This window comes from Podarcis raffonei, chromosome 5 (assembly GCF_027172205.1).
Source record: "Podarcis raffonei isolate rPodRaf1 chromosome 5, rPodRaf1.pri, whole genome shotgun sequence".
NCBI classification, from domain to species: Eukaryota; Metazoa; Chordata; class Lepidosauria; order Squamata; family Lacertidae; genus Podarcis; species Podarcis raffonei.
The window spans coordinates 80653735-80797913 of record NC_070606.1 but is presented as its reverse complement, the minus strand read 5'-3'; the positions used below and the strand labels follow the sequence as shown (position 1 = coordinate 80797913).

Below are 144179 nucleotides of genomic sequence, written 5' to 3'. Positions count from 1 at the left end.
CAAACAGGCCTCCGGAACAGATCCTGTTCACAACCAGAGGTACCACTGTATTCATTATGATGTAAGACCAGTAGAGAGGGCAGGCTGTCTTTTACACATAAGCCTTTCTGCCATTACTGCTCCTGTCATTTAGGAATTCCTGATCTGCGTCCAAGGAGACCCAACGGTGAAAAACAACACTTGTTTGCTTTGCAGCTAGAAATGGGCCAAACTATCCATTTTGGTTTCTCTCTGTTTCTCATGTTTCCACTCTTAATTTCAGACCTCTACATTTCCAAACCAGCCTGCAATTTTGGTTTGTTTTTTTAATCCTCATAAAAATTCATCAGCTTTTTAGAGCAAATTTCCTGCTAATAAACATTATTTTCTAAGCAATTTTGTCTACAGTACCTATTTTCACCAGGCAATTTCCCTTAATGCAGTACATTTTTGTACATCGTCTTTCCTAATGTATTCATTTTAGTGCACACTATTCCCTACTTTATGCAATTTTGTATACACTGCTTGGTCAGAGAACTGCATTGCAAATTCGGAGATATGCAAATTTCGAAGTGTGGCTGTGTTTACATTTGAGTATTGTTTTGGAAACTGCCAATTAGATAGTTTCACCATTTAAGAATACAGAAGTGGTACAGGCAATAAACAGTTGTGGTGTGGAATGCTCCTATTCTTTTAAGATATTCATTCCACATACCACTTGAATTTTACATCAACACCACAACCAGCAACCATTTGACATTCTGTGACCACTGAACAAATGTCAGTCCTCATTTGCCTGAATTTTCTTTTTTGGGGTAGGGTTCTCCACAGTAGGTTATTTTCCAGGTTTTGCTTTCTCTCTACTTTTGCAAACCTTTGGGTTCCCCTAATGAGCCTGCTGATACTTTCCTATTTTGTGTGGAGTGTGCCCGTTTTGCTATATAGGAACTCAGATATAACTGAAATTGCTGTTAACATATATGATAAAGAAATGAAACTAATATGCCTCCCCAAATTCTCCATTGCAAATCACTGACACTGAATATTCACCAAATCTTTTCATTTGAAGAGCAGTATTTGATAGCTGACACGAAGCCATCCATATTTGACAGCCAGCATGCAGTTGTATTTAGCATTTCAATGGAATTGTCACAGCTGGCAGGCAGTGATGTTTAGATTTTGACAGAACTTGGCAGAAAACACACAGCACTGTTGAATATTTGACGGTTGACACGCAACTGTATTTAGCAAATAGCTGGCTTTTGAACTATTTCCCCACATTCGTTTAACTGACTGGGGAACAGTCCTGCTAAAAAGTCAACAGAAACAATCAGACTTTGAGTTTGGGAAGCAAGTAATTCATTTTAATGACTTTTTATTCCCCCCTCAAAATATAATAAAATAAAAACCTGCTGGCATCTAATAGCCATTGATGTCTCACCCAAATCTGATGTTTGGTGCTTGAACTCCCCACACAGTCTTTGCCCTGATTCCCAGGAAAACTGTGATTGCAAAAATGAACTGTAGAAATTGGTGCTCAAGGATAAGCCTCATGTGAGGTTTTCAGCTCGATTAATCATCCTTCCTTTGTGTTCATAGACACTTGTTCATGTGCCAAGACAGCAGACATTTGTTGATCCTGGTGGCTCATCCTAACACCAGGGAAAGGGGGGGAGGGGGAGAAAATTGATTTATTTATTTTGCTGCATAAAACCAGTGAAAGAAAACCCTTACTCCCGTTGTCTTTATTTCTTAGCTAGGGTGGGGAGCATTATTTAGTCCATAGGCCACATTGCCTTGCCTGGAGGCAGTTGGAGGATGGATGGCGGTTAACAGATTGAGGTTGAATCCTGACAAGACAGAAGTACTGTTTTGGGGGGACAGGGGGTGGGCAGGTGTGGGGGACTCCCTGGTCCTGAATGGGGTAACTGTGCGCCTGAAGGACCAGGTGCACAGCCTCGGAGTCATTTTGGACTCACAGCTGTCCATGGAGGCACAGGTTAATTCTGTGTCCAGGGCAGCTGTCTACCAGCTCCACCTGGTACGCAGGCTGAGATCCTACCTGCCTGCGTGAAAATGATTTATAGGTGGTACATGACCCCAGTCAAGCTTGCAAAAATTTACCATTTGCCCAATAATAAATGTTGGAAATGTAATGAAACTGAAGGTACTTTCTATCACCTTTGGTGGACGTGCCCAAGGATTAAGGTCTTCTGGGAAATGATATATAATGAAATTAAGAAGGTGCTTAAGTGTACCTTTCACAAAAAACCAGAGGCTTTTCTCCTGGGCATGGTAGGCCAATTGGTGTCAAAGAAAGATAGGATGTTTTTTATGTATGCTACAACAGCAGCGAGAGTTCTACTAGCAAAGTATTGGAAGACACAAGAACTACCCACACTGGAAGAGTGGCAGACGAAGGTGATCGAGTATATGGGATTAGCAGAGATGACAAGCAGAATCCGTGACCAAGGGAAAGAGACGGCGGAAGAAGATTGGAAGAAATTTAAACTTTATCTTAAAATTTTTTGTAAAATTATTGAGTGTTAAAATGTCATGGGTAAAGCATAACAGATTTGCAGCGATAAATGATTGGATAAGAAAGAAAGAGGTTACAGAAAGGAACTAAATAAGTAATTGGGACCAGGGGTTGCTGAAAAAAAGTTCAAAACAGGGATGCAGAAAAGGGAGGCATGGGGAAGTCGCTGAAATTGGGTACATGAAAAATTTATGAAATTATACATGTTTATATGTTTGTTTGTTTGTGTTTGTCTTTTGTATTGTTTTATATTATATGTTGAAAAACCAATAAAAATTTTATATATATAAAAAAAGAGATCCTACCTGCCTGCAGACTGTCTCGCCAGAGTGGTGCATGCTCTAGTTATCTGCTGATTGGACTACTGCAACGCGCTCTACCTTTGTGGCCCGGAAACTGCAATTAATCCAGAATGTAGCAGCTAGACTGGTGACTGGGAATGGCCGCCGGGACCACATAGCACCGGTCCTGAGAGATCTGCATTGGCTCCCAGTACGTTTCCGAGCACAATTCAAAGTGTTGGTGCTGACCTTTAAAGCCTTAAATTGCCTCACTCCTGTATACCTGAAGGAGCGTCTCCACCCCCATCGTTCAGCCCGGACACTGAGATCCAGCGCCAAGGGCCTTTTGGCGGTTTCCTCATTGCGAGAAGTGAGGTTACAGGGAAACAGACAGAGGGCCTTCTTGGTAGTGGCGCACGCCCTGTGGAACGCCCTCCCTTCAGATGTGAAGGAAATAAGCAGCTATCTTATCTTTAAAAGACATCTGAAGGCAGCCCTGTTTAGGGAGTTTTTAAAATTTAATGCTGTATTGTTTTTAACACTCGATTGGGAGCTGCCCAGAGTGGCTGGGGAAACTCAGCCATATCGGCAGGGTATAAATAAATGATGATGATGATGATGATGATGCAACGGAATGGACGATTCACCGGGCTAGAGAAGAAACTATTTTTTTATAATTTTTTAGTTTCTTCTCCTGGCAGATTCACAAAATGTTTAGGGGTATGCATCCCCGTGTCCTCCTAGAAAATAAAGCACTGGACATGGGGACTAAGTGGGTGTATGATGCACACAAGGATGTTGTAAGGGGCAGGGTTAACATGCACACCCCAATCCTGTCCACACTTTTGAGTGTTTGCATGTTCAGGCCGATACCTGAGCACACCTTTTTGAAGAGGTGCTTCTAACAGTAACAAGAAAGCAGCTTATGTTGTCATTTGCACCTCTTTTTTTGTCTTCTCCCTTTCCATTTCCTAGGTAACACTGTTGTCAATTAAACCTAATCCTAACACTTCTGAGCGGACAGGGGAACAATTTGCAAAACAGAAGGAGGCCCTTTTTGTAGCCTCAGAGAACTTAGGAGTTGCCTCGTCTTCCATCTGAAACTTGGTTCCTAACGAGTTTCGACCGAAATAGAGTCAAGGCCACATGCTTCCTCAAGTATTAGTGGTTACTCAAAATATTTCAGAGAACAGCTGAACAGTGTGCTGCTGACACAGCCAGTGTTCCAAAGTCTAGTAGCAAAATGTGGCGCTGAAGATAATCGGTCTGAAAATATGTCGAAAACAATAATAAACACTCATCTCCTGTTTACAGTGGTATATTCTTCAGCAAAGGAAGCGGAACCTACAATCTGGAACAAAAAGGAACCAGCCAAGTGTCTAAGCAGCAATTCTCTGAGCAGCCCTCTGCCTGACAAAATGATTCAGCCACATGGTTCGGCAAATATTTATGAATAACGAATTTGTCCATGGAAATCTGGAGGAGTTCTGACAAACCACCAGCTGGAAGGGGAATGTGGCTGACATAAAATATGACTTGTAACAAACAGCTGTTTCAAATTGGCCCTCGCAAATCAGCCAAAACCCAGCAAAACAGTGACCTGCCTGCCTGCTTGTTGGTTTATTTATTTTTTGCTGCACAGAAAATCCACAGCGAAGACAGCTACTCAGTATCAAGTCATACAGGCTGGTCTTTCGAAAGCGGTTTTGTGTCTGCTCCGATATGTGTCTAGGCTGTGATTCATCACACCCTGGAAACCCCTTTGGAAGCAGGGAGGTTTCTTAAGAGTAAAAACAGAAGAAAAATACATGTGGATCAGCTCTGTGTCTGCCCTAGCTAGGCATTAGGCATTACCAACCAAAGAGGGCACCTATTTGCCTCCAATCTGCATAGTCTAATTGATATGTCTAGATGCACATGTAGAATAATTACTATAATCTAAATAAAAATGCATTAAACTCACTGTAAGAGGGAAGGCTGTGGCCTGGTGAGCTCAGTCTGCTGACCTGTGTTGATGGACAACTTCAAGCCCCCTGTCTGCTCTCCCTTATGTTTCTCTAGGTATATCCAATCAAGTCAAACTCAAAGGAGACCCTTGAAATTAATGGACATGGCTACTAATTGGAGGCAGGAACGCTTCTGAATACCAGTTGCTGGAAATCCACAGAGGCATAAGAAGGGGTGTGTGGTGGGTGCGAGCCACCCCGGGTGTCAACCCTGAGAGGGGTGACAAAATTATCAACAATTACCGCCCTCCCCTCCGAGATGTGGGCGGGGTTTGCGACCTGGATTCCAGATGCCACCCTCCTTGCCTTGGGGCCTTCGCCCCACCCCCAACCCAGCTGGCCAATCAGCTGCAGGCTGGGGCAGGGCAAAGGCCAGGAAATGGCCAATGCTACTCGGCCCAGTCTCATTTTGTTCCCCTCCAGGCCGACTTCCTGTGTGGTGAGCCAGTGTGGTGTAGTGGTTAAGAGAGGTAGACTCGTAATCTGGTGAACCGGGTTCAATTCCCCACTCCTCCACATGCAGCTACTGGGTGACCTTGGGCTAGTCACACTTCTCTGAAGTCTCTCAGCCTCACTCACCTCACAGAGTGTTTGTTGTGGGAAGGGAAAGGAGAATGTTAGCCGCTCTGAGACTCCTTCGGGTAGTGATAAAGCGGGATACCAAATCCAAACTACTACTACTACTACTACTACTACTACTACTACCCTTCTTCTTCCTGGGCCGCTGTGGCAGCCTGCTGAAGTTGCTGCCTGTCCTGCGTGTCCTCTTTGGGCCCCAATCCCCCTCTGAGAAGCCCCTGCTGCCCCCGAAAGCGGAGTGCATGGGACAATGGCACCGGCCCCATTTTGCCCACGCATAATGCCGGGAGGAACAGCGCAGCGCCACCCTGGGTTTTCGGCAGGCCAGCCTCCCCTTTGCTGATCCAGCAGGCTCTTCTTGTGTCCAAAGTTTGGCCCAGCATTAATTTTTATGCTGAAACCTTGAATTCACAGCACCACTCTTGGCTGTGATGGAAGAGGAATATATGTTTTGGAGAAACTGTTATATTCAGAGTTCGCTTCTGTTAAAAGGAGGGGGGTGGAAAGTGGTATCCATGAGAGTTGTAAGTGAAAAATCATGCATGGAGAGGTGGAAGAAGCTTTTTTTCTTTTTTGTACAGTGTGGAACTCTCTGTACAAAACCTTCACAAAGTTGGGCAGCACGTAATGCCAGTCCTTGTTAACGACAGCTATATGGAACGTGTGCGTTCTCCCTCACAACCAATTATTTGGACAAGTGAACAAAGTCATCTCCATGCTGATGTCGTAAAAAGCAGAGCATCACTGCAAATTAATTTGTGACATGCCTTGTCTTGACTTTTATGGCTACATAAGCCAGAAATCAGAGTTACTCAAGGCTATATATATATATATATATATATATATATGATTTACACACAAAGAAAAATACTGTGGAGCATAGCGTGTGAGATTGTGTAATTTAGTATCTGTGGGTTCTCCTGATTCTGATGGGCAAAACACATACATTCAGACTAATCAAATCAACACATTAGCTCAACCACATGGAAACCATCACAAAATGGAGGTGGCTCCACACGAGGGCATCATTTTGTTGCCCTGAATGAAATGGAATGCCACTAACTCCAGCCAGGAAGGGGCAGTGTCAACATGCAGAGACTCCATGTACCAGTAATTTGAGTCAACTCATGCAAAGTGTTTCTATCTATTACAGCCAGTGCTATTTTTCTAGAAAAAGAGTTGCTGGAACTCGGCATGAACACCTCTCGCATTCTCCTAGAATGGCAATGGCGGTCACCTGAGAGGTGACAGAACTGAGTTCCAGCGAGTTCCGGCTGAAAAAAGCCCTGATTCCAATCATGGCAAGTGGCAACCACAGGGAAGCATTTCTCAGCGGGCTGGCATGACCGAGATAGTATGCAAATTGGCCCTGAACTCTGGCCAAAGGAGAGAATTACAGGAAGCCAGACCTACAGGAGCCATCCAATGCTGTATAGGTCAGAGCAGACCATATTATATACCCTACACTCTGTAAAATCAGCCAGGCTATGCACTCAGCTTAGGAATCTTCTCTGCTCTGGAACATTTCAGAAACATAAGAAGAAGCTGCCTCAGTCTATTTGTCTGTCTAGCTCAGTGTCGTCAGCTTGTGCCTCTCTATGGTCTTGGTCTTTCGTCGCCTGCTGCTTGTTGACTGGATATTCCAGAGACTGAACCTGGGGGACCTTCTGCATGCAGAGACCTACAAGGTTGCACAAACTCATTCTCATAATTATCCTCTATCTTGGGATAGATTTTGAGATTTTTCCGTGTGTTCTGTGTTTCAACATGTAATCATCTGCTTCAGATTTGCATGCAGAGCAAAACTATACTATAAAACAAAACTATAAACACAGAACCCAACAAAGGAAGCCAATGAAAACCAACAAAATCTCATTCCCACGGTATGGTCTGAAGGCACATGGGGCCACTATCTTGCTAAAGCTAAGTTGCAGTCGGTGCTTGGATAAGAGACCACCTTGGATGCTACTTTGAATTCCCTGGTGGAAGAAAGGTGGGACGGAAAGGTAAATTAAGTCAATAAACAGTGACACATCTCTGTTGTCTTTTAACTTTTCTGCACAGATAGCAGAACTGCACACAGCAACACACTGATAAATTCAGCTTCAGCCCACTGAACCTCATCCAGTTTCCTCTCAGCTTTCCTAGACTTGCTGCATTCCTCTGAGCATTGCCTTATCTCACCTTGACCTTTGCACTTTTGTTCCTGTTCAGGAGCTTAATCCTGATAGGGAGATGGGGTTACCTTCGCAGCTCTAGCCATTTTGAGCTCTAAAAAAATATTAAAATGTCATCTTGAATTGTGCATGAAAGGTTATTTGAAAGCAACTGCAGGCTCCAGAGCATATCAGACACACCAGCAGTCTGATTACATTCACAATCTTTCTCCAGTCAATTACTATACCATTCCCCATTGAGGAAGGGTAGCTATTTTTAGCAGCATGTGAGAAAACCAACGTCAACAGCCACAAACAGAGATTAAGCCAGCAATGGGTGGAACATGAAAGCAGAATGGTTCGGTCACCACACCCAGGGAATCAGCTGACACACGACCTTTCTCTTGGAACTATTTTCTACTTTATGGGGTGTCTATTTGAGGCTGGGTTTCGTCTGGTCTGCACATGCGGTCCTTTCTTGAGGGCTTTACGGCGACGAATGCTTACATTCAGACCTCATAACTGGAACAATGAAATTTGCCACCCACATAATGCTCCACCCACATGTATACAGGAAACAACTGGCTAGTAAATCAATTTAGCATGGGGTCTGGGCATGCTTATGCTCAGGAACATGGTGTCGCTGGTCACAAACCATACATGCAGTTTTATGTGGCTCAGAATGGCCTGGAGGTTCACGCACGTACGCAGCGTTTCAGCATGTCAACAATGAAGTGTGTTCCGAACGCGGAGCTGATTGACTGCAGGTAAATGGCTGTCACTAACCTACCTTTGTGGTGGGTGTGGCGACTCAAACGTACAAACTTTATGGTCTGGGACACCCAGAAGCCCTTGCATATCTGAACTCTGAGGATCAGCAAAAAAATATTGGTAGTGAAAGAAGTCCATCTAGACAAGACTCTCATTGTGAGGAAGGACGTACCAGGCCTCTCCCTTTCCATTGGCTTTATGATAAAAAGATCTGAGAGCAGGAATACAGCAAACATCAAGAATGCATGGCAACTTGTCTAACATGTTACAGGAAACTAGTAACTACCCTGTGGCGCAGGTCTTCACCTGGGTGTGCTGACAGCCTTGTGACCTGTGAATGGCTTGAAGCAGGTTATACCAGCAACACCCCCTTCATCATCCTTTTAAAAGAGGTTTTGTAAGAGAAGGAGAAAGAGATAAGTAGAAGGGGTTTTTGGGGAGGGGTTAGAGAGAGACAGAAGGAAAACAGAGGGAGAAAGATAACAGGGGGCGGGAATGGTAGGTTTGTTTAAAGTAGATTAGCATTTTAAAAAATTGCTTGGTGGGTGCTGAATTTCTACCAACTCCCGGGGCTTACCTGACAACCATATTTATTTGGATTATCAGAACATTACCTGCCTTCCTTGGAACACAGTCTCACAATGTTACCAGCATGTTCTCAGTTTTGACGTATATTAGCATTAGGAGATTTAGGAACCACTGCAGGAATAAAAATGTAGACATTTATAACTTTCACATGTGTTGTAAGAAAGCGAATAATTCAGCACTTACTATGGGGGGGCTTTGTCCTCCAAAATATGGAAAGTTAGAGGTCTCCATGCATTGTTCTCAAAGCTCAGCACACCACCGTAAATTATACATATTACCTTGTGCATGACAAGACATGGAATTGCTTTGGTTTTTCATTTGAAGATGTTCACATCATGGTTTTTGTACTACTTATTAAGGTCAACCCCTGGTTATAGGTTACCCACAGGACAGAGGCATGCAGGGCATGGAATGAAACCTTCCAAAAGCTTATCCACCCATGTTTTCTCCTGCCAATTAAAGGCTTTGTAGCTGGGCCTGGCATAGGGCAGTGGTGATTTCATATGTCAAGGAGAGCTAATGCACTTGTAATTGATTATTTTTCCTAGGTCTATCTATCCTCAGGGGAGTTGTGGAAGATATCAAGAGGCAACAACAACAGAACATGACAGAAAAAACGTGTCCCGCACCTCAGCAACTCCCCCCCCCCCAAGAAAATCTAGCCTATGATTGAAAGGCCATTTTTCATGGGAGGGAGGTAAACAAAAACAAATAACTACCATGCCTATTTTAGGAACCGAGAAATGAAGGGAAAATGTTCTTGTCCATCGAGTCCACTGTCCTGCCAATGTACAAAGGTTCTTCAGATAATATTTTCCATGGGATTTTCCGCCCTGTCCAGTTTTAAAGTGAGCAAGTTATGATGTTTCCATTTCTATTCTAGCCTCGAGGGAACAGAGCACAGAGGACATCCTGCCCTCTCCATCTTGTTTGCCCAAACTTTCCATTGCTAAAAGTTATCTTCCAGCCTTGGAACATCCAATCTTCTGTTACTTTTGGGGGAGATGCTGATGATTGCAAGGAAAAAATAAATATAGATATAAAAGAGAATTCCTGGATGCCAAGAACCAAGTTTGGGGCAAGTAGTCTTTGGTAACATAACCCTAGCAGAGATTTTAAATCGTGAAATATGTAGCAAAGCATGGAAATAGAGGCTGTCAGACCTTTAAAATATGCCCTTGTGAGTTCCAAAATTTCCTTCTTCTCCTAGCATAGAAAAAACCCCCACACACATTATGTATTTGCTAGGAGATGCCTGATCAGTTCTCTGTGTTGGTCAGGATATGGCAAAACATCATTGTTGAGACTCATCCCTGCAGAGGCAATATTGGGATGACATTAAAGGCTCACCTTACTTGGCCTGTAAATGCTCAAATATGTTAAATGTTTCGAGTGCTTAAGAAAAGCTACATATCAATGCTCATGACTGTGAACACAATTCAGTCCAAACTGAAATGAAACACTTTTATAGCAATTGGTGACAAATGTTGAATTATTTACTTTTTTAAACAATTCATGGTGAAAAATTCACATCTAGATAATAGATTCTTGTTCATACCTCATTTTGCTTAGAGATAAACTGCTGAAAGTTTTTTTAAAAAGTGGGATATAATTTTCTTGAAATAAAAAATTAGAAATGTTCATGTATGCAACTTTCAGAACAAAGTAGTGAAATTGCAATGTCCGGTTCTCAAGTAAGTCAGGCAATACTGTTGCTGTTGAAATAAATATGGCTCTTAGCAAACTCCCTGAATTTAGAATGCATTCACATATGCCACCAAACCACATGCAATATAATGAAAAAAGCAGGTGATAATATAAACGTTTCCCTCCTTTGCTTCACTTCAGCCTGCATTCTGCCACTGGGAGGCACCTCTGACTTCTGGAAGAAGAACAGAGCATCACCAGAATTAACAGTTTGTTCATTGGAAAGTCACAATAAAATGCTTTGACGGGATGGCTGCAGGAGCTTGCCAAGGGTAAGGAAGAAGCTGGTGAATTATGCCTTAGATGACTTCAGGTTTATGACTAGCTGGTTCCTACAGTTCCCCGTGTGCTAAGCAGACCTTCCCATGGCTCTGCAAATATTGTTACAAGGTTTAGGTGCCCTTGCTTCCTCCCCAATGGCTTTCTATTCCTACTTATGTTCATGTTCGCTGAGCTAAGACTGAGCTTGCCATCTATGACCTGGTTTACATAAGCAGCAGAACTAAGGGAGTGGGAAACAACAGGTTGCTGTGGACGAGATAGGCTTTTAATCTTCTCCAGCAGGGCTTTTCTTGCTGTACCGCCTCAGACTGCAGACAGTTCCCAGTTGCTTATTAATATGAAAATTCCACGCAAGTAGAAAATCAGCACATCGGGAAGAAAGGTTCTTCTAGCCCAGTTCTCTCCCTGCTGTGCTGTCCTCTTCTTACAAGGATTTGCTAATGTTTTTCTTTTGCTAATGTCAGGGAACAACGATGGGATTCACGCACCTGCAACCTCAAGTGGTATAGTCAACTCAACCTCTCAGAATTCTTCCAAGCAGTACAGCAAGGTGTGAATGGACTGCACCATTTCTGACTGCAGGCGGGATATACCATTTTTACATGTTTCCTCCATGCTCTTTCTTTAAAATTCCCAATACGTAGAAAATCAGCACAGCAGAAATATAGCTAGGCTAGCCTCTTATCTTCCCTGCTTTGCTGGCTTTACATTTGACTGGAGTTTCACATTAAGGAAGAATTCAGAAGTGTGATCTCCTTCTCAGAACCCACTCTGCAACCTCAGCACTCAGTCACCTTGTTCTGCTGCAAGGCCTATGTTTTCTTTATTAGCAATGGCGTTTATATTAGTTTTAACTTCCACCTTTGCTAGGGGGATCTACCATCTCCCTTCTCCCTGCAGGAGCATCAGGAATCCATCTCAGAATACAAGGCCAACCTTTTGCATAAGCCATTTAAACCCTCCCTGACCCTCCCACCAAGTCTGTGATTTTTTTTTAAAAAAGGTTTTTAATTAATTTGGCCCGACCCTGAGAGATTTATTACCTCAGCCTTTCGGCACAGTCATCCATAGAGCTTTGTTTCAGAAGAGCCCCCCAAATCGCGCCCTTTTGGTGTCTTTCAGAATTCCCCCCTCTGAGAAGCTTGATACAGAGGACGAGCGAGCAAGACCCTCTTTGCGCCTCCTGGTGACCCCCTCCATGGAGAAGGTCAACCTTCCTTTCATGAACAAGCAACAGCCACCCACCAAGCTATTTAGAAAAAAGAAGCTTAAAGGGCAGCTCGCTGCCGGCACTCACATCTCTTCAGGTTCCCTTTTGTCACTGAAACAACCCCTGGCGCTCCTTGCTTCTTCCGCCTCCCTTTCTCAGCTGTTTGCAAACTTTGCTAAAACGGCCCCAGATGAGTCAGGGTGATCAAGTTGCACTGGCGTAGATCTCTGGCTGATCCAGGAAGCTCCAGGCTCAGCCAGAGATCCGCTGCACCCTCAGCTGCTCAACCGGGCAGGTCTCGCCATAGGATTGAGATTCCTGCATCGGTTGGGAATCCTGCATTCCAGGGGGTTGGACTGGATGATCCTCAAGGTTCCTTCCAACACTGCGATTTCGTGATGATGCCATGAAATCATCAGTGAGTGCATCACAATGCATTTGCTGTGGCCAATTGCAGCTGGGGTGAAGAATGTTACTGAATACATCATACCAACCGTTAGAACGAATGCAAATCATACTAAAGAGGATAATAAGCTGTTATCTCCAGAGGTGATGCTGTTACGTGAACAGAAATGGCCCAAAAGCTCAGCATCTCCTTCGCTCTGCTGAGATTTCATTGTGAAACAAGATGGCTGCCTCCTCCCTGCTTGTGTCCTGGGAGAAATGGACAACTGGGCATGTGCAAGACAGCTCCCAGTCAAGGATCTTGTGTACTGCTGGTGTGGAAGGGCCTGGCTTAAAGAGGGAGAAGCCCAATTCCTAGGTTTTCCCCAAGATCTACGGATGAAGGGCGTCGTACCAATTCAATAAATAATAACCATGAGGGACTTGCTTGCTGGCAATGTTGCTGAGTTAATGGCGACTGACTTGACTATAAAGGAGGCAGGCAGGATTTTGTACAAGATTCTGGAGGGCCCCAGAAGTGTGGGGCCCAGGCAGCTGCCCCTCCCTCTAAAGCCAGCACTCTAAAGCCAGGCACCCTTTGTCAGATCATCCCACCCCGACCCCATCGCCATTTGCAGAGTTGTTCGCCTTCTCCCCAATGAATGTTTGAAACCAGATATTCTTTCTGAATCAACAAAAGTGTATAATAACTAAACCCACATAGATTTCTTTCTTCTTCTTTTTTTGTAAGGCCCAAACTAGAGGTCGCCTGATGGGGCCCTAGTCTGTAAATATAACAAGGGTGGTCTCACTTTAACAGCCAGATGAATGTTCAGGAGAGGGGCCTTCTTTCTCTCCCTCCATTGCTCCAGGCACTTTTCCTCCTTTCACTAGTGGAAAAACAAGCAGAAATCTTTCCTACGTCTTTCACACAGCGGTCCCTTTCACAAAGATTGCAGCTCTTCCACATCTTCCAAATTGTTTGAGAGCTGCAGCCTACTCCGGCCTTTACTTAGGCCGCAATCCTCTCCCTGTTTACCTGGGAACAAGCCCCATTTCATTTACTGGAATTCACTCCTGAGTAGACATGTATAGAATTGCACCGTGAATGGCCCAGCCCAATACGACACGACTGCTCCTACTTCCAGACTCTGGTAGCGGGGCTCGTCTCGCAAAATAGATCCAATAGTTCTGTGTGTGCATTTCGCATGTTAGCTTAAAGCAGGGGTAGGCAACCTAAGGCCCAGGGGCCAGATGCGGCCCAATCGCCTTCTAAATCCGGCCGGCGGATGGTCCGGGAATCAGCATGTTTTTACATGAGTAGAATGTGTCCTTTTATTTAAAATGCATCTCTGGGTTATTTGTGGGACCTGCCCAGGTTGCTGACCCCTGGCTTAAAAAATATAGAATCGTAGAATTGTACAGCTGGAAGGGACCACAAGGGTCATCTAGTCCAACCCCCTGTGATGCAGGAATCTTTTGCCCAGTGTGGAGCTTGAACCCATTACCCTGGGATTAAGAGTCTCATGCTCTACTGACTGAGCTCTCCAGCCTTGTCAGAACATAAGAAAAGCCTTCTGGGTCAAGCCGATAGCTTGTCCTGTCCTCACAGTTGTCAATCGGGTGCCTGTGGGAAACAAGCAAAACTTGAGCACAATAGCACTTTCTCTGCCCTTGTATGGCTTCCAGCACTGTTCCTCTTCGGCTGCCCCGCAATGCGCACTCTCCCCCTGGACGCACTGCTGGGCTGCTGCCTTGCTGCGCCACGAGTCCTCTGCCCCACTCTATGGTGCAATTATAGTGTCTGCAGGGCCATCTTTACCCGTGGGTGCAAGAGGTGCGGGGAACCTGGGTGTCAAATTCTGGGGGTCCCCAGGTGCCCACCACTGAAGCCATCCAAGCTCTTAACTATCTACCTGTTATGAAATAATAAATAATTTTGATTAAGCTAGAAAAACAAAATACATATATACCTAGGTATTACCGAAATGTATACCTACTGTTTCACTAAAGGACTTTCAACTTTGTGCGCTCATTTACCAAAGATGTGCCGTGCCAGCGGCGGCGCTTGTCATTCACAACAGTGCCGTGCACGTGGAATTAACTCTTACATCAAAATATTATGTTACGTATTGTATTGAGCTGCTATGTGGCAGCGGGGTCAGCAGCACCTTTGACACGACTGATGTATCCCATAAGTAGGTGCCTAAACAATACTTATAAGTTTAAGTGTGGTGGTGTTGTACCCTTAAGTATAAGTGTATTATAAATAAATGAGCAAATAAAAAAGTTTGTTTCTTTTTCCTCCTTTCTTTCATAAACAAGAGATAAGGTGTAAGCGTGGTGTCTGACATAAGCAAAATAAAAGTTAATTTCGGAGGGCTAAACTAAATTTGGAGGCACTGGGTGGATCTTTGCACCCCAGTGATGCATATGCTAAAGACAGTACTGAGTGTCTGAGTTAATCCCCCCCGCCCCGCCCCCCCCCCACATTGTGTGGAGATCTTGAGGGAACAGAGCCTCCTAACTGGGTTGTTGAAATGCAAATATGCCTTCAATGTGGCAATTGGAGGAATAGGCCTCCTTGTATTTTCCTGGAAACAAAATGGCGAACGTTGAGCCCAGCGTTGGACGAACTGCCCTCCCTCACGAAAAGACCTACGAAGTTTCCACACGACTAGTGACTGCAGACATATAATAGATTGCTTTTACTTATCAGATTTTCTGCAGTAAAGAGAACTGTGCATTACGTAACTGCAAAGGAGTGAGGGGGGGGAAGCTTTCATAACAATGGCATTGTGTGGACAAAAAAACTTGTGCGCATAAGCTGCACTGACTCCACAATAAGCTGTTTATCTTGCAGTGATATTTGAGAATGCCTTTAGCAAGCAGCGGAACTGCATGTAAGAACTCAGTTTATCTCTGCAATTATTTTAATATATTTATTCAGCATTGCTTCTGCTTCAAGCTACAGTTTCTTTTCATCACCTGAGTCTTGGTTACACTGAATACCACTTCCAATTTTCATTTTTGTTACTGATCTGCTCAGATATTCCCTGTACAGTGGTACCTCAGGTTAAGAACTTAATTCGTTCTGGAGGTCCGTTCTTAACCTGAAACTGTTCTTAACCTGAGGTACCACTTTAGCTAATGGGGCCTCCAGCTGCCGCCATGTGATTTCTGTTCTCATCCTGAGGTAAAGTTCTTAACCTGAGGTACTATTTCTGGGTTAGCGGAGTCTGTAACCTGAAGCGTCTGTAACCTGAGGTACCACTGTATTGTTTCCTCTCCTCCAATATCTTAGGGATATGTTTGGTGCCTGGTGGGCCTGTTTGATGTCAGTCAGGTCAGTCAGCTGAGTACATATTTGCAGTGGTTACACCTTAAGCACTGAGCAAGGTGCGAATGTTCCCTGAACATTTTTAATGGGCTGTTAAGACCATAAAAAGTGTCACCAAAACAGAGCGCTCCATTTAAGTAATTGAAATGCAGTAACACGGCGCAGCTGTTGGGCTGTATATTCAGCTGACCTAAAGAACAGATTGAAAGACAAGGACATGAGGCCATTCTCCCCCTCCCTCTTTCCATAACTCAAAAGAAAAGCAGAGCGAGGCCCTTAAACAAACTTACCCTTTCATGGAATGCGTTCTGTCTGTAGGCATCAGGGAAGGGAAGGGAAGACTGAGGTGTAGTTGGTCTTTGTAACAGCTGGGGTACATTGTAGGGTAAGCAGTCGGGTTGAACAAATCTATCAATTTTGGCTTCTCTCCATTTCTCACTTTTCCAGCATTAAATTCAGTTGTGTACATTTCCACAGAAATTTGCAGTGTTAAAAAAAATCCTTCTGAAAATTCATCGGTTTACTGTGATTCCCCCCCCCAAACACACATTTTTTAAGGTTGTTTTGACTAATCTACATATTTTGCAAGCATTTTTCCACAATACATGCATTTTTGCATGTTATTTTAACAAATATAGGCACTATCCTGCTCCAAGGGCCTTCTGGCAGCTCCCCTCACTGCGAGAAGTGAAGTTACAGGGAACCAGGCAGAGGGCCTTCTCGATAGTGGCGCCCTGTGGAACGCTCTCCCATCAGATGTCAAGGAGATAAAGAACTACATAACTTTTACAAGGCATCCAAAGGCAGCCCTGTATTGGGAAGTTTTAAATGTTTGATGTTTTATTATGTTTTTATATGTGTTGGAAGCCACCCAGAAGGGCTGGGGAAACACAGCCAGATGGGCATGGTATAAATAATAAAATTATTATATTATTAATGCTTACTTATCCCTAAAAGATGCATTTGTGTCCACATTGTTTGGTTGGAGGCCCTTCTTTTAATCCTGCCACCATCACAGGCACGTTTGATGGCGACGTGGGAGAGGGCCTTCTCGGTGGTTGCTCCCAGACTTGGCACTCGCTTCTTAGAGAAGCTAGGCCAGCTCCCTGCTTCTTGTTCTTCCACCGGCAGGTGAAGACTGTTTCATTCCTCCAGGCTTTTCGGAACTGATTGCTCTGAAGCAAAGAATAGCGCTGACAGTCGGGTGCCTGACTTAATAGAGATTGGTTGCCTCTGTATAATGAGCGAGATTACATACAGCCCAATCCACTGCGTTCAAACTCAGCAGTCTCCATGTGTTTAACAGGTTTGCTCCCTAGTACTGTAAGTGTTTTTAGAACTGCAGCTTTGTGAATGTGCTGGGCCCAGAGGTAACCCATGAAACACGGTCCAGGACCGGTCCAGAATCCGAAGGTTCCGCTAGAAGTCAGTCCGACAGGGCCAAGGCAGGACACGAGGCAGGAAACCAGGCATGGACAGGTACAGGATCTCAGGCAGGATCTAGCATACAGCAATGTTGCTTCCGCAAACTGGGGCGAGGTCTGACAGCCTTTTATCTTTGTCGGGGTAGTGGCTGGTCCTGATCCCCCAGCGACTCACCTCCCTGTTTCAGCCAAAGGCGAGCACTCCTCCTGTGAATACTCAGGTCTCTCCTTCTCTCAGACCTTAGTCTCTGCAGCTCGGGAGACGTCGGTGGGTTACTAGACCCAGAAGCCACCTCAGCCTCCCCTGACCAAACCGGTAGTGGAGCAGCTGTAAGTCATGGCCCAAGGCAACGAGGTAATCCCTGTACCTGGAGCCAGGGCAGGCTCAGGCCCCTGACTCGGCCCAGCTGGTGTTTGTTGCAGGGGAACCTGTGCAGACTGGGACTCTTCAGGATCAGGCCCCAGACTTGGTTCAGGTGATGCCTGAGGCAAAGGATCCGGTGCAGACTGAGTATCCTCTGGTTCCGAGCCCGAGCCCCAGGCCATCACAGTGAAGCAGAGTCTTGCTGATTTTACTCCTAGGTTCATAGCCCAAACAAGTTTTGCAAGGATCACTAGTAAATGCACCCACCTGGTGTGAACAGAAACAGCTTTGTTTCAGAAGACAGAGAGCCCTTGGTTGAAGAGCCTCTGAGAAGGTAAGAAATGGCTGTTCAAACCCAATTGCAAAAATAAACACAAGAGCCCTCCTTCCTCTTAGAAGCTGCTCCACTCTACCATGAAAAGAAAAAGTGAGTACCAAGGAGTGTCCAAGTAGGGCTTGAGAGTCCGTCAGAGCTGCTCCCCAATCTGTCATAACAGCCTGTGGTATTGGTTTAGGATATGGGCTTCAGCCAAATCGGGTGTTCAGCCCTAGTAGTTCTCTCTTGGACAGCAAACTAAGCAGACTCCATAGGTTACCTGGTCTCACTGTCCCCCTGATCTGGTGAGGGTATTGTACTTATATTTAAATTTCTAAATTCGCATCTAAAAATATAAAGGTAATGTTTTGATTTAAAAGGACATGGCAGAGTGAAGCAGCTTCTAAGAGGAAGGCGGGCTCTTGTGTTTATTTTTGCAATTGGGCTTGAACAGCTATTTCTTCTCAGATGCTCTCCAGCCAAGGGCTTTCTGTTATATTTACCGTGTAAAGATAAATTAGCATATGCTTTTCTTATGCAATGCTGCATCCTCTTCTTTGGCAATGTGTAAGCAGCCACTAGAGGCACCTTCACATTTTTATTGAGACATGAGCCCAGTTTTATGTTCGCAAGCATGGGTTAGTTTTCCCCCATTTTGCTTTATTACCTTTTAATATTTTAATGCTTTGATTAAAAACAACCACCGTTTCCCCCCTGGAAATGTCTCCGTCTTCTTTAGGATGGAGCCTAGTAAATCATATGGAGGAACGCAATCGGTTGCCTTATATACTGAGTCAGACTTCTGGTCCCTCCAGCTCAGCATTGTGTACTCGGACTGGCAGCAGCTCTCAAGGGCTTTAGACAAGACTGTTTCCCAGCCCTACCTAGAGATACTGGGGATTAAAAAAGTACCTTTTGCATGCAAAGCGGATGTTCCACTGATGAGCAATGGCCAAACTTGAGTGGACTATAGAGATTTATGGCTTCCTAGTATGAGTTGTCTGGCAGAACATGGTATTACTGCTTGCCCCAGGAAATGCTGGCTGATCTGCAATCCTAGACTTTATCTCAATGTTGCTGAGGACTTCCAGTGTCAGGCCTTGGTAATCCTTTGCATACAGATGCTTCTCTTCTTGCAGTTTCAACTCCCCCTCGTAAATGGCTATGGGATTTTGCACAAGCGTCGAGCATTTGTAGAGGAGCATACTTGATTTGCACAGTAATGAAAGCAAACAAGATCCTGACCCCCATCTATGGGTACCATTTGTTGACTGCAAACGGCCGCAGGTGCCAAAACCAGACCTCCAGAATGAGACAGGTGGGGACCTCTTTACAATCAAGGCTTTTATTGCACTCTGACTTTCATACACAATCCTCCTTTTGAAACTTTGTTACACACACACACACACACGCAAAGAATCCGAGGAGAGCTTTAAAGACCTTTTCCCATCATGCTGTTCCCTGCAGCTGGCCTTTTGATTCGGAATGTGTTCAATGTAATCAAATGCCTATTTATGCTAAATTGTTCGTCAACTTTTTGCTGCAATTGAGACATTCAAAAGCTCCGAAATATCTCCAGCTGTAAACACGAACCCTGCCCCACACCTTGATGCCTGGAATCAATATGCCCCCCCCCTTTTTATCGCATCTGCAAGAAATAAACAAGACATTTTGACAAGCATCTCCTACCCAGGTTGCCCAGGATAATGCAGAGTGCATTGCATGTCCTTCCTTGAACTACAGCCAATAACGACCTCTAAAGTCTTTCCTTGACATTTTTATGGTTCCATTATGTCATCTTCATTATGCTCTCAGCAAGCTGATGTTTAGAATGGCCCCCAAGTAACTCGTTCCTTTTAATTAGAAGACTTAACAACCTACATTGTCGTTAAAGCATCGTGCTGAAGGACTGCTTGCGAGGTAATCAAGGAGAACCCAACATAATGGCAGCTGTGCCATAACTTGGGAGAAAAAAAATGCTCTTTCTCTAATTTTCTAACAAGAGCTGGACTCTGAATCATGCACCAAATATAATACCTAGTCCTGTTTTCAAGAAGAGATTGCAAGGTACAAAGACAGAACGGTATATGCTATGCCTTGCCGAAGGGAACCCATTATTCAAAGAATACGTTCAAGTTTCCAAAATGAGCAGGATTTAGAGTGTAAAGGTTATTTAAACAATAATATGATGTGATGAAGGGACACGGGTGGCGCTGTGGGTTAAACCACAGAGCCTAGGACTTGCCGATCAGAAGGTCGGCGGTTTGAATACCCGCGATGGGGTGAGCTCCCGTTGCTCAGTCCCTGCTCATGCCAAACTAGCAGTTCGAAAGCACGTCAAGTGCAAGTAGATTAATAGGCGGGAAGGTAAACGGCATTTCTGTGCACTGCTCTGGTTTGGCAGAAGCGGCTTAGTCATGCTGGCCACATGACCTGGAAGCTGTATGCCGGCTCCCTTGGCCAATAAAGCAAGATGAGCGCAGCAACCCCAGAGTCGGCCACGACTGGACCTAATGGTCAGGGGTCCCTTTACCTTTACCTTTATGATGTGATGAATCTCTGGTAACAATATAATGTATGTCTAAGAAGGCAGTGCTGTCGGTTCACGCTGTGTCAGTCTCCTGCAGCGTGAGATGGAAGAAGCCATGCAGAGCTGTGCCCCCCCCCCAATTTTGCTGCCCGAAGAGACAAAATGGCAGCCACCGTTCCCCGCCTCACAAGCCAACCAAACTGATGGGTGAATCTTGCTTCAACGCAGAGGGACTGTGTCATGGCAGAAGGGTCCATTGGAGGGCACTGGGCAGGGCACACCCAGCTCTGTTTTCCTGCAAAGGAAAATGGCTGGGGAGGACTGAGGGAGAATGGCAGGACGGAAGGCACCACTATAGCTGCCTCTCACAAGCCCCAGCTCCTGCCACCAGAGGGATCTTGTTCATTTGGTCCACCGGTAGGGCTGGCCCTGGCAGAAACACCCCCACCCCTAATCTTTCCTCATTCCGAGCTGGACTTTGCAGCCAACTGCAGCCAGCATTTTTGCATGTGTGAAACCATTTGTGCTAATAACGCAGCACGCTGTGATCTTTGGGCTGATGCAGTCCAGAACTAGGTGTCTTTGGATAGGCTGTGCCGTATTACTAACCCTTTGGGGTAAAGAGTTTTGGGAGCCTATGAAAAAAACATTCTGTCCTGCGATAGGCACAGAGCGTTCACTAGTAACGTTGGGCTTTCATTCTGAGACTTGTGTTAGCGTCAGTCATCGTCCCTTAAGGAATTATGGAAATATTTTTAACTCCTTGGGTCTGCTTGCTCTGCATTAACTATAAAACGAACCTTTAACGGATGCTTGCTTGCTAGACTTAAAGCAGTGGCAAAACATCAAACAGCATGAGTTCCTGTACACGTCTCTCTACTTTCTGTTCTAATAATCGGGGAAATTTTGTTTCTCCCCCATTGCATATTCTAGTTTAAATAACGGCGTAACTCTGTAATAACAGGATATTTGCTGCCTTGTGGGTACAAAAAGAACCTCCTTTTATTTATTGAGAATGCAGGTCATTTATTATCCTGGTGCCAGTAGAAATTCATGACAAACACAGGGTTCTGGGTGGCTAGATTGTAATAACTCGATTTGTAACCCTATGTTTGCTCAGTGGACAGAAGAGTCTCTCTTGAGGGCTGGGCAGAGATAATGTAAAAAGGCAGTGCCTTGTTGGAGAGATTTTGTGTCTCATGTATTATCGAGTTGAGATTCTGGCATTGCAGGGGGTTAGACTAAATGACCCTGCGGGTGCCTTCCAACTCTACAATTCTATGGCCCAGGGAGGAGTTCATAATATGACATTGGGGGCTCAGGGTGTCCATTGCACAAATTGTACCTCCAGGAGAAACCTTCTGCCAAAAAAAGAAAAAGAAAAAGCCCCTTGGCAGAGAGCTTTTGAAACAACCTCTTTAAAAGATGGCGGTGATTATTATAATGTGCTTCAGAAAATGATGGATGCTGTTGAAGACTGAGCATAAATGAATACTCATTATTATTATTTGCTTCTGGAGCGTGTGCAACATACCAGGTACTTATGGGAGGAATAAATACCTTCCAGTTGCTGTAATCAAGAGCACATATTAGCAAAACAACAAGGCTTGTTGAAAGAAAACAGAATTCTGAATTGGTAGAGTGAACTACACCGCTTCAGACTGTAGGAGGCTGGGTGATTAAAAATAAATACGGTAAATTAACACTTCCAGGCCTAGCATGAGCCCAAAGCATTCCCAGTCAGATGCCAGGGCCTCAGGACCCAACTGTTGCCCAAGGGCCGCTGTTGCCCTGCCCAGCCCAGCCCAAGCCCCCTCTCCACTCCAGCACCAGGCAATCCACCGGCACAAGCCTGGGAGCTACTTTTCAGATTTCCTATGATGTCTCTGATGTGGGTATTTGGTCAGATCCCTCTTGGAAGGCAGGTGGAAGGAACTGTGCTCATCAGCCTGTCACTGAAGCCACTGATTTCGGAATAGGCCCATCCTCTCACCCCTTTAGCCCCCCACATGAAAAGCTCCCTGCAGCTGTGTTTATTAAAAGGTACTCTTCCCATTCATTTGCTGCTGCCTTTCCTGTTCCACCACTACTCTCCTCACCCCTCAGTCACCTTCCACAGAATCCCCGTTGTCCTTCCCTCCAAGTTTACCAAGCAGAAGCAGCAGTGGGGGTCCCCCCTCTCCCCCCCTTACATCTAGCCCACAGCTGGCAAGGCTCCAGGCAGCCACCATTTTATTTTCCTAAGACTGCTTCTGGGCCCACAGAACTGCCCCAGGACTGGAAGTGAAATATATATATATTTTAAATTGCAGGAGCGAGGTGCCACTTTAGGGATGGTTGGATCAACATAAAATGGCACCCTCCGTGCAACTACCAAAGCAGGAAATGCCTAATTAAAAATCTCAAGAGAGCCTTTTGCTGAATCGGGCTTGCTTCTGAGTAAATATTGTGGAAGGATATTTATTGGCTATGCTAGGGAGACAGGAATTGATGGAAAATATAGCACTGTATTAAGCGCTAATTCCACCTGCTAATTGCAGAAAAGCATCGCCTCAGCCGTAGAAGCAGCTCCACGGAGAATTCTTTCATGAAACATGCACTTAGGATAATATGACATGGCTTCTTTGCCTCCATCATGACTAATTAAATCCACTTAGTCCAGCCTAGCGGGTCCAAAGAACAGACTGATAAAAGGTTCTTATATTTCTGTCTAGTTAGAAGCTAGCGTCTTCCTGTATGCCCTGGAATAAAATATCCATCCTAATATAAAATACCTTGCAATATTTTCTGCCTCCTCCAGACATGCCTTGTTTTTTTCCTCTCATTCACTGGATTCATTAACCATGATTCCAGCTTCTTTTAGCTTCGGTCTTCAGGTAAAAGCAGAAAGGAATTAAAAGGAAACAATTCCTGTTTCATTCCGGCCTGAGATGGCACACACTTGTTAGTGAAATCTAGCTGCACCGCTGAGCAAAGCACTTAAAAGATACGAGTTACAGAGGGAGCCTTTTTTTTGTTTTTAAAATGTGCCTTTACTAAAAGGAACATTCCAGAATAAAACCATGCTCTTGTAATATGCTATTCTGCTGTCAAACAGTTTGTGCCACAAACAGTACCAAATCTGAAAGTGCCTTTGCTTAGTGAATAATATAACTGGCCACATGAAGAAGAAAACATTGTGATAAAGCTAGTTCTAGCTGATAGGATTCTTCATGTTTAATAGAATCTAGGTTTGATGGGGGCATCTCAGTAGAACACATATGGTTGGTACAGAGCAGTGGAGGTGTTGAAAATAAACACACACACTTTTGAACTTTTGAGACTATTGTTTCTGCTGCTTCCTGACACTCAGTTAGCAAAAACTTCCAACAATTTTGCTGTTATTATACAACTTATGACTGTTCAGCTCATCACTGAGCCACCGCCAACATCTTCAGGCGATTTGGCTTCCGCTCAGTGCAATGTTTTTAAAATTTTGCGGTAGTTTCCTTTGCCCCACAAGCAGTTTGTTTATTCCTCAGGCAAATATTCTGCTACCTCTCTTCATTCTGCAGTGCTTGGCTATTTGCACATCTAACCTCGAAGTCAGAATGAGAAATACTGGTCCTTTACGAATAGTATTTGTTTCAACAGAGCAATTCCACCACAGTACAATCATGCAAAGTAGGACAAAACCAGAGGTTGTGAGGTGGGGGGAAATTTTGCATGTTTTTATTAACTTTTTAACAACGGAGGCACACAGCATGAAAAATACCACTTCAGGATAGTGTAGGTGTGAAATACTTTAATCAATTTACTATATCCTCTGCACCTGTTGTAGAGAGGCCTCATTCTCATCGACGTGCTATACCTGTGTCTGCATCGTACCACTTCAGACTGAATACATATCCTGTACACACACAAATGTTTTAGCCCAGTCTTCTCCTTGCCACACTAGTTTTCTACATGCAGGGACAAGGCTAGGCTTGACACCCCTGACATCTACTTTGCTGTAGGGAAACATTCCCACTTTATCCTTTACGTGAAGCCCCATCTGCAGGCAGAAGCCCATACACAAGATTGCTACTTTAGTCAGAACCAGACCTAAGTCACCAGTATTTACTAAGCAAAATGCCGATTCATGATTTCAGTATAAAACATAAACACGTGTGAGATTAAAAACCACTGCTTAGCTTAATTTGATGTTGCTTGTATATAAAACAACAACACTCAGCGCTAGAAACAAGCTAATTGCCCGACAGTAAAATCTGGTATTTTCCCCTGTGGGCCACACTGAGGTGGCCTAATGACCTATGCCACTGTTTTTTCCCTGACTCTTCTCAATAAAAGAGAGAGAGAGAGCAGTCCTTGACTCATCACAGCTCACTCATCTGTCTTTTTAGAACTGCTGTGATTCTCTTCCTGGATTCATCTAGAGATGTTTTTCTGCTTGGGGACTGCAGAGCAGGCAGAGCAGGCAAGCTTGCGTTCATGCTGCTTTTGTACCTATTAGAGAGTGGTGCTTTAGTGGCTCTTGAAATCCCACAGTGTCCCGAGAATGTTATTCCTTTCCCACAGTTTGGGCTCCTCTGCCCGTGATTGCTGACCAATGCAGCGGAGGTTAGGCTGCCCTGACTGAGAGAACACTGTGACAATTGAAAGTTTCCACCGAGTTTCTTTAGCTCCATGACTTGTTCTTTGGCTTGAGCCAAGGCTTCGGTGAGCTCATACCGTTCCTCACACTCCCTGCGCACTGTGTCCTGGAGAAGAGCATTCTGCAAGCATAAAGAAGCACATATTTCATAAGGCATTTGTCAGGGAAGACAAAAAGGAAAGGTATAAATATTGTGTGCTTTCTTCTTAAAACGTAGAGGACTCAAGGAACAGAGTGCACAGGCGACTACGCATTATGTGCTGAAACGCTTGAAAACAGATAAGCAACGTATTCATGTCAGTAAAAGTATTGGCTGCTGCATTCTTCTGCCTTGGGTGTGGTGACAGAACATCTGTGCCTGGGATGCAGAGAGGTACTTTAGAGTTCAGATGCGCTCAGGGCTCTCTAAAACTGTCTTTCCTTTGAACAGTGCAGAGTGCCATGACGCATCACAAACTGCTTTTGAAACTCACCTCAGCTTCAAAAGATGTTTGCTTTTTTGGAAATGCTTGCTCCACTTGGTTCTTTGGCTAGACACAAAACTGTCCCTGGATACAACTTGATTAAAATACTATATACCACTGTTCATTTTTAAAAATACCAAATATACAAAAAGAGCCACATACTCAAAAGGTAACTTAGGCAAGAAGAATCTGCTGCACAAATATAAGATTGGGGGGGGGGGCAGACCTGGCTTTCCAGTAGTACATGTGGAAAGGATCTACGGGTCTTAGTAGTAGACCATAAACATAACAGGAGTCAACACTGTGATGCAGTAGCAAAAAATCTAAGGCTATTCTAACCGATGTATAGTGTCCCAATCAAGGGAAAAACAACAATTTTATTTATATGCCACCCATCTGAATGGGTTGCCTCAGCCCCTCTGAGTGGCTCCCAACAAAATATTTAAAATTCAATAAAACATCAAACATTAAAAGCTTCTCTATACAGGGCTGCCTTCAGATGTCTTCTAAAAATCAAATAGTTGTTTACAGTGGTACCCCGCAAGACGAATGCCTCGCTAAACGAAAAATGCGCAAGACGAAAGGGTTTTCTGATTTTTTAGCCGCTTCGCAAGACAAATTTTCCTATGGGCCTTTCTCGCAAAACGAATTTTTTTTTGAGTTTTTCCCCACAGGCTCCCTCTAAACTTCAGCGGAGCGGGGCGGGCTGGGAGGGAATCCCTTGGACCCCCGCCGGACTTCCCGCAGCTCTTTTGAAGTCCGGCGGGGGTGCAAGGGATTCCCTCCCAGCCGCCCGCCTTTAGAAGCGCTCGGGGAAAGCAGCGCGCTTCACTGCTTTCCCCAGAGTGCTTTTAAACGCGGGCGGCTGGGAGGGAATCCCTTGGACTTCACGCAGCTCTTTTGAAGTCCGGTGGGGGGAGAAGGGCTTTTCTTCCCACCGCCAGCCTTCAGAACAGCCTTCTGAAGGCTGGCGGTGGGAAGAAAAGCCGTTCTCCCCCCGCCTGCCTACAGAAGAGGTTCGAGGAAAGAGGCGAAGGAGCGCTGCCCCTTCACCTCTGTCCCCGGAGCTTGCCGTTCTCCCCCGGCCTGCCTTCAGAAGAGGTCCGGGGACAGACTGTCCCCGGACTTGATCTGAAGGCGGTCTCCATAGGAACGCATTAATTGATTTTCAATGCATTCTTATGGGAAACCGTGCTTCGCAAGACAAAAAACTCGCAAGAAGAAAAAACTCGCGGAACGAATTAATTTCGTCTTGCGGGGCACCACTGTATTTCCTTGACATCTGATGGGAGGGCGTTCCACAGGGTGGATGCCACTACCAAGAAGGCCCTCTGCCTGGTTCCCTGTACCTCCAGAAGGCCCTCAGAGCTAGACATCGGTGTCTGGGGTGAACGGTGGGGTTGGAGGTGGTCCTTCAGGTATACAGGACTGAGGCTGTTTAGGGCTTTAAAGGTTAATACCAACACTTTGAATTGTGCTCAGAAATGTACTGAGAGCAAATGCACCAGTGTTACCGTATTTTTTGCACCATAACACTCACTTTTTTCCTCCTAGAAAGTAAGGGGAAATATCTGTGTGCGTTATGGAGCGAATGCCTGCGGGTGGCGGGGGGGATCTGCTGCAGTTGTGAGCAAAGGATCCATGGTTCCCCTTCCTTCCCTCCTCTGTGGTTACATAGCATGGATCCACATGGATCCTCAGGATTTTTGCACTGGGCTACTCCAAACTCACTGTCAGATCACATGTCTGTGGCCACAGCATGAACCACAAAAATCATATATCCACTATTTTGTTTAGAATATTTTTTTTCTTGTTTTCCTCCTCTAAAAACTACGTGCGTGTTATGGTCTGGTGCGTGTTATAGAGCGAAAAATACGGTATATGGTCCTTGGCAGTAATCCTTTGTATGCGAGTTGTGATATTGTTGAGTGTGAGTAGTTTATGTTTGAGTGGCTGGTCGATAAGACAAAATGTATGAGGCAGTGAAAGGTTCTGGTGGCCATGTGGACTGCTGAGTGAGATTGGCAAGTTGCATGAATGTGTGCTATATTGCTTGAATAATCTTCATTATGCTGCCTTCTTAATGCTCTCTGGTTTTATCTATATGGATATTCTTTGTACATCTGTTCTCTTGTGTAAATTATTTGACATGGTTTTTATTGTACAGTGGTACCTTGGTTTAAGAACAGCTTAGTTTATGAACAACCTGGATTAAGAATGCTGCAAACCCGAAAGTAGGTGTTTTGATTTGTGAACTTTGCCTTGGAATAAAAACACGTTCCGCTTCCTGTTGAGTGTGTTCCATTTTTAAATTGAGTCCCCCGCTGCTATGGCAAAGCATGCCTTGTTTTAAGAATGCTTTGGTTTAAGAAAGGACTTACGGAATGGATTAAGTTCGTAAACCAAGGTACCATTGTACTTATTATGTGTGTGTATATGTTTGTGTGTGTCATTCATACACACACACTCTCTAAATTGTCTGTAAATTAAATAAACAAAAAATAAACAAGACAAATTATGTCTATACCATTCATAATTTTATAAATCTGCCCTGAGTTGTCCATTTTATTTTCAACCACTTTTCTCAACAGAATTGCGGTTAAGGTTAAATGAGAAAAGGATGATAATGGTAGAGGAAAATATCCACAATGATACTAGATATTCAAGCTGCATTTAAGTTAATAAATGGAGCAAAACCCTTTTTCCTGAGTTATAGTGCGTAACCCAGCATTAAGAATTATACTGTGCAAGCCACATTGAACTGAATGTCAGTTGGATGCCTTTTCCAGCAACTGTATAGCACTTAGATTTGCTGACAACAGAACTGCAAAGGCCATATATCCGCGCCCCCCCCCCAGGAAGCTCACATGGTTCAGAAATGTCTTTGGCGATGTCTATGTGCCTCAAGCCCTTGGAAGGAGTGAGTTGGAATTTTTTTAGCACACACGTCTACCTTCACCTTGATTGCAGCAAGACCGCTCATCTTTAAATAGATCCAAGGGCGTGGCTTCTGTCCGATGCCCGGACGTGGGCTAGGACCATGCCATGACCCCTATGGGGACCCCTCGGGTGCCCCCATTTGATGTAAGTTATAGGGCTCCTCTTATTGGTGGTTTACTCTTAGCTGGACTCCCTGCAGACAGGTGGGAGTCGAAATACAGCCTGGCTTCACCCAATGCCTAAACCAAATCACTCACATCTGTAACCAATAAAATTGTGGCCTATTTGAACCCATAAGCCAAAATACTTGTGTACATGTGTTTATTATCTACTAGGGAAATGTGGGTCATGGGGCCTTGGCATGCAATAACCACTGAGAATTAAGGGCTGGAAAAGTGTTAGATGGTTTTGCATTTTATAAAGAATTAAAAGCAAACAAACCCCAACAGAGTCAAGGACATTGTGAAGGATCTGATTCTAAATTATGACCTCAGTCTGATTTCATTAGTAGTCCTATTTCAATCTGAATCTGAATAATGAGGTCTTATTTTAGTATGAATCCAAAATAAGACCTTGTTGAGAGAGACGAAATCACATCAAGCAATTTAAAAATATTTAAAAGCAAAGGTAGTACTAAAATATTTAAAGGTGATATATTCACTCTTTCATCAATACCCCAAAATTGACCGGCTCCCATCCTGCAAGCAAGATCCAGAAAGTTTGGGGCAAGAAATAAACTGAACAGCCTCTGGTTGCAAATGTCTATTTGAATGGCTCAACTTTTCCACCTTTCAGTGGGAGACAGGGGGGCATATGGTACAGTCTCAGAGATAAACATATTTATTTTAGTAGCAGAGTTTTATGATGAGCTAAAAAGCTACCCAAACTCACATGGGTCAGTACCATATGGCCTAGTTGTATCTGTTTATGTTTGCTCTCAATTTGATATTGTATTTAGCAAAATTTTGGGTTGTTTTTTTAAAAAAAAGATATGAATCAAGGACTTGCTCTCTTATTGACTGCAGAACATCATTAGGGTGGTCTGCGCCATTAACAGTTGTATAGGAGAGGAAATTTCAGCAGGAGTAGCTTGCACCTGTCTACCTTCGTTCTAATGCCACACAAAGGGAAATATTTGGATTGTGGAGATTTAGCAAAACATGCCATCATTTTACCCAAACAAAAGGATAAAACCTAACCCTCATGCTTCGATCTCTTTCCCCTAGGACTAGGATAGTGAACCTGTGGCCCTTCAGTTGTTGTTGGACTACAACTCCCATCCTGGCTGGCCATCAGCTGGGGCTGATGGGAGTTGGTGTCCAACAACATCTCGAGGGCCACAGGTTCCCCATACCTGATTTTTGTTTCTATCCATTGATCAGTACTGTGGCAGAGGATCTCACTACGGTCCCTATCTGAATTGCCCCTTTGCATCCATGCTGGCTATGCATGTTTAGAAAAGGGCTTATTCACATGAGGGCTAAAGACATTAATATTGTCTTGTTTGGCCCTTAGCTTGCCTTATCTGTAGTACCCTTTCCAAAATATGGCATGAATTTGTAGAAAGGGATGTAATCACCCTGAGATGGCCTATGTCCCTGCATAGGCTTATCTTGCCTGATCTTAGATGGCTGCCATTTTGTGAACTCTTTTTGCTTTTGGTGTTTGGCTTCTCAGATGTTTCATACTCTCAGGAATCTGAGCTATTTAAATCTTTTTAAAAGAAACCTCCCAGTTCTTAGCCTCTTTTTGGGTGTATTAGTGTTTTGATTTTTCCACTGTTTAATTATTTTATTATAAGCTACCTTGGGCATTTTTAAAAACCGAAAACTGGGGTACAAATTACTTTTAATAAGTAATCCAATCAGTTGTCACAAGGAAAATTAGCACGTCCCATTTGGATTGATAATTTTTGACATCTGGCTCATAATTCCCACCCACAGCTGAGTCTTTGGGGTTTATTCTATTTTGGCATATTCTATTTCGGAATGTCTTGTTCTGGCCTATGTACTACTATTCCTACTATATTTTGCAAGATTCAAGGTCACTACCACAGTCTGACTGAACTTGACAGCTACATTTCACAGGGCACTTTTATTGTGTCTGGGGCGCTTTGTCTGCGGCTAGCAGAGAACTCCCTGGAGACTTCAAAAGGATATGTGCTCTTTGTTGGAAGAGAAGCGGGAGCAGGGAGAAATGTGGACACAGCTTCTGTTGAGGGTCATGTGCAGAGTGGGACAACCTTGGTCAATCTGCGGCCCTGACACTGCTACCACAAAGGATGCCGTCACCCTGGGGCCAGACTACACTCATTCAGGAATGATGTTGCCATGCATTTTCCTGCATCATTGCTGCTGTTTCTACGGGCTGATAAAATTCCATGAATATGTCCCAAGAGAAAGGTTTCCTTAGATCCTCATACTCTTGGGCTTGGTTCAATTCCCTATATTCCTGGTTGTATCCTGCAAACCAGACATGCTCGAGGGATGACACACAATGGCTCATCACTTGATGGCAGCAACACTCAAATGTGTGAAAGTCACTGCAGCTCAAATGCTACACAAAGATGTACCTCTTCCAAAAAATTTGTTTCGTCTGACATGACACTTATCAGTGGAGCCAGTTCTATTCAGACAACTATGGGTGCTTTCAAGTGCCGAGCAATGATACCTTTTTGCATGTTGCTCTGAACATTTGAAAGTCAGCAGCATTGTGCAGTGTCCCTGCTCTAGACATTCCTGTGCCTGACTGTTTGCAAAGAACTTGGTTGGCATCCATCTGTCTTGGGAGATAATGGAGTGCGCTTTTGTGGGTGAAAACAAACTGTTGGAAGGTTACAGTGTCTGCTGTGGCTTTAGAGACCAATATGGGAGAGACATGTTTTGTTGTAGCTAGGGCAGATGAAGGCATCTGGTTGTGCTGCTACAGATGCACCATGGTATTTCTTCTCTCTGCGCTCCTCCCAACAAATAACTTATGCATGTACTATGGTATACTTGTAGGGCTTTCTGGGAAAGCGGGTTTCTTAAGTATTGGAGGACGCGGGGAAAACCCTACTACACTGATGCAGACAGTCAAATGAGCATGTAGAATTTGGGAGCCAGGTCAGTATGTGCAACCCCACTCCCCTCTTCCACATGTTCAACATAATGGGCTTAACAATCCTAATGCAACAAACCACTGTTTGTTCAACCAGGAACAAGCTCTGTGCCTGATGTTCCCTCCATCTCTTCCATTGTGTCTTAACTGAATACTTCCTTATTTCTTAACACAGTTTCTCATGATGTCCAAACCAGGAAACTGGTTTTGGTTTTGAAAGATCCCTACATACCAGGACATCAAAACACAAGTTGATATTGGTTAGATATTCTAGTTTTTGGCTCTGATGTCCTGGACGAACACGTACACATTAAGCAACCAGGAAGGTACACAAGAGAGGAGGAAAAGGTTGGGGAAGAAAGACTGTGCAGGTTCATGGCTTGCTCCCTAGTTTGTTGGACTAGGATGGTTAGGTCTCAACCAAGACAAGGCACGAAAAGGACTTAAGAGATGAGACATTCAATTGTGAACCCTGGTTGAATTCATACCTCCTCTTGAACCTGACTCATTTTCTGAATCAACTGCGTTTGCTCTTGAGTCAGTTTTTCCAGCTCATAAGTTTTCTTCTTTATTTCTTCTCTCATGTCTTCTGTCACTGAATGATGGGCGCTCTGTTCCTCCTGCAGCTGGAGCTCAAGCACAGCAACTTGTTTTTTTAAACTTTGCCATTGCTCCTCTCTCTCTCGGTGCTTCTCTGTAAGCTTGATCTGGGCTTCACAGAGCTTCTTTTCAAGGGTGCCCACTTCCATCTTCAGGCTATTTGTGGCACTTGATATCAATGCAGGTATCTGAAAGACAAATAATGACATTCCTCGGTTTGCAAGGCGTGATGGCAAGGCACCTCTTTGGTTAAACACATTTTCAATAAGGTTAAGTGAGGTTTCAAAAGACAGAGAAAGATGTGAAATCATCACTTCATAAATCAGCACTGCTAACAATAGTTCAGATAAAATGTGTGGCCTTTTTTTCTTTAAAAAGGGGTGGGTTTTTCCCAGTTTATTGTGGACTCGATGCTTGCACATTTTACACCGTGGACCCACACAATATTGTCTTTCTTAAAATGCCATTAAGTATTATTTTCCCATTTAATCAAGATTTACCTTTTCAGGGGGGAAAACTAGATGTTGAAAGTAAAAGCAGAATGGCATATCTGGTTTAAAGTGGGGGCACAGCATCTTGATGAGGATAATGTTTTGTGGAAGATGCCAAAAATATGCATTATTATTATTATTATTATTATTGCCTCACCTTTTTCCTAATGGGACTCAAGGTGGCTTAAAGATAAAAACAAGAATTGCAAAAAAATAGTAAATAATAATTAAAAGCAATTAAACCATGACAGAATTAAAACTATATACATATATAATATCTGTTTAAATCCAAGTCCACAATAAACAGCTGTGTGGGCACGCCTGTTCTTTATGTAAGTGTATTACAGCAATAGGACAAGATCACAAATGAATGAACAAGGAATATTTATTATGTTATATATTTTATTCATTAATTTACTTTGTTTTCCAATAAACGAATAAAATAAATGGTGAAGAACTAAAAAGATCCATAAATAATGTAGTAGAAAAGTTTTAAGTATCCAGAAGTCAGCATTGAGATAGAAAGTTTTGCTCACAGAAAGCCTTGCAAAGCAAGCAAGCAAGCAAGCAAACAAACAAACAAACAAACAAGCCTTTGTGACATGTCTGAAGACTCTGTGTGAGGTGGGGATGTTAGCTGCTGGATTTTCTCAGAGAGGCAGTTCTATAATGGAGCCTGTCCATGGAGCCTGACCCTGTTCCCGGTCACTGCCAGTCTGATCTTAACAAATGACAAGGTCTCCAAAGCAGATCCTGCTTCTCAAATCCAGAAATTCTGAGCTGATCCTTGCCAAGTGAGCTGCAGTGCTGCACAAAGGCATGGCGGGGACTGTGAGAGAAGTTAGTGGCTGTTCCCCTCTACAGAGGTGGCTGCCAATGGCTTCTCAGCTCCCTTTACTGTTCTGGTCTTCCTTAGGGTTGCTGTATTTCGAAAAATGAAAATTCAGACACAAAAGTTGTTGAGGGGTTTTTTTTGGGGGGGCAAAGTTGCTATATACGCTCAGGTTTCCCTGGACATTTTTACTGATTTCTGCAAATTCCGCCCAGACGCTGTTTCTGACGGGCGAATCCCGGCTATGACCAGAAAATTCTGGACATATGACTGCACATTCTTTTATCATTTGATAATCAGAATTTACTTCAAGCACATAGACATGTGAGAATTACCCTGTTTACATGATCAGTTTTCCTGGGACAGTCACGATAGAAGTCACTTTGGACTCTTTGAAGTATCAGCCTCAAGGGCCAGAGCTCAAGAAGTAAAATGAATGGAAAGAGGGTTCCTGACTCATTTCTTTTCTGAAGTGGGATAAATGTGTTTAACAGCAGAGCTGCTGCCTCTGATGGATGGATTTCACAGTCACACAGAAGAACATTGTGATCTGTAAAAGTCCGAAGGGAGTCACAAAAGGGTGTGCCTGAGACTCCCAGGGATTCCTCAAATTTTGTAGACAGGATTACAACTCAGAAATGACAATCTGGGCGTCTTGACTCTATAAACAAGTCCAGTTTGAGCAACATGCTGTAACTAAAACACTCTTTTGCTGCTTGCCCATGTCAACAATAACTATTGATTCTGGGATTGTTTATTGATGTCAGCTCTAAATCTGCAAAACCTAGACTGTGACACTGTTTGTGTCTAACACCCTGACTGTGTGTAACTGCCCCATGGTATCATTTGATCTACATGATGAAATTAAGTGAATTCCCCCCTGCCCAGTGCATTTGTCAAAATCCCAAAGCAGTTTATTTCTAGTTGCTAAAACCTTAAGGTGTAGCTGGTCATCATGATCTTTCTGATATTTTGCAATCAATTCCTGATGCTTTTGTTTCTCAATTTCTAGTTCCATTCTGGCTTCCTCTTTGAGGCTGAGAATCTCCTCTTTGTGATGAGCTTGTTCCTTTGCTCTATCAGCTTTGATCTAGAAAGCAAAAAACCTGGGTGTCAGTAAGTATCTGTTCAACTCGTGTCTTGTTTTACATTGAATGTACAGGCACCCAATTCAGAAAAAGGTGGTGGTAAAAAATTATGTTCATCAAGATGAACAGCCTTTATGTATCTATTTATATCTATACATTTTCATTAGTATGAAATATACAAAGCATGCAAAACCATAATATATATATAACGCTAATCACAGAGAAATATAAAAGCTATCAGCAATATTGTATGAATACACACAGATATAGATAGCTGTTGTTGCCATCTGAAGTGCCTGATGCACCACTGGTCTCTAAGCTTCACACAGCCAGCTAATCTTATGCATGTTTACTTGGAAACAAGTACCTCCCTGCTTGATGATGCTCAATTCCAGTTAGTGTACATAGGACTGCAGTCTAAGCTCCATTCCAATTGTTTTCAATAGAACTTAAGTGCATGCCAACACATTGTTTTGAATGATCTGAATATGGGTTGTATTGCTAAGAGTAAATCATTAACACAGTGATTTTGCCTAAAGAGTTGCCTAAATGGGTTCAGGGATTTGTTCCCTGATGACTCTCGCCTCCAAAATGCAACACCCCTCAGAGCTAGAAGGCAATGCAAAGAAACAGCTTGAAGCCAGTCTGAAGAACGAATTTGGGGAGAGGGAATGGTGGGACATTTGTCTGTGGAAGGTGAAGTAAGGGCTCTTTCTGGATATCTTAAAAACTGTTAAACACGTCTCTTTGCTTCCATTTGCATAGGTGAAAATAGTCTCCACTATTCTTTCCCCCTCTCTCCCAACAGAACCTAAGCTCTATAACGTAACCTCAGGAATTTCTCATTGCTCAAGGAAGTGAGAGCACACCCAGAACTTTTGCTTGCTCTGAAAAGCATTATTTCGATTATATCTCAAAGGCAAATTAGCAGAATGACTGGAGCCCACACAAAAGGATGGTCTCGTTATTGCAGCTTTCTAATCAGAGATTCACACCTTGGCGCACTCTCAAGCTCTCATTATGAGAATTTCATGAACATTTACGAGAAATGTCAACATTTTTTAGCACAGAAAAGCAGTGGGGGAGATCCAGCCTTTCAACCTGGCAGCTGTACGGATTTGGCCAAGAAGGCAGTTTGGTGCAAGCCATACCCACGTTCCCCACACTTGATATAATGTCAAATGTGGAGCAAGCTGAAGACACAGGTGAAAAGGAACACGGCGGCAAAGGACTATCAGGAGTCTTTAAATGCTCCTTCAATAGTTCCTTGGCAGGCAGGGCTTATACTTGATGCCTTTTAAATGTGCCCTTGCCCTCTGCTATGCTCATTTTGCTGGGCTGATGCCCAACCTAGAAAGAACCCCAACCCCAGTCAAATTGAGTACTGCTGGACATCTCTTTGGGGAAAGAGGGGAGCACAGCCTCAGCTCCCAGATCGGGCTTTTTAACCCTGTGAAATGTGTGGGCCCATTCTGTGTATACTTCTTACAAATCAGGATAATTGTGCTTTTCCTATCAGGACATCACCTCTGTGCTGGTAAAGAAGTGGACCTCATCACTGCTGAAGTCCAGCACAAGTGTTTATTATATGTTGCGTGTGCAGGTCAGGGAAGTGGCTGAAGTACACTTAAAACATTACCAACAGGGGTCTGAAATGAAAGTTGACTGGCAGTATTGACACATCACTGGAAACTACTCTCAGGATGAAAATGTTTCCCATTTAGCAAATACCTGAAATCAGGGGAACTAATAACCATAATAATGAGGATTCTGAAAGACATTTCTCAATTATCTTGTTCAAGTTACATAGCAACAATTGATTTCTTCTACTTGCAGAGCATTTTTATAATTCCGTGCATTAAATGCCAAAACACCACTTGAAGCAACTTAATTTTAAAAGAGATTTTTTTCCCATTTAACAAAACATGTGGATTGATTTTTTTAAAAAATAAAGGGAACACATTATGCCTATGTAATGGCACAATGACCCAAGAAAAATACAGCAACATCTCTTTGGTCTGATGAGAGAATTTTCAGAACACTTGACATTCAGCACATTTTAATACTGGTTAGCAAATCTAAGTGCTGTCTCTTATTTCTGTTAGTTCTTTATCCATTTTAAATGTCAAGCTGCACAACAAATTCTGGTGGTGCAAACAGAGTGACCTCATGCTAAAATTATATCCTATATGTGAGAAATTAAGTTGTTTAGGACAGCTTGATATATTTATTAATAAAAGCCTAAAATGATGATGAATGTGTATAATCTGTGCCTACTGGGATAAAAGATGTGAACATTAAGAGCCTGGCATTGAAAGCTTGGGGTTTAATGACCAATCATGAGTAAAGAACATAAGTAGACTTTTGAGGAAGTTGTTTGAAACAAAAGATTGCAGATCCCTCAGCCCAGACACCTGAATAGAAGACAGAGAACAGGTGTCTAATATGGAACTTATTCACATAGTCAAGTCTGTAGATGAGCCATTGTATGTTTGTTATAATCATGAAAACGAGGCACCACAGAAAGAACCTGCAAAAAACCCCGATGGCATTCAGTGGAGTAAGTTCACACATTCAACCAAGTAACCAAGTGATGCATGTGTGAACTGCTCAAAGAGGGTTTTAAAAAGCGGCATATCAACACGTCTGAGGTTTATTGCATGAACAAGCAGTGTGGTTTGCAAGAAGTGGAGGAGACCAACAGCAGATTCTTCACCGTGAGAAAGAGTTCAAAAGGAGACTTGCCACTTTGATACTTCAGTAATTAAGCAATATATAAATACCTTAAACAAACAAACAAATTGTCAGGACTTTCCATAGCCAGTCAATAGGTGACACAGTTCTGCTTGTATTAGATTAGGAACTGGAGGAAAGTTGGGCACTAATATTTTCAGGAGGTCCCACGCTAGTGTATAGAGCTGCGTTTGCCTGTTGCCCTGCAGATTTTTTTGACTACAACCCCCACCACACCTGAGGGCACCAGGCTGGCAAAGGCTGATGCAGAGGGTCTGAGACATGTTTTGCAAAGAACACACAAAATGGCAGTGGAAGTGTGCTCCCTGGTCACATAATGGCTGAATATTTTGAGTCATGTGTTTTATAGCATTGGGTCTTTAAGCAGAATTGCTAAACCCTGCCTCTCCTGCTTTTACATTCACTATGTTTTTTTAAAATGCCATACGCTGCCGTGTTTCTGTGGAGTTGTATGTTGGAATAAACATTTTAAATAAATAAATCAGTATTTTTTTGTACAGTAACCTTAATTTTGGATGAAAAAAGATGAAAGCGTAGCTGAACAGAAGCTGTTAGGAAATGAGTGTCGGGCACATTTGCCTGACAACTGACTGAAGTTGGAGAAAACAAATAAACGTGACACTGGAAATCCAGTATTACCTTTTCCTGCCAGTTCTTTTCCTTCAGCACCTTCTGCCTCAATGTTTCCTGCAGTTGCTCCATTCTGCTCCGATGGGAAATCAGCAGAGACTCCCTAAACATGACAAATATCCATGAACACCAGAGTTTCTATGGAAAGAGTGGGGGAAACCAGCTCTAGCTTATGAGATTTACCTTCCCTCTCACCATTCAACTACAATACATGCTCTCTCTTTCTAATTACCGTATTTTTTGCACCATAACACTCACTTTTTTCCTCCTAGAAAGTAAGGGGAAATGTCTGTGCGTGTTATGGAGGGAATGCCTACGGGTGGCGGGGGGGGGATCTGCTGCAGTCGTGAGCAGAGGATCCATGGTCCCCCTTCCTTCCCTCCTCCGTGGCTCACTTTGAAACAGCAAAGCGGGACAAGAGCCGCTGAGTGGGGAGGAGAGCGGGACAGAGAGCCTGCTTGCTTTAAAGGAGCAAAGCGGGAGAGGAGAGGAGCCGCTTACACGAGAGTAAGCAGCTCCTGTCCGGCTGGCTTCTTTAAAGCAAGCAGGCTCTCTGTCCCTCTCTCCTCCCCACTTAGCTCGCTACATAGCAGCAAAGTTTTTCAGCTCGCTAAGCCGGGGATGAGCGGGGAGGAGGGAGAAAAACAGAGCCTGCTTGCTTTAAAGGAGCAAAGTGGGAGGGGAGAGGAGCCTTCTCCCCTTAAATCCCTCTTCTTCATTATTAGCAGCATCCTTCTCCACACACCCCACGCGTACTCCTTCTCCCCTTAAACCCCTCTTCTGCATTATTAGCAGCATCCTTCTCCACACACCCCACGCGTGCTCCTTCTCCCCTTAAACCCCTCTCCTGCATTATTAGCAGCATCCTTCTCCACACACCCCACACGTGCTCCTTCTCCCCTTAAACCCCTCTCCTGCATTATTAGCAGCATCCTTCTCCACACACCCCACATGTGCTCCTTGTCCCTTGAGTGCTTTTCCTTCCCTCCCCACTTAAAACGTGGTTACAAAGCATGGATCCACATGGATCCTCAGGATTTTTGCATTGGGCTACTCTAAACTCACTGTCAGATCACATGTCTGTGGCCACAGCATGAACCACAAAAATCATACATCCACTGTTTCGTTTAGAATATTTTTTTTCTTGTTTTCCTCCTCTAAAAACTAGGTGCGTCTTATGGTCGGGTGCGTGTTATAGAGCAAAAAATACGGTAATTTTGTTTCCTATTACTGCAGTGGGCTCAGAAATCTAGTCAGAGCCCGTGTATGCTTCACACTGTAATTAAAAATATTGATGTAGTTGACTCCAACTCTCTCATGTACCGCACTGTATTTGTAATATTACTGATGTGCAATCTTGTGAATACATTGATGTAAAATACTTTTCTGTGCCTGAAATAATTTTCAGATCATATAACTGGATAAATATTGACATGTGTGGCATCAGATGCAGGCAAGGTGGGCCTGGCTTCACAAAAACAGCCTCGTGGGCCACATGCAAAGGCCTCAGCCCTGATTTCAAGGCTCTCATCATTCTTCATTCCTAGTCCTCCTTGGGCACAGAGGTCAAAGCAAGTACTAACATGCCCAGCCCCAATTAGATGGGAGCTGGTGGTGGTATGGGTACAATTTATATTCCACTCAACTATCTCCCAGAAAAGCAGCTTCTGCTATGGGAAGAAGGAAATGATTCTGATAGCCAGCTGATCCCCAGACTTAAAAGTGAGATCACTCTGTGACCTGCAGAGTATTCTGGGTGTGTTGCCCTGGAAAAGATTTTCCTTGATTTAAAGGAAGCTGGCAAGGGCTGGGAACACTTGTTCTAATTAAAATCTCATTGCTTGAAACGATGCCCGATAGATGCTCTGCAGGGTTCCTCTGAGTACACAGAGCTCTGTGCAAGAAGGTCTGTGAATTTTTGCAGTGTTAAGAGAAAGCACCAGCTTCTGCTTACATGAAGAACTGTGAATGTATCAGAGCCCTTGGTTGGTGCCACAGGGCAGAGGTGGATATGTTGTGATTGCTGATAGATCTGGATTGCAATCTACTCCTATCTGTTCCTGTAAAATGCCTCTTTGTCAGAAGGAGTACTTTCAACATTTATAGATGAAAAAATGAACATTGCAGGGAGAAAGAACACTCCTAGCATTTCTGTCCCAGCCAGTGAAACTTTATTCAATTAACTATACAAATAAATGTTTGCTAGCTTATGAAGGTCTGCTGTGGAGAGGTTTAGCAAGTGCAGCTTCTCCTGTGAAGCAAGAGCTTGCACTTGCTGGACTCCTAATTTCCATTACTACTGCACTGTTCTGTAAGAAGCAAGAGCCCATTCATTCAAAGTTTCACCTGCAACTTTAATTTCTATGCGGTGACATTATTAGTCACCTGGTGGTGGGATTTATACATACATGAAACTTCCACTTGCTCAACTTCCAACAAACAACAGAATGCAGACACCATTTGGAAAGGCTACAAAATGACATCTGCTCAGTGACTGATGGGCTACGGAATCCAAAGTTTGTTGGGCCTCTTGACAGACCATGTATTTGGAAGAGAAAGACTAAGGGTCAAACTAGGTGATAAGACATCATGGTGTTTTTAAAACAGCACGATTGGATTGGGGCCCTGACACTGAGAGAAGGGGTTAATCCTCTTCTCTGCACCATTCTTGTCCCGCCCTACCCAAGTTATTTGCCCCACGGGAGAGAAAAAATGCATATCCCACACAAGTAGCTAAATATTATCCCTAGGAAGCAAATGGGCTGCCCAATATAGATTGGGAACATGACACAGAGGAAGGGTTAAGCCCCACTTCCCCAGCACTGCAGTTCCAGGCTGAAATCCTCCCCTCCTCACTGCTGCTTTTAAACTTTAAGAAACAATGGGAGATCAGCTCACATATCTCCAGACATCTTGCCTTGGCCAAATTTCAACCCCACTCCATGTCTAATGTAATCCACATTGTGTTTCCACTTAGGAGCCCTTTACAGAGCAGAAACATGGTATTACTGGGGCTACTGTATTGAATAAATTGGTAATGTTACAGTATTTCACTGGGACACAGTTTGAAAATTTTATAAATCATGCAGAAGGTCCCAGGTTCAATCCCCAGCATCTCCAGGTAGAGCTGGGAGAGACTCACTGTCTGAAACCCTAGAGAGCCACTGCCAGTCAGTGTTGGCAGTACTGAGCTAGATGGACCAATGGTCTGACTCAGTATAGGGTGGCTATGGGGGAGCTTGGATTAAAGAACCTTTAAGAGCCTATCCAAAACCCATTGTCAGTAGATGTTGAATCAGTCTGCAGAATTCACATCTTAGGTAATGTAGTCAAATTAAACACCACCACTATGGGCCAATTTCACTGTTAATGGTTTCCCTCTGAAGAATGCATGCAGAGAACTATGTCGAAAGCTCTGCAAAATCCACACAGATGCTCCATGGGTATTTTTTCATGAAGGAAATGAACCAATCTCAGCTTCAGTGGAAGGGTCTGCCTTAGAAGATGGTGGACTCTTCTTAGCTAGAGATTTTAAGCCAGAGGTGGCAAGCCATTTTAGCTCCAAAGACTACATTTTTTATCAGGATCTGACTTGGGGTCAAATTTGACAAGTGGGTGGCTTCACCCACTTGTCTAAATTCCATTTGCTCACCTCTCAAAAGTGGGAAGTGTTTTGTAAAAGTCTCCATCCTTCTTTTTTAAGCCTCCAACCTTTGATCTTTAATCTCCACTCATCAGCTGACAAGAGGTGATTAAATCCTCTTGCCAAGGCTGCACAATCCTGTTCTATGCTGGGAAAAGGGCAGTGCAGCCAATGCATGATTAAATCCTGTCCTTCGACCTATCAGCTGACATTGCCAATGATGTCAGCTGATGGTCAGGTGGCTATTGCTTGGGGGAAATGGCATGGCAAACCAAACTGGACCCACTGGAGAGCCAGGATTGACTTGTGAGCTGGAGATTCTCCACCCCTGTTTTAACCAGAGCATGGATGGCCAACGATCATGGATGTCATAGTGGCAGAATTCCTGCATCAGCAGGAGGTTGAAATAGTTGACCTTTGAGGTTGCTTTCAACTCTGTGGTTCAAATTCTACATGCATGTCCCTTGTATCCACACACACCCCATAGTATTGTAGATTGGGAGCAATAACTTGAAAACATGCAGCTCAGGGAGGGGAAAGGTTATCCCACGAGAGTTTGGCAGAAATGAGCTGTTCACTAAGCAATTATAATTATTTGCTTGCACTCTTATGAAAATGAAAACACCTGCTGTATAAATGATGCTGCACTACTGAGGATAATAGATTCAGGATTAGACAAATTAATGGAGGACATGGCTATCCCTAGCTACTAACCCTGGGGTTGCAGCCAATGCTAGCCCTACTCAGAGAAGACCCATTGAAATTAATGAAACTAAAGTCATGCTCATTCATTTCAAAGGGTCTGCTCTGAGTAGGACTAGCACTGACTACAGCTCTTGGTGGTTAAGTTCTTCATCACTTGCTGGGAATCTCAAGTGGAGAAAGTGCTCTTGCCCTCATGATTCACTTCAAACTTCCCATAGGCATCTCATTGGCCAGTGTGAGAAGAGGATGCTAAACTAGGTGGGTTCTTTGGTTTGATCTAGCAGGGCTCCCCTTATGTTCTTATGTCATTTCATTGCAAGCATTATTTGAAGATACCTTTATTTGAAGAAGCACCAGAAAGATCGCTCATAGGATAGCATGTTTAGAGAAACAGGCAGGGAACAATTTTACAAGCTTTTAAATATATATACATAAAAAGAGATGAACATAATTGTTATACGTGAATATCATCACTGAAACAGATATGTCGTAGCTGAGAACTGATCTGATGCGATGCCTGTGTCTGATGTGAACTACTGCATCATTCAAACATCAAGTTAGCCTTGAACTCACTAGGTTGCTTGAGAGAAGCTACTAGGTCCCCATCAGCAACATGTGGACAATATTACTGAATCATCTCCCAGAGATGTCAGCAGTGATCATGGAGGGTGTTGTGGAGGGCAGGAAATAGCCACTGCTGCTGAGCAGCTAGCAAACGAGGCGGTTGGGGCCCCACATCCTTAATTTCAGATGCTGGTGGAAGGCAGGGGGCAGTGCAGGCCTTCCAAGAAACATCCACTTATAGAACAAGAGACTAATAGAATTGTAGAGTTGGATGGGACCTCGAGGATCATCTAGTCCAATCTCCAGCGATGCAGGAAACTTTCGACCAACGCAGAGCTTGAACCCACGGTCCAGAGATTAAGCCTCATGCGCTACCAATTGAGCTATCTCTCAGGACACTTGTAAAGATGTGAATTCTCCCTCCACACAGATTGCTGCTAAGTGGTGGTAGCAGTATGTGAAGCATCTGAGACTCTTTAAGTACTATATCTACTGCACCCAATCCAGAGGAAATCAGTCATGATTTACCACAGGAAACCAATTAATTTATTTATAGTAAATGTGTATGTCACCCTTCATTGGTAAATCTCAGGGCAGTTCACATCATGCAGATGGGGTTTGTTAGCTGTCACAAAGTTCTCTTGATGACTTAAGTGGGATTTAAACATGATTAATTTCTTTTAGATTGGGGTCAGCATTTCTGTTCTAATCCTATGCAGTTAAGGCTGAAATCCTAAACACACCCACTAGAGATTAAGCCTTACTGCGTTCAATGGGAATAGGCTTGTCCTAAAAATATTCCCCCCCCCTTATTATTTAAAATATTATTAGTTCCGTGCACAGTTAATATGCTGTGCTCTGTAATGATTTATTTTGGGTGTGGAGGACTGTGAAGAGTCAACTTGTAGGGGACTTTCAGTTCGATGATATTCTCAGAAAGAAAATCTAGGCAGAACATCCTGTCCTGTAACGCTATGCATGGCAAGTCATTTCTGATTACCTTTCTTGCCTAAGCATTACCACTTCTTCCTCTCGCTGCTTGAGAAGCCTCTTAATCGTTTCCAGTTCGCTCTCCAAATGGTCGGTGCGTTTTTTTAGCTCTTCTTCTTTCCTCTCTTTTTGAATCACTTCTTCCTGTAAACGTCCAGATGCTTGTTGGCAGGCAAGCAAAGACTCTTCTCGCTCTTTCAGGGTATTAGCAAACCTAAACGCAAAAAAAAGACTGCATGTCATAACCGAAGCAGTCGGTAAGCATATATAAAATGTATTCTGACATGGCCCTTACAGTAAATGCGAACACTATGCAAATAACTCTTCTGCATTATACCAGTGTAGCTAAGTCAGTGTGAACAGACTGTGTACTGATGAAATATATAAAACAGCACAAGAAAGAGAGCATGATACATTACTATTGTCATCATTTGTTATTAATAATTCTGTGCCTTAAAAATGTAAACATTTTACAGAAATTGATGAGGGGAAAGGGAGTTATCATAAAAGGGTTGGGGAAGAAGAGGAGATATGAGAATAAAAAATAGAAAATCAGCACAAAGCAAAAGAGGAGAAAAACTAAGATAAATGAAAAATGTCGGTAAAACCATCATGTGAATAGAATAATTTGATTTTCCACATTTCAGAGCAGCATCTGCATACAGTTGTAATAAATTCTGACTCATACTGAGATGTGGATGCTCCAATTTCAGATGTCAGTTTCTGGAGTTCACTTTGATAGTCTTCAACTTCTTTTGACTTCTTTCTAGAAAATAAAATTTAGTATTATAAATCTACTTGCTTTTAAAAAATCAACAGAATCCTTCTCATACAGTAGCCTTTATTTGTTAATGCTCTGAAGATGTTTTATTTTACCTTTTGGCAAAATACAAACAGGAGTGTTATTGCGCTTTTGCCCTGCTTGTGGGGGGGAAATGCTGGACCAAGTAGGTTTTCTGTCTGAGTCAGGCGAGCTCTTCTCGTGTTCTGAAAACAAACCGCAACTGCATTTTGTTTCAGTATATACTTACGCTGACTATGTAGCTTTAGATGGGGGATTATTAAAACTGTTTTTAAAAAAATCTGCAACAAGAATGACTTTGAAGGCCATGGTAAACACATGCACACATCCCTTCTGTTTAAGCGGTGACTACATTTCCTTGCTGATGCTCCAAATTATTGGCACCCTGAATGAAATTACGAGCAATACTCTTCCATATCCAAAAATTCAGAAAAAGTATTAGGACAGAGTCAGGAGAGGTACTTATCATAGGAGTTGATGTTTTTTGCGTGGCTGTGGCCTGTTTCTGATAGATACCCTTTTGGCTAAAGGTTAGATGAGCATACAAAGGAAGTGTACTATGTCACTTAGTAGGAGCTGAAAAAAGGATGAGGAAATGAGAATCTGAAATAAAGGGCAAGCAGAAAGTGGGTAAAGATGGGTGGGGTATAAATGATAATGTATTTATTATTATTATTATTATTATTATTATTATTATTATTATTATTAAATTCTTGATAACAAATTCTTTATGATGCAGTAGTACAATGCCACAGTGTCCATTCCCTATAATCCCAGCAGTTTTTCCAGGTTTTAAAAGACATGTCCCTTTGGATTGTTTTGCTCACAAGTGTTGTCTTTCCTTAAAATATATGGGTAGGCTAGGGAGTGGGGTGAAGGATCTGCATAGAGCTCTTCTTTGCCTGGAATGATTTAAATCAGGATGGCTCAGAAAAACTAATACTTGACTTTTGTGACTTGATGTCACAAAAAACTATCCCAGACCTGGCATCGTTTCTGACAGGTAAGGCAGAATGAGGACTCAAGGATTAATCCAATCATCCAGAAAGAGAGAGCAGTCACATCGTAGCATCAGAAAACTCTGCATTTGTATAAAGACGTGGGGCCTGTACTTTGACTAATTTATTGTTTAGATTTTGTACTTAACAAACGTCTCATTAACTAAAAATCCAGGCGTATTGCAGGAGCATTACATCACTTTCAAGCATAAGCCCAGTAGGAAATGCATAACTTGGACAAGGCAAATACCTGCTGTGTATTCCTATAACCAATATTTGGAAACAGCTCAGCTCATGCATAAGGAACCACTGTACACGCCACTGACTAAGGCTGACCAAACTGAAACATGTCTGGCATTCCAGGTACTCATAGAACTCCACGGAAGAATATTTAGAACCTCTCGTGTGTTGTGCTGAGTTTTTCTTTCATACTCATAACCCAGCCAGATGGGCGGGGTATAAATATAAATATCAACAACAACAATAACAACAACATGCTGTGGATGCATTATTGGGAAGTTTTGAATTCTTGATGTTTTAGTATGTTCTGATATATACTGTGAGCCACCCAGAGTGGCGGGGGAAACCCAGCCAGATGGGTGGGGTATATAATAATAATAATAATAATAATAATAATAATAATAATAATAATAATAATAATATTTAGTCAATTGAAGTCTCTGCATTAGACGGGTTTTGTTTAAAATTTCTATTTCCACATTTTTTGTTTTTGTACTTTTCCTTTTCCTTTCCACATCCATGCCAAAGTTCAACTTTTTCCCCCTTATCTACTATTTGTGATAAATAGTGCAAAGACATTCACTGACTGTTTCCTCATCCTGCTTTGTCAAAATATAGGTTGAAAGTAAGGCACAACAGTACCAGAAGTGTGGCTTCTACAGATTAAGGTAGGGCCTTCGGAGTATAAAGACGTACTCTTCCAACCTCAAACACTTGCTATGACTTCAAACCTTTCCAGTCTCCCACTGTTCTCCCACAGTACTGTCAGAACTCAGGATCTGGAGGCAAACTGGAAGCTCAGCCAAGAAGCAAATGGGGATGGTAGTCTACGAATGGTCAGGGCCAACCCTGCTACTTGGCAACAGGGTAAAAACGACCTGCTTCAGGCAGCAACATGAACTGGGTCGGGACAGATAAAGGCAGGAACTGATGTCTGAATGGTATAGCAATACTTTTCAAAAACTTGGCTCAGCATTGAGAGCAACTCAGACAAGAATCAGGTAGAACCTTACTATCACATTTGTAGCACCTGACTCTTGTTTGAGATGATACATGCAACAGCACTCTCTGACTATCTGCAGGTGTCTGTTGCTTTCTTCTCAATTTTGAATAGTTAACAGTATGAGGAAAAAAGAGTTAAGCAGTCACTCTCACCTACTGGACTCTAATGAAGGTATCAGCTTATTGTAGTTGCAATTGATTGCTGTACGTAAGATACTGGTTGTCAAATTAATTACTTTGGTGCTGATGTAGTGAACATAATTACATATATTCTGTAACTTTGTGTTTCTTTTTGAAAAAATGAAGACAGAATTTTGAATGCCTTTTCATTCATTCCTTTTATTCTACTTTCAGAAGTAAAAAAATAATTAGCCAACTGTCCAATGATTCATATACCTAATTATTGTCAAATAACTGCTACATGAAAGTAAACACCTTTGCTGAAGAATGTCAGAAGACCTTTAAGTCTAAAGAATTTCTTTTGAAATTTGTCAACTCAATGATTTCCAGAACAGGCTGTCACAATGATTTATGTAATTGCTGAATTCAAGCATTCAGTTCAAAAGAAAGTTCTACAGACATTACATGTGGCATGGAAAAATGATGTCTTGACTTAATATCATTACGTGTTAATGTTGCCAGTAGGCATTCCTTTGAAATGTATAGATATTCTTTGGCAACATGATTCAAATATTCAAAGTTTATAGCTGTAAATCCATGACGTAGACACCACAGATGCTAATTTAGTCTGAATGCTGCTAATTATATACTAAAAGGACCTAATTCTGAGTACCAAAACTAAAACTAGGAAGTATAATGCATGATAAACTTTGGAATAAGGTCAAAACGGTGAACTCAGTGCTGCTACTGCTGCTGCTACAACACACAAACAGGGAGAGAGAGACTTGTTTTTGTAGAATAAATATTTCAGGAACCTTACTGCTGTTAGCCATGGGCAAGCTGCCATTCTTCCAAGCAACCTGGTTGCTTCAGATGTCACTGAAGTTGCCATTTGTGATATATATGTACAGGTGGGCAGCTGAGAATATCGATTTTGTGGGGGGAATAGAACTTTTTCTGTATGAACCTGCGAAGCTGCACAACTGATCATCCTTGTGCGGAAAGTGAGGAAAAAGTAGGAGAAGGGGCACAAAGTACGTAGGATCCTAGAATAATAGAATTCAAGTTGGAAGAGAACCCCAAGGGTCATCTAGTTCTGTAATGTATCCTACTCAATATTGATCCAGAGCAGAACCTCAACGTATAGTTAGCAGAGTAAAAACTTAAACACGTTGCAGGATTCCTCCAAAATATACCAGTGGCAATTAATATTTCATCCAGCAGAGCTTGACTGCTACTGAAGGCAAATGAGCATAATGGTCACAAATCCAATACATTCAGGATTGGCACTGTTCATAAGAAATCCAGTTGCAGCTGACTTACACTTACAATAACTTATAATAAGACTAAACCTTAATATTAAGCATACTATATAAAAAACACCACACCACTTGGAAAGAGAGCTAGAAAAGAGTGAAACCCAGGCTCCTTCTGGCCTTACTATTATTGTCAGCATGACCTTGACAGAGATAACAGAAACAGTTTAAGCCAGCCGTACTCAGCTTCTCTGAAGGAATAACCCAAACATCACGAACCTTCTGCTTGTTTCTTTCACATGAGAAGCTTCCAGAACCCTCCTGAATTAAGTAGAATAGGAAAGACTTTCTGCACTAAGCACTCAACCCCTTGCAATGCAGGAATCTCAGCTAAAGCACCCCATGACAGATGGCCATCCAAGGTCTGCTTAGCAACCTTCAAGGAAGGAGAGTCCACAACCTCCCAAGGGAGACCGTGCCACTGTTGAACAGCTCTCAACCATCCACATTAGGTAAATGAAAGCCCTTCCTCGCTATTCACGCACCTTACCAGAGATGAAAAGGGCTTCTGCTAGGCACATCAACTGGAAGTATATGAAAAGCAAGTAAAGAAACAAAGCATTTATGTGGTAAAGTTTAATCAATATGCCAAGGGTTCTAGTGTGAAAGATTTAGGAGGCCTGCCCCATCCCCACAGCCTCAGAAGTTGCATCCATCTCCAGGCACCTGAGTTCCTGCCTACATAGAAACTCCAAGGATTTATCTTCTCACCAGACGTTTCCTTGATCTCCTGTTTGCCCTAGCGATCCAGGTTCAGTGGGATTTATTTGAGCAGACAGGAGAAATTTGCTTGGCTCTTCTGCTGACAAGATCACCAGACCTCCCAATTCCCTTACCCTCCAATTGTTCCTGTAGCCGGGGACTTCCGGGTTAGCGCCATCGGCTAATGGCGGATTCCCTCCGAACTCCGGAGGGAATCGGCTCCGCAGGAGTTGGGTCCTGCCGCGGTGGCGACGCGGGGACCCTCAGAAATCACAGGCGGTGAAGCCTGTGAACTTGGTGACTCGGCGGGCACCATTTGCGCCCCCGACCTGCGAAGGAGCCTTTTTAAAGGCTTCGGAACGGGGGACGGGGTGAGCGGCGTGGTGCTGAGAGTCGACTGCTTCTCCTGCGAAGTGAAGCCGCATGGCATGGTCGGAGAGCGCTGACTTCTTCTTGTGAACAATTGGACTTTTAAAGCAACAACCCGTGAGTAGTACGGAAATTGGATTTACTAAGAAATTTTTTTTTTTTAATTAGGCACGATCGGGGAAGGCGCAAACAGGAAGTCCGTCTCCCTGTCTTGTAAATAATCTTAAGCAAGGATCAGCTAACTAAGGTCGAGAGAATTTTTTCTTGTTTTTGGATAAAAGACATTAATTTCACGATTTGGCAGTATAAGTAATTTTACTGGAGGATAAGAGCTAATTTTGGGAGCTGAAGTGCCACCCCCCGGACCCGGGAGTGATCCGTGGGAGAGCCTGTTTAAGAGGTATTGAAGAGTTTGACAGCTGTCAAATTAGCTGTCAAAGCTGAAAAAGAGAACTTTGTTTCTGTTGTCTCTGCTGGTTATATTTGTTATAATTTGGTTATAATTTGTTGAAAATAAGGAAGAACTGATACAAACTAACTTGACTTTTGGATTTGAACTGGAAGAAATATTAAGTTACCAAAATCCCTCTAGAGGGGGTTTTGGGACATTACAAGAATGGCTGAAGGAGGGAAAATACAAGCTAAGTTGGAAAGAGTTTTTGTTCTCTTGGGAAAGTTACAAGGCCAAATTGATGTTTTGGCTACAAATGTTGCAACTCTGGATTTAACAGTAAATAAATTCATTGAATTTGATAAGGACTTGACTCAGGAAGTTTATGCAGCTGGACAAGAAGAGAAACTTGAGAACTTTGAGAGTGTGGAGAAAGAGATATATGTTGTTCCTGAGGAAAAGGAAGGAGGAGCTGTAATGCTGCAGATGACTAAGGAGAGCCAGAGGCCTGACATGATGGCTACAAAGGAAAATAAGAACTTGATGTTGAAAATCTGGTTTGAATTGGAGATTGAAGAATGGAGAGATCTCCTTATGTGGAGATCTGAAGATCCAAGGATTACAAATCTGATTAAGGTGGAAGTTGGAGCTTTGGGGACATTTGGACTTGAAAGGAGTAAGAAACAAGATTCGGGCTCCACTTTTAAGTATGGAGGTCTGGCTGGAAGAAATATGGATCCCATTTGGCTAGAGCTTCTCCGAGATCTGGTGTTTAATATTAAGGACTATCAATAATAATAATAATAATAATAATAATTTATTATTTATACCCCGCCCATCTGGCTGAGTTTCCCCAGCCACTCTGGGCGGCTCCCAATCAGTGCTAAAAACAGTACAGTGTTACATATTAAATAATAATAATAAAAAAATATTTTAAAAAACCTGCAGAGAGGAATTGAGAGAGAATTAAGAGCCTCGGACGTGAGATCTCCAGGCTGATAGTAGATCAAGACTGATGGACATTTGTTGGGGATTGAAACCGGGAAAGGGGGGGTGGAGTTTGGGGATCCAAAGGGTGCATAATTACAATCTGTTTTTGCTTTTATTTTGTTTTGCTATTTGTATGAAAATTGGGGAAGTCGTGGAAGGGAATTTGGGTCGACTTTAGAAAAAAGTTTTAAGAATGAGAATTGATGTATAAATATTGATGTTTATAAGGTAAAATTGGCTTTTTTAAAATGAACTAAACAGAAAAAGGTTAAAAATTGGGGATAAGAACTTGTTGAACTAACAATTTGAATTGGAATATAAGAAGGGGAGGTGTGGGGAAGTCAGGGAAATATGTTATAGAAAAATAAGGATTGTAAACTTTATGTGTTTTTACCTTTTTTTGTTTTTTTCTTTTTTGGTTTTTTTTTGTATTAAAGTGGAAAATTTCAATAAATATCTTTAAAAAAACAACAACAATTGTTCCTGTAGCCTCAGGGGCATTTTGTAGCCCCCACCCCCAGGGCATGCGTCAAGATAGCGACCCCCTGCTGGCACCAACCCACTTCCTTCCTTGCTTTGATTAATCCTGGCCAGGTTGTTCTTGTTACAGAGCCGCTATCAGTGCGATCCACCATGTCTTTACATGAATGGCTTGCTTAAATGACTATTTACTGAATAACTACACAACACTTCAGAGGAAAAGTGTTTCTGCAGCGCCGCTGATGAAGTAACAAAAGGAACTGGGCATTCTCACCCCATGATTGAGCTGCAATTTCAAATTACAATCGCTTCCAGTTTTTGCTCTCTTCTATGGAAGTTCCGTAAAATGAAACTTTCTGTTCTATCTTGCAGATGGAAATCAAAAGGCATGAATGGAAGATGAGCTTTGGAAAATGAAGTAGGAGGAAAAGGGATATTTCTTATTGTACTCGGCAAGTATGCCGCCCAAATGGAGCCAGGCCTCTGGGTGATCATTCTTGCTGGAAATGTCTGCTGAAGAGTGATAATAATTGACGTCTACTAGACAGAGAAAGTCCCTCCAACATGTTCCAGATTCTGTGCACACAGAGCATGGACACATTGCTTAGTTATCTCTTTGTTAACCATCACTTGGTCTGACAGAACAACTGTTTTGCAAGGGCTGGTTGGACATGCACTTCTTTATTCAGATCAGAAAATTAACTGCTTTAAATATTTACTGTGGTTTTTGGGTTGAGAAAAAAATGATATTGTTGTTTAAAATGTCTATGTGGGTTTAACATGGACTGGTTTGTTGTTGTTTTTTTAAATAAATCTATGAGCCTACTCATTCATTCGTCGTCTCCTGAGAATCTGCCTAGGGTTAGACAGGGGTGGGGAGGGGATCTTGAACTTACACCACCAGCAGCCAAGTACCATTTTCTGGTCTACATCACCAGCCGCTGGGTGGGTCCTAAAGCCCAGCTCAACAGGCTCACTCCTGCTGTGGGAGATGGTTCATGGTGTCAGCAGCCCACACTGAGCACTGCTGGTCAGTCATTGAAGCTGTCTGATGGCTAGTTCTGACTGAACCATCTTGCTTCTACAAATGTCACACAATCACCACCACAAGACCGTGGGGCTGCCTCCCCTTTAGTACCACTCAGAAGCTGATTTTCACACTTTGCCTCATATCACCAGCCGCCACTAGCTCACACTGCACGCTTCCTCCTCAGCTCTTCTCAGAGCAGGAGAAAGCAGGTGACTGCATCATGCAAGGCTGAATTTATTGGGGCACAATACTTCCCTCTCACCTGGAGGAAACTAGAGGGAAGTAGGGAACAAGGGAGAAACCATGCTCAAGGCCTGCTCCTGGTCTCTGGCTGAATAGGCTAAATGTGTCATATGATGCCAGACTCAACACCACCAATATTTGATGCAAGAGTAGAGAAGACTATGAGAGCACCACAGAAGAAGGCAGGCACACAGAAACGGATGCACTGCTAGTCTGCTGGTTAAGGTCAGCCAGAATGTTATTTCAGTGCTCAGTTCTGAAATATAAATTAGGCACATATTTAGGAATATATGAATCTATCCTTAATTTTCTTGTCTTTTCTTATGGTAATTATAGGTGAAACAACAGGGAAGATTGGGACTTCAGACTGGGGGGAAAGCCTTCAGATTGGGGGAAAAGTTGGCAGGCATGTATTACAAATGAGTGATGTGCTGCCTGACACTTTAAATGTGGGCAGTGTATGTTCTCAATGTAATTTAAACCTAGTATGTGATCATTTACTGTAGCAACCACCAAACACTGAATTTGTGGTGCTGGTTTTTCAGTAAGTCAGGAATGAAAACAGGCAAGCAGCATAACAATTCAAACCCCACTAAAGCTGGAAACTTGGAGAAATTTCTCATCATTATAACATTACTTCACCTATTAATAACTCTAGTTAATCTTTATATTTATACTTAAACTGAAATAGAATATACTACTTCGCTAAATTAGACCCAGGCTCATTATGGAAACTCATTATGGTATATTTATGTATATGCAATCACTGTGTTTTTCATTTCAATTACTGTTAAAATATTTGGAACGCTTAGCAACAGGGTATTTGTAGATTTGATTTTCCACCACCACCACCCGCAAAATGTGAATGCAAGAACGTACATGTCATAAAGAAACCATATATATATTTCAAGAAAGGAAAGCCTGTTGAAAAGAATGCTGATTGCTGTCTTTTGAAATAACAATGCATGTACACTACCTCTGAATGTAAAATGCACCACAAATATAAAAAGGAATTTCATTCCTGAATTTGTTATGGTTAAAAGTCCACTTTTTATATAGCAAGGGGAAAAGTATTAAGGGCAAATATTACTAATCATGACTGTATCTAATGAATGCCGGGAACTGTATGATAGTGGGAGGGCACTTGCTATGCTTTCCATGCAAAAGGTCCAAATTTCAATCCCAGATATTTCCTGGATGGGCTGGAAAAGTCTCCTTTCTGTGGACATAACATTATGTTGGCTGACTGGGAACAGTTATGGACCACAGGTATGAAATTTACAGCATGTAATGCCTTAAGAGAGAATATTATGAAAATGATATGCAGGTGGTACATGACACCAGTCAAGCTTGCAAAAATATATCATTTGCCTGATAATAAATGTTGGAAATGTAAAGAGATTGATGGTACATTCTTTCACCTTTGGTGGACGTGCCCAAGGATTAAGGCTTTCTGGGAGATGATCTATAATGAAATGAAGAAGGTATTTAAATATACCTTTTTGAAGAAACCAGAGGCCCTTCTCCTGGGCATGGTCGGCCAATTGGTGCTAAAGAAGGACAGAACTTTCTTTATGTACGCTACAGCAGCAGCAAGAATACTCATTGCAAACTATTGGAAGACACAAGATATACCCACCAAGGAAGAATGGCAGATGAAGGTGATGGATTACATGGAATTGGTGGAAATGACTGGCAGAATCCGAGACCAGGGAGAAGAATTGGTAGAAGAAGGTTGGAAGAAGTTTAAAGACTATCTACAGAAACATTGCAAAATTAAGGAATGTTAGAAGGATGCTGGATTGAAGTTATGTGGTTTTAGCAGTAATGTTATAAAGGAGTATGTAAAAATGGGTTGTCAACAGGTGAGAATGTAAAGTCACAACATATTAAGATAAATGATTAAGATAAAAACAAAGATGGAAAGGATTTGCTGAATTAACTAATTGAACTAGAATACAAAAAAGGGAGGTGTGAGGAAGTCAAGGAAATAAATAAATGAAAGATAAGCTATGGAAAAATTGATTTGTTTTTAATTTTTTATTTTCCAGTTTTTTGTAATTTTTTATTATTTTTCTTTTCTTATGTTTGTAATTTCTTGAAATGTTAATAAACATTATTATAATAAAAAAAAGAAAAGTCTCCTTTCTGAAACCTTAAAGAGCTATGACTAGTCAGTGTCAATAGTGTTGATAAGATGAAGCAAAGACCAATGGTCTGACTCGGTACAGGTAGCTCTTATAAGACCTGTGCTTGTGGGCATAGACCATCTAGCGATGTGAAAAGGGACCTGACAATTTGTCCTTCTTGTGAGGATTCTCTGGCCTTCACAAGCAGGGGTTGCAGGGAGCTGGAAAACTCCCCTGGGAGCGTGATAGACCACAACCAACCTCTTCCCTTGGATTTATTAGAACCAATGGAGGTTGTAGACAGGATACTAGGCTAGGTGGACCATTTGGTCTGACCCCCTAAGATGATCTTATGATGGTTCCAATGGATTTTCTACTTGTTGAGGTATCATTTAACCGGAACTGGCTATTATGGGTAATGAACTTTTCACCATTCTTGCCAATAATGCTTCTTCCACTAAAGTCTGTTTATACCGGCTATATCATTTCCACATGCTCAGTGGCAGGCCTCCCTCCTGTAGGGCAAGAGTTTGGGCTTCTTCCTACAGACTGTGTTGCGGTCTGAGCAAGCCAAGCAGCCACTTGCTCGCAGTGCATTCTCCGCCCATATTTTGCGGCAGGCTTTTCTGCATCTCTTATATAAGCATCTGCCTTGAGTTTGGGTGTGTGCAGGTGTTTTTCACTTAGATCTCAGCCTCGCTTGTTCCGTTTATGAGCTCTACACTCTGACTTGGCAGGATTTCCTGTTTTCTTTGTGGCTCTTGCATTCACATTGTACAAATGGGTACAACCACCTTGCTGCTGGAAATTGTACCTTGGAGGAGTGAGAGGGTTGTGTGCCACTGTTCCTTATCACTGCAGTGCTAGATGCCATGTACTCAAAATCTGAAACAAAAATGGGCTTTTGTCCATACTGGTTACTTCCCACAAATCACGTCAGCCTGACCCACACGTGACATAATATGTGCTTTCAGGTGTGGGGCAGGTAAAGACGTAGCTGCCACTGCAGTCAGGAGCCTTAAAGTGACCAACCAATGGCTATTGATCATGATAACTACTATGGAGTTCCATGTTTGGAGGCAGTGGACCTTTGGTTTGATCCAGCAGGGCTGCTACGTTCAATTTCCTTGCAGTGTAAAAGATTCCCAGTATCTCCTGAATTATTTTTCTAACTTCTCTATTCATTCAAAAATACACTATGCGTGTAACCTCATTAACTCTCTTGATCCCCAAATCTAGCAGTGGCAAGGATACTGAGTTGGAAGTTACAGGGTCACCAGCAGAGGAAGAGGACTGGGTTTCTGGCTCTAAGCATGATGCTGGTGTTCAGGAGCCCACTGAAACCAAGACTGGCAGGCAGCACCAAGACCCATAGGACCACAGCCGGGGAATGATAATAATAATAATAATAATAATAATAATAATAATAATAATAATAATAATAATTTTATTTATATCCCGCCCTCCCCAGCCAAAGCCGGGCTCAGAGCGGCTAACAACAGTAAAATGATACAATGATTGACTTTTTTCCAGGCCTGAGGAACTGAGTGTCCCCCACTCCTACAGTACAATGGCGCAGGGAGTACACCAAGTGGAAAATCCAGGAGCACAATAAGAGAAGTGTCTGTCTCTTTAAAAGACTATTGCTCTCCAAAATAAGAGGAAACATAGGAGATCAAAAGGGTTCATTTCATTTCCAGCTCTCCTTGGAACAAGTTGCTCACTAAGACGTCTATAGGTTGCTTCATGGGATCAGAAGAGGACAACAACCTACAACGTAATAAGGCACCACAAGGATAATAAAATAGTGTTATGAGTTTGTGGGTCCCAGACTCCCCTAAATTCCTGGGTCCAGTAGATGTTAAGATTTAATTAAGGCTTGGGGTGCTAAGCTGTGTGCTTGACACTTCTAATCCCCTGGAATCAATAAGTGTTAAAAGTTAATTAAACTAAGCTAGTTTGCCTGAGGTGATGGGCTATTAAGAGATAAAGCCATAGCTTAGGTTAGACAAGTTAGTGTTAGGAGTGATGTCACTGAGAAGGAAAGCAGCAAGCTGGGGGCAGGGAGAGAGAGAGCAATGGTGTCTGTCTGAATCCAAGGCTGTGACTATGGGAGAAACAAGACCCTCAATGAGGTGCTAATGCTGCGAACGCCTCCATTGTAGGCTCAGGTTGTATAGATGTGTAAATAAACCCTGTATCTTAAAGACACCGCAGCCTCATTCTGAAAGGAAACATGAACCCTAGGTAAGTGCTCAGAGACTGGGGTGGTGTTAAAGGAGATTGAGGCTGCATGCAATAATATGTTCCATGTCTTATATATCTTGAAAATAAAAATCAACACTACTCTCAGTCCTTAGCAGACTTCAGTAAACTAACCAAGTATTCATTATCTCTTACATTTTAGCACATAATTACAGGGGAATCAGGCAGAAAAAACGATACCTGTTATGAATAAAATTTATACCTGATATGAACAAAATTAAGTGTCTTACACGAATAGTTCTTTATAATGGCTGATTTCGGCAGCTGCTTTCTGGAACTTGTGCTCAATTGTCTCTACTTGACTTGTTAAATCTGAAATAAGAAATTGTTAATATATATTATCATCATTTAACATTATTATTCTATCCTGCGTTATTCCTCGAAAGCCCATAGTAGGCTGCGCACATTACAGCAGATAGTCTTTTTTAATGCTCTCATTTGCGTGTCACTTTAAACCGCAGTTAAAGGAAGTGGAACATGGCCATTGAAGCTAGTAGCCATAAAGCCATCCAAGTTGGTGGCCATCACTCTCTCCTGTGGGAGCTAGTGCAATAGTTTGTGTGCTGTATGAATAACTTTCTCTTATATGTCCAGAATCTTCAAATGTTCAGCTTCAGCCATATCAGAGCTTAGCTCCCAGAAGTTCAGGAGCAACAGGAATGAAGGAAGAACCAAGCGCCCATGATTTCAGCATCATACACCAGCATGCTGTGCATTCACCTTAATTCATCTGTGACTTAAAGTGATACAAGAACAAGGCACCTTTCTACAAAACCAGAAGTGTATAATAAACATCCTGTATATAAGCTTTTTGTAAAAAGAAGTCAAGCAGCGTCAACTTCTGAAACTGATAGGCACTGCTAGGAATTGGTCTTTCAACAGATTTTGCATTACTGATAGGAAGTAATTAGTACTTTTATTTTGTTTTCTTACTGTCTATTCTGGACTGATTTTAAACTTGCACATAATATTGTAATAACCAGTACTCTAACAAATCATTCTGGAAATAAAAGTCATCGGTTTATACAACAGTCCAATAAATCCAATTTCAGGAAGGATATTCTTAAAAAAATATTTTTGTGCTGTCCTATCCTTAAGGTGCTATAAATTCTTATACACTATCATTAGCCTAGGGAACATTTCTAAAAATTCAAACAATTGATATTTTAGGCAGCTGGTATAGACAAATGATGATACTATTAATTCAGAGAGGGCAAATTCACACTTTACAGTTGGTGAGATTTTTGCAGATGTAGGAGTCACTCCTTCATCAGCATCCATGAGGCCAGTGTAATGCGCAAAGTGGCAGATCACAGACCTCAGCTGTGGAAACATCTTGCCAGGGACTGCTAGGCTACCTACGTACAATGAAGCTAGAAATGGGCAGCAAGAAGGGATAGTCATTTACTAAAGGTAAAAAGGTAAAGGTACCCCTGGTCCAGTCGCAGATGACTCTGGGGTTGCGGCGCTCATCTTGCTCTATAGGCAGAGGGAGCTGGTGTATGTCTGCAGACAGCTTCCGGGTCATGTGGCCAGCATGACTAAGCCGCTTCTGGAGAACTAGAGCAGCGCACGGAAACACCGTTTACCTTCCCGCTGGAGCGGTACCTATTTATCTACTTGAACCTTGGTGTGCTTTCGAACTGCTAGGTGGACAAGAGCTGGGACCGAACAACGGGAGCTCACCCCATCGTGGGGATTTGAACCGCCAACCTTCTGATCGGCAAGCCCTAGGCTCTAAGTGCCCCATAAATAACCTCACAACCAAACAGCATTTGATGATAATTGCTGCATTAATCTTGGCACCCCTTGAATTTGAAACTATTTCTACCCTGAAGTACTTCATATGTACATCACAGATAACTCTATCGTCAATGTTGTCTAGCATATCCAGAGTACCTGGGTATTGCATGTACATAAGGTGTGTAATCTAAATAAAAAGGAATGGAAAATGAATGACAACTTAGATAGAACCTTCTTAAGATGATGTTAAAAAGAAGAGGACAAATGGCTTTGCCCAAACATTAATTTGCTTTGAACAATTACAGTGGGCCATACGGACAAATGATCACTGCAAATGATGGAGAAAATAAAGAAGTTTCACAGTCACTTCCCCCACCCCCAGGAGTTAATCTGTCAGCTTTTGTTAGCACACAGTGGCTGCCAACTTGCCTTGCTTCCTGCACCCTGCTGTGGGTATACTGAAGCACCTCAGATTGTACATCTCCCAAGCCTGCTGTTTTCCCCTCAGTGAAATCATTTAAGCCAACTGACTGGCAGTGGCAGGGAACAACAATGACAAAGCTTCAAAATGCCTGGACTAAATGCAACCCCAGAGAAAGACACACAAACACACATACAAACACACACAGCCACAATAATGGGAAAATACCCGAGAGCTTAACATTCCAGAAAAGCAGCCATGTCAGCCTGTAAATACCTGGTTGCATATAGCCTTGGGTGCTTAGTTTCTGAGTGGAAAGGTGACTCATAAATGTTTTAATTAATAAGAGCAGTAGGAAGACAACAGGTACCTTGGACTTAGTGACACATGACAGATTAAATTCTATTTCTTTAGTTCAGTGGTTCCCAATTGGTGGTCCATGGACCCCAGGAAGTGTGCATAACCCATCCAAGGGGTCTGCAGCACCACTCATGTAACAAAAACTATCATAGATATATCAAAAAAATCAAAAGTAGGGGGTCCATTGCTTGGCCTTTCAAAAACAGAGGGTCTGCATTTCTTAGCTAACTGATTTACTTACTTGTCGCAAAAAAAATTGGAAAGCTTCATTTGTATTCAGAATATTTAGCTTATGTTTTTCATAGAACAATGTTTTTTATGCTGCCCTTCAGATATAAGCATGTGAAAAATCTGACAAGGACAAAAAAACCCAACCCACATAACTGTAGATTATATCAAAAAGGTATTGTCAACAGCTATAACAGAAGCGGTCATGGTGACCCTTTCGTTCCAGCTCGAACATTCCAGAGATATTAAAGATGGCACACAATGATGCCAAATGTTGAGATAACAATAGGTGAACCTTTTACATAACCCACCCCCAACCCATCTTCTTAGTAAAACCTCATTTACCGAGAGGAAAACGAAAGTACACGCAACTGGAAGAGCTGTTACGTAAATATGTTTCAATAATTATTTCAATATAGCAATGGCAAACCTAGACAGCATCTTAAAAAGCAGAGACATCACCTTGCCAACAAAGGTCCATATAGTTAAAGCTATGGTTTTCGCAGTAGTGATGTATGGAAGTGAAAGCTGGACCATAAAGAAGGCTGGTCGCCGAAGAATTGATGCTTTTGAATTATGGTGCTGGAGGAGACTCTTGAGAGTCCCATGGACTGCAAGAAGATCAAACCTATCCATTCTGAAGGAAATCAGCCCTGAGTCCTCACTGGAAGGACAGATCCTTAAGCTGAGGCTCCAATACTTTGGCCACCTCATGAGAAGAGAAGACTCCCTGGAAAAGACCCTAATGCTGGGAAAGATGGAGGGCACAAGGAGAAGGGGACGACAGAGGACGAGATGGCTGGACAGTGTTCTCGAAGCTACCAGCATGAGTTTGACCAAACTGTAGGAGGCAGTGGAAGACAGGAGTGCCTGGTGTGCTCTGGTCCATGGGGTCACGAAGAGTCGCACACGACTAAACGACTAAACAACAACATGACAGATAATTCAGTTGGAGAGATCAATGTGCTTGAGTAAGCTGCCTTATGCAGACCATTGGTCCATCCAGCTCAGTACTGTCTGCACCAGGAAACCTTTGACTCTCCAGATGTTGCTGAACTGCAATGCACATCAGCTCCTGCAAACATAGCCAGCACCCAGGGAGGACGGAAGCTGTTGTTCAAGAACATGTGGAGCGCCAAAGTTCCCCACACCTGGTTTACATTGACTGGCTGCAGATATCCATGGTTTTAGATAGCAGACTTTTCCTGCCCTTTCTGGAGATGCTGGCAATTGAACCTGGGGGCTTTGTACGCAAAGAATGTGCTCCACAAGGCTAAGCCACAGCCTTTCCCCAACAGGAGTTTGTCCTGGGATAGCTCAGTAGGCAGAGCATGAGACTTTTAATCTCAGGGCCGTGAGTTCAAGCCCCAAGTTGGGTTAGATAACCCCTGTGGTCCCTTCCAACTCTATGATTCTATGAAATATGGGAGAAAGAAGTATGCTTTACATATCATTTACTCATTCTCTCACACACAAATTATCAGGCCTCATCAAAATACATGAAAGAACAAGAAGTTCCTTAAGAAAATTGGAATACTGTAGGATTAATGTTACAAATAACCTAAAAGTTAAGCACCTGATTAGTCAGTCTAGTCTATGAAGGGTTATGCCATAATAAAATTTGTTAGGTCTTTAAAGATACCACAGAAAGGCAACAGAATACCAGGGCTGCATGGCTGACAACTAAAATCTGTCATAGACAGACTTTTCCCACTGGAAATGCTTACATTTGACGACAGCATGCATGCAGAAGCTGCAATGTGTGGGGGCCATTCCTGTCAAGGATTGGCCTCCACATTCATGCCAGCCACTACTAAAAACACATACTACACCAAGTATGTAAAACCTCCAGGTAATAAGGCTGATTCGTGGGGTGAGCAGCATTTGCACATTACAGCTTGTGCATACAGCCCCTTGCCACAAAGAGCATTTACAGTGGTACCGCGGGTTACATACGCTTCAGGTTACATACGCTTCAGGTTACAGACTCCACTAACCCAGAAATATTACCTCGGGTTAAGAACTTTGCTTCAGGATGAGAACAGAAATCGTGTTCCGGCGGCGCGGCAGCAGCAGCAGGAGGCCCCATTAGTTAAAGTGGTGCTTCAGGTTAAGAACAGTTTCAGGTTAAGAACAGACCTCTGGAACGAATTAAGTACTTAACCTGAGGTACCACTGTACTGCAGTTTCCTGTCAGGGTGTAGGGGGCATAACATGAGGATCAGCCTCATGTTATTGATAGGACTGTTGCTGTTCTGAGCTCCTTGAAGGGAGGGAGGGAGGGAGGGAGGGAGGGAGGGAGGGAGGGAGGGATAAAAATGCAATAAATATGTTTACTGTGCTTGTTGACGTCATGGTGTTGAGGATCTTATTTTACAAGTAGCAAGAGAAAATTGACAATTATTTTGCATGCCTGTCTCTTTTAGGTTATGTTCTCTGCAAAAAGTTCTATTCCGGTTAGTACAATGAAACATTAAGCACATGGGAAATTAAATTACAAATAATGGCTTTCTGCACACTTTTTTTTTTTAGTCTTTCTGGCTCCCCTAGTGGGAATAGATTGTTTTGTTAGACATTTCTTTTAAAATGCTTCCATTTACAGCAAAGCAGAAACATAACTGATTAAAATATATTTTGGTTTGATTAGTTATTTCCTGGGAAAATAACTCAGCCTATTAAGTTTTTATTTTTATTTTCCTTCATGACAGTCATGATGTTGTTGTCTGTCTGTTTGCTAAATACCTATACCACCCTTTATCTGAGGAACATAGGGAGGTTTACAATGTAAAATGTTTATTGAAAATAAGAGAACATTCACCCTCTTCTGGGGATAAATAGGAATTTAGTTTACTGATTTTCTGGTCATACTGACCTCTAAGAACAGAAAGGCAGATTAGAGAAAGAAATATGAATATTTAAAACTACTTCAGTGAGAACAAAATGTGCAATTATTAATATGTGGTTTTTATTTTTACTTGTCAGCTATAACTGCTCCATCACTGCCTGTTACTCAATGCATTTATCACTCTTAATAAAACAACTAGTTCTAGATAACTGCAGCTTCATTAAAACAAAGTAATTAGATGTTTGCGGTTTTTTCCCCAGCCCACTGCTTAAACTTTATCCAAGTGTGTTCGCTGTGTCAATGGAATATTACAAAAGGGGGAGGGAGGGGCACCTCAGTCTGTGCCTGCTTTCCTATCTGTCCCTTACAGTGGTGATGTTGCAGCACATAGTAAAGAGGATCTTGATCTTATGCGGCAAGAAGAGCAACGGGTCTAGAAATTTAAACTACTGCAATGTGTTATACGTGGGGCTGTCTTTAAAAATAACTCAGGAACAGCAATTGGCCCAGAACAGGACTGCAAGACTCCACTGGAATGGAGCAGTTTGATGCCTGTGTTTTGCAAGCTGCACGAGGGCCCCATCCATATTCAAGTACAATTATTGTGCAGCTTTGACCTCTGAAGCCCCAGGCAGCTTGGGACCAGGTTCTCTGAAAGGCTACCTTCTCTTTTAAGTATCCCAATAACTTCAAGGTCTTCTTTGGAGGCCCAGCTTCAATTTCCCTGTTGAATGTTATGAGGTGGGTAGCCAGAAGGCTGTCTTGGAAGGAGCACCTCCGTTATGGAACCACCCTCCTAAAGTAGGTTTGCCCTATGCAATCCTTGTGGTCTTTTAAGTTCACCCAGGCTTTCTAAGTAATTTATCTAGGGTTTGCAGAAAGTTTTGGGTTTCTTGCTGTTATTTATGCATATTTTATGGTTTATGCCTTATTTTTTTATTTAAATGTATACTTCTGGATTGAAAACTACTCAGAGAACGTTATGCTGTGGGGAAGCAAACAAATGTCAAAAAATAAATAGTGTGTGTGTGTGTGTGTGTGTGTGTGTGTGTGTGTGTGTGTGTTTGCCACATGAGCTTGTGAGGCTCAGGCAGGTGTTTTACATCTCCTTCATTGTGCCCAGATCCAGTGGATTCCTTGGCGTTACATGTCAAGGGCTCCTTCTGCAACAACAGCACATGCTAAAATGGCAAATTCCTCTGTTCATTGCTGTATCACCGTTACCATTGGCCCTGTAATGAAAGCCATTCTGTACCATAACTACCGCTGTTCAGGACTTGAAATCACATACTGTGAGAGCAGCAGCGCTCTGCAATTACACTGTCATTTTGATGAAGCAAAGCTACTTTTTGAATAGCACAACCTGTACACTTTTAGAATATTTTAGTTGCCGGTCAGGATCACAGACTGAATGATGGCGTTGGCTTTGAAATGAAGTTTTTGAATCAAAACAGAAAGGCAGCACACTTTTTTAAAAACAACACCTGTTAATGCCTGCATTGGACTTGTAAAATGAACAAGAGACTAACACAATGCGTCTTCAGTTTCAGAGAGGAGACTACAAGACACAATTAGGAGAGGTGCCAGATTGTGCCAAAACAGACAGGCGTTGGATGAGCCTAAGAACTCTGTGCCTGGCTCCATTCAAGCTTCACCAGGGATGCCAAAGGCACTAAAATGATCGGCTAGAACAAAGGGTGCCTCTAAATGAATATTAAAAAGAGATTCACAATATTGAATGCTCTTTTGAGCTATCGTTTTAATGCATTTATTTATTATTAAAAGTTGTATCCTGTCCACATGCTGTTGCAATGTATCCATGCATACGGCGTATTATCTAATCCATCAGTAGAATGTGCTTTTCTCCACTGGAAGGCTGCTCCATCACCGCCACCTCATCTCCCCTCTTTGACAAGCAAAGAGCCCTACAGCTGAGTGCCTAAGATGGAAGCAGTATGAACTCCTCCTGTCTTTGGCAATCAGCTGCTAGGAGCTTTATGACACATAATGCAGACACAAAGCTGGTGTGTAGCACAGTACTTAAAAGAGACTCCTCAAATTTTGGTCACATCCATGCCATATGTTTAGAGCACATGGCTTCCCCCAAGGAATCCTAGAAACTACAGTTTCTTAAGGGTGCTGGGAATTGCAGTCCTGTGAGGCGTCAATGACAGTTCCCACAGTTATCTGGGGGAAGCTGGTACGTACAAAGCATTGTGAGATGCTTTAATATATCTCTGAACGTATCTCAAAAATCTCTCTGTGACAGGGCAAGATGTTTGGAAGTAAACACAGATGCAAAAGTAAATGGCACAAGATTACGTTAAGGCATCCTGAGAAGATTCTTCTCAGTTGGTGCAAAGTGTGAGCCACCAGAAACACATAGTATCAGGTACAGTCATACCTCGGGTTAAAGTTGCTTCAGGTTGAGCGTTTTCAGGTTGCACTCCACGGTGACCTGGAAGTAACGGAACACGTTACTTCCGGGTTTCGCCACTCGCACATGTGCAGACGCTCAAAATGATGTCATGAACATGTGCAGAAGCAGCAAATCGCGACCCGTGCACATGCAGACGCGGGTTGTGTTCTGCTCTGGATGCAAATGGGGCTCCGGAACAGATCCCGTTCACATCCAGAGGTACCACTGTACTCCAGGTTTTGCTCTGGCTTCCTGTACGTCGGAGAAAAATGTTGTGGAGAGATTTGAAGGGGAGAAGTGGTAGATGAGAGAAATCCACCTTTCCCCAGCCTTCTGTGTTTCCTCAGAAATAAGTTTCTGGAGATTAGTAAGGCTATTATAGGAGTCTGGCAAATCTGGTCCAGGATCCTGTTCTCAGAGTGCACATGGGAAGCCCAGAAGTAGGATCCGAGTGCAACAGTACTCTCCCCCCAAAAACCAAAGTGGAATGAAATTGCTGTGGTGGGATGAATGCACTCTATGGGCTAGTTTGTATGTAATGAAGAATGATGGTTTCTCAGTACATTAATGAACAGTTGGTTCATGAGCAACCCTCTCCCCATGTGGCTGTAAGGAGAGTGGGAACACTGCTCTTCTTTCAAAGTAGCCACAGTTCCTCGTTATGTCTGTAGTTGGAGAACTGTGGCTGATTTAAACAGTGGTTTCAAATTAGCCGAGTTCTGAAAGTACATTTTGATCCTGGCTTTCTCCTTAACATACCACCGTTTAAAGAAACCACAGTTCTCTTAAGCTCAAAAATAATGGGGAACTGTGGTTACTTTGAAAGCAGAAGTGAAAACCATAGAAACAGAGGAGGAAGCACATGTGAAATGATGGCGCATGGAGATTTGCACATGTACCTCTAAGAATGGCCGACTACAGCAAGATAGAAGTTTTAAACATGCTGCTTGTCAGTGAAGCCAGCTGCTTGTTCTAAAATTAACACCTACCTTTTGTTTTCTTCTGTAGTTCGTGACATCTGTTTTGTAATTCACTCTCTCGTAAGAGAGTCGCCTGGAGTTGCTCAGCTTGCTGCTCAGCTGCGTCTGATATCAACCTTAAACGCTGCACCTCCTCCTGGAGGAGCAGATTTTCCCTCTGGCATTCACCCAAGCTTCGGTTCAGACTGGATATTTCTGAAAGGTAATTGGATTTCTCATCAAAAAATGAAAAAAAAAAATTCCAGATACCATCACAAGAAAAATGACTGTCCTCTGTTGTATAGAAACAACTATTCAAGAAAGAAGAATGAATTTCAATTAATTTTTGCTGGCTATTTAAGTACTGCAGATTCAGTATCTACACCTACGAAGATGCCATCACTGTTAAAATAAATTATAAATAAATAAATATGATTTTGATACCTTTGTCCCAGCTTCAATTTAATTGTCAATTTGTATAGTATTTCTGTATTTGACAAGTACCAAGCATATGTGCTGCTCCGCATCCATACTTCCTTTGGCTAAGTATGCATAGTTATTGCCAGTCACTGCTGGAATATACATTAATTGTGACAAGTCAGGGCTGAAGAACCAAAAATCAGAGGTAATTGTAAGTGTGGTCTGTATTGCCAAGTGCATAAACAGTTACAGAATTTCAAAATGGCACTGCATGCAGAGAGGTACAATGTTCTCAGGTTCCTGAACCTTAATTGGTGTTTCCTGCCTGGCAGGGGGTTGGACTCGATGGCCCTTGTGGTCTCTTCCAACTCTATGATTCTATGATTCTATGATTCTAATTTCCTGCCATCTAAACTCAACATTAACAAAAGAAGCACTTTTAGAATGACATATTACAGAAAGAATGGGGAAAGCATGCACATATTTTTATATTTGCCTCATGTAAGATAGTCAGAACATTTCTGCACCAGCTACTCAGAAAAACCAGAAACACGTGTTGTATTCAGCAAGGAAAGCACATGTATCAAGTCAGCTGCTCTCAACTTTTACAAAACCCTCCGTAATTAACTGACCAAAATAACAACACATCTGAATAGGAGGATCTGGGATTTCATGCAAATTACAAAAATAAAAAAATTGCATAAAAAAGAATCAGGGTCACATATATCTAGGGCAAAACAACATTAAAATGGATTTTCTTATAACATATATTATCTAGTCAGATGTCTGGCCGGGGCCCAATGTCAAAATAATTCACTCATATCCCTATATCCTGCTATTTTGTTCTGAAAAGCTGCAGTGAATTTAACACTTGCACAAGAACCTGAGATCACCTGGAAACAGAGAGAACAGCAGTGGCAGAAGCAGCATCCTGCCAATGTGCCTCTTTTGCCCTTTGCGAACGAGAGCACAGCGAGTTCTCCCATTGCCTACCCCTTGAGGCGCCTTTGGAGACTTCAGATTCCATGACCGTTCATCTCTAAGACTTAAGGGGAAGGATGACAGTTGTTTTTCCTGTGAGGCAGAAAATTCCCTGTGTTGGATTTTGTTCAAGTCATTTCAACGTGACCCATAAAAAACGGTCAACAGTCATAAGCTACTGCATGCAGCTAATTTTTGTGGGCAAAAGCTGGCAGGGAAGGGAGAGGACTGAGTTTCAATTTTAGAGACCTGGACTCAAATCAGAGCTCAGCTATGAAGCTCGAGGAAGCCATTCTCTTCGACGCCGAGACCTCATTGATGTGGGAAGCCCTTGCTAAGGCTGTACCCATTTCAACTCACAAGACTAAATGCCCAGTGATAACTAAAAAACTTTCTTTAAAAAGCACCTTTGCATAGGAAAACAGATTTCAGTGAGGCTGGGGCACAAGGCTTCTCTCTGACATCTCGCTTTCTCTGTAGCATTATTATAATTAAAGATCCCATCATATCGCAGCCGACCATCTAAAGTAGTACGGGGCAGTGCACAGGTTTACTGCCTCAGCAATAACTAGTTTTTAGTCTGATATACTTTACAAGGGTGCTGCGAAGACAAAATAAATCAGAAGTGTAAATCACTATTAAAAGTCTGTAGAAATGACCAAGAATCAGATGCTGGGGAAAGTTGTAATCTGGTAATTTACCTGTCAATGCTGTTAAATTAATCTTTTTTATGTGTAAAAAAATCTCTCCTTTGAGTGCACTCCATTGGCTGAGAAAGTCAAATATTCCTCCTTTAACACTGTGTACCTCTCCTTTGATAAAGGGAAGGAGAACAAAGGCTTTCTTTAGGATGAATTTATGTCGTTCCAATGTTTTTCTGCCAAAAAGGAAAAGAAGAACTAATTGGTAAATGGTTTTTTAAAAACAAAATAGCACTTTGAAAAAGAAGCATTTTAAAAAATCATTGATTTATATCAATAAAAGAAGCTAACTGAGTTTTCTGCCTTGCAGTTGGATTCATCAATACTTGGAATATGTTTCAACATTTTCAGCTAAGCTTCATATGGCAATTATGACTATCTTTACCAAATACCATTGTGCAGCTGGCATACCTAGCACATGCACTTTTGAATTTAACTTGCATGATTTTTTAGAATTATATCATTGTTTGGACAAAATGGGTGTTCTACAAAAGATTACAGCTAATATTCAGACATAATTTTCATGGGTTATTTTTTTTAATGCCAAACAATTTGTAGGCATCTTGCATTTTTGGATAATTTTCTGATTTGGAAAGACATCAGTCTGTCAAAAATCTTGATTTGTGGTAGAGATGGCCAAACTTTGGCTCATGAAGTATAGCTCTACACAGTTAAACAAATGAATGTGTATTAATGAAGGCACTTGTAGGGAATTGCTGTGTGAGGGCTTTCAGTTTGCTGAAGCCATTCTCCTTTTTACTCCCAGCCACAAACTGGGATCAAGGGAGAAGATGGGGAAATACCATGGTGATTTGTTGTGGTCCAGTGCAGGAGGTTTCCAGGGATTATGTGCTAGACTAGGGAATTGAGAGAAGAAGTAAGCAGGCTGGTTAAGGGGGAGCTGGGTAGAGCAGCAAAAGCAGAGGCACACATAGGTAGACAAAGAGGCTTTCAGGAAGTTGGACAGTGATGACAGGAGCACAAAGCTCAATTTAGGATAGCAGTCGACAACAGAAGACTATGTATGCTTCACTTCTCAGCTGCATCACTATTAGATAACTCTTGGGCACACAAACATTGGACATTGCCAATATTTAATCTATTTAGAAGGTTATAGAGCTAGAAATAATGAACACTAGAAAATATTGGACACAATTAAAAAAATACACTTTGGGGTCATGGACGGGGTGAAGTAAAGAATTCAGACCCACTATAACTCCAACCCAGAAATGCATGTGGAGATATCTATGTGTCTTTTTGCTTTCTTCCCCAAATGGCAGTCCCCCTTCTTCCCCTATGAGGAAGTTCTGATCCCAGGTTACAGCAAAATATACTTTCACTTGAACATACAATCTGTTATTTGTGATTGCTTGCAAACCAGAATGCTACCTGCTTGTTTGACATCATAACATCTGGATGCAACCTATGACATGGGTCACATGATTACCTACGTTGTGATTGACTGGGAAAAAGCCACAGTGAGCCCTTGGGTGTGTACTTTTTACCTTTACTTCTCCCTATGTGACAGAAGGTGAGTGAAAGGTTCCAAATTCACTTTAGAACCACAAACTCAGAAAATGGTGGTTTTTCTAATTAAAGTTTATTAACAAACCAAAATCTGAAACCACCATTTAATCATGATTTGTTTAAACTAACTTTGATTGGAACAAGCCATAGTTCCCAAATACAAATATAACACACCTGATCTACTAATCATAGTTTACAGAAAATCATAGGAATGAAGCATTTCAAGAAAAACATGTGGCAGCTAATGTTATGATTTTACCAGATATATCCTACTGCGTGCATCACAAAAAAGTTAGTTCTCCTACGTACTGCCTTCTGAAATTTCTTACCGCAACAGCTGTGTTTGTCTGCATGAAACTTCATTCTCCTTCTGGAGGCTCTTCATCTGTTCATTTAGATTTTGTAGTGCTGCTTGCTTATTTTCAAGCTCCAGAGATAAAGTTTTTATCCTATAAGAAGTTAAAAAAGAAGGAGGGAGTTAAAAAAAGGTAATACCACCATCTGCCTAATAAGAAATCAATGCCTTGGATCCAAAAGTACCCTTCCTTGAGAAAAAAAGCATCTTCTGTTCATGGAAGGGCAGCTGCTGATGCAGTGGAAGAACGTTGCACTAGACATGTGAACTAAAGCCCTGAAAGGCTATTGTTAAAGACCTGATGATACAGTGAGGGATGGGGGAACACCCCGGCATCCTGCTTGTAAATATTGTACTGACATATCTGCCTTTAACACCAGTTGTAAAGTCATGTTTTGCTCAGCATCTTCTACTCAGCAGATAGAATGCTCCAACATAAGTGCTTCTTCTTTTCTTTTCTTTTGCTGGCACAGCAGATCTTTCCATTATCTTTTGATCACTGCACAGTTTTAAAGCAGAAGGATTTTCATCTTCATTTCCCTATATTCTTACAGCCGGAAACTGGCATGATTTTGCTTTGGCAGGAAGAATAAGGGGAGGGTGGCGGCGGCGGCGGTGCAGCAAAACTTAACAGCAAATTTAAAAACTAATTAATTGTAAGATATTTTACACCTCTTTCAATAACCACAAAAGGCATTCGAGATTCGGATTACATACAGTTTATTTAAATTTAAGACTGTTTATCAATTAATTAAAAGCCTGGTGATTAAACTAAAAGTCTGGAGGTGGTTAACGTTCTTAGACTACAATTCAAAGCCCTGGTAGGCAGCGGGGGGACAGTGACATAGCCACTGTCACATCTGTAGCCCCGCTGCTCATCCCTGCTACGGTGGGGCAGGGCAGCTAAGTCATACTTGCAGATGTAACTAATTTAAGTTCACTCATTTCAGCGGGTCTACTGTGGATATTCCTTTAGTAGAATACAACACATGGAATACTGAAGAACTGACCACTCAGTCATACAAAGACAACCTGCCTTAGATTACTGGCTCGCTCATTCATTCATTCATTCATTCATTCATTTCTGTTGGTAAATAAAGGTCTGCTAGACACTTTGTAAAGCCATCTCTTTGTGGTACCTTCATGACAACCAGAACTGGCTTTTTAAAGGCAGCTGAAGGTAGTTTGAAAATGATTCATGCTAGCCATTTTCATGCATTCAAAAGGGGGTTAATGTGCATGGGAGGGAGCAGCCACTGCCCCAAATCAACATATGTCCACTATGCACAGGGGTGTTTTGTGAACAGCTTGAATCTACACTAAGTTGATTTTAATGGTGACTTAGCCGTGATTTTTTACACTGATGTCAACGGGACCCAGTTCAACTCATTTGGGGTTGTGATCCACCTAAGTTCTACTCAGAGAAGATGTGCCGAAATAAAGAGACAAGTTGGTTATGTCCATTAATTTCAATGAGTCTGCTGAGTATGATACATACTAGATACAACCCTTAGTCTGGATGCAAGCCAGTGTGTAGTTTGGGAGCGCAGCCTGCTATCAAGATGTTCCACCATCATCACCATGTTCATCATCTCCAGCTCTGAATGGCTGAAAAAAGCTGGTGTGTTAATTTACCCCACTTTCAGCTCAGGTAAACCAATTTGCAAGTTTTCTGTACTCCAGAAACCTGCAAAACTGGTTTGACCTGAGGCAACAGTAGGACAAAAGGAAAATATGGGGAGGGTCCATATCAGTGGTACAGCATATGCTTTGTTTGCAGAAAGTTTCAGGTCTGATCACAAGCACCTTCTCCAGTTAAAAAGATCAGGTAGCAAGTGATGTGAAAAACCTCTGCCTGAAACCCTGGAGAGTCCCTAGCTGTCAGAGTAGGCAATACTAAACTGGATAGACAATAAGGGCTCTTTTCCTGATAAAAAACCAATTTCCTACATGAATAATACAACATGAAAAGTGAAACCTCTTAAATCACATGCAAACCTTTAAAAAGCTATCTGTCCCTAGCCTTGGTGTTCCTTGTTAAACCTCTCACAATGGAGTACATTTCTTTACCCTATAAAACACATCCCACTGAAGCTGCAAACGTGCTGAAATACCAGACGCGATCAGCAGATCCAAAGGATGTAAGAACTATTGTGTGTGAATAGCACAGTCTTATGCTGTGCCCTTTTCTCTGGTGTCCAGCTTCTGCCAATCAGATGCCCTTAGATAGCTTATCAAGCAGTTTTCACTTTTTAAGAGAATCATAGAATCATAGAGTTATAGAGCTGGGAGGAACCCTGAGGATCATCTACTTCAATCCCCTGCAATGCTGGAATATGCAGCTGTCCCACACAGGGATCGAACCTCCAACACCGGCGTTATCAGCACCACACTCTAACTAACTGAGCTATCCAGGCTAGAAGTCAGGGGGTTGCATCCCATGAAGCTCTACTCAGAGCAGCCTCAATGAAATAAACAGAACTAATTAATGCTTTTGAATTATGGTGCTGGAGGAGACTCTTGAGAGTCCCATGGACTGTAAGAAGATCAAACCTATCCATTCTTAAGGAAATCAGCCCTGAGTGCTCACTGGAAGGACAGATCCTGAAGCTGAGGCTCCAATACTTTGGCCACCTCATGAGAAGAGAAGACTCCCTGGAAAAGACCTTGATGCTGGAAAAGATGGAGGGCACAAGGAGAAGGGGACGACAGAGGGCGATATGGTTGGATAGTGTTCTCGAAGCTACCAGCATGAGTTTGACCAAACTGCGGGAGGCAGTGGAAGACAGGAGTGCCTGGCGTGCTCTGGTCCATGGGGTCACGAAAAGTCGGACACGACTAAACAACTAAACAACAACAATGTCATCATGTCCATTAATTTCAGTGGGTCTACTCCAAGTAGGATTTAGTCGCCTAAAAACCACTTTATTTAATTCACAAATGTATGCATTTCTGTGTACTCATGCATCTCCAAAATATGGAGAAGCCCCTATGTTATTTTTCAGTAGCCTGACCTTGACCACTTGACTGGACCCCAAAAAGATTTCACTTCAAAAAAACAGAATGGCCAATGAGAACAGTATGGAGCCAGCATGGTAGTGGTTAGGAGAGTCAGACCACAACTGAAGAAACCTGGATTCCATGATGAAGCTTGCAGTGATCTTGGACCAGTCATTCTGTCTACCCAACCCTACACACAGGGTTGTTGACGGGGGGGGGTGTATAATGTATGCTGTCTTTGGAAGAAGGATGGGATTAAGACATTAGTTTAATAAAACACATGCAATCTGTACACTGAAGACTTGTACCAGCTGGAGAGTTCTCCCTAAAATTTAATGTGTGTGAACAGGCTTTTGATGAAAATGACCGATGTTAGCAGGATCCTCTGAATAAGGTGCTAAACGTTATTAAAGGCAGAACTGAATGTCCTTCTCCTTGGACATTTTAATCAAACATACTGAAAGTTTTTGAAATGAAACACATGTATCTAATCTTTATTCAAGGCAGTATAAAATATAATAAGGAAGTATAGGGTTACACCATTAATATGCACACCAGCAATTCCTTGCCAACAGAGGCCTTTAGCAACACCAGAGACTGGTAGCTTTTGAAAACTGAATTACTTAAGCTAATAAAACTTGCAGTGACACTTCTTGAACTGAGCTTATTGTTCCTTATAAAGTAATTATATTCATCAGCATTTTACTGCAACAATTCAGGCTAACATTTGATACCCATAAATTACATACTGTGTCCCTTTTGAAAAATAAACAGGAAAATGAACCACCAACAATTTCGTCACATTTTCTTTTGCCAAAAAAATAGCACTTTTTTTGTCTGATTCCCAGGATTGGGTGATAAATATCTCTCGGGAATGCCTTGAAAAGAACAGCCAGCTCTCCCAGTTTAGCTGAAAATTGTACATGACATAATTCTTACTGGGTGTGCAATAAAGAAGTGAGTATAATCAATTATTTTTAGATCAGCACTTCTGAAGTTGGCTGGTCCATTCCTTCTCCCAAGTAGGAACACACCTCTTTGAGGATCTCCCAGTGTGATTGAGAAAAAAAGAAAACAAACATAAGGTTTACATGACAGTGGCTGTTCTCAAGGCATAGTTGAATTTCCAAGAGGCAGTGTGGTGTAGACTAGAACTGGGGAACCCGCCCCCCCCCCCCGAATTTTCAGGGAAACATACAGAATTGCAGAGTTGGAAGGGATTCCAAGGGTCATCTAGTCAAACCCTCTGCAATGCAGGAATCTCAACTAGATTGTACATGACAGGTGGCCTTGCAACCTCTGTTTGGGGGAAACCATTTGCAATGGGGTAAGAGTAAGGGCAAAGTAGTGGACACTCTCCCAAGCTTAGTGTCCAGGGAAGTGAAGGAAGTTTCCTTCACTTTCCGTTTGCAAGTTGCCTTCCTTCAGTGAAAGAGAGACAAACATGGCTTAAGATTGGGTGATACTGGTTTAATATTCTGTAACATCTTAGACCAGGTCTCAGCAAACAGGGGGCTGGTCCACTGTCCCTCAGACCTTGTGGGGGGGGGCAGACTATATTTTTTGGGGGGGAAATGAACGAATTCCTATGCCCCACAAATAACCCAGAGGTGCATTTTAAATAAAAGCACACATTCTACTCATGTAAAAACACCCGGCAGGCCCCACAAATAACCCAGAGGTGTAAATAAAAGGACACATTCTACTCATGTAAAAACACGTTGATTCCCAGACCGTCCGCGGGCTGGATTTAGAAAGTGCTTGGGGTGGATCCCGCCCCCGGGCCTTAGGTTGCCTACCCAAGTCATGAGTAGGCAAACTAAGGCCTGGGGGGTGGATCCAGCCCAATCGCCTTATAAATCCGGCCTGTGCACGGTCCGGGAATCCGTGTGTTTTTACATGAGTAGAATATGTATTTTTATTTAAAATGCATCTCTGGGTTATTTGTGGGGCATAGGAATTTGTTCATTTTTTCCCTTCAAAATATAGTCCGGCCCCCCACAAGGTCTGAGGGACAGTGGACTGGCCCCCTGCTGAAAAAGTTTGCTGACCCCTGTCTTAGACTAATCATGCAGCTTACAAGGTGACTCTAGTCCACAAAAGCTTGTGCCATTAAATAGTCCATTGGGTTACAGTTAAGGGAAGCAGGGCCACTCCATAAGCTCTGCTGAGAAGCCAGCTTCAGCTGGCTTTTCCACTCCCTCAGTTATCACCTGGCAGCAGCCATTAAGTCAGGCTGCAGGCAAAGGGAGGGAGGGAGGGAGAAGGCCCACTCTATAAACTCAGTTGATAAGCCACCAACTTTGGCCTCTTTCTCCTTTCCTTGAACTGTTTCCTTTCCAGCTGCTCATCATAAGAACTTTGTAACTGAAAACTAGTGCCTGTGTTTGCTTTCCCCTCTCCTTCCTCCCAATCCCTGTTCTTCTTATGCTGTTATTGTTCAAAGTATTGTAAGCCTGAGAACTGTCCTATTTTTAATCGTTGTAAGTCAAACTGGGAGCCTTTGCAGATGAAGAACAGGGTAAAAATGCTTTAAATCAGTGGTTCTCAAAAGGTGTGGCAGGGGAGGATGGCAAGTGTGGCAGGAAGATTCAAAGACAATCAAAGAAGCATTTAAACATTTCAGTATAGTACAGTATAGTATGATTCTTATTTTTTTGCACAATATGGATAGATCTTTTCAAAATGAGAGCAGGAGCATCACGTGATACTGAGGACAATCCTAGTTGAGATCTTTTTGTTTTCCAATATATTTCTTAAAAATAAGAAATATGGTGTGGTACAAGCAAATTTTTCCCCTGAAAGTGTGGCACAGAGAATAAAGTTTGAGAACCACTGCTTTAAATAAAACAAGCCTTTAAGGAGCTGCAGGACTTCTGGTTGTTTTGCTGTGAAGACCTAAATCAAGTACCTTCCAGAAGAGTTTTTTGTTTCTTAGGCTTCTGAGGAAGAAAGTCAGACTCCTCAAACTTCTATGAAGCTGCAGCTGCTGAATATTGAGACAAACCACCTCTGGTCCATTAGTCTGAGATGTTTTTAACTGGAGAGAAACCAAGGATTAAACATGGGACCTCCTGCATGTAAACATATGGTCAACTGCTGAGTCATGATATGCTCCCCTCAAACTGCCCTCACAGGCCTGTTCATAACAGGTGAGATTACTTCATTTTCTTAAGACCTGCCTGCTTTTCTCAGCAATATATTTATTTGACTCTATGAGAGTATGAAAATACTGGTAAGTCATGACAACTTGAACAGTGCATCTTGGTGTCAAGGGAAAGCACAGTGCTTTAATGACAAAGGTTGGTTATAATTTTTTTGGTTCAAATGTGCAACAAAACCATGTCCTCCTGGCTGTGTTTCCCACATCAAAAAGTCAAACTGGAGAAAGAAAACTCTTTGTCACTTTCCTAATTTTTAGCACATGAAACCATGAAAAGGATACTATGCTCCATGGATAATTAACTCTGGGCACTAAAGGGGGGGGGGAATAACAACTAAGAACATGCTGATCTCCTCTGCACTTGCACAGTTCACATAAACTGTGAAACTGAACATCTTGCTATCACAGCCAGCATATGGTCATCTGCTAAACACAGGATAAATTGGCACAAAGCGAGATATCTTGAGAACCAGTGCTGATAAGGAAAATAGAAGGCAGGAGAAAAAGAGGTCAGCAGGCATCTAATCCAGGAAAAAATGACGGGTCCTTCCTCAAGGCTGTGTAAATGGTTAGCAAACACCATACAATCTTGTTAGGGGACCTTAGCGACCACATTCATTTTCAATTTCATACACAGACTTGTATTTGCACACATAAAGAAACTGAAGGCCTGCTTCCAAAGGTAGATGAGAAGTGTAGTTGGGAACCATCTGTAGAGAAGCCTAGGCTGGCAGGATTTCTCTCCCCAACACCTCCTATGCAATGACAGTTTCAAAAGTTGATTTCCCTGCAGCATGGGCTGATCTTCCAGGAACACACCCCAAAGCTGCCCTGGGTGCACAGAGCTAATTGGCCAGGCCTATGTATTGTATATGACAGGCAATGGCAAACTTGACTTCTTCACATGCACACACAATCAGTGGAGAAATTGAAAGCTGGAAAGCTGGCTATAGTTTTAAAATAAATAAGATTAGTCTTAGATTAGCAAGTATATGGATATTTGATGTGCAAAATAAGCAGAATTCCGAATTGTGATTTGTCAGTCATCTGAAACTGTGATTTGTATTGATATAATCTTATTCAACACAAAGCAATTCCTTCAATAATATTTTTGGAGGCATTGATTTATTAATATATGCAAACACTAAAATACAGTGCCTAGAAGAACAATACTGTTTAATCAGGGTTACTGTTGTATCTTATCAGGTTTTTCGGTGACATAAGGTGATAATTGTGTAAAAGAAATCCTTCTCAGAATCACAAATGTGTTTGGCTCTGAGCTTTGAAATTTTCCTGTCTGTGTGCAAGCCATCCTGTGCTAGGTTTGCCCGTTTCTTTCTAGAGCTTAAGTGACTTTGAGTTTTGCTTAGCAGTTGTTCAAAACAAGGAACATATTAAGTTTCTTGTGTCAGCAATTAGCTTTGGACTACAGTGGTACCTCGGGTTACAAACACTTCGGGTTACAAACTCCACTAACCCGGAAGTAGTACCTTGGGTTAAGACCTCAGGATGAGAACAGAAATCGTGCGCCGGTGGCGCAGCTGCAGTGTGAGGCCCCATTAGCTAAAGTGGTACCTCAGGTTAAGAACAGTTTCAGGTTAAGAACTGACGTCCGGAACGCAGTAAGGACGTAACCAGAGGTACCACTGTAGCAACAAGTTTTCTCTCACTGTAGTGCAAACCACTGGAAAAGAATAGCACAGTCTCACAGTCTAGGGTTGTCAGACACAACATTTCCTCCTTCAGGGAGGACATACATGCCGATAAGCACATTGACAAAGATATGGGTCAGATAAAGCTCAGTCAGCTAAATCTAAAACAATACATTGAAAAGGAAAACAATGATGTTTCTCATGCTTCCTGTCACTAGGTTATATCTTGGTACAGAACACAAGTGACAGCTTTCAGATTACATATTAAAATTATACACAGGAGTTTGTAGGACAGAAATATCAGTAATTTGTAAATTACAAATAAAGAGCACTCAAGAGGGATAGCTATATTAGCCTGCTGCAGCAAAAGCAACAAACCTTTGGCACCTTAAAGAACAACAGATTTAACGTAGCATCAATTTTCTTAAAACAAGTCCACATTGTCAAAAGATAATGGAGATTTTTACACGGATAACAGTTCAAGTGTGATAGAATCCAATTATAGAATAACATCTACCCCTGACTAAATAACTATATTGAGAAGCATGTTCCCATGCAAGAAACCTGAGCTGTCTGCGGACCAGCAAGTTTGCATATTAGCTCGAAAGAGCAAAGAGACATCCATGCTTTGTGAAACACTAGTTTTAGGAGAATAGCTCTGTTTCCAAAAAGTACTTTCAAAACAATTGGAACTATTTCTATTTCCCACATGGTATGACCTGCTGAAACAGATAACACAGCCTACAGGATCCTGCGTGCTTGATAAAAACCTCCAGCTGCGCTATCTGCAAGCCTTTTCTGAGAATGAGTCACACTGAGGGTATCCAAGTCAGAGGTCACACATTCATCAAATGTCATTCAAATATATGAAGAAGGGGTACAAATCCAGATCCACACTTCACAAAGATAGCACTCCTGTATCTGGCTGGGCCTTGCTAGATCATAGCTCTACAGCTAGCAACTTTAAAATAATGTAAACACATATTCCATTCAATCAACATGAAACCAGCTTACCAAACTTCATAGACCAACAAGGCCAAATCAGTTAATGCTGGGGCTCTCAAACAGGAGTCCCCTGGTGATTAGCAAGGCTTCTTACCCAATGAGATCCCCTCCGCCCCTGCTTCAGGTGTTTCTTGCCTCAAGGACCTTTGCACTCTTCCTTTGTAAATTGGAGAAAAGTCCACAGCTCAATTGTCTGGCAACACCTGGGCTCCGAATGCAGTGCATTCAAGAGAAAAGATCAATAGCCCCTTATCTTTTGTACACAAGGCACTTCCTCAAATGTCCACCCAGGCCTCAAACCTATTCTTTTTAACCTTTTCCCCTCTGAGTTTTGATGTCCTGTTGTTCCTGCCTTAGTTATCATACAATGGATCCTGGCCCTGCACATTTACCCAATCCCACCCTTGTTTCCTCTAATAAGGCTTTCTGATGCTGTCATTTTTCAAGATTATACAACACACGCCCCAAAATTAGCAGACAAAAAACTGCCTATCCTACTCTATGCGGACGATGCGGTTATACTGTCCCAGACTCAGAAGGGCCTCAAAAGAGCTCTTAACAGCTTATCCCAATACTGTAGAGAAGAGAAACTAGCAGTGAACTACCAAAAAACAAAAATCATGGTTTTCTCTAACAAAAGAAAAATATACAGATGGAAATTAGACAATCAGGAGATTGAACAAGTGACATGCTTTAAATATCTAGGAGTTATATTCCAAGCATCAAGGAAGAAGACTGCCCACATAAATTACAGCTCCTCTACAGCACAAAAAAGTACAACAGCAATTCTAAGATACCATCGTACAACGGGAGGAAATTTCATTCCTGCTACAATTAAACTATTTGCTGCAAAACCAACAGCACAAATACTATACGGCGCACCACTCGTCTCCCTCTCTAATCTAGACCCAAATGAAAAGATACAATCAGGTTTCCTTAGATCACTCCTGCAAACACCTAAATGAGTCCCAAACGCCGCCCTACGATTGGAAGCGGGCTTATACAGCATCAAAGCCAAAGTATGGATAAGAACCTTATGCACTTGGCTAAGACTTAACAACTCGCCGGTAGGACTACTTTCCCTGATGCATCTTGACAAATTCCAATCTAGTTGGTTGAAGGGCACTCTCAGAAAATTGGCCACATATGGTCTCTCCCCAGAGTATTTATTAAGTTTAGAAAGGGCCAAGAACATAATCAAAGAAAGACTCAGGGACATTGAAGCCCAAAATGACTTTAATCAACTTCCAATAACTTATAAACTCCTATTCAATTCCCAAAGGCCCCATCTAGCAAACTATCTCAAAGTTCTACACAACGCTAAACACTGATGGGCATTTTCCAGGGCCCACTTTAACGCTCTCCCTTCAGCTCTCCTAGAGGGAAGATACAACAAAATACCGATCGAACAAAGATTATGTCCCTGTAACAGCAACGAAATCGAAACCATCGGGCATGTCATTTTATACTGCCCATTATATCGAGACTCAAGAAAAGAGCTGATCGAGCCGATTCTGAGGAAAATACCTCGTAGTACAGACAGTGGCGTAGCGTGGGTTGTCAGCACCCGGGGCAAGGCAAGTAATTTGTGCCCCCTAACCCGTGGATTTTAGCACTCGAGTGCGAGTGCGCCCCCCCCCAGATGTTGCGGCTGGCGGGCTGGGGGCGAGCGAAGGAGCCAAGGACCCCCCCCAAAGGCTCAGCAGGAATTTATTAAATTTATTATTTGCGGAGCCCCCACGGGCCGAGGCAGCCGAAGCCCCCTCCCCTCGGGCGCCTCCCCGCCCCCTCCTCTCCTTGGGCTGTAGGTGGAGCCCGCGCTCTGAGGCGCTCCAGATCCGGGCTTGGCGAGTGCCTCTCCTCCTCCCGGCCGGGTCCGGGGGCTTCCAGCCGCGCTCCGTCCTCCCCCCCCCGCGGCTGAGACTTGCGCTGAGAGCCGGAAACAGCGGCGCCCCCTTCCGCCGGGAGACCCACGCTCGCCCGCTGGCTTCGTCTCGGAGGGTTTTGGGGAGGGCAGGGCGCGTCAAGGCCCCTCGGAGCTCTCCTCCCTTCCAGTCGGCAGAAGCAGCCGCCGCCTGTGGCTGGGCCGAGGGGATGGCGGCGGCGGCGTGCGGAGGCTGCCCTTGCCTGGCCAGGCGTCGGTGGCGGCGCTGCTGCAGCGGCTGCTCCTCCTGCGAGCAGTGAGTGGAGAGCAGCTGCAGTGGCGGCGGGGGGCGCGTGCGCTAGGGCGCAAGGCTGCCGTGGCGGCGGGGAGCCCAGCGGAGGAAGGAACTTGTCCCTTCCCTCTGGACTCGCGCCCCCCCAGATGTTGCGCCCGGTGCGGCCGGCACCCCTGGCACCCCCCACGCTACGCCACTGAGTACAGACGACACCTATATCAGACACCTCTTAGCTGACAAAGAGCCTGAAATCAACAGGCCTGTGGCAAAGTACTGTTACATTGCAACAAGAATAAGACAAGCAATGATGTCAGCAACGGAGTTCAAATTGTAAACATCGAAGGAACGATAATAAACAGTAGTGACATTTGAATTGAATTCTTAAAACCTTAAAAGTCGAAACTTAGTCATAAATATAAGCACCAATTCTGTGAATTGGCCATATTTCCACTATTATTTGTAGCACAATACTACTTATAATGTCATATTTTTTAAAAATTGCTTTCTGGTCATTGACCGTATTAAAGATATTTGATTTGATATGATGCCAAGAACCATCTTAATAGATGTGGAAGTAGAGGTGAGTGGCAGAAAAACAAAGAAACAACCACCTCTAACGGGAAACACAAGCCACTGCAAATCTAGAATAGAAAGCCATTCCAAGGAATCATTCATAATCATTATTATCCTACCTTACAGAACTGTTTTACTAAGATAATGTATGAAGTGCTTCCAACATTCCAATTCAAATGCTAGGTATTATTATTATTTGCTGAGATTGCTCATGTCATACCTAGTCTATCTGGTGCCACAAAAAGATTTTTAGAGGCCAGTGTTGTGAGTGATAAAACTTTCGCATTTCAATACAATTAAACAAGTACAGGGGTATTTCTGTTTCAGCCAGGTGTGTTATCTGTATTAGGATTTGTAACCTAAAGCTACCAGTACTGGCCAAATGACATTAGTGTTCAGTATAGATAGCCTGCAAACCAGCTTTCTATGTTTCTGTGTAACATGGTTTAGAATTCAGAAGCTAGTCAATATGACATGCACTGCTCCCCCTCCCCTTCACCTCTCTCATACAATTCCCCTCTCCCCTTCTGGAGTCTCAAAGTTTGGAATTATATCAAATGCTTAACATTAACCAACTTCTCTGAGTTTGCAAATCTGTTTCAACCCTAGCTTCAAGTTCTGATGAAGATTGCAACCCTGATAAGCAGTTACCATCGTTGGTGTTAGTGCAGATGTAACACTAACCCATGGTTAAAGCCGACAAGGGAGGGAAAGGGGGCGTTTATATCAAAAGGGAAGTAGGGAAACTCTTGTCTATGTTGGCTTCTGATTCGCAAACCAACCCATGACTGAGTTCGAATTTCCCATGTTACAGCTGCAAGGGCAAAATCATATTCTCACCTGTCTTTTTCACAACAGGGCAAACCTTTAGGTTGCTAAGAAAATTATTAAACTGGAGTTTCACCTCTGATGACAGCAGACTTTAAAATAACTTTCCTACCATGACGTTACTGACTGGTACTAAACAATTCAAGGAACAGACACTGACCTCTAAAGAATCAGTCAAACTATGGTTTAATGAACATAAATTCATCGGGATGCAAGCTGAATCTGGCAAGACAGCCAAAGTTTGCTTTTCCTTGAATGACATTAATGAGTATGTTACTTTTTAAAAAACAAGGACGAATAGCACATTCCAACCTTTCTCTTTTTGATTTGCTAGCTGCTGCACACTGTTCAAAATCTTGATTTAGCTGCTGTAGTTTTTCTTGAAGTGTTTTCTCCCGTTCTATGCTGCCTTCATAAAACTTCACCTTCACTTCCATTGCTTTTACTTTCTCTTCCAGCAGCTTAAACTCATGGAGGATCAAATAGCTGACTCCGCAATATTTACACACTGTCTCTTCCCGGGACATCTAGAAGGGAAATGGTAAGCAATATATTTAGAGAATGGATTAAATGAAGTGAAGTAGCAAATCACATACAAAGCTGAGTTAGGCCACTGGAACATCAAGCCTCAATTGTTTACTTTGACGGGCAATGAATCTCCGGGATCTCTGACTGGAGTCATAGGTGGAATCTAGACACCTATAAAAACACTGTGAAAATGCTTTTTTTTTTATTAGCGTTTTGAAAAATGTCTTGATTTGCCATAAGCTCATCATCGCCATCTAGTGTCACATTTGTATAATGCACTTAAAATGTTATATTTGCAGCTGTATAGCTGAGTCCATAGAATCATAGAATTGTAGAGTTGGAAGGGACCATGAGGATCATCTGGTTCAACCCCCTGCAATGCAGGAATATGCAGCTGTCCCATACAGGGATTGAACCTGCAGCCTTGGCATTATCAGCACCATGCTCTAACCAACTGAGCTGTCCTGGGATCTTCTGCATACAAAGGATGTGCTCTAGCAGTGAGCTACATCCCTTTCCCAACTGGATATAGTAGTATTTAAAAAAAGTCTAGGGGGCAGCAGAACAAGAAATCACAGCTGTTTCCCCCATCAATTAAACCGTTTGCTATATTAGCCAATGAAGGAACAAAACAGAGATTAAGATCTGACCAAAAAGATCATCTGAGCCCCTGTAAGTGGGTATTTCTATCTGGGGAGGCTCTCCTGTTCCCTTTTCCTGCTGGCTGTAGCAACATGTAGGTGGGTGTTGCTTCTGAACAGAATTACTGTAGAGACAGAGAAGCCATTTCTACAGTGGGAACAGTGTCTTCTGTCGGGGGTTGCTGTGTTCCAGTCTTCCAACTCTGCCTTTGCCATCTGTTAGTTGCTGCAACCAGCGGGAGATGACAACAGAAAAATAGAACATGGTGGCACTCAGGCAACTGGGGCAGGGCCATATCTCCAACCCCTGGTTAAAAGATACTAAAAGTCGCGAAAGGTCTCCATCAGGTCTCCACATAACCTAACAAGGGGAGGAAGCATTTCTCGTAAGAAGAGCCCTGCTGGATCAGACCAAAGGTTCATCTAGTCCAGCATCCTGTTCTCATAGTGGCCAACCAGATGCCTACAGGAAGACTGCAAGCAACAGCATTCTTTCTACTTGTGCTCTCTTTTGTTCTTTAATATTTTTTTAAATAAAATCAAGATACTGAGTTATTGACTCCTTTGGAGCACTTCAGACAAATGAATTATCATCTCTTGCCTGACAAAACCACATCTGCGGTCCACCAAAACCATGATTAGGGTAGTGTTCATAGAGAGCATCATGTGATGCACTGCACGTGTCACTTATGAGTCACACAGAAACTATGAAATCTGGCAGGTGTGGGATTATTAATCATCGACACAGGATGTATTTCAGCACACGATTACTTATTTGGGTGAAGATGAGTTTCTTACAAAAAAAAATTATAAGCCCTGCAGCATAACTTTGTTCCCCCTACACTTTCAGTTCAATAATTCTCCCCTGCAAATCACAACCCAATTTAATTACTCCTGCTTGTGTGTATGTGCACAAACAGAAGTACTGAAACAACATTACTCAAGCATGTAGGATTACTTAACGACATGCAAAATTTTACCGTGAGAAAAGAGGACAAGAACCACAGAACTTCCATGTGAGCACACACATTTCTATCTGTGCTCCTGGGGTTCCCTTATTGAAAACATTTGAATTTTAAAGCTACCAGAATCTGCCAAATTAGAATTTGGCATTAGAATCTGGTGCAGATGTAACAAAAGTTCTCAGTAAACTATGGTTTAGCACTCAGAAGCCAGTCCTGGTAACAGGTCTGGTGATATCCTCCCTACACCCCACCCTCAAACCAATTCCCCACCTGCAGGACCACCCAAAAATAAAAATATGATACAGCATGAATCCCTCCTGCATGTGCACAGGCCACCGGACCATGTTACTTTTTAAACACCTAAGAAACCTTGCTATTGTGGAGACAATCATACAAACACCAGCACCAGACTTTAGCTTAAACAATGTTCTTGAAGGGAACATAACAACTGTATTGCAAGATTAGACCAACACAGGTAGGCAGCTCACAAGAAAAGCATGGCAGTGATAGCTTTCTCATTTGCTTGCCCCCAGTATCTTGTACTTAGAAGCATATGGCCTCTAAACATTGAGTGATCATACGTAATGTCATGCAGCCATTACAATAACCTCCAGCAACTCTGCAAACCCAGTCAGCGAAGGCAGTTTAGGGTTCTGAAGGGTAGGATAGAGCAATATGTAGTAGTGGAAGAAATGGCAATTTGAGACAAATAGGGGAGGCTAGTCATCAGATGAGCAAAGGCACATGGAAGGGAAACATAATGAATGGGGCAAGCAGGAGCAAGGAGCAACCTAAAGAGGCCTCCTATCAAGCAATGCAAGTTGAATCTGCCATATATTAATGACATTCTCTTCTGAGATCACCAATGGTCACCAAAGGGAATTGGCAATATGTATCCAGCCTAAATCACCACACAAACCAGTAAAGCATTTATAATGTTGAACTAATTGCATGATTATTTACCCAAAACCATGTTGGGACAGGACCTGTCATCAAATTATCAAATAGACTGTCAAAAAAATCCTAAAAAAACAAACATACCACCCCACAGCATATATAACTCATCATATTTCCATGAATGAAGAAACACTTTGACTATACTACAATTATTTTAATTTTATATTCCACTCAAAGCCTTTGAGAGAAGAGGGATGACTGTTATCTGATAAGAAAGCTTCCTGTGAAGAAGGGGGAGGGAAAAAGAGATTCAAATGTAAGCAAAAGGGAAGAAAAGACAGTCAAGCTTTGCAGCAGTCAAAACAATGAACACTAATAAGATGTAATTATGAGACAAGCCATTAAGCATTCCAATGCCATACCTCAGTGCTATGCATTTTAACTATTCTTTGATAAAACTATGCGTCTGAGATGTTGGCTCCAGGACTACTATGCCAGCCTTTATTTATCCTAATTCTTCTTTTTGCCTCGTGAAGCCTGATCATAGCTACAGTGGCTCTGAAGGAAATGAAAAATTAATTCTGTTTTTCCTGGCAGTTACAACCTGTGCTTGGAAATATGAAACTGTTATTCAGAATAAATACCATAAGGTTCCAAAGTACTTAAATTACTTATTGAAAGGGGACAAACTGAGCTGTAATGTGAAGGGAAGGGAGGGGCTGTTATCCCAAAAAGAACATTGTGATTTCTTGCAGCATCACTGCTTCTGTCTTTCAAAATAAACAGTTTTAGACATTCCACTTCATGTCTCCAGTATGAGAGGGGAGTGGAGAGGGGGGGGGGATCCTGCTTGCGGTCTATCTGGAAATGTCACAGAAGTGTTAATTACATTATAGTTCCTAAAATGAACAAGATGCTTTTAGCATTGCTAACGAAACTGGGTTGTGTTTAGTTGAGAATCATCACAGGCTCATCTTCCTTGCTCTTCAAGAGCTTGATTGTACTTTTCATTGTATATCCCTAATCTCTCATGGGGGTGGGTGGGCAGGGGGTGGGCATCTTGGGACTCACTCTGACACTTGTCAAGATTTTAGTTCTCCATATACATGCTTGAAGCACAAGTAACTTAACTGCTCTTTGATTAAAGTATGATTAAAAGTGCCAATAATACATTTTAAGCATAAGCAACGTAATGGATCAATTTGATCACAACTTAACATGCATTTGAGCCGCATCTGCCAGGTCTGTGCCTATGATTTCTGAAGTGACAAAGGACCATACTCTTGTCCAGATTGCACATTATACAGCAACAATTCCAATTTGTTATGTTACACATAATGGGAATATAGAGGAGGCTGGGATAATATGACACCAGGTGTGTGTGTGTGTGTGTGTGTGTGTGTGTGTGTGTGTGTTTAAGCCTTTTATTTGCATATCCCCACCATTCAGGAATATGCTGCCCTGCCCATGGAGGATCCATTAGGCTAGAATGCTGAGTTAAGGTGGGGAGGGACCTGGGGACAGAAGGACGTGGAACAGAAAATGCTAAGGGTTTTCTGCTGCTCCAGAGAAGCGGACACGGAGCAATGGATCCAAACTACAAGAAAGAAGATTCCACCTAAACATTAGGAAGAACTTCCTGACAGTAAGAGCTGTTCGACAGTGGAATTTGCTGCCAAGGAGTGTGGTGGAGTCTCCTTCTTTGGAGGTCTTTAAGCAAAGGCTTGACAACCATATGTCAGGAGTGCTCTGATGGTGTTTCCTACTTGGCAGGGGGTTGGACTCGATGGCCCTTGTGGTCTCTTCCAACTCTATGATTCTATTCTATGATTCCATTAAAAACCAGGAGAGTTTTGAGAAAGCAAAGGAATTTACTTGCAGGGTTCCCTTAGACTGATTGGCCATTGTGAGAAAAGGATGCTGGACTCTTCTTAAGTTCTTCTTCTATTGGCACCAAGTAATGATGTACAAAATCAAGGCTGTGGAACCTTTGGCCCACAAAGGGCTGATGATAAATCAAGAGAGGCAGGAAGTTTGCTGCCTTTCAGGATTTCATCACTCTTTCTAAACCTCTCTGCCATCCCATCTCTCTCTTCCTTTCTACCCCACGCCATGTCTGTGGGCTGTAGGTTCCCTACCCCAGTACTAATTGAAAGCACTCAGAGAAACAAGCTCAATATTGCATTCCAGCCAAGAATCCATTCCTTTGGTTAAATGGAGATAACTGTAACTGTAAACACAAGTTTATTTATCGTGGCTGATTAGGGGCTTTCTCTGTGCAAAGGTCAGAGGGGGCAGGGCTTCTGTTGAGGTAGGGGATTAGCTGTGGGAGGAGCTTGTCAGAGCTTGTAGGGCAGCGGCTGAAGAAGGAACAAAAAGGGTTTTCTTGTGTGAGTTTCTTGTGGCTGATTAGCTGCTTTCTCTGTGCAAAGGTCAGAGGGGGCAGGGCTTCTGTTGAGGTAGGGGATTAGCTGTGGGAGGAGCTTGTCAGAGCTTGTAGGGCAGCGGCTGAAGAAGGAACAAAAAGGGTTTTCTTGTGTGAGTTTCTTGTGGCTGATTAGCTGCTTTCTCTGTGCAAAGGTCAGAGGGGGCAGGGCTTCTGTTGAGGTAGGGGATTAGCTGTGGGAGGAGCTTGTCAGAGCTTGTAGGGCAGCGGCTGAAGAAGGAACAAAAAGGGTTTTCTTGTGTGAGTTTCTTGTGGCTGATTAGCTGCTTTCTCTGTGCAAAGGTCAGAGGGGGCAGGGCTTCTGTTGAGGTAGGGGATTAGCTGTGGGAGGAGCTTGTCAGAGCTTGTAGGGCAGCGGCTGAAGAAGGAACAAAAAGGGTTTTCTTGTGTGAGTTTCTTGTGGCTGATTAGCTGCTTTCTCTGTGCAAAGGTCAGAGGGGGCAGGGCTTCTGTTGAGGTAGGGGATTAGCTGTGGGAGGAGCTTGTCAGAGCTTGTAGGGCAGCGGCTGAAGAAGGAACAAAAAGGGTTTTCTTGTGTGAGTTTCTTGTGGCTGATTAGCTGCTTTCTCTGTGCAAAGGTCAGAGGGGGCAGGGCTTCTGTTGAGGTAGGGGATTAGCTGTGGGAGGAGCTTGTCAGAGCTTGTAGGGCAGCGGCTGAAGAAGGAACAAAAAGGGTTTTCTTGTGTGAGTTTCTTGTGGCTGATTAGCTGCTTTCTCTGTGCAAAGGTCAGAGGGGGCAGGGCTTCTGTTGAGGTAGGGGATTAGCTGTGGGAGGAGCTTGTCAGAGCTTGTAGGGCAGCGGCTGAAGAAGGAACAAAAAGGGTTTTCTTGTGTGAGTTTCTTGTGGCTGATTAGCTGCTTTCTCTGTGCAAAGGTCAGAGGGGGCAGGGCTTCTGTTGAGGTAGGGGATTAGCTGTGGGAGGAGCTTGTCAGAGCTTGTAGGGCAGCGGCTGAAGAAGGAACAAAAAGGGTTTTCTTGTGTGAGTTTCTTGTGGCTGATTAGCTGCTTTCTCTGTGCAAAGGTCAGAGGGGGCAGGGCTTCTGTTGAGGTAGGGGATTAGCTGTGGGAGGAGCTTGTCAGAGCTTGTAGGGCAGCGGCTGAAGAAGGAACAAAAAGGGTTTTCTTGTGTGAGTTTCTTGTGGCTGATTAGCTGCTTTCTCTGTGCTAGCGGCGCGCGCAGTTTGATCCATCTTTTAGATTTAGGGGAGCTAGTCTCAAACGTTTGTTGGGGGAGATATAGGTTTATTTGGGGGGATTTATTTGTCCTGTCTTCACACTTTTTATGATGGAGGACCGCTGTAGCCACCCCCAACGACACCTTCTCAAGATGGAGGGTGAGGGAACAGCTGCAGTCGCCTGTGGTTCCTGCGCAATGTTTGCCATCTTGCCAAAGGTTGCAGGCAGCTTTACCTGCAGCAATTGCATGTTGATTGCCCTCTTAAAAGACAAAGTCCAGCAACTGGAGGAACGTGTAGCTACGCTCCAAAGAATTAGAGAGCTAGAGCTCTTCTTGGAAGCAACAGAGCACACCGTCTCCACCAAGGAGGAGACAGGGGACTCCCCTGAGAAGGAGGCTAGTTCACCAACACAGGAGCCAGATATATGGAGAAACGTGACTCAAAGAAGTAGGAGGCCCAGGGTTCGCTCTGATTGTTTAGAAATACGCAATCGCTTTGAGGTCCTTTCCCCTAGCATGGAAGACGAAGAGCAGACTCCATTTGAGGATCTCTCCCTCATTACAGTCAATCAGGTATATGAAGACGAGCAGCAAAGGCAGTCTTCAGGGAATGTGCAGGCGACCTTGGAACGGACAGCTCACGGAAGAACCCCGACCAGACCTAAGAGGAGGCGTGTAGTGGTGATAGGGGATTCCCTACTGAGGGGAACAGAAGCAGTGATCTGTGGGCCTGACAAGATGTCTCGGGAAGTGTGCTGTCTCCCCGGGGCTAAGATCCAAGATGTAACTGAACGACTGCAAGGAATCATAAAACCCACTGACAAATACCCCTTCCTCTTGGTTCATGTGGGAACCAATGACACTGCAAGCAATAGCCTCCAGAAGATCAAAAGAGATTACGAGGCTCTGGGCAGGAAATTGAAGCAATTAAATGCACAAATTGTCATCTCATCTGTCCTCCCAGTTGAACGACGTGGCCCAGGGAGAGAGGGAAAAATAGTGGAAGTGAACAACTGGCTTCGCAAATGGTGTAAACAGGAACGGTTTGGATTCTTAGATCACGGAATGCAGTTTCTTGAAGATGGACTTCTGGCAAGCGATGGGCTGCACCTCACAACGGTTGGTAGGAATGTTTTTGCAAAAAATCTCAGAAACCTCATCAGGAGGGCTTTAAACTGACTAATGTGGGGGAGGGAGACAGTGCTCCTGAAGGTAGGAGTCTATCAATTGATGAAGATGATCATCCAAATGTCATAGACCGAATGGAGCAAACAGCACGCAGACCTAGTGGTGGGAGGAAAAAATCCTTAAATAAGAGACACGGGGGAATGATTAATGGACTTCAATGTCTGTACACTAATGCGCAAAGTATGGGAAATAAACAAGATGAGCTTGAGCTCTTGGTACAGCAAACTAAATATGACATAATAGGCATCACTGAAACCTGGTGGGATAAGTCCCACGATTGGAATGTAATAATGGAGGGATACAATCTATTTCAGAGAAACAGACCAGACAAGAAAGGAGGAGGAGTGGCGTTATATGTCAGGGATGTGTATACCTGTGAAGAGATCCAAGATTTAGAACCTCAAAGCCAAAGTGAGAGCATTTGGGTCAAAATTAAGGGAGAGAAGAATAACAGTGACCTCATTGTGGGAGTTTACTATAGATCCCCAAGCCAAACGGAGGACATAGATGATGCCTTCCTGGAACAGATGGCCAAGCATGCAAAAGGAAGGGAGATAGTAGTAATGGGGGACTTCAATTACCCGGATATTTGTTGGATGTCAAACTCAGCCAAGAGCATAAGGTCAAACAGATTCCTCACTGGCCTTGCAGACAACTTCATTGTCCAGAAAGTGGGAGAAGCTACAAGAGGAACAGCCATTTTAGATCTGGTCCTAACCAATGTTGATGACCTGGTTAGTGGGGTAGAAGTGGAAGGATCATTAGGCGCGAGTGATCATGCTCTTCTGAAGTTTACTATACAGCGGAAAGGAGCAGCCAAGCATACTAGGACTCAATTTCTCGACTTTAAGAAAGCCGACTTCATAAAACTTAGGGAAGTGCTGGGTGAGATCCCATGGACAGTAATACTAAAAGGAAAGGGAGTTCATGATGGCTGGGAGTTTGTTAAGAGGGAGATAGTAAAAGCACAACTTCAGGCAATACCAATGAGACGGAAACATGGAAGGTGCCTAAAGAAGCCAGGGTGGCTATCTAAAGAACTTTTAACTGAGTTAAGATTAAAAAAGGATGTGTACAAAAAATGGAAAAGGGGGGAAACCACCAAAGAGGAATTCAAACAAATAGCCAGCACGTGTAGACACAAAGTCAGAAAAGCTAAAGCACAGAATGAACTCAGGCTTGCTAGAGAGGTTAAAAGCAACAAAAAAGGCTTTTATGGGTATGTTCGTAGCAAAAGGAAGAACAAAGAAACAGTGGGGTCACTCAGAGGAGAAGATGGTGAAATGCAAACAGGGGACACAGAAAGGGCTGAACTCCTCAATGCCTTCTTTGCCTCAGTCTTCTCCGATAAAGAAAACAATGCCCGACCTGAAGAATTTGGAGCAAATGATTCAGCAGAGGAAACACAGCCTAGAATAACTAAGGAGATAGTACAAGAATACTTGGCTAGTCTAGATGTATTCAAGTCTCCAGGGCCAGATGAACTGCATCCAAGAGTATTAAAAGAACTGGCAGATGTGATTTCAGAACCACTGGCAGTCATCTTTGAGAATTCCTGGAGAACAGGCGAAGTCCCGGAAGACTGGAGGAGGGCAAATGTTGTCCCTATTTTCAAAAAGGGGAAAAGAGAGGACCCAAATAATTACCGCCCAGTCAGTCTGACATCAATACCAGGGAAGATTCTGGAGCAGATCATTAAGCAAACAGTCTGTGAGCACCTGGAAAGGAATGCTGTGATCACCAATAGTCAGCATGGATTTCTGAAAAATAAGTCATGTCAGACTAACCTGATCTCGTTTTTTGACAGAATTACAAGCCTGGTAGATGAAGGGAACGCAGTGGATGTAGCCTACCTTGATTTCAGCAAGGCATTTGACAAGGTGCCCCATGATATTCTTGTAAAGAAGCTGGTAAAATGCGGTCTTGACTATGCTACCACTCAGTGGATTTGTAACTGGCTGACTGACCGAACCCAAAGGGTGCTCATCAATGGTTCCTCTTCATCCTGGAGAAGAGTGACTAGTGGGGTGCCACAGGGTTCTGTCTTGGGCCCGGTCTTATTCAACATCTTTATCAACGACTTGGATGATGGACTCAAGGGCATCCTGATCAAATTTGCAGATGACACCAAACTGGGAGGGGTGGCTAACACCCCAGAGGACAGGAACACACTTCAAAACGACCTTGACAGATTAGAGAACTGGGCCAAAACAAACAAGATGAATTTTAACAGGGAGAAATGTAAAGTATTGCACTTGGGCAAAAAAAATGAGAGGCACAAATACAAGATGGGTGACACCTGGCTTGAGAGCACTACATGTGAAAAGGATCTAGGAGTCTTGGTTGACCACAAACTTGACATGAGCCAACAGTGTGACGCGGCAGCTAAAAAAGCCAATGCAATTCTGGGCTGCATCAATAGGAGTATCGCATCTAGATCAAGGGAAGTAATAGTGCCACTGTATTCTGCTCTGGTCAGACCTCACCTGGAGTACTGTGTCCAGTTCTGGGCACCACAGTTCAAGAAGGACATTGACAAACTGGAACGTGTCCAGAGGAGGGCAACCAAAATGGTCAAAGGCCTGGAAACGATGCCTTATGAGGAACGGCTAAGGGAGCTGGGCATGTTTAGCCTGGAGAAGAGGAGGTTAAGGGGTGATATGATAGCCATGTTCAAATATATAAAAGGATGTCACATAGAGGAGGGAGAAAGGTTGTTTTCTGCTGCTCCAGAGAAGCGGACACGGAGCAATGGATCCAAACTACAAGAAAGAAGATTCCACCTAAACATTAGGAAGAACTTCCTGACAGTAAGAGCTGTTCGACAGTGGAATTTGCTGCCAAGGAGTGTGGTGGAGTCTCCTTCTTTGGAGGTCTTTAAGCAGAGGCTTGACAACCATATGTCAGGAGTGCTCTGATGGTGTTTCCTGCTTGGCAGGGGGTTGGACTCGATGGCCCTTGTGGTCTCTTCCAACTCTATGATTCTATGATTCTATGATTCTATGATTTCCTTATAGACATTGCTTCAAACCAGGGATTGAGTCAGAGGTCAGCATTGTGGAGACCTGCCAAGGCTCATCAAGCCCCAGTAGGGGGCCTGATTCCAATCCCTGGAGACTCCTGGCTCTGGTGATGTTCCTCATCTTCCTGTTGCTGCCTGTTCACCTGTCTTCACCAAGCAAGCAAAGAAAAGAATGAGAAGCAGCAGTGACCACAGCACAACTTAACATCTCCCTTTCTCTTTCGCTGGAGGTTGGTGAGGATTTGGCCCGAGGTGGGGAGAGGGAAGCAAATGGATATAGCAACAGTGGTGAGGAGAAGGAGATGGGTACAGCGTGAGTGGAGGATCAGCTATCTTGCCCAAGGGCCCCCTGGAACTGGCACTACTTCACACAGAAACACAGGAGTAAATATTGTTTAAAAGGTTAAAGGAATCAGTACTTGTAGCAAAGTACTGCACTGCCTGTACTACATATGAAAAGGATCATGGGGTCTTAGTAAGTAGAACATAAGCTTAACATGAGCCAACAGTGTGATGCAGCAGCAGCAGCACACGCACAAAAACGTCGCTAATGCTATTCTAGGTTGTATCAGCAGAAATATAGTGTTCAGCTGAAGGGAAGTCAAAGTCCTGTCTTATTCTGCCTTGGCCAGACTACACTATGTCCAGTTCTGGATGTTACAATTTAAGGAGGATATTGACAAACTGGATTATGTGCAGAGGAGGGTGACCAAGGTGATCAAGGGTTTTCTCCTGCTCCGGAGGCAAGAACGTGAACAATGGCTTCAAGTTACAAGAAAGGAGATTCCAACTAAACATCAGGAAGAACTTTCTGACAGTAAGAGCTGTTTGAAAGTGGAGCAGACTCCCATGAGACCTTGGAGGTTTTCAAGCAGAGGCTGAAAAGCTATCTGTCACTTATGATCTAGTTGAGATTCCTGCAATGCAGGAGGGTCGCCTAGATGACCCTTTGGATCCCTTCCAACAATACAATTCTATGACTCACAATTTTAGTATAGCTCTTATTCCACTCCCGGCAATGCATTATGAAAGACCCTCCTACCCCTCCAGGTAATTTGTGCTGTCAGGTTTAATAGGACCAATTACCTGCTCAGAACTCTGCAAGTGCAGTCCCTGATCTAACTACAGGTAGTAAATGTTTTCTGAATGCACATGCAGATCCTCTTCCAGCAAGGGAATCTATGAGTGAAAGCTTGCACAAATCTCCCTTGTTCAATTAGGAATTATTATATATGGCAGAAAACTGGAATACTAATCCCTCTTTAATAATGAAAGTATTACTTCTTCAATCTTGCATTTTAAAAAATGAAATGCCAACAGGCTTGTGACACATTATGCATTACACAAATCTCTCATGTGCCACTGTATCCTGTTCCCATCCCCACATCTGTTTTAAAAATGTGTACTCTGGTGTCCATAGTCATATTTAAAGGCAGCTCATACTGAAAGATAGTTGCAAAATATTTACATGTAAAGCCTTTTCATTTTAACTTTCAGAATTATAATTCCTGTTTTTTATAAGGCTGCTGAAAAATGTGCAGTGTGATCATATATGATACCCATGTCAGAAGTGAATCCCACTGGGATTTATCCAAAAGGTATAGGATCACAGGCTAAGAGATGACTGTATTACCAATACAATGAAATAGATAAGTTACACATCAAGAACATTATCACTGAATACTGTTATTACACAGTGCAAGCAGATAAAGTTACCCAGTTTGTGGGTACATACTAACAGAGCTTCGTGCAAACAAGCAGGCTCCCAGACAGATCATGGCTTGTATTTTGACTGGAATAAGATGAATCACAGGCCTGGGTTGGGCATAATGCTAAAATAGTTCACAGAAGCACCACAGAACCAAGACCAGAGGTGGAGCAAAGCGGCTGTGATCTTCTCCATAGGAACCTGCATGTTTGCTCATTAATGCTAAACCATTGAATGAAGCCCTTAGATATATAATGTTTTCTTGAAATGGCTGCAGAAAATCTAGCAATGGGAAGCACAAAAAACTTGATATAAAATCAATATAAATCAAAGGGTCCTCACTTTCCAGGCTACTGTTATTTTTCTTTATTTCTTACTCCTCAGCCCCCTTTCATCTATTTTGCAAAATTACTGTACTTCAAAGTCCTGTCCTAATCTCGTTCAATCCCTCCTAAGTATCAGTCTCTAGTAGGCATGATAAAATGGTAATTTGGCTTCTCTCTGCCAGGGCTTAAAAGGGGAAACGAAGTGTCATTTTTAATTATTTGGTATTTGTTCAAAAACAACTATATGAAAACACTACAGTTTCTGTTGAAATACAGTCAATTATCTTTCCAAAAACATTGGCTTGTACAGAGTACTTTATCTCATTGCATGATTTACATTTAAAAACTGAACTGAAACAAAGGAATTCTTGTATAACTAGCATATTCAGGTTTCACTCAATTTCCATTTTTTTGGTCATTTTTGTCACTGCCCTGAAATAATTGCAAAATGCTGCCTCATTAACAACTTCTATCTGCAGTTCTTGTTATACAGCTACTAAGGGCTTTAAAACCAACATAAATAGTGCTTCTTAATTTGACATGGCACAAACAGCATGCCATTATGAATATGACTTTATTTCTTAACATCTTCTCCAAACAGTATGGCTTATGAATGTATACTAGTAAGAAAAGCCATATACGTATCACGTGCAGGTCTTCACAGAAATGCATTCTATTTATTTTAATTAGTAAGTGGTTTTTGTGCGTCTACTGTTGTTCTTTCACTAATTTATAATTATTTTTATACTATTGCTCTGGATAATTTATACTTTTGATCTCTGGATCTTTTGCGCCAGTCCCTCCTCCATGTTCAGCAATGCATGTGCATCACACATTACTGGGTATGTGGAAAAAGGATGTCAAATGGAATCTCTTTAAGTGCACAGAGGTTTGCTATTGAGGGAATGGGTTGAGAGAGAAAGACAAAATCATTCCCTATGCTGCTATTACATGTCAGTCACTTTTGAGTATTTTAAACATGAGGAAGAAAATATTTATATCTGTCTAAAGCAAGATTCTTCTCTTCTAATGGTGTATTCGTCGTACTTTGCACAATGGGGATACCAGCAATCCTAAAAGAGCACAGTCTGCACTGCATTCAATGATCTGGTACTATTTATGTTATACTTTTAAAATTCTCATGGGCTGGATTCTAAACACATCAAAGAAGTTGCAAAGTTTGCATGAGAAATCAGGTTAGCAAAAACGGAACTCCACAGCGCCATCTGGTGTCACAGTGTTAGAATGCATAAACAACATATATAAAGCATTTTTTCTTTCCCAATGGAGCTGAGCCCCTGTTGAAACCTGTGACTCATTAAAGAGAAAAAAACCTTTCTGTAATTCAGAGGACATAAGACCCATATCATCCTTCTGCCTGGCCAACTTTCTAGTCTTCCTCCTTCGTTATCAAACCCTTTCATTTCCAAATAGCTTTTAGTTGGCAGAAGCTAAATCTGGCTGCTTTACAAACCCTCCCATCTCAAGGTTCCTTTTTTCTCCAACTGATTCCACAATCTTTCAAATTTTGGGTGTGTGTACATGGGTTTATTTGCACAATATAATTTCTTCAAAAATCCCAGGCGCACAACTCCAAGAGGCAGCACGCATGTGCAAATATTAATATATATTGAGCAGAACGGAACTATGGCAAGAGTTCTGTTATGGACATGACAACAAACCGCAGACAAATAAAATAAATAAAATATACCAGAAAGCAAATGCTGCCAAGTTTGCTCACTGTAGCATACCTTTCGTATTTCCTCAGGTAAAGGATGCACAGGAATATGTCGGTCCATATCCTTCTATGGTTTAAATACAGATTTGCAAGACTGGCACACAAAACTGTTAAAAGATTATAAACAGACAAAACTGGTTATAAGTTTGGAGTTGAAAATTCCCCAATATGACCTGCCTTGCTTGTGTTTTACTTTGGCAGCTCAAATGGCAGGTGTACAATATTCCAACCCAACAGCACAATCTGACAACAGCATTTGCACATGGAAAGACATTCAAAAGCAATCAGCTATAACATGGACACACAAAAATCAGCTGTTTGTGGGACAGTCTGACACCTGGCCCGCAAGGGTGCTGCTAGTGCACTGATGTGGGCAGAAGATAGAAGGTGGCTGCTGCAGGAGTTTTGAAGCATATACATTCACAATGATGGTTACCTACTACATTGATTGGGCTGAGTCCAAGGCACCAACAGATACTACCTCTCCTGTACTACATATCAAGAAAAAGAGGTGCTCAAGAAGATTTACTCTGAATTTTTCAGAAACACCAAGCTTTGGGGATAATAGAAGAGGGAAGGAAGACTCCATCTACAGTATATTGTAGCCACTCCCACCAGCTCCCCTCATGCTGTAAAACATGGACGCGGGATACTACAGTAAAAAGGGAACCAATCCTCATTTTCATAAAGCTCATTGGACTAAAAACAGATTACCTCACCTGTGCATATTAGTCACCGGTCACAATAGAAAGGACTGCCAGATGGAAGCACAGTGTGACTCTGCAAGGGTCCTGCGGCCCGCCAGATATTGTTGGACTCCAATTCCCATGAGCCACTGTCAGGATGGACCATGGCCAGGGATGATGGCAGTTGTAGGCCAACATCTGGAGGGCCACCGTTTCCTTATCCCTGGTGTAAGGCAAGTTCCTATGTACTGTAAGCAGGGGAGGAAAGTATCCAGAAGTAGCAGCTGGTAGCTGCCTCACCTATCTCACCTCCTATCTTATAAACATGGTGTAGAGTTTAGTGCGTTAAGCAAGGAGATCCAGGTTCAAATCCCCTCTCAGCCATGAAACTCATGGCCCAGTCTCTCTCTCTCAGCCTAAACTATCTCAGAGTTTATGTGAGGATTAATAATAATAATAAACGGCCTAGGACCCTCGTACCTACGGGACCGCCTCTCCTGGTATGCCCCACGGAGAGCCTCAAGGTCCATAAATAGCAACACCCTAGTAGTCCCGGTCCCTAAGGAAGTTAGATTGGCTTCAATCAGAGCCAGGGCCTTTTCAACACTGGCTCCGGCCTGGTGGAACACTCTGCCTCATGAGACCAGGGCCCTGCAGGATCTGATTTCTTTCCGCAGGGCCTGTAAGACAGAGTTGTTCTGCCTGGCCTTTGGCTTGGAGCCAATTTGATTCCCTCCCCCTCTTTCTTTTTTCTTTTTCTTTTCTCCTCCTGTGATGAGGCTGCATTTTAATATTTTAATGTTGTATTTTAATCTTGTTTTTAAGTTGTATTCATTCAACTTGTTTTTATTATTGCTTGTTAGCCGCCCTGAGCCTGGCCTTGGCTGGGGAGGGCGGGGTATAAATAAAAATTATTATTATTATTAAAACTCAAGGCGGCTTCCAACAGATTAAAACACAATACAACATCAAACATTAAAACCCTCCCTGAACAGGGCTGTCTTCAGATAGTTCTTTTTGTCCTTGACATCTGACAGGAGGGCGTTCCATAGGGCAGGCGCCACTACCAAGAAGGCCCTCTGTCTAGTTCCCTGTAACTTCACTTCTCACAGTGAGGAAACTGCCAGAAGGCCCTCGGAGCTGGACCTCAGTGTCCAGGCTGGACAAGGGGGGTGGAGATGCTCCTTCAAGTACAGTGGTACCTCGGGTTAAGTACTTAATTCGTTCCGGAGGTCCGTTCTTAACCTGAAACTGTTCTTAACCTGAGGTACCACTTTAGCTAATGGGGCCTCCTGCTGCCGCCGCGCCACCAGAGCACGATTTCTGTTCTCATCCTGAAGCAAAGTTCTTAACCTGAAGCACTATTTCTGGGTTAGTGGAGTCTGTAACCTGAAGCGTATGTAACCTGAAGCATCTGTAACCCAAGGTATCACTGTATACAGGGCCAAAAAAAGGGGAGGGATAACTATGCACACAGAGGTTCCTGAAGGAAGAGTGTGGCAAAAGTGTAATCACAAATGCAGAAAAAATATGAATATTTTGCAAGTTACAGCACTGCCCCTGCCCCAATCCACTCCCTTCCTCACATAACCATTAAAATACAAGTCCCCATGTTCATCTCCTTTGCCTCTGGTTCGCCTAGGGAGGCGAAATAAATGAAAATAAACTTCAGCAGCCCGGCTGGAATCTGCTAAGCCAAAGCAACGGGGCTTCACTTTTGTGGCAAAAAGCAGGCCATCGTTGAGCCAAGCGCCTTGCTTGCCCCAGAGAGCAAAACGCAGAGACCCGCGGAACTGCCTCATGCCAAGACCCACTGCGCTGTCTAGGTCAATAGTGCCGACACTGACAGGCAGCTGCTCTGCCCCCGGGGTTTCAGGCGTAAGAAGTAAGCCCTCGCCGAGTAAGGCTTACTCCCCGGTAACTGAGGCGCTCACTCACCCAAGGAGGTGAGCAGGGAAGCGCGGAGACGGAGGGAGCGGAAAGCCCTGCGGACACACAGGAGTAGGCCGCGCCGCTTCCTCGTTGCCCCGGCAACCAGCTTGCCCTCCAGGCAAGGAAACCAGAAGTAGGGCAGGCGCTAAGGGCGGAAATCTCTCCTCTGGCTTCGAGTCCTCCCACCGGGCGTGCGCGGTTGCTGCCGAGCGTTCCACGGCGTTCAGTCAACACGTGCCGCTTATAGCCCCGGTCCTGCGCGTGTTTGAAGGGAAGCGAGCACCGTTTGAGCGCAGTTTCATGGATTTAAATGTATATACCGCCCTTCATTGAAAGTTCACAGGGCTGTTTACGTACAAGATAAGACCAGAACAGTTCTAGGAATACGAGAATGAGAAGGAAAATAAATAATAAAAAAACAGAACTGGGGAGAAACTCTTTGTAATTGCGTTGATGCCCTGAAAATCAATAAAATTTATTTTTTTAAAAACAAAAAAATTATAATAACAACGGCATAAACATTATACCAGTGTGGTGTAGTGGTTAAGAGCGGTAGCCTCGTAATCTGGGGAACCGGGTTCGCGTCTCCGCTCCTCCACATGCAGCTGCTGGGTGACCTTGGGCCAGTCACACTTCTCTGAAGTCTCTCAGCCCCACTCACCTCACAGAGTGTTTGTTGTGGGGGAGGAAGGGAAAGGAGAATGTTAGCCGCTTTGAGACTCCTGAAGGGGAGTGAAAGGCGGGATATCAAATCCAAACTCTTCTTCTTCCTCTAAATCACAATTACTTGTGGGAGCAAATTATGTTGGCCGCAATGAGACTGGCCTCTCAAATCCACATGGAGTTTTGGAGCGCAGTTCTTTACACGTCTGCTCCGTGGTAACGTCCACACAGTAGCAGTTCCAATGAGAGCAACTTCTCCCATTTTCCTTTCAAACTGAACCTGTTACCTTAATTCCCCATGCCCAAAATACCTGCCAGTTTCTTCCGTCCTGCTCCCCTGATTCTTTTACATTAGCTTCTTCCTCCTACAACAGCTTTCCTCTTATGCCTTTCCTTTCTACCCTCTGTTTTGTTTATTAATAACATTAGAAATATTCATTTCTCTATTATTTCCTTCAACACCTCCTCCTCGGAAGGAGACATAGGACGCTGCATTGGTCCATCTACCTTGGTGCTGCCTACTCTGACAGCAGCTCTGCAGGCTTGCAGAGCTGGTCCTCTACCAGCTCTTCCCCTTCCCTCCTCGCCACCTGACCTTTACTCAGCATGCAAGGAGTATGCAGCTGCTGGCATTGCTCCAGACAGCAGGCACAGCTAGGGGGCAGGACAGGCAAGTGAAAGGACACCTGGCAGGCTATGGCCTTGCCTGAGAACGACTCAAGGGTGACCTACTGTCGGAAAAACACAGACCCATGCAAGTTTATGTCATAGGCCTGTGCGCCGGATCCTTCAAGCCCCTAGTGACACCACTGGTCGCCACAATGCCCTTGTTGTTGAACTCTGGTGTTATGTACTGAGTTGAATAGGATCCAAAATGCAGCAGTCTGATTGGTCCCAGAACAATAGGATCCAGAATGCAGCAGTCTGATTGGTCCACAGGAGCCACCCAATCCAGCTCCAGGTGGAAGTGAATCCGCAACCTGATTGGCCTATAGGAGAATCCTGGAATTAGCCAATCACGTGGGGCTCATTGTGTAAATAATGTATATAAAGCAGACATTCTGGGAGAACTTCCATTCCTCCTCGCCACTATGAGCTGAATGAAGAGCATGAAATCCACTCTCCACTCTGAGTATATTTCATCTGAGATGGGGGGAAATGACCAGGGTGGTTGACCCAGTTGCCCTCAAGCATCCTATCCTTGTTGGTGGATAGGATGGTTTTCGAAGGAGCTTTAGGCGCAAGTCAAGGCGCAAGTTTTGGCTTTAGGCGCAAGCCCCAGAACGTAACCCCCCCATGTAAGTTACGGGCTTACTGTATCATAATACCACCACCATTTTATCTTTGCAGAGCCATTCAGAGGAGCTGATTCAAATATTTTGGAATAGATATACATCCTATTAAGAACCCTCTGTGATTGGAGAAGTACAGTGGTATCTCGGGTTACAGACGCTTCAGGTTACATGCTTCAGGTTACAGACTCCGCTAACCCAGAAATAGTACCTCGGGTTAAGAACTTTGCTTCAGGATGAGAACAGAAATTGTGCAGCGGCAGCGGGAGGCCCCATTAGCTAAAGTGGTACCTCAAGTTAAGAACAGTTTCAGGTTAAGAACGGACCTGCAGAATGAATTAAGTCTTAACCAGAGGTACCACTGTATACTCAAAGGCCCAATTTCCACCATTTCCCCCTAGTTCCTTTCATCCACCTGGTGGTGCCAACAGCTGACCTGGTAGCTATGACAACTATATGACTTTACAGCCAGAAGAGACGTGTGTGTATCCATGCAGATGGACACACATCACACCAGAAAGGCAAAAGCAGATCACATCACCCTCTTATCAGCATCTGGCAAATACATTTTTAAAAAAATTGTGCCAGGTTTTACATGTGTTTTAAGATGCTGCTGCTTATGTTGCTTTCTTTTGATTCCTCTACCTCCTCTTATCTTGTTCTGCAAAACTGTCCTGGAAGCTTTGCTGCTTATAGGAATCATTAGAATAAATAAGCGAAGTACTCAGCTTTCTGAGAGAAAACCTGGAAATGGAGCTCTGTTGGGGGTGGGGGGGTCTCCAGAACTAGGCATTGCCGTGCATTTGGTGCAATCCTGCGTACAGTGGTACAGGTTGCATACGCTTCAGGTCACATATGCTTCAGGTTACAGACTCTGCTAACCCAGAAATAGTACCTCGGGTTAAGAACTTTGCTTCAGGATGAGAACAGAAATCGTGTGGGGGCAGCGGGAGGCCCCATTAGCTAAAGTGGTACCTCAGGTTAAGAACAGTTTCAGGTTAAGAACGGACCTCCAGAACGAATTAAGTACTTAACCCGAGGTACCACTGTATATCCGCTCAGAAGCGAGCCCCAGGAAATTCGATGGGGCTTGCTCCCAAGTACATTCCCCTGTCTGCGATCTTGTAAGCCTCCGCTCTGCAGCAGCTGTTCCAGGTCTGTTCTGCTGGCGGAGCAACACTCATTTTCCTCTTAGCCTTTTTCTAGTAACGTAATGCCAAAGCTGCTGCCACTCAGCCGCTGTACAACTGCTGAACTCCAGTGAACCCGAGAGCAACGGAACAGGACTTAAGCCTAATTGTAGCGTTTTGCCTCTGCTCCCATGAACTCTTGGCCTGGGCACGCTGTCATCTCTTACCGGCTTACTACCGCTGCTGCACGACAGACTGCAATGTCCTTGCATGCACTCTTGTGATGCCGCAGCCCGGGCGGTGCCCCCAGCTAAAATTAGCGGCCAGTGATTTGGACGGGCACAGCACATCCAGGCACAATAGGAAGGAAGGAAGCCAGGAAAACAGGGACCTCCTGACCATTTTAATGCTAACAGAACCTGATTTCACTAGAACTCTCTGTGAACCCTGAGCCGTCCCTTCAACCCAGGTCATTCCCCCTAAACTGGGACATCTGTTTACCCTGCACTTGAACTGCCTTTGCTCTGCCAGCCCTGGAGGAAAGCTCTTTCAGAGCAGCGTGCAAGCAAAGGGAAACAAACTAATAAGGGAGATGATCCTCAGGAGTCGGCAGCTCCATCGCAGTGGAGTTAATTCCACTCATATCTTTAGACCTTTCCCTTCATTCTCAATTATTAGTCCTTCTAAACCTACCAAGGTCAAGCCTTCTGAGACGCCTTAGCAGGGCTTGATGCCCACATCCCAGCTGAGTTGTTTTGTTTCCAGACCACTGCGATCTGTCTGAGATGTTGAGATTGATCTTAAGATTGGCTCCGAGGTTCTCATTCTACCAGCTTGTTTGCAGAACGAATTGGTTGCATGGTGTGTCTACTCGTTTCGGACATGACTTGTACATCACTTGGTTACTGAGACCTTGAGGACTGGAAGCGGAATGTGTGAACTCATTTGGTGGCTCGTTTGCACGTTTGAGATTGCAATCATGATAAAACGTGTGGGTGAACCAATGATAAAAGACCCTCATAGTCGTTTCCCATACACCAGGCATGGCCAAACTTGGCCCTCTAGCTGTTTTGGGACTACAACTCCCATCATCCCTAGCTAACAGGACCAGTAGGAATTGTACTCCCAAAACAGATGGAAGGCCAAGTATGGCCACCACTGCCACACACTGAGATTTGCACACCCACTCACAGCTTGTCCATACTAACAGAAGCTACTGTGAGGGCTTTCATTAGAAGCCACAACCAACAATTCATAGCTCATGTGCTGTGAGCAGTTTTGTGCAATGATTCACTGGGAAAGCCATTTGAACCAGCTTTCGAAAGAACTGCTTCTTTTCAGCTGTTTCAGATGAGGGTTTAAAAATCTCCCAACAAGTCTTGGCAAATGAACCTGCCTGCATAGCAATGTACTGCAGTCAGTCGGAATCTTAATAAACCTCTGTGTTTTGCAGCTAGTTTCTTAAGTATCTGGAAGGGGGTTGCCTGCTATCTAGGCCTGGTCTACGTCACAGAATGACATCCCGTCTTTGTGGGGCCTGTTAACGTACTCTGCTTCTGCAGACCCCACCAAACTATGACCCTCAACCTTAGGGAAGAATAAGGAGACAAACTGAAGCCTTAGTGGAATGCTCTAATGATCATGTAGGGTACTCCAAAAGGGCAGGAAGGTTTTTTGAGTGACAGATATGCAGCCAGTGTGGTGTAGTGGTTAAGAGTGGTAGACCCGTAATTGGGTGAACCAGGTTCGTGTCTCCGTTCCTCCACATGCAGCTGCTGGGTGACCTTGGGCCAGTCACACTTCTCTGAAGTCTCTCAGCCCCACTCACCTTACAGAGTGTTTGCCGTGGGGGAATAAGGAAAAAGAGATTGAGACTCCTTCAGGTAGTGATAAAGCAGGATATCAAATCAAAACTCTTCTTCTTCTTCCCCAAAATATGCCTGGAGACTGTGCCGATCCCTTTATTGATTGCTGCTAGCCCACAAGCAGACAAGGAGGTTTTGGGGAAGAGCTATAGCTGGTAGAGTGGTCGATTGAATGCAGAACCTCAGCCCCAGGGGCTTAATTCTGCACACCAGGTCTCTCCGGTCCCTGCTTACTTTCCAGGTCACAGCCCTTGCCGCCCCTCCCGTGTGCCCTCTTTGGAATGCTTTTGTCCGACTGAAATGTGTCCTTGAACTGTGATGGCGTCTCTTGCTTGCCTAGATGGAAGAAAGAGAGAGATCTATGCATATAACACCTTTGACTTTTGTGTCACACCTGTGTTTGCTTGTGGTCCTGCCCACGACTGGCATGAGGTCCCTGGAAGCCCCAGGTACGTCTGGGACAAACTTCTCCGAAACCCCTTCCTTGCTACCAGTCAATGAAGACAACACTGAGCTCAGTCGAGTGATAAGTTCCTATATTCCCGTAGCTCTCTGAACCTTTAAAATAATTCATCCCCTGTGCACTGGTAAATACAGTAGAGGATATAATTTTTTAAAACTTTCTTAGGGGTGCCATATGTTCTTTTTTCCAGGACAGGTCCTCTTTTTCATGGGTATGTAAAATGAGTCATCATAGCGATCCATAGTTAAAAGTAGAAGTCGGCAAATGTGTCCTCTGTTTTGCTCTTCAAAATATGGCAACCCTAAATTGAGACCAAGTGTGTTACTGATTTCCTTACTTGTGACTATTTGATTATGTAACACAACTCTTGATCAAGCATCTGCTACCATTCAGAATTATAAAGGGCTTTCAGCAAGCACGGAGGAAGGGAAATAAAGCAGCATTACTGTGGTGCCATTCGTCAAGCAGATTTTCACTCCTGGAGGGCCAATTCAACCAACTGTTACTTCTAAAACGAAGAGGATGTGGCTGATACAATATCAACAGCTAATCCTGTGTATTTCTACTGAGAAGCCCCATTAAGTTCAAGGGGACTTACTCCCATGCAAGTGTACATAGGATCACAGGCTGCAATTCGGTGCACAGTTGTAAGTCCCGCTGAATGAAGTAGCACCTACTTTTGAGTAAATATGCAACAGGCTGTAGGGTTATTATACAACTCTTCTCATGCCAAACCCCAACAAGCTCTGCTGCTAGTTAGTACCAAACCGGATAAGGGCCTTTCCCCCACATACTGCTAAGCACATCTGCCTCCCAGTGAGTTGCACAGTGAGACGAGGGCTTGCTCAGATATAGTTCTATCTACATCTACATAGCTCCTTATTTCAGACATAGTGATATATCAATATATCATGATATTTAGCTGGCGATATATCACGAAGCTGAAAACCAGGTATCGCCCAGTGCTACTGTTCACCTCTGCAAAGTTCCATCCTTATTTCAGACATTGTGATATATCGGTATATCACAATGTTTAGTTGGTGATATATTGCAATGTTGAAAACCAGACTGGTAGCAATGGCCCAGCCGTATTGGCTACATGGAAGGTTAACCTGCTTAAACACACACACACACAGAGTTAACCTGCTTTAAAAAATACACGGAAGGTTAACCTGTGGGGAAATGCTGCTTTGAAAAAAAAAGTCTGGTGTATTTTAAGGGCATATGTTGTGAATTGAGAAGTTTTATGTACTTTTCCGTAACTATAGCAATGTCAAAAATACAAAACAAGCAAGCATCATTGGGTGTGGGCCAGAGAAGCAGAAACATATATGCCTTGGGCACGCATGCTTTATATTCAACAGGCCCATTTAATTCTTGGTAACAAGTCACTCCATGTGTAGAAACAGGTGCTCCTGAATAATAATCATGTGCGATCTCAAACATGCCTCCACCTCTCTAAATGGTGTCCCTGCTGTAAATACTTATCAACATGAGAAGATCCCTTGATGGGTGGATAGGCTCAAAGGTTCATCTTGTTCAGCATCCTTTCTCCCACAGTGGCCAATCAGGTGCCGCCAGAAAGCCCGACAAGCAGGGCGTGGAGGCAGGAGCTGGAACACTCAGCCTCACCATGTCATGATGAACAGCATTCGATAAGCGTATTATACTTGACTAATCTAGCCCAAAGCATGTCTGTGAGGAAATGCTGACTCTTCAAGCACTGATCCTGCCAGGTACAATAAGAAAAGCCAACCTGGCTGGAACAAATGTTTACTTATTATTGCCAAGCTACCACAATGTTCTCCTCCCACGCTTGACAAGGGTAGCGTTGGAGCCTGGCTCCCAAGCAAGTGCATACTGGAGAGCAGAGGTAAGGAGTGTTCTGGCGTGGGGTGTGTGTCTCTCTGTGTGTAAATGAGACACAGAGAAGAGGATGATGCTCCTATACATGCAAAGTAGAACGGAACACAAGCATCTGAACAAGCAGAAATTGTGCAGGAATACCAAGGGCCAAGATGATAACAAGTTCCTAACCGGAACAGCTCACACCCAAATTAAAGTCTAGGCTTGCTGAAACTCCTGGCGTGTCTTCCAGCTATTGAGAATAATTTGGGAGACAACCACACACCATTCAGAGCTCCACTAGCATAGCCTAGGGATGATGGGAACAAAGTGGATTCAGCAAATATTTTGCAAAAGGAAAAATGCAAGAATGACCCTACACTACAGTCTAAGGACTATAAGTTGTGCTTCATAAAGTGGGTACTCTACTGTACTTAGGTTCAAAATGTTTATTATCTTAGCGCAGGCAGCCACAACTTCAAAGATCCCTTTCCTTTGTAGAAAGGTCTACTGTAATTTTAACTGGCGAACATAAACAGCCACCCAAACCTCCATTTGTTTCGTTTTCCCTCTTCTGCACAGGGAACGCATGTTTACATTTAGACTGCTTCAAAGCAAGAGTTATAACACTGGAGGGAATGTGGGGGAGGGTCTCCCCGCCCCCTCTATCTGAATGACGACATTAAAAAGGGCCTCGCTCTCTTCAAAACTTCTTTCACCAGCTGGAGAGGCGTGGGAAATGTTTAATCTCTCAACGCAGGAGCCTCCCTTCCTCCGTCCTGGGAAAAGTTCTATTGAGAAGTTGGGGGAACACCCTCGGGTTGCAGCCCTATGCAGGCTTACCTAGCAGCAAGTCCAGTGGAACTTGCATCGACACGCACAGGAATATTGCAGAGTAAACATGCATAGGAGTATTGCTGGGTAAACATGCGCAGGATCTGGCTGCCAACCAGCCGAGGAGGGGATGAGAGGGGGCGCCGGCTGCTTGCAAGCAATCGTATTTTTCTCTAGATAAGACAGAGGACGTCGCGTTCCCGTTCTCGCCGCGCTCCCAGGACGAACGCCCCCTGCTCGTCCCCGGCGCTCGCGTGACTGGCTCCCCGGGCCGAGCGCGTTGGGCAAGCGGGAGTCACAACGGCTTAGCGCTTAAGCGGCTCCTCCCCGCCGCGGCACCTGCACGCCAGCCCGGCGGTAGCAGCAGGAAGAGGGCGCCGGGGTCACTGGGGCGGGAGGGGAAAGCGAGTGCGTGCGCGCTCTGCCGCCAGCCCGCTGATCCCGTCGCAGCACGCAAGCCTGGAGCCCAGAAGGCAGCGGCAGCTGGCCTTGCGTGCCAGCGCCGCACGCAAGGCACTGCACACGACGGCGCCCGGCACGGAAAGCGCCGCCGCGCGCACTGGACTCGGCCGCGCCCTCCCCGCGCACGCAAGCAAGCCCGGGTCGAGGAGATCGCCCTCCCCCCAGGGGAGGAGGGGGGCGTGGGAGGGAGTCCCCAGCGTAGCGCTGCAGGGCAGGATCCGACCGGCCCGGGGAAGCGTCTGGCGCTGCAACAGATCGCAGCCGCAGTAGCAGTCACGCTCTGCTTCGCCGAGACACGCAGCCTGGGCGCAGAGCGGCGCCCGGGGAGCAAATGAGCCAGATGGCACTGCAGGGCACGACTCGGCACACCGGGGAGGGCGGGGAGAGGGAGACCCCCGTCGCCTCACTGCATGTCACGATCGGAGGAGGGGCGGGGGAGCTGGCACTGCAAAGCACGGGAGATCTCTACTTGGAACCTCGTTTCTCAGTATCTTGAGTATTTTATAATATAAAAGGAAACAGCAGGGACAGAGCACGATCTGTTTCCCTGGCTATACAGCACTGCTGAGATCCACAAAAGAGGGCGATCACCCTGGCGGGGGTACCCGCTGTGCGCCATTTCCAACCTTCAAGTAACGTGTGAAAGGTTCACCACCTGCCCTCGCACGCGAACTTAATGCAGAGGGGTTGCTGCCTACCCCCGGTCCCTATGCCTCTTAGCAACGACAAGGCAGGCGGAAATTCAACCTGAGCGTGACGACGCCTGCTTCCCCTACATTTTGCAGAGGGTCCCCGCCTATGTTTGGGCTTTTCTACTATCTATCACGCCCCTTTGAAAAAGATACACAAGCGCCCTTTCAGAATGTAAAGCTGGCAATCGCGCGAATACAAAGGGGGTGCGATGTGTTCACTTGGCGAGGATTTCTACACGTGGCGAGAGGCACTCTCCCCTTTATTCGAGCTCGGAGCCCTTAGTTAAATTAACTAAATCCGGCCCTTGGATGTGTGTGAACGCAGAAGCGGTGGCCAGCAACACACGCCCACCCTCCCCAGGGACCCTTCTGACATGTCGAGGCAGGATCAACACCACTGCCGACCAGGCCCAGTGGGGAGAAGGAGGTGCGGAGTTATTCGTTGATTTTTAAAAAACCTTTTCTCTTCCTCCAAGAAGCGCACATGATTCTCTTCCATTTTACCCTCACAACAACCCTGCAGATTAGCCGGTGGAACGACTGGCTCGTGAGCTGTTGATTTCTGATTCTAGGCAAACCGCTTAAAACTACTGCGCCCTGCCTCTTACTCGATCGGTGCGGATGAAAGCAGGACGGGGCGTGTGGTTCGAGGGATGGCAACCTCTGACTCACTAAGGCTCATAGATCTGGTGTCACGCACGCCACTCGAGGCGCCCCAGGGCTCAGCCCCACAGCCAGTTTCGAAGATCTGGCGGTAGTATGACAAGAGTGCCTCTGTGCACGCACAGAGAGGCGCGCGCCCCTCCCGCTGCTGAGCAGCCTTGGCTCCTTTGGGGATGGAAGGGCTACTCGCTCAGGCCCGTCTCTCGGTTTAATCGCTCGTGTTGCAGCTGCGCTGGGCAACAACGACCCCAGGAGGAGCTTCTCCCTTTCCCACCCGCTCAGGGCGACCCGACGACTCCTAGCCAAAGTCCCCTCCTCCTCCTCCTGGCGCGTCCCCGCTTCTATTTCTTTTTCAGCTGCGCTTCGCGTGTCGAGCCGCCTTCGAAGGCTGCAACTCCCTCCGGGCTGGGCTTGGAGACGCGCTGCTGGGAGCTTTGCGTGCCGAATCGAAAGCTGGCCTGACTCGCTTAATCCGGAGCTTGGCAATAGCAACAACAGCAGCGCCGTCGGCCGGGCCTCTTTGATCCCTTCCAGCGGGACAGGTTGGCTGGAGGAGGAGGCCGTGGCGGTCCTTCTTTCACCCCTCCTCCCCACCCCCGAGCCCTGGCCTTGCCACGAGAGGCGACCCGAGGGCCCAAACAGCGTGCTTCTTGACGTAGGGACGCGCGACACGCGTCCGCCGCCGCCGCCCCCCTCCTCTCTCGTTAACCCAATTGCAGCCCGGAAGCGGCCACTGTCAACACCCGAGAGCGCAGCCATCGCCGGAGATGAGGCAATTACCTCGTCTGCCTACTCGGCGGAGCTATTTTGAGATACAAAGGCTGCAGAGCACGCGCGCCGGCCCCCCTGCTGGGCTCTCGGAATGCGAACGCGGGGGAGGATCCGGCGCGGAGTTCCAGTCCCGGAAGGGTGCTCAGCCCCCGCACCTGTTCCAGGAACTCCCCCCGCCGCATTTCGCCCCCCTGACTTGGCGACGCAGCTAGGCGAATGGCGGTGCCCTCGAGCATGTGCAGAGTGCCCTTCGCAAGTGTAGACGTGACGTGTACGCGTCTAGGAGGACACATTATGATTGCAGTATTATTACTAAGCATTAGTGTAACTAGAGTAAGCCGGTAGAGGTACCTGTTTTGGGTGGAAACTGGACACGGGTGCAGGAAGTATGTTACAGGTCGCGTTACCTACTGTTATTAAAACATTGCTAAGTTTCAAAATACGTTTTTTGCATCACTAAACATCATACAAAAATGGACCTCTGAGTCAATCTGACCATACATGGACACTGTTTGTTGATTTACCTGGTGTCCTTCCTCCCTAGCCATTTCCTTATGCTATATTTGTTTTTATTACACCTGTGATCTTCTGGGAACAGTCAGCTATGGCATGGGTCCCAGTCTCTTTACCCAGGCACATGGGCATAGCTGTTAACTTTCAGATTTGAAAATAAGGGATCAGCAGCCTTGAAAATAAGGGATCAGCGGTCTCACCTGTCCCGGGGACAGTCTATGGGATATCTAACAATCTGGGATAGCAGCGGGATACAGCGCTAGAATAACAGAATTTCCCGCAAAAAAAGGGAAGGTTGACAGGTATGCACATGGGTGTAGCCAAGTAGGGGGCAGGGAGGAGCAACTGCCCTCCCCCAAATCAATAAAAATACATACCGGTAGGTACCGGAAGTTCTGCCCCCTCTAATAAAAGCCCTGCCCCCCCCCCCGACAAACTGAGCAAGTCCATTTTCTACCCAGCAGATAAGAATAGGCACTATTCCTTCAGAATGATTCCCTATTTTGCGCAAACTGCCATGAGATTAAAAAATAATGATGGGTTTTGAAAAATCACACACAAGAAGTCCTGAGACAGCCAGTATGGTGTAGTGGTTAGAGCATGGGTAGGCAAACTTAGGCCCGGGGGCCGGATCCGGCCCAATTGCCTTCTAAATCCGGCCCACGGACGGTCCAAGAATCAGCATGTTTTTACATGAGTAGAATGTGTCCTTTTATTTAAAATGCATCTCTGGGTTATTTGTGGGGCATAGGAATTTGTTCATTTTTATTTCCCCCCAAAATATAGTCCGGCCCCCCGCAAGGTCTGAGGGAAGGTGGACTTGCCCCCTGCTGAAAAAGTTTGCTGACCCCTGAGTTAGAGGTAGACTAGGAGACCCGGTTTTGAATCCTAGCCCAGCCATGAAGTTCACTGGGTGACCCTAGGCCAGTCACAGTCTCTCAGTCATAACCTACCTCACAGGGTTGTTCCAGTGTTTAAATGAAGAGGGAGAGAACCATGCATTGCCACCTTGAGCTTCTTGGAGAAAAATGGTGTGGTATTAAATGCAATATATAGACTAAACCTAAGGTCTACTTAAGATTCAGCAGCCGTTCCAACAGGCCTGCCAGAAATATTTAAACTAACATTCCACAAGTGTTGTAAAAGTGTCCTGCAAGCAAGTCTTGGGATGCTGAGGTTGCTTGCTATGTAAGCAAGAGAGGCATGAAGACATGAACTCTGGAAGAGAGAAATTGAACAGCACAGTCCTGTGCATATTTACTTGGAAATAACTTCCTCTGCTTTCAGACCAGGGTGCGTGGAATTGCAGCCTTATCTTTGGAAGCCTGGTGCATATTCATTCTTTGATAGTTGCTGTATTGAGTGACTATGCTTGAATGGACAGATCAATTGTTTTGTTATGCTTGTGTTTTGGGTGTGAAACAAAAGGAGGCACCATGTTTGGGTGAGTGAGAGTGGGCATTTGTTCAGCTTGCTTTTGGGTAGCCCATGCTTAGGGAATTTCTCATGGATCGGATCTGTCTTTCCCTCAACTGTGTTGGGGCCACCTCACCTTGCCTTAATGGGAGGCTGACCTGCGTTTACATTCTAATTTGGGGCCCAAGTCAGATAAAGGATTCTTATGCAAGATTTCTGTATGCAGTGCCTACTCAAGTGCAGTCTTATGCGTTCTTTACTCAGAAGTATGTTCCATTGAGTTCAATGGCACTTCTCAGTAAGTGTGTTGTTTAGTCGTGTCCAACTCTTCGTGACCCCATGGACCAGAGCACGCCAGGCACTCCTGTCTTCCACTGCCTCCCGCAGTTTGGTCAAACTCATGCTGGTAGCTTCGAGAACACTATCCAACCATCTCGTCCTCTGTTGTCCCCTTCTCCTTGTGCCCTCCATCTTTCCCAACATCAGGGTCTTTTCCAGGGAGTCTTCTCTTCTCATGAGGTGGCCAAAGTATTGGAGCCTCAGCTTCAGGATCTGTCCTTCCAGTGAGCACTCAGGGCTGATTTCCTTCAGAATGGAGAGGTTTGATCTTCTCGCAGTCCATGGGACTCTCAAGAGTCTCCTCCAGCTCCACAATTCAAAAGCATCAATTCTTCGGTGTCTCCTAAGTGGGAACCTTGCAATTCCAAACTCACCTGGAAGTAAAGCCCTTTGTGTACCCAGTGGGACTTGGGGTTGTATCCAGAAAAGTCCACCCATTAGTGCAAGGACTTCTGCTTGCACAATGCAAATCTCCCTTCTCTCCTCCCCGACACCCTGCTGCCACACCCCACCCAATCTGCTGTCTGGAGGAACATGGGGAGAGAAGAGAGGGGAAGTCCTTGTGCAAACAGGATGATTTTGCTGGATACAGCCTTTACTTCTCAGTAGACATGAATAGCACTGCACATTACCCATCTCTTTAAATCCACCACTGGGGTGGCTAAAGCCTAGTGAAAGCTGCAGTGGGTTTCCCGTTCTTTCAATGCATATCAAGTTATCAGTGTGTGGGGTGGTGACCCCAAGCCGCCTTTGGAGTTACCAGGATGCAGAATCGTGGTGGTCCAGGATGAAAGTGTGGTCCTGTGTGAGAGCACCCAGAGAGAGAGGAAGGCTTTGATCTGATCGTGCAGATGCTTTTTTTATTTTGGCTGCATTAATTTTAGCCCAAGGAAATTGCCATCTGTCCCTGTTGTACCAGAAATAGTCTCTTTCTTCTCTCATCTCTGTCACACACACTTTCCTTTCCTTTAATTTATTATATCTGTGGATTGACTTGCACAGCAACCAGAGGGTAAAAAGGGGGTGCAGTGTGTGTTCTTAGTGTGTTTGCACACCTGCTCCTTTTGTATGAGATAGGGAGATATGTATTGGAAACAGCAAATACTGAGAAATGCTACAGGTAGGTCATTCGAAGGACTATACCACTGTAAACTGCAGACTGGAGATCATGTGTAACGTTTCCCTCCATATAAAAAAGTAGAACATTTGAAGCCTGGAGATGGTGCAATCCTTCACTCTGGCATGCTGCTTTTGTACAGGCAAGGATTTTTATTTTTACAGGGAGAAGCATTTGAACACACAACTCTCCCACCTGCAACCTGAAGGCTACACATGCATCCCAGCAGTTCTCTGCATTGTGTAGATTGCCCGGGGTTTCTGAGCAAACATGAGTAGAAAGGCTGTAAATTCCCTCTGTACAGCCCTAGATAATGCAGTCAGATTATCCCGCATTTCCAGACGCCCTTTCTCCTTCCCTGTTTGCAGATCCTTTTAATAAATCATCACTTTAGCGCACTGCTTAGCACTCGTACTGCGCTTTACAAGGTGAAAGCTCCTTACAAACATTAACAAATCGTGAACTGTCACGTAGGAGGCCATATGTTCAAAGGTCAAAATTGACTGCTTAAAGCTCCATCTTTTAACACTAACTAAAACACCTACCCACCCTAGGATTTCTCTCTCCAACATCCTTGGACTTCCCCCTTTGGCTATTTAGTCCTAAATCAACCGTGGATAAGCCCACTGACATCAGTTGCCAAAGGAATCCGAAATGGTTCAGATGATGCCTTATAGTGGACTAACAGGTTCTTTCTCACATACATGAGCATTTAAGTGTAGGAAACATGCCTTTATCTCCATTTCTGAAATGTATTTTTTTCTCACTGTCTCGTTTAATTGCAGCAAAATACTCACTAATGTTGCATTTTCAAAATCGGCAAGTACACCCCCCTCTACCACTGCATTTATTTATTTAAGGTATTTCTAGCTTAGCTCTTCAGAGTGGGGTACAATGTAAGGCACATAATGCAATAAAACAAAACAAAACAAAATCACATTATTTATAATGATAAAACCACATTTTAAAACCGACAAAACAGCAGCAACAAATAAGCCTTGTGCAGCAGTGGCAAAGCCCATCCCACAACCAGGCCTAACTATCCATTAGAGGCCTGTTACCTCCCCTGCAGGTTTACGCAGTAATTTGCACTAAGAGACTTGCGGCAGGAGCAGGGAAATGCTGGATGTGATGACGTCATGCCACACGCGTATCATTGACTATAGACATTCTGAACGAGACTTGTGAGGGGAGAACACAGGTTGGTAGCAATTAACCTAATGTCTAGTTAGGAACAACATGGGGGTGCTTTGGCCTGCTAGACCAACTTCAGCTTCCATCCCCAGTCACATGGGCACAGCCAAGATTTTTGTGTTCAGTAGGTTCAGGGTTCAATCCTTAGCATCTTCAGGTAGGGCTGAGAATTGCCTGGATCTGAAACCCTGCACAACAGCAGCTGCTGCCAATTCAGGTAGGTTACAATTCTCACCCATGCGTCTTTGTCTATACATGTCTGCCAACTGGAGGTAAACTGCAGTTCACTATCCCGATATAACTTGAGGGCAAAAAACGCAAGGCAGTTTTTTTGCACAGGTAGCGGTAGAACATCCTAACTGCAATGGCCCTCTCTCTGCCTCCCCTGCTTTTAAATGCTGTTGGCCAGGATGCGTGCAAAGAAAAGAGGCCACAAATGGAACCTCCCCCCTGACTCTTAATTCTTATCACCACTGGAGATATTTAATTCCTAGCCTTGAATGTATCCGAGAGAAAAGCCAGTGCCTTTGATCAGCGTTCGAAAACAAAGGCGCTTTGAACATATGTTCCTCCTGCGTGAGCCTCGCACGGTAATTTGCTTCGGTGGGGAGCGTTTCTGAAAAGGGGGGGGGGCCATCGGGGCTGCGGGCGGAGGGCATGGGGAGATGAAGGAGGAGCTGGGGACAGTTGCCTGCGAGCAGCCTTCGCTCTTCTCACGCTATCGCTGTGCAGATTTCAGGCGAAGGGTGTCGTCGTGCACATCGGCAGCGGAATCAGTTTAAATAACCACAGTGTTGTGGTGGTGAAATGGAGTAGTCACGCAGCAGCCTGCCGGGAAATCTGGGGAGGGGAAGGGGACCGCCCCCCTCCTTCCCCACGTGCAACCCTGGCTGGCTGCCTATTCTTCGCACTGCCTGATTTGGAGAGGGCGGAAGGGGGGCGCTTGCCAATTGCGCACGCGAACGACGCTCCGGCCCCAGCTCTCCCTTTTGCAAAATTGAAAAGCGCAGCGGCTGGGAACAGCTGACTCACACGGCCGGCAGATCGGTATAGAGCAGAGTTTAAAGCGTGAGAGGCCGGGAGCTGCGGGGGCCGGGAGAAGAGGGCGCGCGAGGAGAGGCAAGGCGCGCGCGGGCCCACACGCCCGCTTTCCCGCCCCGCGTCCGCTGCCCCAGGCGGTGGCGGCAACAATGGGGAGAGCCGCTCCTGCCTTTCCTCCACCTTTGTCGTTCCTTCCTGCTCTAAAATAAACGAGGTTTCTTTTCTTCCTTTCGCTCTCTCTCTCTCTCTCTCCACCTTCCTCTCAAATCAGGCAACGCGGAAACCAGAAACCAGCCCCAGAAAGAGCTGTGGCTCCAGCTATTGCCGTGGGTTGGACTAGACGACCCTTTCCAGCTCCACAATTCTGTGATTGTATGAAGAGAAGCTGCTCAACTTAATTTAGAAATATATTTTTTTCAAAGCCCCGAGATCCTTTGTGTGCAATAGGATGCAGGCAGACTCGAGAGATTTCACCACCTAAAAGTGCAAAGCCTGCACACGAGAAACGTGCTTGCCAACATGTCTGGCATACAAGCACAGTCATCTGGGAGTAGCCATTGGCCACACCTTGTTGAGTGTACACTGCGTATTATCGGAGTTCGAGGACACATTCCAGCCAGGCACCAGCACCTGAGGAAGGCTAGGGAGGGCAGAGCCTGAAGAGAGTCCCAAGGTCCAGACAGAGAGGTGTGGAGGCCACATTCTGCTCCGGGCCTGAAGTTCCCCACTCCTGGCCTAAAGGACCGACTCACACATTGTAGGACAGAAAACATCTCCTTGGGCCACCAAGTGCCAGGGAGCCACAACCAGTAGCAGACAGTGTGCCTCGTGATAGCTGTGTCGCTGCTTCTAACCGGGAGGCGTGAGATAGCATGGAGCTCATTGCTGTGCCAATGCACCAGCCCATTGCTTTGGCCCCATTGGTGGTGCTTTGGCTCCATTTCTTCTCTGGGCCACCCTTTCAGAATAAAAAATTTCTCACTCCACACCAATTTTTATTTTTCCTGATAAGAAATACACTGGAAAACAGAAATAACTAGCAGCTGTTTGCAAGACAGTACATAGCTACTTTATGATATGATTATACCAGAAAGTATAAAACAATGCAAGAAACATGAGAAAGTGAATCATTCCCAAAATATAAATGAGCATCTTACATATGTACCTTACGTACATATACAGTGGTACCTCTGGATGCCAACGGGATCCGTTCCGGAGCTGCATTTGCATCCTGAAGCGAATGCAACCCGCGCGGGTCGCAATTCGCTGCTTCCGCACATGCGCGTGACGTCATTTTGAGTGTCTGTGCATGCATGAGCAGCGACCCAGAAGTAATGCACTCCGTTACTTCCGGGTCGCCACGGAGTGTAACCTGAAAACGCTCAACCTGAAGCACATTTAACCCGAGGTATGACTGTACAAACTCAATGAGAGACGTGAGCTTGCTTTCGGTAGGTAATCTCCTTTATATTGGGTCTCATCTGAGGGAAACTCTCATCTCATCAACCGAAAGCAGCTTTTATTTCTTCTGATCTTGATGCTATACTATACTACACGACACTGAAATCTTTAAATGTTTCTTTGACAGTCCTTTAATCTTCCTGCCACACTTGGCCTCCTCTCCTGCCACACCCTTTGAGAATCACTGATCAACCCAGTACAGTGGTACCTCGGGTTACATACGCTTCAGGTTACATATGCTTTAGGTTACAGACTCCACTAACCCAGAAATAGTGCTTCAGGTTAAGAACTTGCTTCAGGATGAGAACAGAAATCGTGCTCCAGTGGCGCAGTGACAGCAGGAGGTCCTATTAGCTAAAGTGGTGCTTCAGGTTAAGAACAGTTTCAGGTTAAGAACAGACCTCCAGAACGAATTAAGTTCTTAATCCGAGGTACCACTGTACTAGTCTCCCCGCTGCCACTGCCTCCAGAGCCATAGGTAGGTGATCTTGCGCCCCAAGCAGAACTGTCCAGATTGCACCCCCAAGCCACTGACAAATTAGCTCATCTTTCCGCCTTTCCTCCAACCCACCTCCCATTCAATTCACTCTCTATTTAAAACCTTTTCTTGTGAGGTAGTAATATTTTTATTTATAGATATATTTATGGACATATTTTCAAGCCAAGTTTGTGCCCTGCACCCCTGGCGGGGGCCCACCTCACCACCCCTTACCTATGGCCCTGACTGCCTCCCCCCCACACACACCAATGTCTTCTACTGACCACAGCCAATCCCAAATGAATTTGTATCATGTACAGCTGTTTAGATGTGCACCCAAAGCATTTTACATTTAGACTTGGGAAGGGGAAGTCATGCATGAGCCGCTCTGAGATCAAGGGAAGGGACAATAAATATGTGCATATGGAAAGGTCTTCGCCCACTCCATTGTTTTCCTGTAAGGGAAGCTTCCTACTGGCTCAGCATTAAAACACGCAAGCAGGGCTTCCCACAGCGCTTTCAGGAACCATGATACAGAGGAACAGCGCATGTACTTTTGTGTGTACATCTAGGAATCAAGCTAATACTACATCCAGGCTTAGGTGCTAAGAGGTCTCATTCTGAACCGTTTCACATCTTCTGCAAGCTGTTCTTTCCCTCATCATAATGGGAATGCGAGCACGAAGCCGTCAACTAACAACTAGGCTTTTTCTCTTGTCTGGTATGAAATGGATTTGCTGTGGAGTGTTATTGTCAGGTTAGTAGCAGAGAGAGAAGAGAAGAAAAGCAAATAAGAGGAGAGCTTCCTGCCTTAAAAAAATAAAAATCAAACCAATCTTATGGGAAGCTTTTGAGCTTCACAAAGAAGGTGCTGGTTTCCCCCCCTAACTTGATTTTTTTTTTTTAAAAATCCCTCAATGTTTAGGAAAGAAGAGATTTGCAGCATTGTTCCAAATACAGTCTGTTGTGTGAGTTGGTAAAGTTTAGCACAGGCAATGCAGGACTGCTGTTACACTGTTAGTTCTACATATTTTTGGTACGATGCAAAAGTTGTCATGTACAAAGTCTAGTACAAAGGCAACTTGTGTTGGTGGGTTGGGACTCACACCTTGGCCTCAGCCTGACCAAATTCAGCACCACCACACACGTGGAGATGGAGGAGCAAGAAAGGTTCTTGAAATTTGGGCTGAAGAGGGGTCCTGTGTTTGAAGAGATTGAAGACCACTGATGCTCAAGACAACAAAGGAAGAGCTTATTGGAACACAGAGTCAGGCCATTGGTCCATCTAACTCAGTATTGTCTCCACCACACTTAGCTCATGTGCTGTCCACCTAATCTTACTGGGCTACAGTTCCCATCATCTACCACCCCTGGGTACGCTGGTGAGGCTGATGGGAGTTGTAGTACACCATGTTAGTCACCAGTGATCAGTAGTAGTAGTAGTAGTAGTAATAGTAATATATTTACACCCTGCCCATCTGGCTGGGTTTCCCCAGCCACTCCGGGCGGCTCCCAACAGAATATTTAAAACACAATAAAACATCAAACATTAAAACTTCCCTAAACAGGGCTGCCTTCAGATGTCTTCTCAAAGTCAGATAGTTGTTTATTTTCTTGTCATCTGGTGGGAGGGCGTTCCACAGGGCAGGTGCCACTACCGAGAAGGCCCTCTGCCTGGTTCCCTGTAACCTCACGACTGGGTTATCATGCTATCTCTGCTATGATCTTAGCTGAGACCATGAGAAAATTTGTCCAAAGTGAGTCTTGAGAAACGGAGGTCCGTACAGAATGCTCAGTTGTATTTGTTCTCTCTCTGTGTGTAGACAAAGCTGGATGTGGGGGGGGGTGTGGAATGCAGGAGGACTCAAAAGAGATCCAGCAGAGAGAGTCAGTTAACACAGCATGGGGAAGGAGGCGGCAGAAACTGAGCTGGAGGAGGTCTCTGGGAGCAAAGGCAAGGGCATTGCATTTAATGCATGAGATGCCGCGGTGCCAGCTAAGTGGCTCCGAGGAGAGGGGCACACGGTCAGGATGACAAGCGTAAGAGATGATTTTGGCAGCAGTTTGGACAGGCTCAGAAGGGGGCAAAGGCAGGCATTTCGTAAAAAGGCCAGAGGGAAGGAGGCACAAACACTGGGAGCTTTTCGGAAAAGATGGTGGAAGGGGCTTGTTGGTGCTATGGAGGCGGAACAAAAAAAGATTAATATTGTTAAGCATTTGGGAGTGGATAGGCTGCATGCCTGGAATATTCCTGGAATAACCAGGCTAGCTTCCTGGTGAGGCGATAGCCTAGGTAATGGGACATTAAGGGAACAAAGAAAGTGTTGGCAGACACCAAATTGGTGGGGCCCCCTTCCCTCAATTGGCTGGTAGTTATAAAGACAAAGGCCGGAGTTGAGAGTTGAGCTAGAAGCCAGAGAGAGAGAGAGAGAGAGAGAGAGAGAGAGAGAGAGAGAGAGAAATGTTTGATTTCTGTTTGAATCCAAGGCTGAGGCTATGGGAGAAGCAAAGTGCTTTTGGGGTGTTGATGCTGTGAACCCCTCAAATGTAGGCTCAGGATATGTGTGTCTGTGGTGTGTGTATGTTATATATATGTGTGTGTTTGTTTGTGTGTCTCTGTGTGTATATAAATAAACCATATATCATAAAGACACCACAGTCTTCGCTGTGCCTCATTCCGAACCCTGGGTAAGCGCCTGGAACCCTCGCAGTCTCACACACTTGGAGATGGGGGTGACATGATGCAACATTATCTAGAGCTGTCAAGGAAGAGGCTAAGAACACACAGGAACTCTGTGTGTGTGTGTGTTTGGGTTGATATATTGCATTATACTAGGAAAGCTTTAAATGGAGCTTTTGTTTTCACAATTTTTAGACATGGGCTGATTCCTGGGCCTCCTATATACTCACAGAAGTTGTGCTGTGCTGAGAATTGTTGGGATACTCCCTATTCCCCTCACAGAGCTACAATTCCCAGAATTCCCTGGGGAGGGGGATTGGTTGTTAAACCACTCTTGAGAATTATAGCTCTTTGAGGGGGAACACGGTGTCTCCCAACCACTCTTCTGAACTCTCTTAAGAAACCACAGCTCCCAGGAGACTGTTTAAAGTGGTATGACACTGCTTTAAATGTATAATGCAGACGGGGCCTCATGCAGTGTCTGTTGTAGTCATTGAACCTGGCAAGGGAACTGTGGGTTCATTCCCTGCCTAGTCACAAAACCTACTGGATGGCCTAACCTACCTCACTGGGTTGTTCTGAGGATAAAGCCTTTTAGCTCATTGGGGGAAGCAGGGTTTACCATTGCAATGATAATAAATTAATAATAATAAATTTATTAGTCTTCAGGAGTGCTACTTTTATTCAGTAGTAAATGTGCATCCTGCTTTTCTTCCAAAGTGGTCTCTATAGGATGATTCTCAGCTTCCCACATGACCTTGCCAAGTGTCCTTGGACGACAGCTTGCCCCAGATGTTTTAGACTACAGTTCCCATCAGCTAGGGTTGCCATATTTTGAAGAGCGAAAAAGAGGATGCTATGACAACTCTCATTTTAAATACTCCTAATATATGTAGGCTATAGAAGCTGTGTTAGGGGCAGGAGAAGTGAAGAGGAAAGCAAGTCTTCAACCATTAGTTATGTCTATCTCTTATCCAGAAACTATAGCCGAAGACGTTTCGGCAAATTTCTAAAAACCCACCAGCACAGAAATGTTACCCCTGAAAAAGAGGGCATGTCCTGGAAAAAGAGGACACATGGCAACCCTTCATCAGCTGAAGCTGATGAGAGTTGTAGTCCAAAAAGCATTAAGAGCACCAGGTGGGCAAAGCCTGCCTTGAAGTTTGAAATAGCTGGCCTTGTCTTTTCCATTTGCTGTTCTGGGCTTCCAGCCACGTCCTGTGGTTCTAGATGGGCTAAGTCAGCCTCTCCCGAGTTTGCTGTTACTGTACTCTATTTCTTCTTGTGACATTCCGTCCATGGTGACTCAAAGTCGCCTTCATGATAGCCAAAATGATAATACTGCAGTGTTATGGTGTGACCAGACAAATCAAAACAGGTGGCAACCCCGCAGGACAAGACAGGGTGTGCTTTTTATGATGTGCTCTTCCTGTAATTGTGACCTTCTGCTTCACAGCTGGAAATAAATATTGCCTAATAAAAAATGGGCCTGTTGCAATTTGGCTGCCTTTTACCTTCATGGCAAAACTCCCACTGACTTTGAATGAGAGCAGCGGCACAATCTAGTGTATAATTTGCTTCCATTCTGATTTAACTGGGAACACCAGCAATCAAATGCTAATAAATCTGGCTATAATTTTGCAAAACGAAAATGTAGCCAGAGACCTGGGAGGATATGAAAATGAAAGATAAATATTCAGCACGACCACTGACCACACTACATTAATCACAGCTTGAACAAGAAATCCTGCTTATTTGATTTATGGTAATTTCCATGTTTGGTAACATGCCATTCACCCCTTGCACTCACATATAAGACAATAATAGCAAGTGGTAACTTACCTTTTGCTGTGTCGCTTGAAATAAATGACCATAAACAACTTTTTAGCCAGGAAAATGGTGAGTGCCGGATGATTTCTCAGCTAGATGATCATTTAATTTCCAACTCTTTGATTCAGTGGGGCTTATTCCCAGGTAAGTAGGGTTAGGATTACAGTCTCAAACATTAAAATACAAAAGCAATCACCACACAATGAAACATAAACGGGGAACCTGTGGACCTCCAGATGTTGTTGGACTCCAACACTCATCAGCCCCAGCTATCATAGCCAATGGTTGGAGATGATGGGAGTTGTAGTCTAACAATTCCTGTAGGGTTTTGAAAAGCTTGGGGAAATTAAAAGGTTTTTAAAACTCTTGCCGAGAAAGGTATAAGCAAAGTGCTTGGTGAACCTCTCTGTAGAGGGCATTCCATGGCCTGGCCGCCACCACTAAAAAGGTCCTGTTCCCCAGTACAGTGGTACCTCGGGTTAAGTACTTAATTTGTTCCGGAGGTCCGTACTTAGCCTGAAACTGTTCTTAACCTGAAGCACCACTTTAGTTAATGGGGCCTCCTGCTGTTGCCGCGCTGCCGGAGCCCAATTTCTGTTCTTATCCTGAAGCAAAGTTCTTAACCTGAAGCACCATTTCTGGGTTAGTGGAGTCTGTAACCTGAAGCGTATGTAACCCAAGGTACCACTGTATCTGCCCTTCATATCACAGTTGGCAGAGACATACACGTACACAGACAAGGGTCTCCAAGGATGATTTCATGGTTTGGTTAGGTACATGTGGGAGGAGGTGTTTCAGGAAGCATGCAGTAATTTAAATCTCTCATACAGAAAGCTGAATTGTGCTCACCTCTTTCTCCTTGCATGGTTCGTGGCAGCTTCTGGAAGGGGGAATTATTTAAATAAGGGAAATGGGGTTGTTTGTTTTTTTTGAAAACCTCTCCCTACAGTGCCACAGACGTATCCAGTTCTCTCCTTGTAGATGCCTTTACCTGCAAAAATAAATAACAAAATAAAATTGATCACGAAACTCCCACATCCTGCATGGTTTAGTGCTGTGGAACACTCACGAAGGGAAAAAAAATTCAGGAGTGTGTGCTTACCTGGCACACCCTCTTGATTGTTCCCACATTTCTGTGATTCAGCCATCAACAGTGTTCTGCAATTTTATTTTGTAAGGCACCCTTTAGTGCAACATGTGAACCTTCCCGTTTTCAGAACCTTCAGTCCATGCCTTATTGTTACCGATACTTTGCAGGGTATGAGTGTTCAAAATAGAAAACAGTTTAATTATTTCCAGTGCTCAATTTGTGTAGCAATTCATCTGTGGACAAAAGTCCTGTTGTTACTGCTGTAATTTTTCTTACTTCCTCCAAAGAGTCCAAGGTGCCTTAAATTGTTTGGGTCAAGAAGTCGTCCTTTACCTGCAAGGCATAGCATCCATTTAAGGTGCCCATGGGTCTTACTTTACAGAGGACTGCTAGAGGTTAGTCATCTCTCTGAAGGAGTCTCCCATTTCAGGGTTACCCTGGAGTAGACACACATATTCTATCTCCCAATCCACACTGTGTCTGGGTTTGAGAGACTGGCTGTGGTGCTGGGCCAAGGAGACAGAATGAGGATGTTGTTAATGCACTACAACCTCCCTAACCAAGCTAGCAGGGGCAGTCTCGGATGTGGTCTTGTAGAACTCCTTCGAGGTAGTGCTGAGAGACTTAAATATCCCTGCTTGAGGCTACCTCAAATGCACAAGACTGCAGGGCCCCTCTGTGCCTTTGACACCTAAGATATGTGTCAATCATAATATATCACCTAGTCAAATTTTTTCCCAATAGGACGTACAGTCATACCTCGGGTTACAGATGCTTCAGGTTGCGTTTTTTTGGGTTGTGGACTGCTGAAACCCGGAAGTACCGGAGCGGGTTACTTCCAAGTTTCGGTGGTTGCGCATGCGTAGAAGCACTAAATTGCACTCGATGCATGCGCAGACGCGCCGAATCGCAACTCGCTCGTCCGCAGACACGTCACTGCAAGTTGCGGATGCTGCAGGTTGCGAACGTGCATCCCGCACAGATCACGTTCGCAACCTAAGGGTCCACTGTATTTATATTTAAATCATACTGATTATTTCTGAATTTGCATTTATACATATAAATTAGCACATGCAAATCACATCATTTTGGGTGAAGCATTTCTATCTTCTCCTTGTGGGGGGCGTGCATAAGTGACCAACCTACTTCCATGGTTTTTTTAACAGCACACAATACCACATTGCTCTTAAATTCATCACTATAGCCAGCATCAACTCAGAATCAAAATCAGTGAGATGCTTTGCATTATTCCTGTTTATCTGCCAGTCGAATTTTGTACTGTTTGCTTTCATTTTAGAATAGTAAGTACTGTAGTGTCTACAGTCGTACCAGTCTGAGAAAGAGGCCTGCAGCACTGTGCTGTCACTTAGGATTAATCATAGCCATAGCCACAAGAAAACTGTGGGGACAAGCCATCTCACATTTGACTGTCTATAAGGTCTTTTTATAGTTGGTGCTTCTCTCTTCCCATACGGAATATAAGCTTACTTAAAACAAAGCAAAACATCACGACCTTCCTGACGTCCTTTCGCATGCAATGTAGAAGGACATGTTGCCTTTCTGCTCTGCAAGCTGATCTGAATAACACCCTTAGCTCAACACAGACTCATATTTTAGATTTAAACATAGGACAAAGTTATTCAGTTCATTTCCTGGGCACGCCAGATCTCTAGTCTGACCTGTTATAACCCATGATAACCACCACCTCCCCTATGCACTGCCAGCAGACTCCCTACCCTCCACAGCCCACTGCCAAGTCTTGGTCCTTCTTGGCTGACGTCTGTCTTCTTCCAGTGTTGCATGTACACCAATATGTGTACATGCCCAATACAAACAAGAAACTCTGGTAGACCTGCAGAGAAAGATACACAGGCAATGGTGACAGATGGGAAAGCGGCAAAGGTTGAGAAGGGATTAGCTGGAGAAACTAAGCAGGCCTGACACTGATCCCCCGTGAACTTGTTGAGGAAGAGGTGTCTATTGGTTTGGAAACAGGAAAGCAACTCATATAGAACTAAGTAATTATCAGAGCGACAAAAGAAAGTCCATCTCCACACAGAATGATCATTCATTTATGGAATTTGCTGCCACTAGTTAGGAAGATAAGAAGCTACCTTATACTGAATCAGACCATTGGCCTATCGAGCTCAGGACTGTATACACTGACCGGCAGCAGTTCTCCAGAGTTTCAAGTGGGAATCTCTCCTGGTCCTCCCTGGAGTCGCCAGGGATTGAACCCGGGACCTTCTGCATGCAAAGCAGATGCTCTACCACTGAGCTATGGCCCTTCCCTTAAATTGTGGGGATGGCAATTGACTTAGATGACACCAAAAGTGGATTAGACGCCTCACTGGAGGCTGTGCCTATGCCAGGCTATTTTGCTCCTTAGGCAAGGCGAACTACTTGCACACAAACCTCACCCCAAAATTGCTAATTTCAATTTTCAAAAGTGTAAGGGGGGGGGATGTAAAACACAAAACTGCTCAATTTGTTTTAAATTTCAGGAAAAAGCAATGCAACCATCTCAAATACAAAAATAAAAATAAAAAATGCCTTGGCACATAAATCACTTTGAATAATCTTGCCATTTGGGATGTTAAAATTCCAGCCACATTGAAATCTCACTTTGTGTGTCTCTTCTTTTGCAGATTTTGTTACCAATTCCTTCGAGTTGAGTGCTGATACTAGGGCATGTTGAACTGTTCAGGGAAGTTTTTAACGTGTGATATTTTACTGTATTTTTGGTTTTTATGGAAGCCGCCCAGAGTGGCTGGGGAGGCCCAGCCAGATGGGCGGGGTATAAATAATAAATTATTATTATTATTATTATTATTATTATTATTATTATTATTATTATGATCTAGCTGCCAAGCCAACTAGTTTCTTTTGCAACACTGTTGAATGCATGCAAGTTTGTGTAAGTTTGAGCTTTGAGAGGTTGTGTTCAAAATCTGAAATAAAACTCAGATAATACCAGAAATTTTTAAGATGTAACAAAAAACCAATCTGTTTAAAACTGTGCCCCTCAGAGGTCTGTACTGCACCCCTCAAAGGTCTGTGCCCTGGGCAGCTGCCCATGTGGTCTACAGTAATGATAGCACCAACCCTGCTTGGAGGATAATTTTGCCCATTAGCCATATTGGCTATGCAGAATCTCCAGGTTCAGTGGCTGTGGTTGAGAGCAACAAGAGGAAAGAGTTAGTGCCTTTGTGTCCTCATGGACTTCTCCATAGGTATCTACTTGGCACCGGCCACTGGTATTTCCAGATGGAGGCTTTTACTTCAGGTCCTGTATACCTGAAGGAGCATCTCCACCCCCATCATTCAGCCTGGACACTGAGATCCAGCGCCGAGGGTCTTCTGGCGGTTCCCTCATTGCGAGAAGTGAGGTTACAGGGAACCAGACAGAGGGCCTTCTTTGTAGTGGCGCCAGCCCTGTGGAACACCCTCCCTTCAGATGTGAAGGAAATGAGCAGCTATCTTTTCTTTAAAAGACTTCTGACAAGATCGGGCGTGTTCAGGGTAGTATGGCCGTAGACCTCTTTAAAAGACTTCTGAAGGCAGCCCTGTTTAGGGAAGTTTTTAATATTTAATGCTGTATTGTTTTGGAAGCTGCCCAGAGTGGCTGGGGAAACTCAGCCAGATGGGCGGGGTATAAATAAATTAATATTATTATTATTATCACTGAATCGGTTAACTCGAGACACTCTCAAGCCATATTGCTCTGGTCTCTGTGCTTGAGCTCAAACTCTAGTTTCCAGTGAGTCGATTCCTGAGCTAGGCTCTTGTCTACAAAATGCAGCTCCTATGGAGGTCTTAGTCCATGTGGCATGTTCTGAAATTAACTCCAGAGATTCTTAAAGGACTGCAGTCAACATGTTTTGTTAAGCCAAGAAGTTTGTAGGCTTCAGGTCAGATGTAGGACCTTCATTAAAGTTCTGTGTGGGCTCACATCCCAGTCTGTTGTGGGCAAGCTGGGACCCTCTCCCCAACTTCCTGTTTGTGTTCTAGGTCTTGAGCATCTCCACTTAGTTCTGTACCTCATGAGACATTAGCTTCAGCACAGATGGCACAAATTAGTGAGACACGATAGTTTTTGGGATGCCATGTTCTTAATACCTTTTATGTTATGGTTTATTTCCGTGTCACCTTAGGGCCAAAAAGGCTCAGCTAAAGTGGCTCACAAAGGGTAAGAAAAATCCAAAAGTCAAGTGGTTCAACAGAATACAACTGATAACAAATTTAAAATAGTAGTACATCAAAAACACATTTCGGGTGTTGCTGGATTAAAATTACCAACATACCTGGCCATTGGCCATGCTGGCTTAGGCCGAGGGGAGTTGGAATCCAACAAGATCTGTGGCTCAGGATCACAATACCTCAAGGTTGTCTCTCTCCATAGGAACCTACTCGGACCCTGAAATCATCCTCTGAGGCCCTTCTTTGTGTGCCTCCCCCATGAGAGGTCCGGCAGGCAGAAACGTTCCTGTTTAATCAGGCCTTTGGCTGATTGGCATCCAAAGCCCTTTTAAAATGTGTTGGGAGAGGGGGAGTGAAATATACTTAAGAGTCGAGAGTGGATTTCATGCTCTTCATTCAGCTCATAGTGGTGAGAAGGAATGGAAGTTCCCCCAGAATGTCTGCTTTATATACATTATTTACACAATGGGCACCACGTGATTGGCTAATTCCAGGATTCTCCTGTAGGCCAATCAGGTTGCAGATTCACTTCCACCTGGAGCTGGATTGGGTGACTCCTGTGGACCAATCAGACTGCTGCATTCTGGATCCTATTGTTCTAGGACCAATCAGACTGCTGCATTTTGGATCCTATTCAACTCAGTACATAACAGGGAGATTATTGGTTTGTTTTTGTTCTTATTTTTATTATGCATTTTGCATTTTTTTAATGTTGTAATTCTATGTTGTGAACTGCCCGGAGGTCTACGAAAGAAGAGCTGTACACAAATTTTAATAATAATAATAATAATAATAATAATAATAATAATAATTGAAGGGCCTCAAGTTCCCCATCTCTGCTTTAGCGGGAAGCAGTGTTGGGTCACCCAAGCTGCACCCAAACCTGGCCCTGCTTATGGCAGTCAATAGCCTTAATGGCACAGATGAAGGCTGCTGCTGTTAGGCTGCAAACAGAGCTGAGTTTAAGAATGCAGACGTGTCTCAGTTCAGCACATTAACGACAGCACGTTCTGCTGTTGGCACGTTTCTAGCTTTGAACGTTCCCCCCCCCCTTTCCCCTTTAACCTTTTTATTTGCAAGTGTTCCCATCATCTGCAAAATAAGTGCTGAGGGAAAGAATGCTCAGGCGTGGGTGCCAGCATAATCGACGTGATTTCTTTAACCTCTAGGGAACCTGTTTGTCAAGTGGTGGATTTAGATCTCTTAAAAACCGCTTTTTCTGGCTGGCGTCTGACCGCGGCATGTGTACTATTGCCAGGGGTACATGTGAAGATGCACGATTTTTGCTTGGTGTTGGAACTGCCTGTGGTCTAGTTACTCAAGTGCTTGCCAGGCCCAATTCTCACAACCATCGTGGGAATAACCTATACATTGTGACTGCTGACTGCTGACTGAGGTTTCCTCATACGTTATCTCATTGCATTATCACCTTCCACACTCATGTCTCAAGGCAGTGTAGAAGATACTATAACATATCCTCCAACATTTCTCTGATGAAAACAGGAATATCTTATTCCATAACAACAACAACAACAACTATAATATTTAGGTAAAAAAGGTAAAAGGTTTATACCCCACCCAACTGACTGGCTTGCCCCAGCCACTCTGGGCAGCTTCCAACATATATGTTGTTGTTTAGTCGTTTAAGGTAAAGGGACCCCTGACCATTAGGTCCAGTCGTGGCCAAATCTGGGGTTGCGGCGCTCATCTTGCTTTATTGGCCGAGGGAGCTGGCGTACAGCTTCCGGGTCATGTGGCCAGCATGACTAAGCCGCTTCTGGCGAACCAGACCAGCGCACGGAAATGCCGTTTACCTTCCCGCCGGAGCGGTACCTATTTATCTACTTGCACTTTAATGTGTTTTCAAACTGCTAGGTTGGCAGGAGCAGGGACCGAGCAATGGGAGCTCACCCCGTCGCGGGGATTCGAACCGCCGACCTTCGGATCGGCAAGTCCTAGGCTCTGTGGTTTAACCCACAGCGCCACCCACGTCCCTACAGATTCTGACTTAGAGGCGTTCAGTCAAAATCCCACAGATGGTAGCTTCACCCCATTGGCTCCTCAGCCAAGCACATACACCAAAGGTCTGAACCTGCAGTTCCTCTCGTACTGAGTAGGACTACAATCGCAACAACACATCATCAGTAGGGTAAAGCTAACCTGTCGTGTCCAACTCTTTGTGACCCCATGGACCATCCAACATATATAAAAGCATAATAAAACACTAAACATTTTTAAAAAAACAAAAACACTTCCCTATACAGGGCTGCCTTCAGATGTCTTCTGAAGGTTGTAGAGTTACTTATTTCTTTGGCTCAAGGGTCGCATAAATCCATGTCTTCCAACATTTCTCCTAAGGAAAAGTGGGACATTCCAGGATCAAATCAGAAACCGGGATGGCTTCTGTACATCTGGGAAATAGGGCCACTTAAAACAAACAGCTAAAACAGGGAAAAACAACACAGGAAACAACAGACAGACAGATAGACTAGGGATTGCTGCCACACTTGTTCTGCTCACCAACCCCACCTATCTACCTACTTTTTGGCCAACCCTACTTTCCCCCCCACCTGCCCAACCCCTCCACCCTTTACACCTGACTATCCTCCCTACCTTTACACTTCAACCACCTGGTGTCTATCCCCTCACAACTCTTCCCCCCCCCCCGACACACATCCCAGCTCGCCCTAAAACACATGCCCTTCACTCAGAGCTCACGCTATCCCCAACCCTCTTAAGGTCTTGGAAGCAGTTTGAGCGCTATGAAATAAGTTTTTTTTCCCTGTTAAATGTTTGACATAGTGTTATATGGACGTCTGGTTGTCTTGCATTTGTCCGGAGCTGCTGCTTGTTTTATCTGTGCCGCCCAAGGTCTTGGTTGTTTCTCTTGCAGCCAGACAACCACGCGAAAAATCTGCAACACTGCTTGTCAAAACACTTCCCCAAAGTTGACCTTGGTTGCCACTTCCCCTAAAAACAGTCCTCTTAATAGCTGCATATACAGCTGCTTCAGGATGCCAACCTGTATACAAAGGCCTTGCTGAAAGAAATGCTCCCTAGTGCCCCATAAACATGCCTACAACACAAGTGTCCGATAAACACCCACTCTGCCATGGACTGGATGAAATGATCCCTTGGTAATGGGTCAAGGCACCAGATCTTGTTTCAACTACAACTCCCAGCAGCCTCTGCAAGCGTGGCCAATGGCCAGGGATGATGGGAGCTGTAGTTAAGCAACATCTGGGGGTGCAAAGGCTCCCCGCCGCTGGCTTGCAGGCGTCCAACACTGGCACAGCGTGAGCGAGTCTATGCTAGCCTTTTTCTCCATTAGCTCTCCAAAATGCTGCAGTTGGAGAAGGAAAACAGCTGGAATGGGCCTCCTTTTGTAGGATGTTGTGTGGGAGGAAAGGGGCAGTGATTTGCAGCCTCCCAAATGCTACACCAACTGTGGATTGTTTAGGTCCACTGAGCTGGATGCCGGAGAACGTTGTTTGGCGTCATAGTTGGCAGCACCTAAACAATTGCCTAGCAATAAGAACATAGAACAGCTGTGCTACAGCAGATCAATGTAGTCCAGCATGTTATTTCCACAATCAGACACCCCATGAAATTAATTGAGTTAATAGTCTGTTGTTCTTCACTCCCAACTGGTATTTAGAGACATCACGCCTCTCATACTGGCAGGAGCATATAGCTATCATGGTCTATGAATTTGCCTAACTCCCTTTTAAATAGCAGTCTATGAATTTGCCTAACTCCCTTTTAAATCCACAGATTTGTATAAAATAGTGTTGCCATACATCTGGAATTTCCCGGACATAGCTGGTATTCAGCTGGTATTCATAAGCAGCGTCTGGGCAGAAATGTCTGGGAAAATCCGAATGTATGGCAGCTCATGTTGGTAGTGTAGATTTTGAGGAATTTCATTACAAATAGCTCAGAAACTCTCTCTCTTTTTTTAAACTGTTGGCAATTTTTTTTAAAAAAAAGCTCAACAACTTTGTCCCTTCCCCCCAAAAAAACCCCTTTTGTGTCTGGATTTTCACTTTTTGAAATATGGTAGCCCTATAGAAAGGCACGATGCTATTGGCAGCTTTGTTTTCTATACCTGTTTCATTTTCAATATCTGCTCTCCCCCAACCTCCCCTATACTCTGATAAATCATGGGTGTGGAATTTTTCTCATCCTGACGGCAACATGCCCTCTGGGGCAACCTTCCAGGGGTCAGCAGTGGGCGGAGAAAAATAGAACAGTGAATGTAACTTTTAATCTTTGTACCATAAGCTAGTTTCCACACACACCTACCTGACTTTATACAGCCTTTTCTTTAGACAGGCCAGTGAAAGGCAGTATCAGAGTTCAAAGACTCATTGCAGGCAGGCAAGAATTGAGAGAGGCGCGAATCAGGGCCAGGGAGGGGTATGGCCTGGGAAGAGTCCCAAGGTCCAGAAAGAGAGTCCTGGGGGCCACATTCTGCCACCAGTCTAAGGTTTCCCCCCCTCAAAGAGATATGTTCTTCTCACAGCTCTAAAATGGTTTGAGGTTTGTGTGGCTTCACTGATTTTATGGAAAGAAATCGGTGGTCCAGTGACAGCTCGCGGGGAGAATCTGGGATGCTGGCTGTCTCCTGGCCTATATACATTAATTAGGGAGTAGCAGTCCCTTAGCAGAAAAAATAAATAGATGGCATATGGAAAAGAGGCTTCTGGAACATGTTTGTGTACATGACACAGCCTTGTTTATGTAATCTCTTCTTCCTGTGCACACTGCCCTGTAATAGATGTACATTGTACACCCTGTTTGTGTACAATTATATGCTCTAGGTCACCTTTCCAGCCCTCTCCTCCAGCCCCTACAGGATACAAGCCTTGTGTCTCCCAAAGGGTCCAGTCCAAAGATGCTGTACTGTGTGTTTCAAGCGTCTCACGAAATCGCTATATAATCGCTGTCTTATGCCAAGTCGTGCTTAATCCCAGTCATCAGCAAACAATGCCTTTCTTGGCTTCTCCCATGGCCAATAAGACACAGCTGCAAGTCAATGTGCCGAGCCAATTTCATGCTTAGTATAATTCTATTGTTTTAGTCTCCTTCGGAGGAACACCCAAAGGGCAGATCTGACCCATTGCCTCTTTCATGTCGATGACACATTACGTGGCGTGTGAACTGACTGAGGCAGCTGGCCTGACGTGTCATTACTACGCAAGGAAATTAAGGCCAATGAAATTTATAAAGTGCAGAGCTCGTCTAGAGACAAACTCCCTGGCTTGGGCTGCTTGCGCAGTCGTGCATAGTCTGAAAGCTGGCTGTAAGCTATTAATGGGGAAGTCAAAAATGACACCATGCAAGAAATTCCCGAGAAATGTAGCCTCAGACCATGGTGCAAATGCAACAGAGCCAGACCCTATCACTGAGAATGCACTCTGTGTGTGTGTGTGTGTGTGCTCTTGTGCTGCTTCTTCCGTCTGCTTATTTTTTGTTTGTTTTTACAATGGTGGGTGGCTTTTTCCAAAAATTGCTCAGCTGCCTTGAATCTCATTTTGCGGAATGGTGGCATACAAATCTTCCAGTCAAATCTTCAAGGGTTCCCAAATTGTGGTCCACAAGGGTTCATTGTCTGTGAATTTGTGGTTGAAGACAGGAGATGACACAGGCTGGTTGGTTGGTTGGTTGGCATCCGTCCGTCTGTCTCAGGAGGCAATGGAGGAGTAGCGTCTTTGAGGGTGAAGTCAAACTGTTGAAAGGTAGCTGTAGAGCCTGATGCGGGAGAGGCATATTTTGTTGCAGCTGAGGCAGATGAGGGCATCCAGTTGTGCTGCTGCAGATGCACAATGGTGTTTCTTCTCTCTGCACTTCTTCCAGCAGGTTATTCCTGCTTTGGATGCATGGCCTGACTACAGTGTTACCTTGGGTGACATACGCTTCAGGTTACATACACTTCAGGTTACAGACTCTGCTAACCCAGAAATAGTACCTCGGGTTAAGAACTTTGCTTCAGGATGAGAACAGAAATCGTGCTCCGGCGGCATGGTGGCAGCAGGAGGCCCCATTAGCTAAAGTGGTACCTCAGGTTAAGAACAGTTTCAGGTTAAGAACGGACCTCCAGAACGAATTAAGTTCTTAACCCAAGGTACCACTGTATCTGTCTCCAGGCACTGCGGTCATCTGCAAGGGATTCCCACACAGTGGGGTTGATATTTGCCAGCCTTTATGTCATGTTTGCAGACATGTTTGTAACACAGAGTTGGTCTGCCGCCGGGCCTGGTGCCTCAAGCCAGCTCATCACAGAGCACATCCCTGGGGTTCCTGCCATTCTGCAGACATGACCAAGCCAGTGTTGACATTGCTGAGACAGGAATACAAACATGGTGGAAATGCGGGCTTCGGAGAGCTCACCTTTGTTTAAGACTGTCCTGCCATGCGATGCCCCAAATTTTCCTGATGCAGCACATGTGGAAGGCGTCGAGGCATCGCTCCGGGCGGTTGTGAGCTGCTCAAAACTCACTTCCACAAAGCAGCATGCTCAACACGCAAGCCTGGTAGGCCTTCATCTCGGTATTGAACATCACATTCTCCAATACCCTTTTGGAGAGGCAAGCCATTGCTGTAGCGCCCTTGCCAATACAGTGGTACCTCGGGTTACAGACGCTTCAGGTTACAGGCGCTTCAGGTTACAGACTCCACTAACCCAGAAATAGTACCTCGGGTTAAGAAATTTGCTTCAGGATGAGAACAGAAACCGCTCATCAATACTTGTTAATTGAATAGAATTAAAGACTGGTATGTACATATGACATTTACGTAGGTTAAGTAACTCTTCACATGCTAATTGCTGATGCTCAGAACACTAATTAAATACCTCGAACCCTTTGCATAACCCCTTTTCTAATACACCGTATTATATCCTAATAGACCAGTAATAACATACAAGTTTTAATTAAAACTTAATGTTTACTAAACCTAGACATTTAGCACCACAGATCCATTGCAATATTGATTTTTAATTGCATTTTTATTGCTTCTTTGATTTCTTGTGTTTTCTTGTGCTACAATTTGAATTCTACGGAATTCACATTGTAATACATTAAATTACCAGTATATGGAATTCAAACTGTAATATAAGAAAATACAATATATAAGAAATAAAAGAATCAATAGAAATACAACTTTAAAAAAACATACAGCATTTAGCAAAGCAAATTACCTACAATTGCTACAACAGGACAATAAATAAATAAATCATTAAGTACTCCACCAAGGCACTCAGCAATTTTTAAGTAGTCTATGTTTGGGAACCACTGCTTTAAATAAATCAAATCAATAAAGAATAAGTAACTATGCAACTGCTAACGAACAAGTTCAAACAAATATAGAACACCTCCCCACACATACAAACAGAAAGGGACAGAGCTTAGTAAAAATAGCTCAGTACGAAGTTATGCATGGCAGATGTGTACAGGGATTTGGGGTTTTAAATATAGGAGAAAAATTTGGTTTCCCCGCATCCCCGCCCTCTCAGAAAATACCTGTGTGTTATAACAGGAGAGAACTGAATTGACTGCTTGGAATATGATTCAAAGGTGACAAACGGGGAAGCAAAGTCACCTTTGTGGGCTGGCATGATGTGGGCGGGTGCCATTTTCATACTGAAAGCGCAGAAGATCAAATCTATATTGGGAAACCAACAACTCAGAAAGAGAAGGGTGGGTGGCAAAGCCTGCTGAAGCTCCTGTCCCACCCACCCCTTTCTGGCTGCTTATTCCTCACCATCCTCATGTTCATTGACAAATTTAGAGCCTGGTGATGATGAAAATCATGCCAGCCCACGCTGGCTGATAACTGAATGGGTGTTGGGAGCAGAACTGAATGACAGCTCTGACATAAGGAAGGAACGACTCCTCTGCTTTTCTTTTCGAGTCCGTTGCACATTCTCCTTTATGACCTGTTTGCGTTGGAAGGCGATATAGAATCGTAGAGTTGGAAGGGACCCCAAGGGTAGGGTTACCAGACGTCCCCGGTCCTGGGGACAGTCCCCGGATTTGCAAATCTGTCCCTGGACAAATTCCGTCCCCGGAATGTCCCCAGATTTGCAAATCTGTCCCCAGGAAATGTGGCAGCAGCATCCTCAGCAGCCCGGAGCCAGCTTGGTAGTGCAGTTGGCTCTGGCTGGCTTAAGGAGCTGCTCGCTGCCTGCTGCCGTGGCGCCCGCCTGTGTAACACATCATGTGGGGACTTCCGGCGAGGCAAAATGGCGGGCGCCATGGCAGCGAGCAGCTCCTGAAGCCAGCCAGAGCCAACTGCGCTACCAGCCTGGCTCCGGGCTGCTGACTGCTGCTGCTGCTGCCGAAGGGGAACCAGGGACGTCTGGAGGCACAGATCTCCTGCCCCCTTTGTTTTGACTTATCAGGGGAGGCTCGGGAGTTACAGGTGGGTGGCCGTTGCCCAGTTTTTTAAAAACTCAGTGCATTTATGTTTCATGAAAGAAGGGCTTTGCACCTTTATACAACATGCACGTTTGCTTGGGCCCAAGGTCTTTTGCCTCACCATCCCCACTACTGACTTCCTGTTGCTACGCAGATATATATATAAAAAAGTGTCCCCGGATTTACTGAAAAAAGTCTGGTAACCATACCCAAGGGTCATCTAGTCCAACCCCCTGCAATGCAGAAATCTCAGCTAAAGCATCCGTGACAGATCCAATCTCTGTTTAAAAACCTCCAAGGAAGAAGAGTCCACCACCTCTCGTGGGAGACTGTTCCACTGCTGAACAGCTCCTACTGCCAGAAAGTTCTTCCTGATGTTTAGTCGGAATCTCCTTTATTGTAAGTCGAAGCCATTGGTTTGAGTCCTACCCACCAGAGCAGGAGAAAACAAGCATGCTCCCTCCTCCATGTGACAGCCCTTAAGATATCTGAAGATGGCTATCATATCTCCTCTCAGTCTCCTCGTTTCTAGGCTAAACATACCCAGCTCCTTCAAGCGCTCCTCGCAAGGCTTAGTTTCCAGACCCTTCATCATCTTGGCTGCCCTCCTCTGCACATGTCGCAGCTTGTCAACATCCTCCTTAAACTGTGGTGCCCAGAATTGGTCACAGTATTCCAAGTGTGGTCTGACCAAGGCAGAATAGAGTGGTACTATTACTTCCCTTGATCTGGACACTATACTACTTCTGTTGATGCATAGTCTCCAGATATAATTTGTTAACAAGTTACCCCAGATCCATTTAGGAGCTTCTTGTGTTGGGCAAATCTAGCTGAATTCTGTGATGTCTGAAGATAGCTTTGGAGACCAGGAAAGATGTGGTGATAATAAATGAGTTTCTTGTAACTTGTTTAATCTAACTGAAAGATAGTCCAACCCGCCCCCCCAGCCCTAAATAGTCCTATTCACGCATTTCAGTAGTTATGGATGTATCTGAACCGGCAGCGGCAGATTTAAGTGTAGTGAAACATTCCACAAAAGAAGACAACAGAGGAGAGATTTCTCCTAAAATTGCTCTTTCAAGAAAGAAAAAAGAAGGGGGTTGCTTAATAGAGCAGAAGATGCTGAATTACAGATAAATCTATTACTTACAGTCTCTCGGGTAATGCATTAACCAAATAGGTTTTATGCGTGTTAAAAGCAAGGAATTAGAAGGGTCAAATCCTGCCCTAGTTATGCATAGGCCCCCTTTGCTTTGTGTCAGTGGACACTTTGTTTAGGTGGCTGATCTGTTATGGAGAGGTTAACATTTGTCTTTCCTCCAGGGCAGGACTTGCAAGTGCTCAGCTCCTGAAACTGGGCCGTAATTTTAAAAAGCTCTGCTTCTGAAGCTTTAGGCACCAATCCCCCCACCCAAAAAACCCCCAGTGTCCAGCTTTTCCAAATAGATTTCCTACATAATCAAATCCTGTATACAATGTGGCTCACACTTCACTTTCCCATGCGGGGAGAATTTCCTTGGGTAGTACTACTTGGTTTTGTCACCATTTGTTTGATTTACAAGAAGATGGAGGAAAGGTAGAGGCAACAGCAGACATTCTGATAAGGCAGTCAATATTATGCTGCATGGTAGTAGATCCTCAGAGTATCACACAAAGAGAACTCCAGGAGAGGAGACTGTAGCTGCATTGCAATTGTTCTGCTTGCTATGCTGCACTGAGTTAAAGTATGGCTTGGCCATAATAATCTGAATCTGGTTTTTGCTCTATCCAGGCTAACCATGACCTATAACCAAGGCTTGGCCTTATTGCTCATGGTTTGCCCTGGAGAGGTAGGCCACGAGCCCAGGTTTGAATGATACGCAAACCAGAGCTTTTTCCCAGCCAGAACTCACCAGAACTCAGCTCCGGCACCTCTCAGTTGGGCACCATTGCCAATTCAAGAGAACAAGGGAGGTGTTCATGGTGAATTCCAGCACCTCTTTTTCTAGAAAAATAGCCCTGGTGCTAACCCAAACCATGGCTCCGGGCAGTACATAGTTTTGTCCCCATTCTCCTCCCTGCCAAGTTCTACAAGCGCAAAACTGAGACTAAGTGGAAGCTGACAAGCAGTGCTGGCTGTGTCTCAAAAGGCAGACAGGTGGGGGCTGACGGAGGGCAGGTCGAGGTTAGTAGGGCAGTTTCTCATTGACCCAAATGGACCAGCCTCTTCTGGCAGCAGCAGAATGGTCAGAGGAGGAGCAAAGCAGTTGCGACCTCTTTTCTGGGAGCCCGCACACTTGCACATTCATGCTAAACCATGGTTTGGGTTAGTGTGCCACACAAACTAGGCCCACAAGACGTCCTGTGCCCCCAAAGTGTCTGCAGTCAGTTCACTGCTTCCTCGTTTTGTCACTGTCTGCACTGCAAAACTCGCACCCTTTGCATCAGCTCCGCTCTTTTAGGGGCAGGCGATGTCATCATCTCCAAACTCTGACTTGTATCTCATTCACAGACACAAGAGAGACTCCCAGCTATTTCCTAACCATTAGTCAACGGGTCTCGGCTTTTAACCAGCAATCTGCTTAACAAACAGATGGTTGGCCAATCGCTGCAATAATAAAAAGGCATTAAAAGGCAGCACGGCAGCATAATAACCACAATGAACATCCAGCATACTTGTACTGGGCAGCAGAAGCTGTACCGCCCTGAAGGGGCAGCTCTGGAAACCCAGGAATGTGCTTGGCAAGAGCACAGAGCTGGGATCTCCAGAGCACTCTCTGTCACTGTTGACTCCTGCAGAGGCTGCGTTTGCTCAACCACAGGGAGCACTCAGCAGCGCTTGGGCTGAGAAGCAGCGTCTCCCTGTTTGCCTCCCTGCCAGTTCCAGGTTGGCACCTCCAGGGCTCCACATCCTGCCCTCTCTGTTGCTTTTGCAGCTGAAAACAAGGGAAGGTGGGAAACCTCTGCTCCTCAGGGTGAGAACTTACATCAGGGATAGGGAACCTCAGGTCCAGGGGCCAGATTAGACCCTCCAAGACAGGATTCCACACCACAAGCCACGCCCCTTCTCCCCAGGCCACACCCTTCACTGGCCTGGCCTCGCAGCCTCCTTGGGTGTTTCTGCCTGGCTGGAATGTGGGTTTCTATGAGCTGAGATGCAATAATAACAGCCTGGGCGACTCCCACCCTCAATGTTATTGGCTGTCCAAAACCCCAAGCTGTGAATCATAACCGAGAGCCAATGGAAGTAGCCCAAACCCTGATAATATGTCGGAATTGGGTATCATGTCTCAAATCAAAACACAGGGCTTAGGATCGTAGTCCATGTGGGAATGTTCAGGGAGGCAGGAGAGGATATATTGTTTAATGATATTCTTCCTAACTTGCATTAGCAAGTGCTATATCTTAGAGTTTAAACGTTCCCCTTTAAACGCGCAGCGGTTTGCTTGTTGCAGGTTCATCTGAACCTCTCTATATAAGATTCCTGGTAAGATCCCTTCTTGTCCCTCTTAAAAAGAATAGACACGACAATTTTATTAAAGTCTATATAAAATTTACTCACATTCATTCAGTTCACAGTTGGATCCCTGAAGGCAGACTTAGGTTACAAAAGTATATTTACATGTGGAACTATCCCATAAGGGAGTTAGTCCCAAGTGACTGCAGACAGGCAGTCATTTCTGCTCACACATAGAGAAAAACAAAATGAAGAAGAGAGGAGCAAAAGAAGATGGTGTGCTCGTCTCCCCCAGATTAGGCCATACACACCCTCTAGTCACATGCAGAGGAAGTTTGTCCCAGCTCAGGAGGAAACAGGAAGTTTTCTCCTGGCTGGTACAAAGTATCTCCTAGCTAGCATGTCCATTCTAGGAATGTTGTACTTGACTGCCATGTGTTTCACATCCCACAGTCCAGACTCAAGCTCAGGTGAACACAGACCGCTGTATACATAACTGCATACATCTGTTACTCTGCCCACTTTTGCCCTCATCCAGCACTTGCATGCGGCTCTTAGAAGGTTGTTCTGAACGGATTGTGGCCAGCTTGATGTGGGTGGGTGGGACTGCATTGCAGACCTAGTGTTATGTACTGAAGTTCTCACCCTGGGCCAGCAGGGGGATACTGTAGATAGTTTTCACTCAGGTCCACATATGCAAATAAGGAATTGAAAGTGACGTTCAGTGATTGGATAGTTACAGAAAGTTGTTACTGTTGCATTGTAGTGGAGCTCTTCAGTTCTGTTCTGTTCTGGGTCTGTGAATAAGCAAGAGCTGTTTGAAGAATCGCTGCGTCGTCTGATATGTTCACCCACAACTTAACACCTAGCTTCCCAACACCTCCGCCGGTTACCGAGAGGAGGAGGAGCTTTGCGTGGTGCAGTCACTGCAGTGGGGCCAATCTGATGCTGCCAATGCTGTGTTCTCACACCATGCTGAGCTCCCTGCTGCTCTTCTTTGCTCTTGGTAACCGACCAGGGATCACAAGCAACACTCTTTCACCTGTGCTGCTGTGCTGACCACTACCAGCCCCTGGGTTGGAAAAGGTTCTCCACTACGGACACAGGTGAAAGGGAGGCTGGCCAACTTTCTAAGCAGACAGAGCAAAATCTGGCAATTGGCAAGAGCGGAAGTGGTGGTGATGACAAAGCCCACGCCCTCCAACATTTCTCTGATGAAAATAAGGTTGCCATATTCCATAATAATAATAATAATAATAATTCATTATTTATACCCCGTCCATCTGACTGGGTTGCGCAAGCCACTCTGGGCGGCTTCCAACATATATAAAAACATACTAAAACATTAAAAAACTTCCCTATATGAGCCTGCCTTCAGGTGTCTTCTAAAGGCTGTATATTTACTTATCTCCTTGGCTCGGGGGTCGCATGACTCCAAACGCTCCAACATTTCTTTGATGAAAATAGGGACATCCTAAGGAAAAGCGGGACATTCCAGGATCAAATCAGAAACTGAGATGGCTTCTGTAAATCTGGGACTGTCCCTGGAAAATATGGGCACTTGGAGGGTCTGAAAGCCCACTAGGTCAAACAACAATGCCAAGAATGGGTCAAGTGATGCATTTAGGGGAGCACTCAGCATTTTTAAAAGTTCCAGTGTTAGAACCTGGCATGAAAGTGCAGCCCAGGTTAGTGGACAAGGCTGATGGGGTGAGATTCAAACCCCCCCCCCCATTCCAGCCTTGTGTTTCCAGCAATTGACTCAAGAACAAAGCATCACCCTCATTGCCAGGTGTGTCTTTGTGTCTGTGCAGTTGTGCTTTCTCAGCAGGTTGTGTACCAACAAACAGACCTAGAGTAGGGAGCAGATTAAGGGGAAGAGTTTCAGCCCAGTGGTTTCTGAATTAAGCAGGAAACACCATTTGTTTATTACTTTCAGTACCGTCGTCACGTTGCAGTGGATCTTATGTGCCGTTCTGTAGTAAATATGGTTTAAACAGGTGTCTGTTGATGTTTCCAGTTTCAGTTCTGGTTGAAATGTTTCATTTTTGTAAGAACACCGTGTTTTCAAACGTACTTCAAACATTGATTATTGCCAGTAAAATGGAGCCTGGTCCAATCCTTTCCATGTTGCTTTAAAAACATATATTAAAACACTTTTTTTCTCAATTTAAGGATGCACTTTTCTACTTTACAAGTGCCCCCGTGAAGACAGAAGACGGGTGAGGATGAACAACAGAAAGAAACCCTAACTGGAATATTTCCACCCCCCCAGGAATTAAGAAGGAAGAAAACTCATGTCTATGACGTCTAGTGTTATAAGAGAGGGAGAGAAAAAATTCTCTGTCCTCTTTCTGCAATCCATTCATGATGTTATGAGTTTGTGGGGTCAGGGGCAATTACCCCCAAAAACTTAAATTAGTAAATGTTATAATTCAGCTAATATTTGGAGTATTAAGGAAAGATGCTAGGCGCACTGTAAAAATTCAAGCTATACCGGTATCCCTGTTCAGAAGATCAGCCTACAGAGGTGCCATTAAGTGACAAGGGAACAGAGCACCCAGCCATTAAGAGCAATTGGCAGTGCAAATACTTAGTGGACAGAGATGGAAGGAAGGAAGGGAAGGTTGCCATGGGTATTGAGGGGGAGTGATGTCACTTTTGCAGGTGGCTTTTGAAACAGAGGTTGCCAGGGTGACAGGGTGGATGAGGGAAGCTGTGTATAAACGGAAGAGGGAGTTGCATCTGGCAAGGGTTTCTGGGAAGAAGGAGCAGGAAGTGGAGAGAGAACTCCATGGAAGACCAGGGAGCGTGGCTGGCTTCCGCTCTGGACCCAAACTTGCTGAAGTTACGGGAGAAGCAGCAAGAGATTCCCTTGATGTCCAGCACCCCTTCAACCGAAGGCTTCAGCTTGTAAATATGTGTAAATAAACCATATTTCATGCAGACACTACAGCCTCTGTGGTGCCTTAATTTCCCAAAGGAAACACAAACTTTAAGTGCCAAGACCCCTGGAATCTTGTGTGCCACACAGCAGGGATTGAGGTGGCTGGTAACAATAATTTTTATAAATTTCCATTATGTCATCTGTTACTTGCCTTTTTCCAGCAGTTCACAACCTGTGGGTCCCCGGATGTTGTTGGACTACAACTCCCATCATCCCTGACCGCTGGTCATGCTGGCTAGGAATGATGGGAGTTGTAGTCCAACACCATCTGGGGACCCACAGGTTGAGAAACACTGCGTCTAAACTAAAAAGTCCCACATGCTGCAGCCTTTCCTCATGGGGCCATTGACCCTGGCCTGAAAGCTCCAGAAATCCCGTGTCAATCACTGTGGACAAGGCTGATGGACTAATGGTCTTACTTGGTATAAGGCAGGTCCCTGTCTTTATTTTGTGCCCCTGTGCTTATTGCAACTGCTTCTGGCCTCTTCTTTTTTGCTTTAATATTTTTGTTTAAGTTATGGTGAGCACCACAAAGAGAAGTTCTGGGCTTGAGGGAACTGCGGTGATCGCTAACTTCCTTATTCTCAGCGCCTCTGAGCTCTGCCCCCAAGGAATTGGGAAGAAGGGGATGGTGGCAGCAGTGGCTTTTGGCTGCTGTGCCCAGTGCTGGAAAGAAATGTTTTGGGTGTGAGGCAGCCGCAGGCATCGCTAATGCCCTTGTTCTCACTGCTTCTGGGCCTTACCCCTGTTGTGGGCTCAAGGGAAAAGGAAGTTAGCCGCATGTGTGGCTGCCTCTCGCTCAGGCTCTGTCATGGATGCTTTAGCTGAGATTCCTGCCTTGCATGGGTTGGACTATATAACACTTGGGTTCCCTTCAGACTCTGCAATGCTGTGATTCTATTATTCTAAGACACAGGCACAAATTTGCATGTGCATTTTCCTCTGTATAGATGCAGATGTATGAGTCTCTAAGCAAATTAAGCTGGTGAGCGGCTGGAATCTCACTGGCACTTTGCAGAATGCCCTGCAGGCTTTTAAGCAAAGTAATTTTGTTTAAAATTAAAAAGTGGAGGAGAGTAGGAGAAGACCCACAGAGCCCAGCACATGATTCAGGCTTGGGGCCCTTGGGGCATGTTCAAACAGCCCCCCCCCCCCCGATCAAACTCATGCTTAACTCTCCAACAAAAATGATTAGAAATAGCCTAAGATTACACAGAACAATGCTTCCTTTATGATGCTGCCGGCCTGCATCTTATCATTACCACTGGCTATCTGTTTCTGTCATCTTTTGAAGAGACACACCTTTTCCCCTCCAGGCTTCCCCTGATCATTAAAGCTGGACCCTGTCTCCGGTATGTTATAATTCCTTATTGCATTTCTGTAACCTTTTATGGTGCTGGAGAAGACTCTTGAGAGTCCCATGGACTGCAAGAAGATCAAACCTATCCATTCTTAGGGAAATAAGCGCTGAGCGCTCACTGGAAGGACAGATCCTGAAGCTGAGGCTCCAATACTTTGGCCACCTCATGAGAAGAGAAGACTCTCTGGAAAAGACCCTGATGTTGGGAAAGATGGAGGGCACAAGGAGAAGGGGACGACAGAGGACGAGATGGTTGGATAGTGTTCTCGAAGCTACCAGCATGAGTTTGACCAAACTGCAGGAGGCAGTGGAAGACAGGAGTGCCTGGTGTGCTCTGGTCCATGGGGTCACGAAGAGTCGGACACGACTAAATGACTAAACAACAACAACAAACCTTTTGCTGCTGCTTGTAGTAGT

General features: G+C 44.2%; 1 protein-coding gene and 1 non-coding gene across 7 annotated transcripts; both read right to left on the bottom strand.

Annotated features, from left to right (window-relative positions):
• Positions 1-24468: 24468 nt before the first annotated feature.
• LEKR1 (leucine, glutamate and lysine rich 1) lies at positions 24469-97640 on the bottom strand. Of its 6 annotated transcripts, none has more exons than XM_053390351.1 (13): positions 97367-97640; positions 96956-97049; positions 82618-82832; positions 69900-70019; positions 68044-68219; positions 65972-66157; positions 57197-57278; positions 44578-44655; positions 43900-44103; positions 37997-38090; positions 34450-34605; positions 32081-32380; positions 24469-25210 (listed from the first exon to the last, which is right to left on the bottom strand). In XM_053390351.1, the coding sequence occupies exons 2-13, from the start codon at positions 97001-97003 to the stop codon at positions 24812-24814; spliced, it is 2058 nt and encodes a 685-aa protein (XP_053246326.1). In that variant the 5' UTR covers positions 97004-97049; positions 97367-97640; the 3' UTR covers positions 24469-24811. The 6 variants fall into 6 exon arrangements, with proteins under 6 accessions (XP_053246326.1, XP_053246325.1, XP_053246328.1 ...); XM_053390350.1 differs by having other exon boundaries at positions 97379-97640; XM_053390353.1 differs by having other exon boundaries at positions 97383-97640.
• A 27975-nt stretch (positions 97641-125615) lies between these two features.
• Positions 125616-125687, bottom strand: TRNAA-UGC (transfer RNA alanine (anticodon UGC)). Its single transcript has one exon. It is a non-coding gene; the product is annotated as a tRNA-Ala (tRNA).
• Positions 125688-144179: the final 18492 nt, after the last annotated feature.

Coding starts and splice junctions, on each gene's coding strand:
- LEKR1 (XM_053390351.1), bottom strand. CDS start 97,003: ATGGACCGACATATTCCTGTGCATCCTTTACCTGAGGAAATACGAAAG. Junction 82,833..96,955: donor TACCTGAGGAAATACGAAAG/GTATGCTACAGT, acceptor TTTCCCTTCTAG/ATGTCCCGGGAAGAGACAGT. Junction 34,606..37,996: donor AAAAGAACTGGCAGGAAAAG/GTAATACTGGAT, acceptor TTTGCTTTCTAG/ATCAAAGCTGATAGAGCAAA.